Source organism: Cajanus cajan, chromosome 5 (genome assembly GCF_000230855.2).
Source record: "Cajanus cajan strain Asha chromosome 5, NIPB_CcT2T_4, whole genome shotgun sequence".
NCBI classification, from domain to species: domain Eukaryota; kingdom Viridiplantae; phylum Streptophyta; class Magnoliopsida; order Fabales; family Fabaceae; genus Cajanus; species Cajanus cajan.
In genome coordinates this window covers 5,243,758-5,345,027 of record NC_138521.1, presented here as the reverse complement: position 1 = coordinate 5,345,027, position 101,270 = coordinate 5,243,758, and the positions used below count along the sequence as shown (strand labels likewise).

At 30.0% G+C, this 101,270-nt stretch overlaps 6 protein-coding genes and 1 long non-coding RNA gene across 8 annotated transcripts; 2 read left to right on the top strand and 5 right to left on the bottom strand.

Annotated features, from left to right (window-relative positions):
• Positions 1-4,930: 4,930 nt before the first annotated feature.
• Positions 4,931-9,152, bottom strand: LOC109801821 (disease resistance-like protein DSC1). Its single transcript, XM_083074808.1, has 5 exons — positions 8,951-9,152; positions 8,523-8,768; positions 7,085-8,180; positions 6,677-6,994; positions 4,931-6,370 (listed from the first exon to the last, which is right to left on the bottom strand). Exons 1-5 carry the CDS (start codon positions 8,998-9,000, stop codon positions 5,111-5,113), a joined length of 2,970 nt encoding a protein of 989 aa, XP_082930934.1. The 5' UTR covers positions 9,001-9,152; the 3' UTR covers positions 4,931-5,110.
• Positions 9,153-20,458: 11,306 nt separating this feature from the next.
• LOC109802616 (RING-H2 finger protein ATL54-like) lies at positions 20,459-20,902 on the top strand. The gene has a single exon (XM_020364034.1). It carries the CDS (start codon positions 20,459-20,461, stop codon positions 20,900-20,902), a length of 444 nt encoding a protein of 147 aa, XP_020219623.1.
• Positions 20,903-21,347: 445 nt separating this feature from the next.
• On the bottom strand, positions 21,348-23,829 carry LOC109802495 (vacuolar protein sorting-associated protein 2 homolog 1). Its single transcript, XM_020363887.3, has 5 exons — positions 23,670-23,829; positions 23,343-23,473; positions 22,555-22,659; positions 21,811-22,071; positions 21,348-21,678 (listed from the first exon to the last, which is right to left on the bottom strand). The coding sequence occupies exons 1-5, from the start codon at positions 23,704-23,706 to the stop codon at positions 21,538-21,540; spliced, it is 675 nt and encodes a 224-aa protein (XP_020219476.1). The 5' UTR covers positions 23,707-23,829; the 3' UTR covers positions 21,348-21,537.
• A 19,293-nt stretch (positions 23,830-43,122) lies between these two features.
• LOC109802138 (protein BIG GRAIN 1-like B) lies at positions 43,123-44,896 on the bottom strand. Its single transcript, XM_020363364.3, has one exon. The coding sequence runs from the start codon at positions 44,500-44,502 to the stop codon at positions 43,225-43,227; it is 1,278 nt and encodes a 425-aa protein (XP_020218953.1). The 5' UTR covers positions 44,503-44,896; the 3' UTR covers positions 43,123-43,224.
• A 3,534-nt stretch (positions 44,897-48,430) lies between these two features.
• LOC145958185 (uncharacterized) lies at positions 48,431-52,443 on the top strand. The gene is made up of 2 exons (XR_014433835.1): positions 48,431-51,609; positions 51,926-52,443. It is a non-coding gene; the product is annotated as an uncharacterized LOC145958185 (long non-coding RNA).
• A 15,947-nt stretch (positions 52,444-68,390) lies between these two features.
• Positions 68,391-76,540, bottom strand: LOC109802137 (dentin sialophosphoprotein, putative (DUF1296)). 2 transcript variants are annotated; one of them, XM_020363363.3, is made up of 11 exons: positions 76,161-76,540; positions 75,117-75,160; positions 74,840-75,020; positions 74,177-74,306; positions 73,149-73,585; positions 72,981-73,049; positions 72,258-72,603; positions 71,789-72,056; positions 70,144-70,233; positions 69,517-69,963; positions 68,391-68,899 (listed from the first exon to the last, which is right to left on the bottom strand). In XM_020363363.3, exons 1-11 carry the CDS (start codon positions 76,339-76,341, stop codon positions 68,555-68,557), a joined length of 2,538 nt encoding a protein of 845 aa, XP_020218952.1. In that variant the 5' UTR covers positions 76,342-76,540; the 3' UTR covers positions 68,391-68,554. The 2 variants fall into 2 exon arrangements, with proteins under 2 accessions (XP_020218952.1, XP_020218951.1); XM_020363362.3 differs by having other exon boundaries at positions 72,981-73,585.
• Positions 76,541-79,665: 3,125 nt separating this feature from the next.
• On the bottom strand, positions 79,666-83,589 carry LOC109801807 (protein Brevis radix-like 2). The gene is made up of 6 exons (XM_020362932.3): positions 83,319-83,589; positions 82,746-83,028; positions 82,156-82,535; positions 81,082-81,217; positions 80,361-80,755; positions 79,666-80,047 (listed from the first exon to the last, which is right to left on the bottom strand). The coding sequence occupies exons 2-6, from the start codon at positions 82,863-82,865 to the stop codon at positions 79,969-79,971; spliced, it is 1,110 nt and encodes a 369-aa protein (XP_020218521.1). The 5' UTR covers positions 82,866-83,028; positions 83,319-83,589; the 3' UTR covers positions 79,666-79,968.
• Positions 83,590-101,270: the final 17,681 nt, after the last annotated feature.

The following is a 101,270-nucleotide window of genomic DNA, read 5'->3' as shown; positions in this document are numbered from 1 at the left end:
AGGAGTTAGATGAGTTCTAGGTTTTTTTATTCTCTTTCTTCTTTTATTGTAGATCCTGTTGTGCTTTGAGCTTGGATGTTGGTAGTTGGTGATTTCTTCCGACCTTGAAGCTCAGTTCATTATATAGTAGTGTGGAGCTTAAGAAAGTCAAGGTTGAAGTTGCTTCTTCTTTTTCTTTCTTTCCTTTCATTCACGTGGTTGGAGTTCTTAGAGTTCTATGTTCCCTTAGAGAGCTCGATATCGAGGTAAGGAAAGTTGGATTTTATTTTCATACAAGTTGTTTGATTTGTTATTGATTTATGAAGCTTAATCTTGGTTGAAAATATTGAGATTTGTGGTTAGCTTTGAATTATTTGCATGTTGAAGTTGGGTTTGGGTTTCTTAAACATGTAGAGGAATTTAAGGTGATGGATGATGAAATGTTGATGCATGTTGAATCTGGTGATGAAAATGAGTTGTAGATGGTGTTTAGGAAAAAAATTTGTACAGTGTAGGTGAGAAATGAAGGAGAAACTATGAGCATGCAGAAAAAACTCTACACTCAATGCTGAAGTGTTGGTTTTGACATTGGAGCACTGGAAATACCCCCAAATAAGAAGTTCAAATAGATATCCAACATTGTAGTGATGAAATGAGTGCTACAGTGGTGAAAAATAAGGTCTAGCAAAGATCTAGTGTTGCAATGGCAGTTAGGCACTGCAGCGATAAGGGAAAACTAGGCTGGCAGAAATCCAACGTTGAAGCGCCAAATTGAGTGCTATAACGATAGGGGTAAATGACCGAATTTGGTCTTGGAATCTTCATGAAAAGTTGTAACCCTAAATGTTAACTTTCCAATGGCTTTAAAATCACCTTAAAAGGAGGTTTAGAACTCAAGTTATGACCATTTTAGTGAGCAAAGATCAAGTTGTCAGCATTAATCCAAACTGTTGTAGTTTTTATAATTTTCAACATGGTAGATGATGGAATTAGAACTTGAGGTCTTCATGAGAGTTGTAGAAAATCTTCTTGTCTTTCATATGTGATAAGGATGAACATTATAACAGTAGTAAAATTTCCTATGCATTATTTTATATGAAGATTGTTATTGTATCATAATTGGTTTTTGATAAGTGACACGTTGATACAAGTTATATAATGTTGATTTTGAGGAACATGAGTAGATTAATTCCTTCTATTACAAGTAAAATGATGTATGGTAAAGGTTCTATTTATGTTTATTGTAAATGACATATATAGATGAGTTGTATATTGTAAGCTTGATCACTATGTGCATTAACTGGATATAATGTATATAAATGATGAATGTATGAGATATTCTATGTATGATCTCTATGTGCCTTGACTGGATATAATGTATATAGATGATATATTGTTTGAGACCTTGTATGATTGATCTGTATGGGCATTGATTAAAGGTAATGCATATAATTGATCGATGTATAAGGTGTAGATGCTAAAAATGTGGGAAGGCATTTAAGCATGTGTGTGACTAACCCATGGTTGAGGAGAGGAAAATACTTGTGAAATGAAAGGTCCCACATAGGGAGCCTCTAGTTGATGCTCAGGTAGACCACGTGTAGTGCTCAGGTAAGTCACTATTTGGAAAACCCTCCTTGAATGGGCATGACTCTTGGAATGGATTTTGATGTGAGTCACTTTTAGTCCTTAGTTAGTGGTTGAGTGAGGTAGGAGGTTGAGGGCTACAATCCTTAATCAAGTACCTGGAAAAGGTTATGTGATTCCTTAAGGATGGTCAATGGGCTAACTCCACATGTTACTTGGTAATGCATGTTAAGGTCGTGATACACCTAAACCCAACTATACCATTCTCAATCGTGGAATTTATTCAATATATCGTATGATTAGTTTGCTTATTTTATATAAAATGTGCGTATATATACATATATATTATAAATTTATTATGACATAAAAAAAATATTTATATAAAATTCAATATGGTCTTTCTTATTGTTTAAAAAATTTAGTCAACAAAATATTTTTAAAATATAAAAACTTAAATATATATTTTTTACAGTATTTAAATCATATTTTCATATTTATGATTCTAATATGTTAATTAAGATAACCACTTAATATTTTGTTGCATACATATCAGGTGATTATCAGGTGATTAATATCATGTATTTAAAGTGTTAACATCTAAATATTTTTTCCACTTTAATCCAATAGATTTTGATATAAATAATTATGGATGATAAAAATAGCATTGGTAGGTTTTAGACCGAGACGAGGAAAGTTTGATCCAAAGGTGTACGAAAAAGATCAAGACGAAAGTTGACGATGTTGCGATTGATGAAACCATGCAGGAGAACTTGGAAGGTTTAAAGGAGTAGACAAGGAATAAATGTTCATATGTGGATAACTTACTTTTTTTTTGGAAGTGGAAATGTTTTTATTATTATTATAATTGCCTTCTAAAAGAGATGGAAGGTTATAAGGAAGCACTCTTGACTAACAGAAAATGTCTAACTTTTGGAGAGGCATGTGTGAGGCCTAAAGGCTTGTTAAACCTCATATTAAATGGATAGTAGGTAATAGAGCCATGATTAATTTCTAGTTCCATAGTTGGGTTCCAAATTCAAAGAAACTAATGCTCTTAGCTTCTATTTATGTTTCTTTGGTTGAATTATCCAAGAAGGTGAAAGATTATGTGAATGCATAAAGAGAATGGGTTATATATCACATTTAGAGCTATATTCCACGAGAAGTTTGGTTGTCCATTAAAACTCACTCCTCCTAGTATAGCGGTTATGAATGATAAGATAATTTGGGGGAAAACCAACGATGATTTTTTCATGTTGAAATTTGCTTATGAAGTGTCCATGCCACCCTAGATTACGACTTTAGATTTGATATTTAGAATTATATGGAGATAGAAGGGGGTTAAGAGGATACATGTATTCCTTTGGAGGGTAGCTCATGAAAGTTTGTTGACAAATGTTTGTCGTACCAAGTGTGGTTTGACAACAATCCCTACGTGTGGTATATGCATGCAAAGAGAGGAGAATACTTTACATGTTTTATAGGATTGCTCTTTTGTTGCAGAAGTCTGGAAGAAGGTTTTTGGAAACCATGTTGGAGTGCAGTTTTTCAGTGAAACCTTGTGTGTATGGATGCATAAGAATCTATTTAAGGTGGATTCCCAACTGATGAACTAGAGTGTTCGTTTTGCCATTACTCTTGATTTTATTTAGCATAGACATAACAAGTTTATATTTTAGAATTTTCAAGTTTCATCAAATCAACTAATGGTGGAAATAATTGCTAGAATGACTACTATTACGAATGGTTTTATTTTGGAGGATTAAGAGGTTCAGTCTAGGTTTGACCGATTGAACTCTAAATCACTGTTCTAGTGGAAGTCCCCTCTTATGGGTCATATGAAGCTTAATTGTGATGGACAATCACTAGAAGAAAAGAAGCTTCTTGCAGTGGAGTGATTTGTGATGACTTAGGGAGATTTATAGTTGGTTACACTTGTTGCCCAAGACATTGTTCAATTATTCAATTATTTAAACGAAGCTTCAGGCTATTCTTCATGGTTTATGACTAGTCCAATATAGAAGGCTTGACAAAATGATTTGGATTGAATCTAACTCGTCTTTAGTTGTAAAACTCATTAATGAAGGTTGTCTTAGATCACATCCTTGTTTTAATATTGTCCAAAAAATAACATAATTGATTCAACAAAGTATATTTCATCTTGTAATCATATTGTTTAGGAAGCTATCTGTATTGTGGATTTTTTAGCTAAGTTTAAGTTGCCTATGGGAGAAAAGTTGAAGATTTTTTACTCTCCTCTTAATTCAATTCAAGTTATATTACTGATAGATATATAGGTTTGCTTCTTCTTTTATTAGATGATTATAATTTGAACTTTTAACCCTCTTACTCACAAAAAAAAAATGTTAACATCTATTTAAACAACTAGGATCTATTTAAAAAAAAAACTAATTTTTCTTAATAAATATTAAATTTAGAGATTTGATTCATGCATGAAAAATAATCATATCTTTGGAATGAGTAGTTACTTAAAAAAATCTTTAAAATGTGTGAAAAACAAGGTACCTTTATTTATTTATTTATATATATATATATATATTATAAATACTGCATTATATGAATATGTAATGACGAGGGATTGGATTCCTTTGAGGAAATATAATAAAGTACGAATAATCTATGTCAAGCACCAACAAAATACTCTTAATATTAATGTACTATTAGCATTTATTTTTTTTGTAAATCATGTTTCACTTTATGGCTCCTGCTTGCTGAAAATGCTCCATCGATATCCTAGTGTAATTTTGTGGTGGATAGGAAAAATGATTACCAAGTTAACAAAATTAAAAAGCAAAAGGTATAATTATTGTCACGTGATGATAAGTTCAATAACTAGCCAATCTTAACAAATTGTTAAATGCGACAGATATTTGAATAAGAAATATATAGATTAAGTTGCAGGATATATATGTAAGTCAGAATGTGTATCCTCTTCCGAGGGAGATACATACAAAGTTGTGAAATGGTTAAAAATATGTAACGTTAGTTCTTATTTTGTGTGTATCTCTCTCAAAAAATTTAGTTTCGAAAACGATAAATATTTATTTTTAATCTTTAAACATTTTATTTGATTTTAATCACTCAAATTCTTTTCCATGAACAAAAAGTGACTGAAGTGATTGAAAGTGAAAATTGAAAAAAGTTCAAAGGTTAAAATTAGTAAAAGATATTGTTTAGTGATTAAAATTAAAAATTAATAAAAGTTTAAGAACTAAATATATATAATTTAAAAAATTAAGGGATATATATATATATATATAATCCATAGAATTATATAGATTCAGTAATCTAGATTCTTTAGTAACATGTTTGACAAAGATATGAATGTATCTAGAGAAAATACTAAGTGAAAGTAATAGAAAATTCTATAAAAAGCATTTTAAAGCATACGTCAATTTGGAGTTTGAACTTTTCTATAAATAGACTCCTCAAACCTCACAGATGAAGCCAAGCCAAAAAGCTTTGGGCAATCACTCTCATTACAGATAGCCTTATATTCTCTTACATAGCAATTTTTCTTTCATTACAATGCTAATATTCTAACTCGAACACTAAAAGTCCCAAGAGAAACAGCTATGCAGAAACTCAAAATCAATTTAACCAAAATTGGGACATAAGAAAGACTACTTTCACACAGTTCTACATTTTGAACAAAACCAAGGTATTGTGTAGTGTTGATTGTGCTGATCCCAAACCCTCTTAACTGCAATGGTACATAGTTGGATGTGAGCGTTCGTGCTGCTACTGAAACCTTAATTTTCAACCTTGGTTGATGTTTGGCAATACTATGTAGGTAGCGTGAACATGCTTGGTCGAACATTAGATACACATGATCCACTTTAATCTCATGACTTGGTCTGTTCAAGTACACATTGAACTTGTTACCTTCACCTTCACCCCCTCTGATATTGAATTCCAAAACTGAACCCCCATATGGGACTTTAGGAACAATAAAGCCAAAAATGAAGCCTAAGTGAGAGGAGTGTGGAGCAAGAACAAAAGAAACATCAATAGTCATATAACCACGTGTTGTCTTATGCTCCAACCATTTTGGAACCTTGCTTCCTGGGTTCACATAGGTGCCTTGAGCATCACCAAATGTAGATAAATGTTGGTGTGCAAATTTCATCATGTTAATTTGTGCATTCAGTGCAATAGCCTTAAGAGAATGTGCATCCAACTTGAAGCAGTTCCAGAAGGCAACCCTTTTCTTATTTTCCTTCAACTGTTCAACAGCAGAAGAAGGGAACTTTACAGTCTCCAATGATATGCATCCACTAGCATCTAGTGTTTCAAGTGATGGGGGAAGCTCTGGTAGAGTCTGAAGGTTCTTACAATGTCTTACATCTAAATGTCGAAGACTTGTAAGATGCTTGATGCTTGGAGGCAAGTTCTCAACATAAGTGAATCCTAGAAAAAGCTTTTCAAGCTTGGTTTGAAGTCCAATAGATGAAGGTAGTTGTTTGATAGCAGTGAGTTCTAAATTCAACTTAACCATATTCTTTGAGGTCACTGAGAAATGCTTTAGTGCCATGCAGCCATAGAGGGAGAGATAACGAAGGGAGTCCAAATGGATATTGCTTTGAAGGCTTGTAAGGGAAAAGCAACCACCTAGATTCAATTTTTTGAGCTTGTTGAGAGAGAAAACAGATGGATGAACACTAGTCAACCCTACACAAAACCTGAGATCTATCCGTTCAAGATTTATGGCCTTTGAAAAGTCTGGCAGCTCCTTTAGGTGTAGGGATGAGTGGAGTATGAAGACCTTTAAATTCACAACATCCTGTAGCAATTAAAACAAATCAAGACATACATTGCATGAGCTAATGAAATTAAAGTGGTTAATTTTGGATAAAATGAATGGACAAAGCTTAGGTATTAGTGTTGATCTCTAATCAAAATTTGAGTTTTACCTCGATAATATGTGCTTATATTTAATGCATAACATATATTTATACATATTTTTGAGGTGAAACTTCAATTCTAATTAGATAATAATAATAATTGTACTTGTGTTATGTACCTTAGTTTTGTCAGAAATGAATTTGATGAATTAAAACTCAAGTTAATGTAGAGATATAATATTTACCGGCACTTCTTGCCAAAGTTTTTTCACTCGGCTATAAGGCATGTTCAGTTCAACAAGATTTTCCCCAGAGAACTTTGAAGGCAAAGATTCCAAAGGGTAATGAGTCCAACGAAGATATCTTAGCTCATTCGGCAAAGATTCAAGCCCTTGGGGAAGATGCAAGCTCCCTTCATCCCGGAGGAGACTGCAGGAGCATGAACCTTTTCTATAAAAATCTAGAAACTGCAGTTTGCTCATCTTAGCAAATACTTCAAGGTTTAAGTGCAAATCCTTGATTCCTGACAAGTTGATGACTATGCTTCTGATAGCCTCGTTACCCTGCAAAAGTAGAGGAAAATTTCAAACATCATTATAAGCTATTTTCCTAAAAACAAAAAATCAAATATTCTCTCTCTATCCATCTTTTACCTTGTTGTATTTTAGTACTTCATAAATGTGATCAGGATCTAATAATCGACTTTGGCTTCTAGGATCTTCAATAGATTCCTGGTGAGCAATTTGCCAACCTGTTTCTTGCACAATGTTGTGCATTGATACAATATTTTCTTGAGAAACACTTATAAGAGCTTTATCCTTCAACCTTTCTAATGCAGCAGCCACTGAATGACCATGATCTTTCAATAAAGATTCTACGTACTTTACTTTCAGATTCAGTCCATCAAAAAAACATGCAATATCCAAAAATATCTTCTTTTCATCCCAATCAAGATCATCATAACTCAGTTTAATAATATCATGAACCTTTTTGCTTTGCACTTTTCTGAGTCTCTCTAAGTGGCTTTTCCATATTTCTTTACTTTTTCCACGAAGAAGGGGAACCAAAACTTTAAGAACTAGAGGAATGCCTTTGGCATAATCAACCACTTTCTTTGATAGCTCACGGTACTCTCTTTCAAGATGATTTTGTTTAAAGGCATTCAAATTGAAAAGCCGTAAAGATTCATCAAAGTTTAATGCCTCAACTTCGTATATATTAGCAAACTCTGTAGGTAGCACCTGCTTATCTCTAGTTGTTATGATGATTCTACTACCTGATCCAAACCAATCACTTGTTCCAGCTAAAATTTCCAGTTGTCCTGAATCATTGACATCATCAAGAATGATAAGAACCTTCGTACGATGAAGCCTTCTCTCAACATATTGAGGCAATCCATTTGGTGTGTCAATTTTCAAATCTTCTCCTAATAATGTTGAAAAAAGCTTTTTCTTCAAAGAGATGATTCCATGTCTTTCTGACTCTTCTCTTATGTTAGCCAAAAAACAACAACCTTCATATTCAGAACACAGTTTACTATATACTTCTTGCGCAATGGTTGTCTTACCAATACCCCCCATGCCCCAGATTCCGACAATAAGAACACCTCTTGCTTCTAATTGTAGCAACGATTCGACATGTGCAATTCGTTTGCTAATTCCAACAAGTCCTTTGGAGTTAACCTGGTGCACATGATTCAACCTCTTTGACACACATTTAACTACCTCTTTAACAAGCTCAGCTTCATCCCTATGCAACCAAAAATAGAAAGGAAAAAATGTATATATAAATCCAAGGACACATTATAATTATTTCACTTTGAATGTAAAACCAGAGATAAAGTTCGGATCTTTGTGAAGATATAATTTTTAATTTTTATTACTTCAAGTGCAATTAATTTAACCATAAAATTGAGTGGACCAAGAAAGTATGGCAGCATGATTGAAATCTATGCTAGCATGAAACTTCTTGTAAGATCATTAGAGACAGTGAAATTAAGTGAATACCAATCATACAACTACATTGTATAATGTATATATATATACATAGCCAGAAAAGATTGAACATTTATTGTGAGGGAAAAATACTTACCGAAAAGTTGATGAATCAAATCCTGATAGATTAGCAGATTCATTCAGAGCTGATCTCCATGTTTGTAAAGTGGTGAGACTATATTTTCTTTCATGTTCAACAAAGGCATCTGCATAAGTCCCCTTCTGATGTCGCACATGTGAAGGATCTACCCTGTAGAAAACAGGTAGCACAAGCTGTCCATCTTCTTTTCTACACTCAACAATTTTCGCAAGTTCCAACAAACACCAACGCGAAGAAGCATATCTGATATCAGTGGGACATAATTTTTATCAAATACACTCATATACACACAGCAGAAACAAGAGAAACAGAAGAGGAAATTTTTCACTCAACTTACATACTCTAACAACGTACAACATATGGCCTTTTATAGGCAAATGTTACAACACACAAAATAATAAAATATTATATTTAAGAAACTTAACGTATGCAAATTTGAGATGATGCAGCCTTCGTGGAATTCAATTTGAACCATGCAGCAATTATAGAATTCCAAATTTCACTTTGAAACGGTGCAGCCAATTTTGACTTTCAAGTAACGTACTATTCATCAATTTAAGAGATTGTCGGTAGCCTACAATTTTGAATTCCAAGTTACTGTAGCTTACTGTAGCTTGATTTAGTTTTCTGACATTGCCTCCCTTAAATCAAGCTTGTATCATTCCAAGCATTCTTTTTAACTTGCAGAATAACTCAACTTTTAACGGCTTCGTGAAAATATCTGCAACTTGTTCTTCAGTTGAACAATATTCAATTGTTACTTCTTTCTCAGCTACCAGTTCTCGGATTTTATGAAACCGAATATCTATGTGCTTGGATCTTCCATGAAATACTGGATTTTTGCATAATGCAATTGCTGACTTGTTATCACAAAATATCATTGTGGGAGTATTTTGCTTTTGATACATTACTTCAAGCATTCTTCTCAGCCACACAGCTTGGGTTGCACAACTTGCTGCTGCTATATATTCTGCTTCGGCAGTTGAGAGTGCCACCACTTGTTGCTTCTTTGATGACCATGATATTGTACCACTTCCAAGATTGAATGCATATCCTGACGTGCTCTTTCTTGTCTCTATATCTCCTGCCCAATCACTATCCGTATATCCAACAAGATTCACATCAATGTTTTTATCATAGAAAATTCCTTCTGTCAGAGTACCTTTGATATATCTGAGAATTCTTTTAGCTGCCTGCCAATGAGAATCTCGAGGCTTTTCCATGAATCTACTGAGTAGTCCAACTCCATAGACAATATCTGGCCTGGTTGCAGTTAAATATCTAAGGCTTCCAATCAAACTTTTATAGAGAGTTGGATTGACTTTCTTGCCTCCAATGTCACTGGTCAGCTTCAACTTTTCTTCAACAGGTGTTGAGATTGGCTTTGAATTCTCCATCTTGAACTTCTTTAAAATATCACCTGCGAATTTCTTTTGAGAAATGAAAATTCCATCAACTCGCTGATCAACCTCGATGCCTAAAAAATAGGACATTAGGCCCAAATCCGTCATTTCAAAACATTTAACCATAGCCTCCCTGAATTCTACAAACATTTTTGGATTGTTGCCAGTAAAAATTAGATCATCAACATAGAGGCACACAATAAGAATATTGTCAGGATCAACTGATTTGATATACAAAGTGTGTTCAAATGGGCATCTCTGAAAACCATTATCCACAAAGTAAGAATCAATCTTCTTATACCACGCCCTGGGTGCCTGTTTCAGACCATACAATGCCTTCTTCAATCTATAGACTTTATCTTCTTTTCCTTTAACTTCATATCCTGCAGGCTGCTCAACATATACTTCTTCTTCCAAAGTGCCATTCAGAAAAGCAGATTTAACATCCATTTGATGAATTTTCCAATTATTTTGAGCTGATAGAGAGATAAGCATACGAATTGTATCTAATCTCGCTACAGGAGCAAATACCTCAAAATAATCAATACCTGGCTTTTGTTTGTACCCTTTTACTACCAACCTTGCTTTAAGGCGATCAATTTCTCCACTGGACTTGTACTTAGTTTTGTACACCCACTTTACTCCAATTGGCTTTTTGTCTGCTGGTAAGTCTGTCAGCTCCCATGTTTGATTCTTCTCAATGGCATGAATTTCTTCATCCATTGCTTTTCTCCAATATTGATTATTTGAAGCTTCTTCAAAAGTTACAGGCTCACAATCTGCAAATAAGGCAAAATTGATAATTTCTTCATCAGATGGGTCATTATCATTACCCACAACATAATCCTCCAATCTGGCTGGTAATCTCCTTTGCCTTTGTGGTCTGCTTGATGTTTCTGGTTCATCAGGTGTTGGATTTACATGTCCATTCTCCTCTTCATAGTTTTCTGGATTTATTACAGGCTCCTTTTGTGCTTTGAAAGACCAATCCCACATTCCTTCTTCATCAAAGGTCACATCTCTGCTGATGATAACCTTCTTTGTCACTGGATTGTAAAGCTTATACGCCTTTGAGTTGGTGCTGTAACCAATAAAGATGCACTTCTCTCCTTTGTCATCTAGCTTCTTTCTGAGTTGATCTGGTACATGAGCATATGCTATACACCCAAAAATTTTGAGATGCCGGATTGAGGGCTTCCTTCCACTCCAAGCTTCTTCTGGTGTTTTATCACAAACACTCTTTGTTGGACACCTGTTCAAAATATACACAGCAGTAGAAACTGCTTCTGCCCAGAATTCTCTAGGCATTTGTTTTGCCTTTAGCATGCATCTCACCATATCCATGATTGTTCTGTTCTTCCTTTCTGCTACTCCATTTTGTTGAGGAGTGTATCTAGTTGTCATTTGATGCTGAATTCCATGGTGGTCAAAGAAATTTTCACAGGCAAGATATTCTTGGCCTCTATCTGTCCTTAATGCTTTAATCTTACAACCACTTTGTTTCTCCACAAATGCCTTAAATGACTTAAAGGCATCACAAGCTTCTGATTTCTGTTTCAAAAAATACACCCAAGCTTTTCTGCTAAAGTCATCAATAAAAGTAATGAAATACCTGCTACCGCCATGTGTTGGTATTTCAACCATGCATAAATCTGAATGAACTATCTCTAATAGCTTCTTTGCCCTCCAAGATACTCCGGTTGGGAATGATTCTCTATGCTTCTTTCCAATCTCACACGTCTCACAAACTCCATTAGGAATATTCACAATAGGCAAGCCAGAAACATATTCTTTTTTTGACAAATAATTTAATCCAGAGAAGTGAAAGTGTCCAAAGCGCATATGCCACAACCAATCATCATTGGGAATAATAGAACTCAAACAAGAAAACTTTTCATGACAAATCTTCAAAGGAAATAAGCGATTCGGGGTCATTTTTACTTTAGCTATAAATCTTCCACTTTTGTCTATCAACGTGCAGTATCCATGATGAATCTGCATGTTGTAACCTTTCTCTGATAGTTGTCCCATACTCAACAGGTTATGATGAAGACCAGGAGCATAGAAAACATCAGAGATGAAATTTTGAGAACCATCCTTCAATTTAATTGCAACTCGACCTTTTCCCAAAATCGGAATGTTAGAATTATTTCCGAATTTCACAGTAGATTTTACCGTTTCATCTAGTGAGAAAAATAACTCCTTTTTCCCACACATGTGGTTGCTGCAGCCAGTATCTAGGTACCAAATATCTCCATCGCCTGAAAAATTATTTGCTACTAGAAGTAAGGTTTGTGGACTATCAGAACTCTCACCAGTATGCTTATATTGATTTTCTGCTATATTTGCTTGTTGTTTGAATCTACAATCTGCAGCTCTGTGCCCGAATTTTCCACAGTGGTAGCAATTGAAATTTGTCCTCTCCTGGTTAGTGAAGCTGCCTCTTCCTCTTCCACGGTTGGAAGATCTGAAATTGTGTCCACCTCTTCCTTGATTAAGTGGCCTGAAATTGTTGTCTCTCCATTGTTGATTAAAATTACAACGACCTCTTCCTCTGAAACTACCACGGCCTCTTCCTTTGAAATTTATATTTCCTCCTTCACGATCTCTACTGTCTTCACTTCGGCTGGGTTCTGCTATGTTGGTAAAATTCACCTGGCTTTTCAATGCTTCTTCATTTATTTTCTCAGTTTTCTCCAAGATTCTGCTCACATGGCTTTCAATGCTACCTTGCAATTCTGCAACTGTCATGATTTCTATGTCGTGGGACTCAATTATTGTAGTCACCACATGATCAAACTTCATCGGCATGGTGCGTAGAATTTTCTCCACCACCTTGCTTTCAGGAATATCTTCTCCATATACTCTCATTTTGTTGACGAGATCTGTAACTCGTGAAAAATATTGTTCCACGGATTCAGAATTCGACATTTCATATCTTTCATATTCCCGTCGCAAAGATTGCAACTTGGATTTTTGAGCTTTCTCTACTCCTTTGTATGATAGCTTCAAAATATCCCACGCTTCTTTGGCTGTTTTGGCATTTGCTATTTTGCCAAAAATTGAATAATCTACACCTTGGTGAATTTGTGATAGCGCCAACTGGTCCTTCCTTTTAGTTGCATCATCTGCTCCTTGTTGTAAGCCTGGTTCAATAAAGCTCCAAATATTATGAGCTTTCAAATGGGTGGACATCAATAATGCCCAATAATTGTAATCCAGTTTCCCATCTAATTTGGGACCGGACCAAACAATATTGTAGTTGGTGGCCATATCTCTTTCTCAAATAGACTCTGAAAATTTTGATAAAGTGAGAACTCTCTTGTTCCTCACACAAATATTTTTTTTTTCTCTCACACTATCACCAGACTCTCTGGCTCTGATACCAATTTGATATCAGTGGGACATAATTTTTATCAAATACACTCATATACACACAGCAGAAACAAGAGAAACAGAAGAGGAAATTTTTCACTCAACTTACATACTCTAACAACGTACAACATATGGCCTTTTATAGGCAAATGTTACAACACACAAAATAATAAAATATTATATTTAAGAAACTTAACGTATGCAAATTTGAGATGATGCAGCCTTCGTGGAATTCAATTTGAACCATGCAGCAATTATAGAATTCCAAATTTCACTTTGAAACGGTGCAGCCAATTTTGACTTTCAAGTAACGTACTATTCATCAATTTAAGAGATTGTCGGTAGCCTACAATTTTGAATTCCAAGTTACTGTAGCTTACTGTAGCTTGATTTAGTTTTCTGACAATATCTTTGTGAAAATATAACCAATGAAATGAGTGATCCTTGAATTGCTCCAAGCAGTGCTTCAGCAAGTTCATCTCCTTTGAGAATCTTGTAATCCACAAAGGCAGCAATCTGGTTTCGATAAAATGCCTCAACCAAATGGCTAAGGAAATCTTGGCGAATGTCTGCACCTCTAAAGCTAACAAAAACATCGTACTTTATGTGAGGGGTGTCACTGGGATCCCAAGGATTGTTGTTTTCTGCTGTTTCCTTTGCCAGCAAGAGCCAAACAAAAACAAATACAACATATTTGATGTTATCACGAGAAGAATATGGCATTATATTCAGTATATTCTGGGTCTTAATTTCTTCTTCTCTACGACTTTATAAAAACAATTATCTGCAGGCAGAAGATATCTAGAAATGAAAAGATTGAACAACTTTCTCTACAAGTTGTTATGAAGAATAAGTACATGAAAATTCAGTAACCCAGAACAAGTAAAAGAATAATTAAAAAAGATAATTAAGTAAATCCAACCTTCACAAATGCAGCTAGCTAGCCACCTTCCTGTTCCTTAAATCACTCCTTACAGCTTAAAGAACTGGACCTGCCACAACCTTAAATAAACAAAACAAAAATGCTTTAGACCGGACTAAAATGTCGTCTTAATTGGTCTTCCGTCAACGCTATCAAAAAATATAAGGAAAAGAAGACAAAAAATAAAATAGAGGTTAATTACGGTTCTTTCAAAAATATATAAAATAAAAAAAAATTTATCAGTAATAATCACGGTGGTAAAAATGTTCGCATATTAATCTCATTCCCTATTATTAAGCCAACTTGAACGGTTGAACGATTATTTTTATTCTTTTATCAATAAAAACTATTATAATGGTAAAAAAGTTTCCATTTACAACTTTGTGTATATTAGTCTATTTCCTTACTATTAAGCTAAACTAATAGTTCAATGATCATTTTTATTGACTAACGATATAATTATTTACACTAAACAATGTATTAAATTTTAACTTAATAAACAACTATTGTTTTAATCTATACAATACATAAGATGAATATTTACAATTTATAATAAATAATTTTAAATATAATTAAAACAAAAAATAATTATATTACAATACGTATCTTAACTAAAGAAGAATTTCTAAAAATGTCATCAACTGATTTTTTTTAATCATGATTAGTTGGCACTATATGTTAAAGTTGGTAAAGTTGTACGCTCAACATTTTTAAAAAATATAAATTTAACTAATTTAACTAGAGATGAGTGTATAAGAGATTAAGACTCAATTATAATTATAACTATATAAAAAAATATGATTATAAACTATAATTGTAATTATATTGTATTATTAATCATTTTTAAGATAATTTCAAAACAAATATTTATGTAAGAATAAATTGTACTTTTGGTCCTCTATTTTTATAAATTTGCAAGTTTGATAATATTAAAATCTTGTTCACATCATATAAAAAATATTATTTTTATTGAAATTATGTGTTTATATTAGAAATACTAATATTTAAGGGTCTTCATCTATTATATCCTCTTGAAACAACAAAATATTAAGATCAATCCTAAATATAATTTACTAACTTTAACATATAATATTAACAAATCATGACCTAAAAAAAAAAGGCTGAGGGTGTTTTTCAAAATTTTTCTCTTTTGATATCATTCAATTTGTTTTAATTTACTTTTAGTTTTACATTGAATTTTAATTTTTATAAATTACAATAAATAAAATAATATTATATTATAATATAATTATTTATATTTTAATTATAATATAATTTATATACTTAAAATTATTTATTATAAGTTATAGTTAAATAAAATAAACATTTATCTTGTATATTCTACGAACTAAAATAATAGTTATTTATTATGCATTGTACAATGTAAATATTTTTGTTGTTAATAAATAAAAAAGATCACTAATCGATTAGAGTCACTTAATAATAAGAAATTAGATTAATAAACACAAAATCTTATATTCAAATTTTTTTACCATAATTATAATTTTTATTGATAAAAAATAAAATAATCGTGTCAACCAGTCAAGTCAACTTAATAACAGAAAATTAGATTAATATGTACAAAATATTTGACTCAAACTTTTTTTTAATTATCATTGTAATTTTACTAATAAAAATAAACATAATTATGTTTATATTTTTAAATTCATCATACATTAAAAAACTGCAATATTTCCATTGAAAATTATTGGGATAAGAATTGCGATCCAATGATGGTAGCTATATGAAATAAGGACCAAGCCAAAAGCAATTATATGTCTTATAGTGTGTTTGGACGAGGAGTTTTACAAATTCAAAAAATTTTAAATTCTTGGTATTTGAATTACTTTGATTTCAATTTTTATCATTCTTAAAATATTTTGTTTGGATGAGTCAATTTAAATTTCTTAAATTTTAAATTATTAGATTGAATATGATAATTTGATTCCATCATAGTAAAATTGATTTTAAAAATATATTTATATATTGAGATTTTTAAATTAAATTTTATAAAAATAAATATTAATCCATTTTTAAATATTTAATAATTTTAAAAATTAATATTAGATAATATTTAATAATTTTAAAAATTAATATAAAAATATTTAATAATTTTAAAAATATTTTTAAATATCTAATAATTAAAAGAATGAAGAGATAAGATAAAATATATAGGTGAAAGAAGAAAAACAAATATGAAAAATTTCAAATTTTCCTATTTTTGGGAGAATTTGAAATTTTACTACTTTAAAGAATTTCAGAAATGCTTGGATTTCAAATTCTTTGTAAATTCTTCGTCCAAACAAAGCATTTCATTTCAAAAAATTTAAAATTCTTTGAATAAATAAATTATCCTATATAAATTTCTCATCCAAACACACTATTAGTGTATATGAATTACCATTTTCAAAATATTAAAGTACACTACACAAAATATCACACGCTGCTTTGGCATACGATACAATCATATTAATTGGGACCCTCAATGAAATTTTTGTTCTAAAGCTACCAATCTCACACGGTGGGAAACCGTTCATTTTTCTCCGCTTGAACGCGTCCTAGTTTATAACAATAAATCATGAACTGAATTTTCGTCTCCATTTTTTTTAACAATTTTTAATTTTAATTTTGCATGTAAATTTAATAAATGTGTTTATTTTTACTTTACTTTTATTTTTAGTTTTTTGTCTTATTTTTATTTATTTTTATTGAATAATTATTTCTATTAATATATATTTACATAAATATGTAGTCTCTAAATTCTATAAATAAGTTGTGTGTAATAAATTGAATGATAAGCGAGATAAATCCACGACCAACGGATTAAAAGTCTTCAAAGTGGCAACTTTTTTTTTTTTTTTTTTGGGGGGGGAGGGTGTTGACGGATGACTTGGGGCTTTTGTTTTATTAAAATAGTTTAATAAACTTATTAAAGATATTTTTGAACAGAGGGACCCAAAGTTTGGTGTAAGCCTTTTTAAATTATAAGAATTTAAAATTTAATTTTAAATGTAAAGAAAAAGTAAAACTTATGTCATATTTGAAAAATTGAAAATATATTTAAAATGGTTTTTAAAATAGTTTTTGATATAATAATTTTAAAAATAATTATTTTAACAGTAACATACATATCGATACAAGACTTTAGGTATAGACAACCGACACATATACCATTTATTCTTAAAAAATAAAGACCAAACAATTTCATTAAAACAAGTCTTCCACGCGGGTTAGAAGCTTTACAGTTTTTTTTTAATTTTCTATACATTAGGGAGGATACCAATCTCTTAAGTCATTATTGGCCTTTTTAAAATTTGACAATTTTCCGAAAGTTGAATCTAGCAACTGTTAACTACTAAGCTGATAATTATGATTCATCTGCATTTTGATTTTTTTTTTTGTGAAACGTTATTTTAATAAAAACAAGAATTAAATTTGAGGGCTCTACATATTTTATAACAGATTTTACAATTAGTGGATAAAATGCTTGATTTGCCTACCTCTACTTTATATTTGTTACTGTTGCCTCAAACAAAAATATTGTAACATTATTTGTCTGCACATACATTGTCTATGGCAAATACAAATTAACCACGCACAAGCATGTTAATAAACAAAGACGTGTGAAGATTTGAATTTGTTTAAAAGTTATAAGAAAAATATTAATATTTTCGTTTCAAAATTGGCTTAGAAAATCTTTATTTATATTATTGAAAATGTAAAATAAAACAATTGTTCCACATGTATATAGTGTAACATTGTACTAGGTGAATTGAGTAAGTTGTAATGACTTCTGGTTAGTAGTTCAGTTGACTCTCATCAGTGAAAAAATATATAAGGTTTTTTTTCGAGAGTTGAGTTTTATATGTAATAATTTGTCATAGTCACTACACTACACTAAATCATTACAACTAATAATAGAAACTAGATTATTAGAACATATAAAATTTAGAGTAATGCATGTCAAGGTCATGGTAAACCTATATCTAGTTGTATTATTTCTAATGATGAAACGAGACATTTCTAATGTAAGTGACAAAACCTGATAAACTAGAGGAGGGATTGTTATTCCATTTTGCTGTGATCGAGTCGATGCTTCGAATACGAAAACAATTTGGTTGATTCAGTAGGGTAAAATCACTTAAATTACTTATATTGATAGGAGATCTTCGTAGGTGAATGTGTGATGACACATGATGTTTTTGCATATGATATATGTTATGGTGTGTTCATATGCATTGTTAGGTGTCTTGTGTGACATGATTGGGATGAGACACACATTTTTCTTGGAGTGTTTGGCTTCTATGTATGATTATGGTATGGTGTTGTATGATATAGAATTGTTTATGTGCTTAAATGTTTTCAAATACTAGTTTACCCTTCTTTTTCCATTTTGGTTTAGACCATGATGATTATATACTATATAAGAGCATATTAGGACTAGGCTTGAGGAGAGGTTAATGATAGGTGGTGTGTTTTGTTGATGTTGGTGTTACCAGATGCAACCATATAGTTATGCTTGACCAACACTAGGATATATGATTACTTTGGGATTACCGTATATGTGTATACAACTTGTTTATATTAGTTAAGGTGTTCTACATTTATATTCATTTTTTTTATATATATGTATGACATATTCCTTTTTTTAATCTTGTATGTTCTAGGAAGTTAGTTTTCGTTACTAGTTGTTATGATTCCACCTAGTGTGACGACCATGGTAGGGCATTACATATAGTATGATTTTTTTTCCAATTAATTCTATCATCGATCTACCAAAAACATGTATTTTTCATCATGTTTGGATACAAGCTTAGAAATATTTTTAAAAGATTTTCTACCGAAAAATACTCTTTATTTTTAGTAAAGAAGTTTTTAAAACTGTTTTTTAACTTGTATCTAGACAGGTTCAAACTCTATTCTCAATTATCAATGTGAGGTTGTAGAATTTGTCCTTCTTCTAAAATTTTAGTCATCAAAAATAAAATGTAAAATATATTAATCCTTGAAATGACAAATTGCTACATAGTGTGTTTGGTTTATCATTAAAATCCTCCAAACATTCCTTCAACAAAAAAGTAACAAATTGTTACTTCTTGTTTTTATCTTTTAAAAAGAGTGAATGTTTGTTTATACTCATGCAAGGTACAAATGATTTTTCAAACACACATTAAATATATTTTCTTTCAAAACACTTTAAATAACAGTCTTATTAACATATAGTCAAACACTATGGTGATTAGGATTGTTGATCTAATCATAGATTGATCCAATTCTTTTTTTGCATATTTTAAAAATAACAGAACAATCAAATTTAATATAAAATACAAAAATTAATTGAAAAGCTAAAACTTTAGCTTTTAAAAAAAATAGATTATAGTTCAAATTTATTTTATTTCTATTAATAATTTAATTCAAACCCAACTCTTGTGTATATGTTTAATTTAATTCATCAAATTATCATAACATTCATACTTGGATCAGAATCTGTCCATGAAATTATCATATCACTTTGCTTTTCTATGATCAAATTATCTTGATTTCAAATATTTGTACAGAAAACATTGAAAGATCTAAATAATTGAAACCAATGTGACAGTTTTATAATTACAAAATAAACATACCTTTGTTTTGTACACCTACCTCGTATGTTTCATGCTTTTGGCCTTTTGCTATGCAACAATCCTTGGATGTCAGTCTTCCTTGAAGCTACCTAGGTACATAGTTCTGATCACAGGTCCCTTTGCTTAAAATATTTAATCTAGAGTCTTTAATATTTTTACATCATGTACTCATACTCATAGTTTTTAAATACTAAAATTAAACATGAAATTATCTAACGATGCAAAATTTAACAATAAGCTTTCCTTCTAAACATTCATTTGAACTCTCAAATTTACCTGCTCCGGAGCCGCCACAAGATCCTTCATAGCTGGAAGAATTCCATGAGCAGATAAGGAGAATATGTCACTTCATTGTAAAGATCAAATGTTTTCATACCTGAAATGATGTGAAACCGTGCCCCCATCATGAAACAACAAAACTACTTTATCCACATCCATCTCTCAGTCATTCCAAAAATATGTCTTTTATGTGTTCCAGCATTGTTGAAACCGAATTGGTTGTTGTTGTGCTCATAGTTATTTTCAACCATAACATATCATCACACGTCTCTACTCCAATCCATCAACAGATCCATTTCACTTTCATCATTTCTGCTAATGTTTCCCATTATGAGTCTCTACCCCGGGATTCTCATAATTGGAGCACTGGTAATTTCCTTCACATTTTTCACTCTCACCATGCTTGGATGGTGCACTCGTACCAGTCACATGCCATCACTTCCTACAACAGGAACATCTTTTGATGACAAGTTCTCACCTTGCATGAGTTTAGAGTCACATTCAATTACATTCCAGTACAAGGCTGCAGAAGGTAACATAAACCAGAATGAGTGTGTTATTTGCTTGACACCCTTTGAAGAGGAGGACAGTGTCCGTAAGCTTCACACTTGCAAGCACATCTTCCATACCTCTTGCATTGACAAGTGGCTTGGCTCTCATTCTGGATGCCCACTCTGCCGCACTCAGATTGATAAAGTGACTTCCCCAGATAACAGAGTGTCATTGGAAGGAAATGATCAGGATCAGATGATCATGATCATTGTGAACTCCTGAATCTGATCATTACCTTTCAAAACCAAAACTTTTCTTCTTTTCCTCACATATGTCCTGTGAAACTTCCTCCAACGAGCTCATTTATGTTCTGGTATTTATTTTATTTCTTCTAGGATCAGTTTGTCATCCCCATTAAATATGATAAGGTGGTAAACAATTCATAGACTAGTTTTGCGTTAAAATATTTATACAAAACTAATCCCTTAACTTAACGCAGTTAATTAAATAGTGTTTGTGAGTTGTTAATTGTTATAACTTTTTAGTACCGAGTTTGATACTTACTGATATAACAAAAAATCCTCCAAGTATTCAGCTTTAGTGTATACGTTTGAATAGTTATATATAACGCAAAGATATTCATATGAATTATATTATTAATGCAAAATCAATTTTTTGATAAGTTGAAGAGGGGAGGGGGTAGTCAATTAAAAGACGAGATCCACAATTTAAAAGATGATATGTATCCTAAAAATCACTTTGGTGTATGAATTCATGAAATTCAACTTATAACATTCTGCATTACTCTTTACACATATATGTTAGCTTAGGACCTGATAATAAAATCAGACAAATACATCCTAATTTCATATACAATCATTATTTTCATGCTTGTTAGGAACATTTCTTCCTACTCATCACATTTTTCTCAGGTTATCTAACCTAGCCTGTAGATCGTCATCTATTCCACTGTCTTCGTTGCCAGTTGATTCAGCTTGAGCAACCCTGTTCTTTGCCGCTGGTGCACTGACAGAGGTTGATGCAGGTGTATTCAAAAGCTGCATATTAAGCAAAAGAAATATGTATCATTGTTGTTATTGTTATTTTTACTTCTTTTTCCAGCTAGGGGGAACAAAAAATATATTTATCTAAAAAACTAGCTATTTTTTGATGAGATGATACCAACTTACCTCAGAGTTGATATCGATTCCGATCTCATCAAGAACCTGATTCACAAGCTCGTCAGTCTCTTCCTCTTCTTCATCACCTTCCAAAGCATCATCAATTGCATCTCCCATTACCTCAGAAACCAGTTCCATTTTCTCATTCTGCCTTTCAAACTCTTGCATTATTCTCTGCAAGGAAGGCAACTTCATCTGCCTATTCATTTGACCCATTGCTTTAGTAACTCCTTTCATAGCCTCCCCCATTGCTTGAGTGGATTTTAGTGTCTGAAATTGACCAGTGACTGTGAGTCATTATTAAATGCTATACTGCAATCACTCATACAAACTATAAAATCTCCAATTAATATAGATGAAAACCTTCCAGATTTCAAAACCCCTTCATATAGGTTGAATTAAATGAAAATAAAAGACATAAAACAAGACTGCTGCAGTATGCATACTACTATAGTTTGAACCATGGCCTGGTTATTCTTGTCTTTTTTTTTTTTTTTTTCAAATGCCACTGCATCAACATACCCTCTAAAATAAACTATTGCCATGACAACACCAATTCAGTATTTGATAATTAAAATGAAAAACTGCAGGTGCAACATAACCAGTGATCCTTCGTTTGTTATTATTTCTCATTGAACTTGGAATGTCAAAGGTAAGCACATGCACCAAAGTAATGCAATGCTAAACACATAATCTTTAAATTATCCGTGAAGCTGATTGAGCATCAAGAAACTGAAATGCACAAAAATAAACCTGAATTCTCAACGCAACACCCTGAAGTTGGGATTTGAGCTTGTAAAACTTTTCAATCTGATGGCGAGTTCTGATGAGATCCTTGGCCATCACTCTCACTGCCCCCTGCCAAATTCAAGCCAACCCCAAAAACCGTTTAAACCATAACCAAAATCAAGATCATTGTATACATGATCAAATACACTCAATTCTTAACACCATCCCCGCCACTACAATAAATAAAGGAAAATGTTAAACATATGAAGCCTGTTTAGATAAACTTCTCCATAAGCACTTTTAGAAGAGTAAAATAAAAGGAAAAATGAAAAAAGTTTCTCCATAAGTTAAAATTAGCTTATTCATAAGCTAATTGTAGAAGTTCTCTCCAATTAACTTCTCCAAAATCTTATTTTTAATACATGCATAAGCATAAGCTAGTTTAAGCTTATGGAAAAACTTATTTTAATTTTCCTTTCTATTTTTCTCTTACAGAAAAACTTCTGGAAAAACTTATCCAAACACGCCCATACTCATTTTCTCTTCCATTCCACTATCACCCCATTTTTCTTTTAATCTGTCTCTTCATTTTCCGTCGTATCATTTGTCATAATGTATCTGTTTTTCTTTCCTTATTCCATCTCTCTCTTCCTTTCCTTCAACCCATACACCCAACAAGTGGGGTGTACTAGTATCATTACTAATAAACCCCAATCCTTACAAGTTACAAAGCAACAAGCTTGATCTCATCGATAAACAACTCAAGAATGCCAAATAATAATAAAACACACAAAAAATAAAATAAAAGATACCATCTGTCCTTGTTTGGCGTTCTTCTTAATCTCGACAATCAACTTCTTTTCTTGATTCTGCAAGCCTTGTCTTTCCCTTTCTAAATCTCTAATGGACTTGTCCAGCATCCTTTTGTTCTCCCTCAAAAGCTCTACCAAAAATAACAAACCAACCCAATTCCCAATCAAAGTTAAAGACACTATTTTTCTAAACTGGGAAGGCAAATAAAAACCAAACCATGAAAATTTTCCCCTCTCTAAACAAATTGTTTAATTCAATCAACGCATACCCATTTGATAAATAAATAATAAATAAATTTTTTTGGCAAACATGAACAGAAAAAGTACCAGCTGGAGTCTTTCTACCGCCGAACAGAAAACTCATGTTGTTTGGAACTATGAGACTCTTTCCCCAGTGTCAGAAATTTGATAACACCTTATACCTCTCTCTGGCTCTGCACTTTGCATCAACTTTCAAATTTGTTCAGTTCACTACACTGGTTCCTTTTTCCTTCTGTACAAGCATTTGTAGTTTGGGCTTCCCAAAACAGAAGCCCAATATAACTCTTCCATTCGCAAGGCCCATGTCAAAACGAAAACCCAATAAAACTCAACGATCTATAGGATAAGCAAGTTACGCAGAGGATTTGCATTGTTTAGTTTATTTTGTTTATTAATTTATAACTTTAATGAATTAATTATTAAATTGCATCTCGCACTAAATTTTAGTTGGTTCAATTCATTACCAATCTTACTTTATTTAAGAAAACGAGTTTAAGATAACATGATTATTTTTAAACTTTCATTTGGATTGGACCTAAAAAGAAAAGAAATTGCTTTGCACCATTTTTTTTCTCTTTTCTTGTTACTCTGGTATTTGAAGTTTTCATAACTTTTATTTAAAAAAATTTCCTTATATACAACAAAACATTTCTAATCTTTAGAACACATTTATTTCAATTTTTTTTTAATTTTTCTTTTAAAAAAATGCTTCCTATGAAGAGAATTCCATTAACATTGCGACTCTAACTTTACTTGCTCACTTTATGTCATTGAGAAATGACAATGAAGTTGATAGGGCAATCAAATTAAACAGTGACCATATAGAAATTGAGATCCATGAAATAACTAAAACCTAAAACATTTAGAAATGAAACCTTTAAACAATCTACGCGACACAAACCTTTGGACCAATTATATTTTCAGTCAAAATAAGCAAAGCCCTAATTAGCCATCTTCATTTGTCAACACTATAAGCATGCTAAGAGAAAAACCATTGATGAATGAAATGCCAACTTTTCCAAACTTTTGTTGCTAGCAATTAATATGTCCATTTCGATTGTTATATCAAACCCTCAATCAGGCACATTACATTGAGATGATTCTAATGCTTGCTTTTATTTCCAAAGTATTCAAAATTCAACTTGTGTGTGCTAAATATAACACATCATAGTTATTGATTGATAACTGACACTTTTTTTTATTAGAATAATTCATAACAATTCACACATTTTACCCAATTAATTAATTACTTGAATTAAATTACATTACGCAAATAGTGGAAAATCGTTAGCAAAGTAAAATAGTCGAATTAAAAACTGTTGAGAGTTGTGTATGGATGGATTATTCTAAGAAATTTAAAGAATTTAAAATTTTAAAAATTTAAATTACTTTAATTTTAGTATTCATTATTCATTATATTTTTTTTTTGGGCACATCAATTCAAATTTTTAAAATTTTAAGTTTTTAGTTTAAATAAGACAATTTAATTTATATGATAGGAAGAATCTGATTTTAAATAAATAAATATATATTCAAAATATTAAATTAAACTTTATAAAATAAACAGTTGTCAATTTTAAAATATTTAACAATTAAAAATAATTATTATTAATATTGTTTTTATTAACAAAGAGAAATAAAAGATATATAAGTAAGATAAGGAAAAAAATATATAAAGAATTTCAAATCCTTACATTTTTTTTTAGAGAATTTGAAATTCTACTATTTCAAAAAAAAAAATTAAATAATTAAATTTTAATTTTTAAAAAAAATTTCTCATCCAAATAAAATATTTCATCTTAAAACATTTGAAATTTTTCAAAAAAAAAAAATGAATTATCTTCTTAAATTTTTTCATCTAAACACACGATCGAGGAATTAAAAAGTGTTGAGGAAGACTGTATCTTGCTATAATTGATCAAGAGATTTTACTTATTTTTAACTATAAATGTTATTAAATGTTGATTGATTTAATTTCGGAATATTTAAGTGATCGCCGACAATTATTCAATTTGAATGGTTATCCATTATTTTTCACGTGCCTAGTACGTTTGATTATGCTTCCCACTCTTGTTGGGCCGTCTTGTCATTTTAGCCTAATGGGCCACTACGAACAAAAACACTTTCTAAGGAAAGAAATGATTGTAAGAAAGAAGAAAAATGCGAGATGAAGGTGAAAAAGTATAGGGAATACGGTATATGTAGTCTTGTATGGAAAGAGTATACACTCCATTTGTTTAGGTAAACTTTTTAGAAATATTTTTGAAAGAAAGAAATACAAAGAACAAATGAAATGAGTTTTTCATAGGCTGAAATTATGTTATGTATAAGTTAATATATAGAAGTTCAGTACTCATATATTATCTTCTTCAAAATTTTATTTTTATTTATGTTTAAAATAGCTAAAATCCATGGTGAATCTTATTTCAATTTTTATTCATATTCTTCTCTCTTATAAGTAAGTACTTAACAAAAAAAATTTAGCTACCGCATGTCCTTACAATTGCATATCAATAGCTTTCATAAGGATACTATTCACAATTCAACTTTTTTTGGACTTTAATTAATTACATTACATGTGTGGCTAATAGCCTAATACTGATGGGACGTGGGGTGAGTGAGATATATATCAAAGTACGTTAATAGCCTAGTTTTGGCATTTTCTCGTAGGGACAAGTTAGATACTTGAATCCATGTATTCTCTCACTCACCCTTTGGTTAAAGTGTAGGAAATTTCATTCACAACTTGCATGCCCTGACTTATCAACTTTTTTAGGTCCAAGTTCTATAGCTAGGGTTGGATCTGATGATTCTGATCTTGTTCTATGCATGACGACTTGGTTTGAGCTAGTTTTTTGGTTGCTCAATCAAACCTTATACATATATACGTTAGTAATTGTAATATATATTACATTACATATATATTTAGATTTTTTTTACACATTGATGTTAAAGGTATTATTTTAATCTAATTTTCCCCATCCCCATCTGTTCAATATTGATTTGTTAAAAGTCAAATTCCTGATGGAGAGAAATTGATTTGATGAGTAGCGGTGTTCAGTACACTTTTTATGCACAAATTGTGTAAATTCAGGTTGGTGTACTATTTGATTGGTTCGTTAATAAACTAAAAAACCCTAAGAAATCAAACAGAAAACAGTCATCACCATTTAGTTTCATCACAAAAACTTCGTACCACTCACAACTATCCCCAAACAGTATTTTAATAAAGATTCGTTGTTCATAATTTTCTGTACACGTTTTTTTTTTTTTTTTTTTTTTCCAGTCAACAATATCACACCGAATACTAATGTTTCTATAGTTTCCTTGGGGGAGTGGAAAAATTAAACACACATCGTTGAAAATGCATTTTCGTGTTAGGAAGACACCCATATTCATCTCACCTCTCGTGATTTTCATTTGAAACAATTTTTTTTCTTTCTTCAATTAGGGTATCCCAGAGTCAACCTTCATGAACAAGCAATGCCAAGATCACTCCTTCTTTTAGACCGAAAGAAAATTGTAGGTAGTAGGTAGTACGTAGACTTGTTAAATTAGCAGCCATTGCTGCCAATAAAATTTCCTTCAGATTAGGGCTTCAACATCATGTCTTTGTCATACTATTTACCATCATGTTGGCCTATATATGTTGAATTCTTGGCCATCTCAACCTCTAAGACTCTTGTCCCTTAGCTAGGTCTTCCTAGATTCGGGTCACATTGTAGTATATATATCAGACATTAAAATTAGAACTCCATTTTCATGCCATTTAATTTTGCGTATTAGCTTCGGAAATATACATTCTAATAGAAGAGAAAAAGAGTATAACACATATATTAATTGATTAGAAGATATATGAGTATTAATTAAAAATAGAAATAGTAAAGAATAATTTTAGGAAAAAAAGTATATATATAACAAATATAATTTTATTAATTAAATTAACTATTTTTTAATTTTAATAAATTAGGTAATTAGATCTTTTATATTCCGAGGGTAACGAAGGTAGTAATTAGTTTTTAAGCACCCTGGAACTTAATATTGGGTGTCGCTCTCAAATGTCCGAAAATGATTAAATATATATATATGATGGGGATATGGTTGGCAAGGAATGAACACTTTCACTGTGGCAGAGTAATAAGATGCAGCTATGGAGTTTGACTCTTGGAGGAATGAATGAATTTTCAAGTAACAATAATCAATGATTAAAGAATGGCCCACTTTTAGGAATCTACTATGCACTCAATACAATTTAATAAGCTAGCTAGCTATTTGCCTTGTGATTGATCTGCATGCAATGCAAAACCAAGAAATTGTATTAGTGCTTTGTCAAAGTTATTAATTTAATTTCTTTGATTGTGAATGTGTTTCACTATGTGTTTGGTGTATAACTTTTGTTTTATCCTCTCCTCTGCCTCAATTTATTTGGTTAACTTGATCACCTCTCCATTCTCGGCGTTTTTCTTTTTTATAATTACACTAGTGTAACTTTTACTAAGTATTACACCGCTCAATAATTTTATATTATATGTGAATTTTGTAAATTCAACCGTTAAATTGAAAGTTCATATCTGTTAGATCATATATACAAAATTGAACAACAACTTGAAGGTAATCAAAGTGTTCATACTTTAGTATATTTTGAAATGAATATATTACGTCAATTTTGTTTTATAAAAATGAAGTATCAAATTATTTTGGATTAATATAAAATTTTGTATATATGATTTAAGATATATGAATTTTCAATCTAACGGTCGAATTTACAAAATTCACATTTAATATAAAGTTATTGAGTGTTGTAATACTTAATAAAAGTTATATCAGTGTAACTATAACCCATATATATATATATACTGAATTAAATATTTTCACAAATAAATAAAACAAAGATGGTTTGTATTTTATTTAATTTATCTTTCCCTATCACTTTACGAGGATAAAAAAATAATTGAATTAATCTATTGTATATCTGAAAAAGTAAACTATTTGTTTATTTAACATATTCTAAAATCAAAAGAATTTTAATATATATATATATATATTTCATTAATTTCTCCAAACATGTTTAAAAATTGTTTGGGTACTTACTACTTAATGAATTTTGATAAACACAAAATTTAAATTTTAGTTAGTATATTGTGATTCAAACATGTACCAAATAAACTACTTTACATTGATTTGAGTGGAATTGGCTCAAATTTTTTAGGAAGATGTAAAATTTGAGTTTTGTGAATGAAATAACTTAGGAAAAAATCTTACTAAATGTGATCTGTTAGATTTTTTGGTTGGTATGGATAAATACAAAATGATATTTAGTCTTGATGATTAAACCCACCCCTCCCCAATTCATATATAAATCAATTAGTTTTCTATCAACTTGGGGACTATTGTTATAAATAACTATCTCAAGTTAAAATTCTTAGTTGAAGGATTCATTTAAGATCGAACTTATCGCTTTTTGAAGCTTTGACCAATTCAATACTTATAATTGTCTTAAGGATCGACGTTTCACTCGATATTGTATTTAATTTATCATCTAAGACATCATTAGAATCAACCAATTCACACCTTAATTACACACTTAAACATGCTTTACACATGAAATATTCTAAGAAACTCTAATGTGACCTAACTAATCTCTGTGTTATGTCACACCGAATCTTATCTCTTTATAAATGATATCACCTTCAAAAAAAATTATGTTCAATATTTTTAATTCTTATTGTTGGTCTCCTACAATACATAATGACTTAGACATTAAAAAGTATATATGTGGTTATCACCGTCATCTTCATTTAACCGGGTATTTTAGTTTCTAACTTATTTTGGATTCATCATTTGAATATTGATAAAGAATAGTTATCAACAAAGCTAATAAATATTTTGTAACTAATAAAATGTTTCATTAAATTACGCAGGAAAAAAAAGAAGATAAACATTGATGGCTACAGTTTAGGTTAAGCACAATAGGTATTCATCTTTCCACGACTTCAACAGTTGAACCTAGTATTGATGTGTAAATAGTACTGATATTACATATGAATATATATGAGTAGGTGTACATTTATATCAGATATCATAATGACATGTGCATCAAAAAGCCGTAAGATGAGGCTTATTTAATAGTAAGGTAGCATGCCCATTTCACTATGGACTATGGAAAAATAATTTGCCCCTTTAAAGTTTGTCATCAAACTTACGTTTCACAGGTTCTTCGAGAGACAGAAGATATATACGTACATACATTTGTGTGGTCACTATTAGTTAGGCAAGCTAATGGTGATAGCTTAATAGGAGACATTGGTGGATTCTCCTTCCAATCCATAACTATTATAACCAATACAAATCGTTATCACTATTCAACGTGTTCGAGTTGAATTAATTGGTATGAGATTATTTGAATTTAATTATTGGTTTCAAGTATGAATTATAAAATGTGATTATATGTTAAATATTTAGAATTAAAATTTTAATGTACATAATAATTTTATATGATTTTTTAATACGGTTTTTTCCAATAAAAAATACATATAATAGATAAACTAAAATAGAATAATCAGTCACATCATCCCATTACTTAATCCTTTGAAAAGTTTAATTTCGTGAAGTTATCTGAATTTCTTTTCCAAGTCATCTACATATGTGATCAAAGTTGATTAAGTAAATCACATTCTAGGTAAAGATTTAACAGCTGTGAAAAAGAAATGAACTGCCATATATTCTTATGTCTGCTTTTAGAATGCATGATTGTGAAGGCAAGTTGATGTTACATGAAAATTACAAAACAATTGCCAGATGCAGGGAAGAGAAGAAGTGCAGAAGAAGTTGAAGATTGTTTTTTTTATAGAAAAAAACAAGTTTAGAGTAGGAAGTGCACAATGTTACGTAGTTATTTAAAGACGTACTATTCCTTTGCTTTAGTGTTGAATCATAATACATAAAAAATTTAATGTTTGTCTTTAAATTTCTAACCTCCCTTTAATGCTCATTATAACATTTTCCTTCTCTTCACTCAATCTTTAATCATTCGTTTTTTCATTTTTTCAAATTCCCAAATTTAGATAGCGTTGTTAATAAAAAAAAAATATGAATAATTGTTATTACATCTCTAGTTATACCAAATAAAAAATGATGCGTGTCAGAAAATGTTCCTCCATACATTTTTCCAAAGATTTGATGCTTAAATAGTTATCTTATATTAAAGCTTAATTTTTTATTAAAATAATTAAGACAAATTAAGAAGCATCAATGATCAAACTACTACATCATGTACAAAACTAATTATGTTCAAGATTAATGCACACAAATTAATAAATATTTAATACTATTTAAAAATAGTATATTTAGTTTAAAATATTCTTATTTAATATATTCTATAAGATTTAATTTGTTATAAAATTTATAAATAAATAAAAAAGATTAAAGAGGGGTATATAGAAAAATATATATATTGTTAAGACATGAAATTCGTAAAACATAGGAAATTTTATAATTAAAAAAATCAATCATTTTAGATTAAAAATACTATGATGCTTGGTCATAAAGTTTGGATACTATATCATGAAACTATTCAACAGATTAAGAATGATTTTCATATTGCATTTTAAAATCATGAACGATGTGGCATTCCACTTAGACCACGCAACCTAGAAACAACTGAAACTTTAAAAAGGAAAAGCCAACACTTGCATTACTATATAAATAAATCATATATTTGCTGAAAATGATTTTTATTATCTCATTCAATTACAAATTGATATATTTAATAAACTTGCTGACTTTTAACAAAAAAAAATATTAATAAAAAATTGTTTTTAATAATAATAATAATGTCTTTTGAAGTATGTGCCTTTGATGTTTAAGCATATTTCAGAACATGTGATTAGTCTTATTATACAATCTTCATATTAATTTTTTATACTTTGTATGGATATATATCTATTACTTTATTGAGTAGGGTTTAATAAAAATAAATATTATGTTTTTCTCTTAAAAAAATTATTTTAATAATAATTTCTGTTGATAAACCATGTAAAAACCTACGCTATGTATATGAAAACATGCCTATATATCAAGGGATGGTTTGATATACAAAATATTTTTTCATCAATAGAATTGTGTTTTTTTGGCAATTATATTTTTTGAGAAGGTAAAAAACATGAACCAACCCCAGGAGGTTAAACCATCAAAGCCTCACTTTATTAATGCACCAAATCTCAGTTTAGATTAAAGACAGCATATATATGCTCCATAGATAAAATATTGTACAGTTCGAAGGCGCAACGTACGAATTGAAACATAGTCTTGTCCTTTCCTTTTTGCTTTCTCTTTTGCTTTTGCCAAATTTTACAGATGAAGAAAGAGCAAACAGAAAAAGAAGAAAAGAAAAGGGAGGAAAAACTGAGCAATGCAGATTGTTAAAAACGAGAATTCTCTATACCACATGTTCATGTTGAACCGTAATTAACTACTGTACGATGTTACCTCATCATTTTACTTGTTCTCATGAAGTAACAAAGTCAGTTTTGTCTTTAATATAAAAGATAAAATGGATGTACTAACATGAAAGGCATAGTTCATATCCCGAATGAATTGAAACCTGAACTTTCACATCCTCAATGGTGAAAAGTGACATATCAATTTTTTACAACAACATGGGACAATAATTATTCTTAAATAAATGGTAGGACGAGGAACACGTACGTGTTATAAGGTCTCTCCTGATAGAAAGATATGTGAACTGCATGTAATGCAATTCTATATCAAAGAAAACATGATTGCTTTTCCTACATCGAAAGGTGATATATATATATGAACACTTCTATTTTATAAAACTTCATTAATATTTTTTTTCTTCTTATTACATGGTTCATGCACATTTTCGTTCTATCTATGCTGAAGTGGTAAACTATAAGAACAAAGACTTCAGATTCTATAGCTTTCAACAATTTTCAAGATCCTGACATCTGAAATGTACTGAACAACTGCACAATAATCACAATCACCATGTTATTATAGATTGAGAAAGAAGTCTTGTCTTATTGAAGTTAACTGCTTGATTAGTTGTGTTCTCATTATCATCAGGGAACTGCAACATTAATTGCATAAATGATTTAATTAATTAACGCTTCCTTTTCTTATCTCTTCTCAACCTCAAGGCCTATATGCTTCCGAAATTTGTGACTTCTAACATACCCCATGTTAAAATATATTATTATGGATTAACCTGAAAATCTAATAAACTAAGTAGGAAAGCCAACTAAATATGCTAACTTTTTTATGGATAATTGATGGTGTTGGTGTTGAGGGCATCCTGGGTAATTGATGGTGAGACCCAACATTCAGTGTTAGTGTCGAAGGATAATGGTAGCTGTCATGCTGAAATGATCTATGGTAATGACACGAGTTAACAAGATTTCACACGTAGTGCCAAGCCGATTACAACCTTTTGGTACGAAGCATGTTGTGGCAAAACTACCATGAGCTTGCTGGACATTATCTGCTGTGGTTTGTCTTACGTAATCCAAGTATGTTATATACTTAGGGTCAAAGGTTAGTAAATTACCTAGACTAAGGAAGGTATGGTTAATTTTATTTAGGAATCTACAGAGGGTAAAGTGTACTATTCTTAATAGCCAGAAAATCTTGTACACGGGATATGGTACCCCTTGTACCAATATTATATACATTTTACGTCTTTTGCTGTTCAAAAAAAAAAAAAAAAAAATGTAACCATGCACAGAATAAGTGCTTCATACAAAGAACCTTGATTTTGAGCTAATTAATATAAAATCTTTGCTGTTCTCTCCATATAGTATGGGACACCAAATGATTGAGCATTAAGTAATGTATAATCTAGAGATTCCAAATCCAAACTTTATTGGACTGCAGTAAGGCCTGTTATATAAGAATCAAATAAGCTCAATTCCCAACACATATTAACAAATTTTCAGATTAAAAAAATGAAACATTATTCCATTAGAAAAAGACGCCAACAAAAATCAAGGAAACTTGGCCTTGACAGAAGTTAATGAGTTTTTCTTTAACTTGTTCAAGCAAACCCAACTAAAAAGTATAAAATAAATAATTAAAGGGAAAATAATATTATTATATGATATACCCTTAATTATCCATACATTATTAACATGTATTTGTATAATTTTTTTTACGTACCTATACTTTAATTCAAAAGCATAAGTCTATAAAGATATATTTGGGATATTAAAGAGATATATATGATTATTATTTTTCTTACCTATATAGATACTTTTAATAACACACATGAGAATGAGAATCTCCCATACTACTATAGACCCTCTCCCACACAAGTCTCTGTCTCTCCAAAGAGGAAAAATAAAGCTGCTAACAATTAAGTATTTCAAGACAAGCAATCTTCTTGGGATCACCAAAAAATTGTTCACTTTCTCTTTTTTCTATTTTCCGTATAGACAAACACAGTGTCTCACACATCCAAATCCACGATCCCCTTGTATTTATTTTTTTTTCCCTTTTACTTTCTTTTACTAAAGCTGCTACCTTCAAAAACCCTGCCCCTTTCACTTTACTAATACCATTCATTCATTCCAAATTCAAAAGAAACCAAAACCCACATATATATGAAATGAAAGTCAAATAAGGCACCAAACACGGTGATGGCGCCACACGTGGGAATCTCACACAAGTGTCAGCACTTGAGTGGTGTTTCTTGCCAGGCAGTAAGGGAGCAACACTAATCAAAGAGGAAGGTCCCCTACACACTACCCTTTCACCCTTTAAATCGATATTCATGTAAACACATCAATATCTATATATGAATTAAATTAATGTGGTTCATACAGGTGGTGTAAGTGTGAGTACATATATATATGTGACCATAGTCTTCATTAATAATTTCTTATATATGAAAAATCATAATTGTCCTACTTATATATGTTGAAAGATATACACACACGAGAATGATGAATTATAGAAGTGGGCGTGTATGGATGAGAATGAATGATGAATATTGAATATGTATACATTATATTATATAATATATTGATATTTGGTTGGAGAGAGAGAGAGAGAGAGAGGATCTCAAGGGGATCAGTGAAGGTGAGAGCACACGTGTGCATGCGGGACAGTTGTGGGACATGTGGGGCCAATTCATCACGTGTGGGTGCAAAGGGAAGAAAAGCAAAAAAGAAGTTGGAGGGTACAATGTCTATTATGTGATGTGCTCTAAAGCTGGCTTTCAACTTCTCAATCCAATTTGTAGAGTCACTCATTTTTTCGTACTCCCTACTTGAATTCTAACCGTTAAATGTGTATGAACACAATTAACTAATTAAATATGTGAAATTAATTATAACCATTTTCATAACCAAGAAATAAGTAATATATATGATTGGTGTTATCATGTGAGAAGAAAATAAAGGTGCTACTTGAATATTTACAAATTTTGAGTATCAAAATATCATAATTCATATTCTAAATATCTTTATTCTGGGTGCGCCCTAGTTCTACGGGCTGTGATTCATCTATTTCCCACACACACTGATATTGGACAAGCACTGGCCAAGGAATTATCAATATTATTCAAGGAGAAATCATGAAAAAGAAGCAATAAACACATTATTGGAGAGACACAACCAACGTTGTGAGAATTCGTTATAAAGGGTAACTTCAATTTGTTCAACCTTTCAAAGATATATTTATATACTGAGTGTAAAAGTAAAAAAGAAAAGCTTAATTTCTGAACCTCTTTAAAGAAATTGGACCTATTATCATGAGATAAGTAACAACGTAACATTATAAAACCTAATAATCGATTCATAGGAGCTTATGTCTAGAACATTCAAAACATCGGTCGTAAAGCATCATATATAGCCTTAGAGTTTATTAGAAGTACAACGTTTTTTTACAGGATTCGTCTCAAAAGACATTCTCGCACCTCATCATAAAAAAAAAAAAAAAAAAACACTACAATGACCTATAGAATAAATTATATAAATAGGTCATATAGGTCTCAGGCACGGTCTCTTTAATTTTACACTTTCATTCTTCTTTTACAAAATTCGAATCTCTTTATAGGTACACTACCTGAATTTGGTTCTTACAAACTTGAGAATATTTTATTTGAATATTCCTTTGGATCGGTGTCACTAGTGGAAAATTAGCATATTACGTCACCCCTTTTACGTTAGAAATACTAAAATTCGACGTAAAAAAAACGCGGTGGCATTTTTGTAATTTTTGCGAACTTTTTTACGTCGGACCTGGTAGGGTCCGACGTAAAAAAGGACACAAATTTGAATAAGAGAGCGCGAGGTACACCGCGTTCATTCACTCTTCATCACTTTTCACTTTTTTCTCTCTAAATCCTCTCCCTCTCCTTTGTTATTGAATCGTTTTTTTATTTTTTGCTGAGGGATGAACTCTTTGTTACTCATTTGCACATTGTTGTTGCTTCTCAGGTATGAATCAAGGTTTCGTTAGCACTTTTCTACTTCGCATTGCTACTCTGGCTATCTGTTTTATTTGATTTTTTGGTTGTTCTATTTGTATAGGTAGTGGGCGTTTTCTTTTGGGTTGTTATACGAAGCAGAATGGCTTGTTCTGCAAGCAGAACGGGCCGTTCTGCTGGCATTTTTATGTTTTTTTGTTGTTTTTTTTTCTACTTTTTTACGTCGGATGTCTTAATGTCCGACATAAATTTACGTCAGTTTCGAAGATCCGACGTAAAATTTACGTTTCCCGCTTCTACGTCGGTACGTTTTCTGACGTAAAAAATTTAAAATGTCCAACGTAATACACCTCTTTTGTACTAGTGTGTTGAACAAAAAGAATGCGAGAAATATTTTCGTAGTCATATAATCTCTTAAATAATTAATTAATTACAGTGATATTACTAAAAAAAATCATTTGAAAAAATACTAAAATAATGGTTTTGGACAAATAAATGGTTTAAGTATGCATGTGTATGTATGTTCATTCATATATATATATGTATGTGGGGTGCAAACATATATTTTGTGTTAATTTGTAAACAGATTCTTAATTAAATTACATGCATGCATGCCTTACACATATACATACATGCGCAGATGAATGGATTCAGGAAACTTCGTTTCTCATTATATGAATTCCTTGAAATATATTCTTATCAACTAAAGTTGTAAAGATGCTGAATTGTTCTTCTCATAATTTTAGTTTATAGAAGGGATGGAATAAAAGAAAGGGAATACTTTTCTTTCTTTTTTATTTTTAATTAATAAAATAGGGACTGTTTGATTTGTGAATCCCGATCCATCCAACTTTCTTTGTCATTGCATAACCGTTGAATAGTATGAGTTGTTTTCCTATCAATAAAAAATTTAGAACGACGATCATAAAGTTCGAACCTAAATAGCACCTTTGGATACGAGAGCATAGACACATCATTATTTGAATGAAACAATAAGCAGGAAAACATTTGTTGTCGCCAAGTGGAATGAAAAACTAGTAAGAATTTGATTATTAGTTTTTCTTCCGTTTTTATCAACAAAATGTACTATTTTAGCATTTATTGGTTTGAGAAATAATCTGCTTACACATATGATAATGAAACCGACATGTAATTTACCTACACATAATTCATTGTTTTTTTTTCTTCTGATAAATTATTTGTGCTTACTTGTTGCAAAAGTAGCACACCTATATAATGCATGTCAGCGTTGATTAGAAAGAATATGAAAGGAAAAAGGAAGCGTGCATAAAAACAAAGTTGACAGCCCAAAAATATGAGTAAGCTCATCACAACCAGTTATTTACATTTTTTTTTCTTTTCATTTGATAAATAATTGCTAATTATTGAGAAGGTTATGTTATATTATCTTACAGTTAGGGATGAGAAACCCGTTAATCTAGTATGTTCTAAAAGAGAATAGAACAAAGTGATGTTAATTCATTCGACCCTATTTGCACCCCTTTGTTTGGACATGGCCGAAACAGTGATCAAATTAAAGCAGTTGCATGTGTAGACTATATACATGAGTGTAAACATGGTTGGTCCTGTTCCTTTATAGCCACATAAACTATTCAAAACCAATAAAACGTAAATAGTATTAGATTTGATATCTTTAAATAAAATCATAAAAAAATAGTCTTATAAATAAAAAAAAAAAAATTTATTAAGAGTAACCAGTTAAATTATATAATAAAAGTTAATTACTAAGAAAATTGATAAATATTTTTTGTATAAATAACATAATTAAAAAAAAAAAAAAAAAAGTAAAATGATGTTGTGCATGGTGGGTAAGTGGCATGCCGAACCAGCAAATGAAGGACAGAGAGCTACGTACTCTTTACCATTGTTGACAGCAAGAATCCATCTGTAGTGTTGGATGTTGGATTGTGTGCTTAGCTTAGACGACGGACAAATTTGGTAGCTCGGATATTAAATCATATCATTTATGGTGGATTTCTTTGACATTTTTTAATTTAAATTTCTATCATTATTAAATAAAATTTTCAATAATTTAAGAATGGAAAAGTACTTTAATTTTTTTTATTAAAATGAAATGATGATTCTAGTAATTAATGTCTTGAATTCAAATTCTATAAATGAAATAAATGTAATTGAGAAAGATATTCTTAGACTCGTCAGTTATTACATTATTTGAATGAAATTATTAATCAATGAAATTATATGATATTTCATACTAATAATATAATGAAAAAAAAGTGTGTTAATTATAATTTTTTTTAACCATTATGTTAATATAAAGTTTTTAGTACTATTAAAAGTAATAATTATTAAATCTTTTAATTTGTGAATATATATAAAACAAATATTCTTTTTTTAATATAATTTATTTCATATTTTAAGATTTAAAAGACAAATATTTAACTATGTGATAGAAATTACTGGCAATTATGTTTAGGAGTATTAAAATATTATAAAAGTATTTAAAAGCATTATATTTAATTTAAACAATCCAACGTAACCTTTAATATGATGTTAACAAGGGCGGTGGATACGATATGGATTGACCACTAAGTGTAAAGAATCCCCTTACATCATTGATAAGTTTCACTTATATTAATTTATTAAAAGTGTGACATTTTATTATGATTGTTTTGTTACGAGTTTTGAATTTCTTATCTCTCACAAATTTATTGTCAAAAATCTAATACCCATTCCCAATCTTATTTATAATTAAATTACTGTTATAATTTCTCAAATGTAATTCCAAGCACGTGGTTCAGCGGTAGGGATTGATCCATCTTTAAATAAAGTCAGGGATTTGAATCTTGCCTTATGTATGCAGCCGCGTTAAATTTTGAGGTCAGCTATCCTACCTTACTCCAGGAACGAACAAAAAAGAAAAATAATTAATTTCATTTGCAAGCATTATATATTAACAGAAAAATAATAACGTAATTCTTTGCTGATTACTTTTCTCTCTTCATGGACTTAATTATTGTCTAATTAATAACATTAATAAGGATACTGCTTAATTTCAAAGACAATTAACATTCATTAATGCTTTTCACTATTTTTCATTACGAAATTCAGATTTTTTTTCTTCAACTATTTTAGCTATCTAAATATATTCTTTCTCCTTTCCTATATATATGGGTAATTAGTTGAAAATCTGTTGTTACTGTTGTAGCTAGTGTAAATAGATAGTAATTGTATCACTCGTTCCTATATTAATTAGTTTAAATAATAAGTGGAAGAAAATGTTAAATAATACAAAATAAATAAAAGTGTACCAAACGTATAAATCAACCGATACAAAGATGATCATCTTTTAAATATTTGAGCAAAATACTTTTTTTCTTATAATAATTTAATTAATTTGAGAAAAAAATATCTATCATATAAGATATTTATTTTTTTATTATTGAAAAAAATTAAATATAAAGATAAGTATGTATTTTATCAATAATATTTTTTTTCCTTCTAATTATGATTAATATTCGTCAGATATTCTTAATATTTTTTACACAAAATTCTTAAATAAAATTGTTGTTGTATTCATTATTTGAATTAAATTTCTATATATCTTAATTGTTATCATATTCATTGTTAATTTGATTCATATTCACACAATGTCTTAAAATCGATTATAAGAGTTGAATTTTTTTCACCAAACATATTTTAACATTGCAGAAATATAAAATTTCTATACAACCTCAAAGCAGAAGTATTCTTTATTAATTAAAAATTGATTCTTATACTAGAAGAAATGGTTTTCTTTTTTTGAAAATCTAACTCAATACTAATAACTTTACAGCAACTAACGTACTTTATTCATCTAACTAAACTAGGTTTATAGAAGAAGTAATGATTTAAAGATAGAAGGAGTATAAATAGTTAAAAGCTATTAATTTTCACTAATTTTTTACCAAAGATTATAAAAAAAAATTAAAAGTAAAAGATGAAATCTATTGAAATAACGATTCTGTTCTTTTAGAAGCCTTTTCTTTTCAACCTTTTTTTTTCCCTCCCCTCCCAAATCTGCAAATCCTCTTTTAATTTATTTCCCTGTTGTTTTAGGGTTTTGGATATGGATTTGATCAGGATTTCCTTTGCTTTTTCCCTCTTTCGCGTGCCAAACTACCACTAAATGATTAAATTGTATTTGTTTTCATTTTCTCTTCACTGTTCTGTATAGTATCAACTACATTCAAAATAATATTTGATTTAATTGTTTTGCTACTTTTATGATTTACAAGAGCCTTTTTTCTTGATGAAAGAGTTAATATCACCATAATAACGATTTTGATTGTTGATGTGTACCATGACAAAATCCAACCCCTAAATATTGAACATGATGATAAGATCTTAAAGTAATGCAATGAAAGAACCAGACATAAGATATACAATACATATGAGAGATAAAAGAAACTAAGATAGAATATTAGAAGTTTAATCATTTTGACAGGTCCTATTTTTTACATTAATTTTTTAAAGTAGAAAATAAATTAAGAAAGAATCTAACCATTATGTCCACTTACGTACAGCGTTCATGAGCTTCGACCCACACCACTCATTAGACAAATATATATATATATACTCTTTCATATAATATTTGGTCCGTTTTACCGTTTGTAATTAGTTCATTAAGCTTTCTCCCTATTTTTCCCCTTCTTATTTGCCACCCAATTTAATTAATTTCATAACCCAACTTATTTATTTTTCTATTATAATTCTTTTTAAGATTATTGCAAGTATTTTTTAATATTACTTTTACTTAGTAGAACTATTATATAGTGACAAAACTATCAAATATTTAATGTAATTATATATTCAAAATTTATTAGTTAGAACAACTACATGTTACTTGATTCCTACACTCAATAGTTTGTATCAATATAATTTAATCAATAAAAAAAACATGATAATTTTATACTTCTTATAAATTTACCAACAAATGAAACCAATATAATTTACCCAAATCACAATAGCATACCATAATCTAAAAAAGAAAAAGGAAAAAAGAAAATCTTGTACTTGTATTTACTTTATTGAGTTTTAACTTTTAGAAAAACTACATCACACATAATAAAAAAAACATGAATAGACTACTATAAAATTATTTTATTTTGTGTATATAACTATATTAAATATTTATATATTTATAGGACAAACAATATTATCTCTTGTCGAAAATATATGTGATCTTTAAAAAAGAATAAAAAATCATAGCAACAGTAGGACCTTTCTTCAAACTGATAATACTTGATAAAACTCCCTATAGATCAAATGGGTTGTTTTGATTCCATTTAAAGGTGGAAAATAAAAAAGAGAGTTGAATAGTTAATTAAATCTAATGGGAATTAGGAAGATTGGTGTGATTATTTGAAATGGAAGGAATGGTGAGAGCTGGGAAGAGTAGGTGGTTTCACACCCACTATCCGGTATATATTATGATTGCTGTACTTCCCCACTTCACCAACCATGAAAACAGTAACAGTTTTGGTGTTTAAATTTTGAAACAAATCATTTTTATTAGATTACAAAGTGATTTTTTAAGCTAATTATTACACAGTTGCATGCCAAATTCCCTTCACTAATCAATTTCTTAATGTTTTGTCATTTGCGGTTAGGGCATCACAGGTCCACGCCCTACAAAGCCACTCTTCACCTATGACACTTTAAAGCATAGGATAGCCTTTTCTTTTCCTACAGTCCAAGCCAGCTACCTTTCAAAGTCTAGATTTTTGCCTTAACAAATGTGTTAGTTAAGGCCAATCATCTTAATTAGCATATCACACTGTTATGATTTAGTGGTCCTCCAAAGTTTATGTTCTTAATTCTTTTTATAAACTTAATTAATTCTTTTGTTTTCTAAATTTATGCTCTTTATGCCCATTTATTTTGGAGAATAAAGGAACGAAGAGATAAACTAATTTTTATATGGGACAAAAAAGAAGAAGAAGAAGAAGAAAAAGGGAAAGAATGTCACAATGTTTGATTGCAGAAGAACAAGGTTAGAGAAAAATTAACAAAAAGAAAAGTAAATAACAATTTTAGACTCCGAATATGAAGGTTCCTGTGTGAGAATCCCCATAAAGTCGATTTTTTTTCTTTTTTTCCATTTCATAATAGTATTTGTATTTTACGTAGTCTTTTTGACATGGAAACTAAAGAATATCTATGATGAGCATGGAACATTAAAGGGGAAAAGATTAAATTTGGCTTGAGATCCATTTCATTGAAGAGGATGAGACAAAAAATTTGAAAAAGCCAAAGAGAAACATGAAAGAAACAAGAGAAAAACATAGAGAAAGGAGTTTGAGATATTGGAGTGATTTGGGGTTGAAGGTAAGAGATAATTAGCATCATTCAGTGGTTTGCATTAGCCTTTGAAATAATTCAAAGACAAGCTCTTGGCTTAGAAGCCAACCAATTTGACATCAAGGTTTTAGAGAATCCAAGAAGAGATATTTTGTCCTCATCTTTGGAGACCATACCTTATATCTCTACCCCTTCTTTTCCATTAAACCCATCATTTGACCTCTTTTTTGCTGCCTCCAAAATTAACACATGTATCTGGTGAAAATTTCCACCAAGTAATTTTACCAACAAAAAAAAAGAGAGAGAGAATCGTTTTAGATGATTAACTAAATTAAATTTTGAAATTTTAAAAGAGAATCAAAAGAAAGGATCCATGCTAATTAGATTAACATAGCCACTTTTTGACTATTGCTCCCACGCATATGAGATGCATGAAGATAGTGTTAATTTCAAGCAAAAGAGGCCCCCACACATTGGAGAGAAAGCAAAAGCCCTCTTTTCTCTTGCCATGAATAAGTGTAGAAATTCTGCCTTTGCTTTCAACTTCATCTTCATCTTCTTCCCCTTCTTTAATTGCTTTTTCACCCTTTTCCCCATTTCTCGTGAAAACATCCTCATCAAATGTTACCCTCTCTTGCTCAATGATATTGCATGAGGTAAACTCTTTAACCACACAACCAAACCAAACACAACACCATGAAGAACACTAAAAATAACATAATAGAGAAAGACAAGAAAAGAATTAGATTGAAGAACCCAAAAAAAAAGGAGAAATCTTATTATCTGATGTAAACCCCCACACCATTAAATTCTAATTAAAAAGTAACCCCACTTTTTTTTCCCTCAAAATTACATAATGAAGCCATTTGCAATGGCTCTATTGGTATTGAAATGGGTAGTTTCATACACAGGCAACTCTTCCCTATACCTCTCAATCCCAATTGCTGATAGATTATCCAACTCAAAGAGATCAGAACTTGAACAACTTGCCACATCATCATCATCTTCTTCTTCATCTTCATAATGCATGACATCATCAAACTCCACTTCATTCTTTTTCTGATACTCCTTCAACAAATCTCTTGCCAACTCCTCCACCTTGCGACTCTCCTGCATGACATGCAACCTAAGCTCCTCACTTCTGTTCCTTCCATTGGAAGCCATCAAATTGTCTTCACCCTCATGAAGATTCTTGTGTCCACAAGGCCTACAATCTTCATCCACTATCACACTCACAGGGCAAAACCTCACTGATCTCTTTGCACCTGATCTTGAAGAAGGTGTTTTGCTTAAACAAGACCTTGAAAAAGAAGATGCTGATGAACATGTAGAAGAAGGTTGTGCTGTTGCTGATGCTAATTTAGCATCAGCAGCGGCACGATCTGTTGCAATCGGGATCAGGACGGGATGACAAGTTGATGTTGTTGTTGAGACCTTTGCTTTTTTGGCACTTCCACTTGAAGTGAAGAGAGAGTTGAGAAAGCTAGCAAGCCTTGCGCCTGGTGAAATTGGTTGCTTTGCTTTCTTCAACTCACCATATAGGATTTTCAAGGCCTTGGACTTTGTCTTCCCAAAACCATTCTCATGTTTTGGCTTTTGGGTTTGGGAAGAGTGGCTCCTGTAGCTGTGGTTGTGGTTGTGGTTGTGAAGTGCAGCATCAAAGTTGGTTTTGGTTTTGGTTTTGTCATAGACGCTGGTTTTAATTGGCTTTGGCCTTTGCACTCCATAGAAGGACTCTGACTCTGAAGAAGAGAACCCCCCAGCAGAGCTTGACTCAGAGGAGGTTGAGCTCGAATGCATGGAGAGTGTGTTCGAAATTGAATTACTTCGCGTTCTTCTCTCAAATTCCGTCAAAGAGTTCCTTCCCATTAAGACTTTCTCGCTGGTTCTCTTCTCCATCCAACTCTCCACCTTCCTGGCCCTGCGAGAGTTGTGTTTCTCTGCTTCAGAGTTGCTCTGTTTCTGCTTCCTCATGGTTTCTCTGTAGAAGATGAGTTGCTCTTCCTCCTTCTCCAACTTTGGATCTTCGTCGATGGAACGGTAGATAACGTCTAAGAGAGTGGAAGAGAAAGAAGGGTTTTCTCTGTGGTGCTGTTTCCTTGAGGGTTTGTTGTCCCACTTGTCCATTCTGTGTTTTTATAGAGAACAGAGAGGAAAACAGAGAGGGGGTGAAACAGGGGATTTTGGGTGGTAATGGTATCAATTACTTGGCCTTTGTTGTCTGCTTCAAATAGTAGTACTGTGGAAAAGCTCTAGTAGAGGGGAATCATGAGGAGAAGGAAATGATTGTGAGAAAGGACAAGGGCATGGCTATATTTCCAAAACAAATAGTGTGTGTGAGGACATAAGAGGAAAGAGGAAGAAAGAAAGTAGGAGACATGGGTGTTGATGAGTGCTTGATGGTTTAGAGAGAGACAGTAATGAAAGCCGAATTCCACGCCTCAGAGGAGAAGAGAGAACAAAGGATGATTGAGAGAGAAAGAAAGAGAGAGAGTTTTGGAGAATGGTTTCTTTTGGATCCTCTTATAAGGGTTGGGGAGGAGTATAGTTGGCCAGCCTGTCAATAATGATGTGGAATTTCACTTATTTTAAACTAATGTTTTCATTATTCAATTCACCTTCTAAGTTTAGTTTTTTTCCCCCTTCATCGCATGAATTGACATTAGATCCTTACTTTTTCTTTATATAAGAAAAAGAAAAGAAATGTATAGTTTTTTGTAGGGTCATGCAAAGCAGATATTGATCCTAGATGTTTTGATCCTGCAAAGAAGATTCCACTCTTGCTTCATAAATTTATTGATATCTGTCTTAATTTTGATGTAGTAAAATCTTGATTGTTACCATCGTTAATTGGTGGCTTTTATGATTAAAAGGGTGGTGGTGTTGATTATAGAGATGGGAAATGAAAGGTATGAACATGTGGAGCACTTTCAACATAAGGTATTATACTGTTTTATGAGGCATTGCAATTCATTATACTCCTGTTTGCACAGTCAACTAATGCGGCTCATGAACTAAACTTTGGGCTTTAAGACTTCATTTATTTTTCTGGATTCTATTAATGCCCGTGACATCTTCAAATTAAAGCTCTTCTCCTTTTGCCTATTTTAATGAAGTGCAGTGTGGTATAGCTAGCCCTATAGGTTTGCCATTGGAAATAAAATGTATGTGTGTTTGCTAATGCATCCATCAGTTGCCTCTTAGATGTGAATCAGTAAAAAAGTAACTCAATACCTCTGTGATGTAGATTAGTAACTCTGAAATAAACACGCATAATATTGGGGATTTTCCAACTGTGAAATACAATTTTTTAACTTGCAAGAGAAAAAAAAGGTTGGAATTATTTTTTTTTTAAAATTTTCACATTATTTATGCTTTTAGGAGGGGGAAAAATTCTAGCATGGAAATGGGGTGGCCAAAAATAATGCATTAGTATAGTGGTATATGCAGTTTCAAGTTTTTAATTAAAAGCATAAGTGGTATGCTTGAATTATAAAAGCAAGATGAATAGGAATCTATGGTTGCTCGTGTCATTTATGGTTATGGAAGCTGACTTGATTGACAAAGCAAAAGAAATATAAACACAAATTAAAAATGGGTCGTTCACTCACTTCAATTGTCAAACTTTCCTCTCCTACGTGTCTATACTTGCTAGGGCTTGTAGGGTGCAAGGGAATAGAGAGTTAGTGGGAGCATGGTGTGTTTATTTCCACAATCATTGCTCTCGTGGCTCCTAAACTTTATGAAGAGAAAGAGATTGAAGCAATTTCCAAACGAAGAATTAAGAAAAAGCCATGAGAGATTTTATTAATTAACATTAAAAAAAGTGTGGGAGCAAGAGAGTGGGAATATGAAAAGAGATGAAAAGTGGGATTAATTAAGTTGATAAGGTTGAAAAAGGCACCCAAACAAATAAAATCAAAACTATTTCTTTAAGTGGAATTAGACTCAATTTTCTTAATTAAAGTTTTGAGTTTAAATTTTATAGATAAAAAAATATAATCAAAGGAAAAATCTCATCAAAGTGATTAAACTCTTAAAAAAAATTAGTTATCGATAAAATTAGTCGATATTTTACACTTATAACATAATTAAAAAACAAATAAAATGACGTTGAGATGTTGTTCTACTATTAGTTTTTGGCCTCACTCTCTCTTTCCTTATACCTTCCCTTCGTTCTCAAGAAAATATTTCATAATGAAACGTACCAGCTAGGTTGCTAATATAATAACACATCCACCAAGTGTCATCTATAATTATACAAAAGCAACTAATACACAACCCTTGTAACAATCATGGGATGTTATGATGATACACGAGTCTCAACTCTCACGTTTCATGTGTAAGAAATTAATAATTTAGTACGTATGAAGTACTTGGCTAGTTAAAAAATGATTTTCAAATTACAACTATTTTATCAAGTAAAACAAATTCAAGATTCCATTATCATGCCACTCGTATGCACTCTATACTATTAACCATCTATGAGAAATTGATTGTGGAATTGATGAGTAATCAGTCCAAAATTCCATTCTTAGGAGTGAAGGATGTTTAAATCATGTGTGAGTTGGATTTTCAAGAACGAATGAGTCAAATGATATCTTGCTTGAGTGAAACAATAGTTCATACAAGGTAAAACTTGACTTTTTCACCAATTTAAGACTTTTCAAACTAATTAATTATAAAAAAAATTATTTATTGCTTTGATGCAATTTCGCCACATGATAAAAAAAACTTATTATTTTATCATTTTTATATTTTGTTTTTTCTTTCACCTTAACAAGTGAAATGCACAAAAAACTAAACATTTAACACCTTTGCTGCAACATGCTGCAACATGGGGCATAACACAAGTGCAATTACACCAATGTCTTATGGAAAAGCAACAAAGAAAATAAAAGAAATTAATAATGACCTACATGACTTAGAAAATAGTGTAATCCACCACATGCATGTTCTTCCATGTTAGATGTTAACGTAGGTCTCTAATTGTCACCTAGCTAACACAATGCTATGTTGTAGAACATTAATGAACAAGTAGTACATGAGAGGTTGGAGTATTTTTCCTGTATGTCTCCATTCATGCAAATGATTCTATTATCTATACAAACCTAGTTTCGCATTTGCAATGGATAAAAAAACTGACTTAAATTTGTCGTGTGTCACACACTATCACTACAAGAAAAATTGTTATTATCTACGGAATATTATCTACGGAAATTTTTCCGTAGATAACATTTAATTATCTACGGAAATTTTTCCGTAGATAACATTTAATTATCTATGGAATATTATCTACGGAATATTTTCCGTAGATAATATTTAATTTTCTACGGAATATTATCTACGGAATTTTTTCCGTAGATAATTTCCAGTTATCTACGGAAATATCCGTAGATAAGTTATCTACGGAAATTTCCGTAGATAAGTTATCTACGGAAATTTCCGTAGATAAGTTATCTACGGAAAAAATTCCGTAGATAAATTCCGTAGGTAAAACATTTTTTTTTATAAAATAATTAAAATATTTAATTTAACATCATTAAAAAAAATAATCATTATAAAATTTATTTATTTTAGTTTAATTATTTATTATAATACTTTTTATTTACTAAAAAATTATTTTTAATTAAAATATAATTTAGAATAATGAATAGCTTTAACTTTTGTGTACCATATTTAATGGAAAACATAAAGAAAAGATGAATTCAGTTTTACTTTATTAAACGTAAGAAACAAATTAAAGATTGAATTTTTTTAACAAATAAAAACTAATATAACAATTAATAATTTATATTTCTATTTATATTAATTATAAATATTTCTTATATTATATAATAATTCATATAATTTATTTAATATTTTTTAAGTTAAATTTGATTATCTTATTTTTAAAAGATTCAATAATTAATTTTCTTATTTAAATATTAAATTTATTTTGAAAATACTCAATTGAGTCTTTAATTTTTTAAAATATATTAATTTAATCAAATTTCTTTTCCTTTTAACTTCAATTATTTTTAAAGATGAATTAAATATATATTATTATTATTCATAATATAATAATTAATTATCGAGTGGTGTGTAATACTTAATAAAAGTTACACCCGGTATTACTGTTAGTATAACCTGTTTGTCTATATATATAGAGACAGAGACAAAGAGACTGAGGAAATGAATGGAAGAAAAATAGTTAAATATATAGTTGTTTGATTATATGTATATAGTAATAGATAAAGGGAAATATATATACGTCATCTTGTAACTAATTTTTGTCTCCAAAATAATGGATAATTATATACCCTCAATTCTTAAGAAATAAATAAATAATTTTTAGTTATTAATTTAACTTTTTATTAAAAGATTTAAAGACATGAAATGTATAATGGTATGTGATAACCTAAATAAATAAATAATTTTTAATTATTATTAACGATCAAACTGTTCAATTTAAAAATTTTAATGCATAGATCAAATTTGCAAATTTGTAAAAAATTTAAAAATCATTTGATACTTCATTTCATTAATTCAAATTGACGGATAATCATAGAATCATTTTATACATTGATTAAAATTAATGAAACGAAGTATCAAATGATTTTTAAATTTTCTAACAATTTACATATTTGATCTATGCATTAAGAACTTTAAATTGAACGGTTAGATAATTGAAATTTCATAGAGAAAATGAGTTATTGAACGGAGTAAGTCTATGTAACTCTTAGAGTAAAAAGATCCATCTTCTTTAATATATATATATATATATATATATATATATATATATATATATATAATTTGCTTTCCTTTTGTGTTTCATTTTCTGTTTATGGTTTTTTAGTTTATTAGTTGTCATCGTACATGTGTTTGTTACCTTTTTCTTTAATTTGGATTTTATACGATGTAAGTTTTAATTAGATATTCAGCGAATCATATTAATAAAGATTTCAACAAATTATATTACTATTAAACATCCGATAAATAAGGATATATTTAAAGAAATAACTTATTTAAGATATTATATAATAAATTTTTATGTAATAAGATCAATGAATAATGATATGTTTTAAGAAATAATACTTGTTTATCATGAAAATAAATTTTGATTGAAAATAAAATAAAAATATAAAAAGTAACTAAATAACTTTCAAAATGATATTCTATATCACAATAATATTAAAATGATTTTATCTAATTTTTTTTTAAAAATAATATTAAAAATTAAATATTTTTATAAATACTAGAGATGTTAAATCACTTTGTGCCACTAATAATGATAGGTAGATAAAATATTAGAAGATTTTACGTAGTTATTTAGAGAGAATATAATTTTTTTTATATTCAAAGAAAAAGTGTTATACATAAAACTTTAAGATTTTGTTAAAATTTCAAAATTGAACTATTATTATTGTTATTATAAATATATTATTATTTTAAATTTGAAATACTATTATTTTGCATTTAAATTAAATTATATTAATCATTATTTTCAAGTTTAAATTAAAATATTATTTATATATTAATTTAATTAATAAAAAATATAATATAGTAATTTTAAAAATAATTGTATTTTAAAGATATTTATTTCCTATTATTTATAGGAGTTAAAATGATAGTTTTTTTTTTAAATAAAAAATATATTCTTAAAACACAAAACGTCACAAAGAAGAGAAGAGAGACAAAGTTTAAACCCTAATATACAGAGAAGAGAGGCACGAGGTTCGTGAGAGGCACAATTTTAAACCCTAATATACAGAGAAGAGAGGAGAAACGATGTAAAAATAAAATCCAGGAGGTGTTCTACATCGGTTTTATTTACAACCGATGTAGAAATGGAAACCCTAATATTCTCACGCCCAAAGACTCATCATCAACAATCACCCAAACTCCGTGCTGCGGCGTGTGGCGAACATGGCTAGGCAACTCCACCTACGCGAACTTCGCCCCCTTCCTCTCTTTCCCCTCTGCCTGGGACTCCTTCATCAGCTCCACCACTCACATCCTCTCCAACTCTGTGTCTGCGCCCTCGTCTTCGAAAAACCCTTCGTTTCTCTCTCCCTCAACCCTAACCCCTCCCTCCACCTCCTCAACCCTACCTACCTTCAATTGCACGTCGACGACGTATACTTCCCCCTCGACAACGCGCAACATGACTCTAAGGTCCTCCAAACAAAAACCCTACCTCTTCGCTTTCGCTTTCTTTTCGCAGTTACTTACATTCTTTTCTTCCTATTTTCAACACCATTCCAAAATTCCACTACACCTGTTCCCACCTGCACCATTTCTAACCCTCCCTCATTTCTGCACACAATCCGCTACTTTTTCTTCCATTTCCTGATTTCCTACTTTTCCTATTCTCGACAAACACTCATATTTACACTCTTTTTCACCTTTTAAGCTCCTCTGCTCTTCTGGGCACCGCTAAAGGTTCTTATTTTTACCTCTTCTTTAAAAAGAGTGATTTTTATGACGGTGTTGTTGCTCAATGCTCTTTCTATTGGGCTGTTCAAGGCCTTTGATTCATTTGTTTGATGAATCAGTGGGTTTTGGTTTCTGGGTTGGTGCTTGATCTCCTTGGTTGGTTGGTTGTTAGTTGGTGATTTTGAATTGTTCAAGTTTTGTTGAGCTGATGAATTTTTTTTTTAATAATATTTTTTTATGACATTTGTTGGATCTTGGTATTGAAATTTTGAAGTTGGATTTTTGGTCCTAGGCTGTTCTGGTTGGTTGTTTTTGATTTTTTTGTTCTTTTTCTGGTGTTTTGTTTTTTCCTCATGCTTTCTGGCCTGACCGACTCTGAAAGATGATTTATGTGCATGTTGTTTACAGTGTTTTTGAAATCTTTAGCCTTGTTTGTTTGCTTTTCTTCTTCTGGGGTTCTCTGGATCTTGCATTTCTGGATGTGTTCTCTCTGATCAGGTTTTTTACTTTTGAATTTATTGGTGAATTGGCTGGATTGTGTTTTGTTTGCTTTAGTTTTGTGGTGATTACTTTTGAATTTCTCACTTTGCTGGTTTTTCATATCATCTTCTTCAAGGTTGTTCTGGTGTTTTCCTTACGGAGAAAAATAAACTCACATGGTCTGCTTTTCACCGCAGCATACCACTCGAATCCTTCAAGAGTGGAGCTTGATATGATCATTGATATTGTGGAGTAAGACCCTATTAATTTTGCAAATGCTAAATTTTGCTAGGACCAGAAGTCAGCCAAGGTCTACCAGATCTCTGTCTTTGGGAGGTAAGATTTTAAAATTGATAATAAATAGTGGTATAACTAACTCTCTGTTTATATTGAATCAAGCTTAGGTACTTTAAGCTTTAATCAATTTTAAAACTGTCTTTTCTAGCACTTCAGTATAGGGTAGTTTGGAGTCTTTGGACACTCTTGATGTGGCATATGTTGTTCGTAATTTGTGAATTCATTATTTGTCAAAATTCTGTAATTTATTTTATGTTTTGTTGGTTGTTTACTAATAATTCATCATTACATATCATTATAATTAAATTAATGTTTTAAGATAAATTTATTCTTTTTTCTATTTTTTGTCTTTTAGGCATGGATTATGTGGATCCAAAAAGGAAGAGCAATTTTGTTGGAAAAGTTCTTCTTGCTGCAGCATTAACAACACTATGCATTATCGTGATCACGAGATCTCCATCTTTGAATTCCCCTAGTCCGGTACCCTATATTCTTATGTGAGTTTTACTTAACAGTGGGTGTGGGTCTTATTCTTTATTTTGCGGGTTTTATTCCCAAATTAGTGGGATATATATGAATTTAAACTGATGGAAGAAAATGTGTTAGAGATTGAGTTGCTTGCACTTCCAATTTTAAATGGATTCTTATTCTAATATTGAAAGTGAAATATTTGATCCTGATTGGTCGGAGGTATGAATAGATGTTGCTAACTCAATCCAGATTATTTGGAAGAAAGCATAGCCTGAGCGGAACCCCTATTGTGTTGATTGTTGAAGCGGATTTTATTTTCTTTTATTTTATTTGATTTGAATTGTTTGACTGTTTTGAATTTGAGTTGCTATTAGATATTTTGGTGCTGGTTTTCATTTTTAATTATTGTTATGCAGTTTTTTGTTACATTTTTTTTTCTGATTGGATCTTGTTTTTGAGTTGCGTTGCTGGTGCTTGTGTAGTTCTGTTGATAATCTAAGAGAAATTGTTGTTTTTTTTATTTTTTTTATTTTATGTTTTATCTACGGAAATTTCCGTAGATAACTTATCTACGGAAATTTCTGTAGGTAACTTATCTACGGAAATTTCCGTAGATAAGTTATCTACGGAAATTTCCGTAGGTAAGTTATCTACGGAAATTTCCGTAGGTAAGTTATCTACGGAAATTTTCGTAGGTAAGTTATCTACGAAAATTTTCGTAGGTAAGTTATCTACGGAAATTTCCGTAGATAAACGCATCCGTAGATAAATTCCATAGATAAACGCATCCGTAGATAAATTCCGTAGATAAACGCATCCGTAGATAAATTTTATATCCGTAGATAAAATCCGTAGATAACGTTATCTACGGAAAATTTTCCGTAGATAATGTTATCTACGACCTTATTATCTACGGATTTTTTTCCGTAGATAATCCGTAGATAATTATCAGTTATCTACGGATTTTCATCATTATCTACGGATTTTTTCCGTAGATAATGCTGATTTTTCTTGTAGTGTATAACTTGCTTTTTTGGTTTTGTGGAGTAGAGGGGAGAGGCATAACTTCTCGACATCGTGTCACATGTCTGGTAAGCTTCACTCATGTAAGGAGCAAAACTTGTTTATTATTTAATAATTCATACATTTGTTTGTTGCAATTTTTCTTTGTTGTATTTTTAAAGCAAAATAAACATATAAAAATAACAAAAAATTATCAGTTATATTCTTTTTTACAAAAAAAAAAAAAAAAGGATAAAACATGACTTTATGTAAGATCAGAATCAATCACTAATTTTTTTTTAGGATTTTCAATAAAAAAGAATATATATCTTATTTTTACTTAAATTTATATGAAAAGATATAAAATACAATAAAATTTGGATTCAATCTCAAGTCCTAATTAGTAAAAATGAAATGACTTAATTAATCATGTTACTATTACGGGACAAATAATTTGTCAAATGACAAAACCAATCCCAAATTAAAAAATATATTATATTTTTTTTTTTTCAATAACTAATTTGGAAAAATGTCTTGAATTGATTAAAAAAACCGCAGTATAACTTTCAAGTCGAAAATTAGTGTTTATATTTGAACAACATATTAAAATTGAGGAGATGATAGAAAACTCTTTTTCTCTTCTTAATATATGATGAAGTTGAGAGTAAAATGAGATTCATTATTATCTCCAACTCCTATATGCGTTGACCTAGAGCTTGTGCAGTAAAACCTATTATTTTCACTCATACTTTCATCATATAGCTAAGCACTTCAATTTTGGCGTTTATCACTGATCAAAAACTTAGTTTGAAACATGCTCCACTTATTACTTCCGCAATTAATATCTTAAAACTTAAGCAATATGACTTTTATCCTTTTATAATTAAGATAAAAGATCTTTTTCTATCTTTTAATTTTTGCTTCGTTTTCCAAAGTAAATTAGTCAAAAACTTTTCTCAACAGTATATATAACGGAATGGAATTCAAAATCACATATTAATGATTTGATTTGATCAGTTCCTTAATTTAGTCTGAACAAAGCATGTTATATTCTGTTTTTGCTCATTTATATATAATGTATATGAACCTGCAAACCAAAAAGCTCGATCAATTAAATAAGAAAATGAATTACTCACCAATAATGAGTACATATATTACATTATATATGAATTCAAATAACATCTAATTAACTCAAATGTTAATAAAAGGTAATTTTACATTCATAAAAATCTTTTTATTTCTTACGAAATTCATCGTAGGATTCAAAAGTTATATGATGTCAATCATACATGCGCGTGCTTGTCAAATTTTTGTAATATAATATGTAATGACATTCTAAAATATTATATTTTAAAATTAGTTCGTAAATATATTTTTGTTAAAAAAAAATTAGTTAATTTTGACTTTTATAAAACAATTATCCATTCAATTCTATTTTTAGTAAAAATATAAATGTCAGTTATTATCATTAACATGACAAAGCAATTATTCATAAGCTTGAATATGTCATGTATCTAAACTATTAAAATTGGTAGATGTTTTCTTTCACTCATTTAGTTTTTATAATTTCACCATGCAATGCCAAGGCAGATATGTAAAGCCTTGCAACTACTTCTTATAGATTTTCTGTATATGATGAATTAGAATATCTTTTACACTCTTAGTAATAAATTAATATATATTTTACTAATAAAAAAATGTTTCAATTAATAGAACAAATTTAATTATTGTAAACTAAAAGATGTATTTTACCAAAATTAAGAATGAAATGAATAACATATAGAGAAACTAAAATTAAAATCGACTAAATTTTTAGGAAAATAATTAACATATTTTAAACCTAGCTAAAATTAGTATAAAATATGGTTTTCATAATTATATTCATGTGATATAATAATTAAGATGAATTACTCATCTTACTTTTACAACAAATCAATATTAGTCTTAATACGTATTCATTTTTGCTAATAGAGAATCTAAAGTAATGTTATGGAAAAGGTTAAGAACTGGTATCATATCATGGGGTTAAGGAAACGAAAGTAATATATTGTGAGGGTTAAGATTCCATTTAGATCATTGGCATGGGGACCCAAAAGGCAGTGATATGCCACATTGACATGGCCTCAATTAAGAAAAAGTTACATGCATTGTGCCCCATGTTTCCATTCTCATCATCCTTTCATAGAACGTATTAAAGTTTATTCCTTATGGATATCTACGCTTTAGTCTCCACCAATATATCATACCTTCTAATAGACATATATACCACTACCATAGTCTATAGGCCATGCTGTGCTATATAGCATTCAACCGTTATAAAGTTATAATTATGCTAGCAGGAGGATCTATACCGTATGGTGGCTGACTTGCCCGAATACCCGAGACCGTAACTTATGCCAAGTACCCGAACCCGCCGACCACTCCCAGATGGGGGCGAAACATGTCGGCGGCGTCGGCCAAGTTCGTCGCCCTCATCAAGATAGTTACAGAGAGATTAATTAACATAATGCATACCCCTAATTTTCTGGGGCCCAGTACCTAATCGCGGCCCAATAAGAACTACTATAAATAGGACCCCAACGAGATATGTAATTAATTCTGAACTACCGCATTTATTACGCCGAACACTGACTTGAGCGTCGGAGTGTTTTTGCAGGCACCCCCACTTGATCTCGGACTAGGATAATTGAAGTGAGTGTCCTAACACAAGAACAATATCCATCCATGATACTATGTGTGTGCATTTTTATTTGTTAAATTTAATTTTAAATGCGGGTGCAGCATTATATAAAAAAATTATTGAATCTAAAATTCACATACAGAGTTAATTAAGGATATATATTGTACGTGCACTTTTTATTTCATGATCCACCACGTATGGATTATGTTTTTTTACTATGCTATAGTATACGATATGAATTGATGTTTAGTAATATGAAAGCAGTCATTTCACATAATGCGTTTGTTTTTTTCCTTTCGGAAACTTTTGTTTTTGCACATTGTGGGAATAGTTATTGTCTTAAACATCTTTGTTTTGGAGGAACTAATTGTCCCACGTTAATCACACTTTGTCTTTCAAACGCAAAAGGATGAGATACAAATTATAATAAAAAAATAACATCAAAGTTCTTAACGTTGCTATTGCTAAATATACGTCACACTATTTGTAAGAGAACATTCAAGATGCTGCTAATTCAACTCCTCGATCCTTTCACACACACGTACAAATAGATGGATAAAAAATTAAAAATTGACAAATTTAATATCCGATGTATTATTTATTCTTGTTTATATATGGAAATCAATGCAATATAATATGCAATTTATTCGGGGGAGAAAAAACATATTATAACAAATGTTACAATAATATGGGTTAGTTTCCATCAATTACTCTCCTACATTTGGTTACGTAAATTATTATTTATAGATTCGTCACTTTTTAGAGCTTATATGGGTTAGTTTACGTAAATTACCCTCTCTCACACACACACATATATATATAGAAAATAAATAAATTTAATATGTTTAAGTTCAATTCAACTGAAGTTAAAAAAAAAACTACACTTACAAATTTTTATTATTTTTGTATTAAAATATATATTTTTTCGTCAAACGTGATTTTAAACTAATATTTAATAAGTAACCAAATTATTAAATAAAAGTAACAAAAAAAAATTAATATTTAATAATTCATATTTTACGTCAAATTTTAACAATCTAACTGTTAAATTAAAAGTTCTTAAATTATATATCAAACCTACAAATTTTTAAATAAAAATTAAAAATCATACGATGCTTTATTGTATAGATTCAAATCAATGTATATAATACTTTTATAATTATCTATGAATTGAATTAACAAAAGGAAGTATCAAATAATTTTCAATTTTTTTAAAAAATTGTAGACTTGAGCTAAGCATTAAGAACATTTAATTCAACAGATGAATTGTTAAAATTTGATATGAAACATGATTTATTAAGTGAAATAAAGTGTATAAAATGTTACTATTGGAGTAAATGGATATTTCCTATAATACTTATTTCGCTCTATAATTCATATTTTACATCAAATTTTAATGATTCAATCATTGAATTAAAGATTCTTAATGCATAGATCAAGTCTGCAAATTTTTAAAATTATTTGATACTTCATTTTATCAATTCAAATCAACGTATAAAATACTTTTATGATTATCTATCAATTTAAATTAATGTAACGAATTATCAAATAATTTTATATTTTTTTTAAATTTGCTGACTTGATCTATGTATTAAGAACTTTTAATTTAATAGTTGGATCATTGAAATTTAATGTAATGTATGAATTATAGAGTAAAATAAGTTTAGAGAAATTTTCTTGGAGTAATGAATCCCTCTTCACCTCATATATATATATATATGATGAGGAATTCACTCAATAACTTATGATTTATATCAAATTTTGACCATTTAACCATTAATTTAAAAATTCTTAATTCTTAGATTAAATCTATCTACAAATTTTTGAAAATATTTGTTACTTGGTTTCATTAATTTAAATCAATGTATAAAATATTTTTATTATTATCTGTAAATTTGAATTGATGAAATAAAGTATCAAATAATTTTTAATTTTAAAAAAAAAAATCATAGACTTAATTTATGTATTAAAAATTTTAAATTCAATCGTTAAATCGTTAAAATTTAATATGAAACATGAATTATTTAATAGAATAAGTTTCGTTGAAATAATCGTATCTTTATATATATATATATATATAAAAAATAATAATAATAATAATAATAATAATAATAATAATAGAAATTACTAACTCCTTAAGAAAGAAAAAAAAAATTAGACTAAGTCAACCCGATTTAAGCACAAATGGATTCATCGATATATAGCTTAGCTTTTTTATTTGATTAACATTTTCTTAAATTTTTTATGTAGAATTTTAGTTATTTTTTCATGAGAAATATATAAATATATGAATAATATGAAATTTTATTTTTTAACACGACTAATTCTACCTTTTATTTATTTTTAAAATTAGAAGAAGAAGAAAAGTATACACAAACAATAATCCATAAATTATAATCAGTAATTAGGGAAATGTTTTATATTTATATGTATAAATTTGTTTTAAATTTTTTACTTGGAGATAGAGTCACAATTGGATACAGTATTTTACTTTTATAAGACCGATTCGATAAAGTAAAAATAAATAAATAAATAAATAAATAAATAAATAAATAAAAAGTTATACCTTCTTAATTAAAAAAATCATTTGGATAACTTTTTTCGCTTTCAATACTATATTAAAAAAAATCTCTTTATATATATAAATTAGTAGATACTACTACAATAAGATTTAATAACTTAATATTTTTATAAAAATAAAACATATATCATTAGAAGTGAAATAGTATAATACAATAGGTGTGTATTTAACCTAAGTTGACTCAAATTTAGTTAATATAAGACTTGGATTAACTTTTTTTTTTAAAGATAAGAAGTAGTACAAAAATAATTGCAATGAGGATTGAACATATACTCGTATGTTTCTAACTATATCCCGATTCCTCTCCATCCAACCATTAGATTAATTTTAATGGTTACAAATTTGGACCAACTCAACTTATAATCATTTTTTTTAATAAATACCCATGATTGTCTCTAACTATCCTAATACCTTGACAAATAATTTATTTCTCTTATATTTATATTAGAAATGTTTTTCACTCATTTTTCTAATGCTAGTTTAATATTGTACAACCACATCATGATTATTATATGTGAAATCAATGAGAACTAAGCTAGGTATTTTTAACGATTCTTTTCTCTCAAGCATATTTTTTATTATTATTTATAAGAAATGAACCAAGAAAGAATTAGGAAGATTGTATCCGGTTCTATTCGAATTAACGATTTCAGGAGTTTAATTTGCAATAAATACCAATTAACCTAAAACAATTTTTAGATGACTTGTAAGATGATTATTATAATAATAAATAGTTTATGTATTCTCAAGTGTAAGAAAATCATATATTATTATTCCATTACAATTATCAATATTTATATATATGATAAATTTGTTATTTTTTATAATAATTAACCGTCTAAAAAGTCATAAATATCATCATTTGTGAATAGTTGATAAATTGATGATCCATTATGCTTAATATTTCAATAGGTAAATTACAATATACTTTTGTACGACGCCCATTTACAAGAAGAAATACACACGCATGGGGTTACATTATTGGCCATGTATATCAATGATGCTAGGATATTAGACCAATTAAGTTGTGTAGGTAGCACACACAACACAATGAACTACATATGGTGGTTTCCACGAGATGGAGATGTGAGAATTGAGATTGGTATGATTCTTTTCTTTAATTTTCCTTTTGGAAAAAGAAAGAGATGCATGAGGCTCATGTGACACCTCTCCACACTACAAACACTTTGCAAAGTTGGTTGGTAGCCATTTTACAAAGGCATGGCCATGCCACCATCATTTCTTCTCTAACTTGCTTAATTTCAAACCGTGCATGGGTGGGTCACCCCCACAACCTTAGCTTCAATCAAACACAATATATTGCTTTGGCCCATTTTGATCCATCACTTATCATAAATCAACCATGACTGCGCCTTCGTCCCTATCCTATCCGTTTAACTATTGCACCATAAAATCATTCTAAATCATTCAATTTTTCATGCTAACTTCTTCATACATCGTTTTTCTTAGATGACTAAACCCACTAAACAAGTGTATAATTAACTATACTAAATAAACCTTAGAATGTAGATATGGGTCAACACAATTTCATGGAACATATATATATATTTTCAATATACTTTTCTTATAAATACACTTTTCTTATATTCGACATTTTTAAATATGATGCGTGAATAAATAATAAATGATATTTTTTAGTAGATTTTAGATAAATTTTGACATTATTTTAAAATTGTGTTTTAAGTCTAATTTTATCTTGGAAAACTAACTTTAAAGATGAAAATTATATTTCGCACTTAAATATTCTAATTTATATTTAATAGACACATAATGACTTGTGTTTTTTTCAATAGTCTTAAAAAATTTTGCTCTATCTTCATCAAACTTTGGTATATGTACAAGAGCTTGAACGAGAAACTTCGGTCACATCCATACTTTGCTTATGGCTATTGTATATATCTAACTGATCAAACAAAATTAGTTACCCTTATGAGACAAAACACTCATTAGTTTCTGATTATTAGGAAGCAAAAGCAAAGATGAACAAAAAAGAGGTTTTATGATTACACTAAGGTGGAAACCCTATTCTGTGGGTGCTCTGCTTAGTTTCATTGGAAGGTGAGATCTATTGTCAATTTTGACCTGGTAAAGATGATGATTTTATACGCTTCATATTATGCAATTTCCATAGTAAAACTAACAAGCCATAAACAATCATATATTACTTTTATAGTACTTGTATGCATGAATGAAGGCACGTGCAGCATATGAGACTATATATTCGCTGAAATAATTTTTTTCATCTCTTGGATAAATATATTTCTACTTACGTAAGCCACTAGCTACACGTATACTTCTGTCTATTTAATTTTCACACATAACTGTACTATTTAGTTGGTGCTTAGTAAAGGGTTTATGATCCTATAATTGATTATGGGGATTAGACATGTTTTATGAATTCGAGCTAGAAGTTTCGTGGACGTAGCAGACATTATGTATAGTGCTAGACACTAATCATCAACCATTATTGATCTAAAAGATCATAAGCAATTTAGTTTTCTTTAAAGAAGATCGGGTATATTGGGTCTAATAGATAGAAGAAAAATATCAAGAGAATAAAGTTTTCTCCACACCAATATACTTAAAAAAAAAAAAGAAGAAAACCAATTATCTGCCAACTATATTTTAACATGATGATTTTAATATAGGGTTTTGTAAAACTAAAGAAAACGCAAAGGATAATTTGTACAAGTGATGAACACATGCAAGAAGGTGACATTCAGAGATTTATTACAGGATTTGCTTTCATTTGAGACTGTTCTAGTGGCATGTTGAAGGGATGAGTTTTGATTGAAAATGGTTGTTCTATCCGTTGCTCTCGTTTGGGAGTTGTTACAGGTTTTTGGTAATCATAAAATAGTCTCGAAACAATATACACTTTCATGTAAGAAAGAAATTGAGAAAAAAATAAAAACATTTCTCATTAATCACCTTATCATCTTTTCAAAAAAGTTGAAAAGGAAAGAAAAACGAAAAACAAAAATGAAATTTGAAAATATTATTTGTTTGGTTATAAGATGAAACAAAAGAGAGTGGTTTGTTTCTCTTTTGCAGATGATCATAGAAGCTTAGGTTAGGTTAGCGATGGGGGTTGGTTCATTTTAAATTTGTATGTTGCTGTTCCTCGGGATTGGTGTAGCTTTTCTTTTTGTATTATCAACACTACTTTTGTTCAAAGTCTGAATCTCAGGGTCACTATAACCGTGTTCATAGGGACAACGTACCCTTCTTTATAGGGTAGTAGGACCAGTACTGCACGTTCACACTCTTCAAACAACTTCTTCTTAACTTATGCACTATTTTTCCATATCATTCTTTCACCTAGCTAGCCTTTTTTCCTCTTTGATTCCTCCAACTAATTCACTATAAAACTCATTATCATAAGGTTAATTAATTGGAATTTTAAGCACTTTATCTTGCTTTTAAGATTCCACGTGTCGTGCACTTATTTATGTTACAACTTATAATCACTATACATGCAAACATTTTTATTTTGTTTTTACAATTACTATGATCATTAGATGATAACTTTGCTATCCCATATATGTTCTCGCTTCTCTTTTTCATGGCACAGAATTTGAATATCACACTAAGGTTTGTGTTGCGTATGTATTATCTTCCAAATCTAATTTCTTGATCATACTGAAAATTAATCTCATAATCGATTAAAAGACCGAAACTTGTAACGATATTCATCCTAAGAAAAAGTCAGTTAAAATTTAAGTGATTGCTAACCATATTGTTTCAAATGTAATTTTGAGTTATAAGATGATAGACATTCATGTATATATCAATCTTATATATTAAATATGAATAATCATTTGGTATAAAAATATTTTTATGGACTATTATTTGATAGGAACATTTTTAACAATTTTTTTAATTTTTTATATAATTTAATTTCTATTTATCATATTTATTTATAAGTTAAAATTTAATAATTTAAAATAAATTATTAAAATTAAAATAATCTTATACCTCTAAAATATTTGTCGTGAATCAAAATTATAATTATTTATTTTATGTCAAAAATATGATTTATATATTTATAAATATCTATTTATATAAAATTTAAATATTTAAATAGAGTATTTTATATGTTTCTGATTTATTATAAGATGAAGATATTCATGTACGGTAGTGGCAGACTTACACTCATTTGAGGGCGGACAAGTGCAACTCTTCAATTTAATTAAATTAATTTAGTAATATATATGCTAAAAATTATATATTTTTCACTTCTTAATTATATATATATATATATATATATATATATTATTTTGTTTTATTTTTATCCATTTATTCTATTTTATATAATGATAATTATTATTATTTTTTATTTTTTTTTAAATTTGTCTCCATTAATTCTCGATGTTGGTTACTGAATTATACATATCAAATTTATATTAAATACAAATAGTTATTTTACACAAAAGTATTTTAGAGACTATTATTATTCAACATGAACTTCTTTAAGAATTTTTTTATTTTTTTTATATAATTTAAATTTTTATTTATTATATTTATTATGAATTAAAATTTAATAATTTAAAATAAATTATTAATAATTAAAATAATCTTATAACTCTATAAATTATTTATCGTAAATTAAAATTAAAATTATTTATTTTATATTGAAAATTAATTTATATTTTATATATAAATATCTATTTATATAAAATTTGTATTCATATGTTTGTATAATTTAGTATAAAAATTAATTATCTATAATAAACATTTAACCTATAAATGCATAGACTAAAATACTGGATAACAAATAAAATAAAAAATCCTTATAATTCAATATTACTTCACCATATTAATACCTTTTTAATAATTACACATTTAAAAAGAAATTTTCATTTATATATCACACTTAAAAAATCGTTTACCAGCATAAATATATTATTTGCTACAAACTTAAGAAATTTGAAAATTCTAGTTCAAAACAAGAACCAGAACATGCAAACAATTTCCTCAGAGTTGTGAAATAGTAATATTCTTTATAAACTCGTTAATAACTAGCGCCACATAAACGTTGGAAGGTTCTACAAAAATGTAATTTTTTTAATATAAATTACTACACAGTTCTAGAAATATTTGGTCAATCGTATTGGACTTAGTTCCACTATAATGAAAATGTACCAAATTTTAGCAAACCAAAATACTTTTATCTTTAATTTTGTCATATATATATATATATATATATATAAGGAGGGTTCAAATGACACCGGTGTAACTTTTACTAAGTGTTACACCGCTTAATAATTTTATATTAAATGTGAATTTTGAAAATTCAACCGTTAAATTGAAAGTTCATATATCTTTGATCATATATATCAAATTTTGTTAAAATTGAACAACTTGAAGGTAATCAAAGTGTTCATATTTTAATATATTTTGAAATATATATTACGTCAATTTTATTTTATGAGAATGAAGTATCAAATCATCTTAGATTAATATAAAATTTGATATATATGATCTAAGAGATATGAATTTTCTATGTAACAGTTGAATTTTTAAAATTCATATTTCATATAAAGTTATTGAGCGGTGTAACACTTAGTAAAAGTTACACCGGTGTCGTTTGAACCCTCCTCTATATATAACTTTATATGAAATGTGAATTTTAAAAATTCAACTGTTACATAGAAAATTCATATCTCTTAGATTATATATATCAAATTTTATATTAATCTAAGATGATTTGATACTTCATTCTCATAAAATAAAATTGACGTAATATATATTTCAAAATATATTAAAATATGAACACTTTGATTACCTTCAAGTTGTTCAATTTTAACAAAATTTGATATATATGATCTAAGATATATGAACTTTCAATTTAACGGTTGAATTTTCAAAATTCACATTTAATATAAAGTTATTAAGCGGTGTAACACTTAGTAAAAGTTACACCGGTGTCGTTTGAACCCTTCTCATATATATATATATAGATCAAATTATTCTAAGAAAGTGTTTGATACAGGAGAAAAGTTTTTTATACTCAAAAATCATGATTGCTGAAAATGATCAAAATTCATTTGATTATATATAAAGATTATCACGTTCAATTATAATATTACTTTCTTGAGTATATAAATATTTTTTTACAAAAAAAAATATTCTTTATTAAAATAATATCATTAAAATATCATATTTAACTTAAAATAATTGTAAAATCAAAAAACGATCTTAAATCTCATGAGAGGTTATAAGTTTTAATGATAATAAATAAAATATTTTAAGAAAACTTTTTTAGATAAAGCAAATAATATTTTTTGTTTGTAAGACAAAGTACACTAGATGAAACACATCATCTGAATTCATGCTACATTTATTTCTTTTTATGAATTCAAATTATCTTTTAAGTGCATTAAATACTTTATTCCTTAACAAGTTGAACAAGAAAACTTTCTTGAAGACATGAAAAATCGCTAATATTGGAAAGTCAAATCTCTGCGTCAGAAAGACAGAAAAAGATCCTAGAAATCACGGAAAAGAAGACAGGAACTCTAAACACGCCGCACTACTCTGATATAGCCATTGCTTTCTGTCTCACCTAAACGAAATGATGATAATTAGCTGTCAAGATCAAATAAGAGACGAACATTTTCATGCAAAGCATTAAATGCTTGCAACAACAATTAATTTACTCTTAATTTCTCTCTGATCTCGAAGAGAAGAACAGATGAAGCATCTTGAGAATATTGCTTAACAGCCATCTTCTCTAAAACTACTATAAAATGATCAATCTTCAAACAACGACAATACAATGTGAATCAACATAAATAAAAGATCAATACTTATTGAGAAATTTGCATACCGCAAAGAACCTCTTCAATTTTTGTAGATCTTGTACATAGTTCTTTGTAAACTATTTGTACTTAATTTTTATAACATCACGTTTAGAAGAAACGAAGCTATCTTTGTAACTCCTTTCAAATTTCATTGTAAGGGTTGAGACTGGAGAGGCTTGATAAAAGAATACTTAGTATTTGAGCTTGAAGAGGCTTGGTTGAAAAGAATACTTGGTGTTAAGTCTAGATAGGTTTTCTTAAAGAAAACTTGGGTAGTTGCTTAAAGAGGCAAGTCAAAGACTATTTAGATTTGAGCTAGAAGTGACTTGTTGAAAGAATACTTGTATCTTAAAAAAGATAGTGGAACTCAATCTGATTGGATTGAGAACGGGATGTAGTCTATGTGTTTAAAACGAACCAATATAAAAGATCCATGCTCCTTCGTCTAATTACTTTTTAGTACTTTGCCTATCAAAGCTTTTACTACTACACTGCATTAAAAAAGGTATTAATTTTTTATGTACACTATTCAACTTCCCTTCTAGTATGTATCTTTTTCTCCAACAATAATAAATCAATAATTTACATATATAATTAAATTATACACAAAATGCATAGTAAATGAAAGTCAAAAATATAATTCTAATTGTTCATCTCAATAAGAATAAATTTAAATTAACAATTAAAATTAAAATATAAGTACACAAGAAAACAATTAAAAAAACATATATAACATTATTTTCAATGTTTTAAAAAGTGATTTGGACCCATCAGTTCAATAGGTTGAATCAGGAATGTAGTCACTCCAAGCTTTGAATTAGATCATTTATGTAGTTGACCAATTACAAATCGATATGGACTAGCAAATTTTGTGGTTGAACTGGGGAATTAGATCAACTCAAACCAATTCAACTAATAAAAACGCTTTTAAAAAGATAATAAAGAGAACATGCACCACATGCGAATTGAGCCGCGTTCCTTGGCATAGAAAGAAACCAATTAACATTTGCACCAACCATTATACCAACAAGTTTAGTTATTATATAAGTAACATAAATAATTTCTATAGTATAATTAATTTTAAATTATATATTTAATAATATAATACATATACACATATTATATATATTATAGTGATATTAATTACAAGTATATTATATATATGTACATATTATTTATAATTTTAATATGTATTAATTTATGTAGTTCAACATGCAACTTTCTCATGTATTTTTTCATATAAAATAATAATAATAATAATAATAATAATAATAATAATAAAATAAGATGGGAATTGAATCTAAGTGAATATGATTATTTAAACTTATATTTTTGGAAAGTTTTTTATGACATGATGAATTTATTAAAATTTATAAGTATGAAATATATATATATATATATAACATAAGAAAAAATTTAATAAAAATTAGATCATACAATTTAATTAGTGATCCATTAGTTTAATCTTTGATCTACGTAACCTAGTATTCTAATTAGTTTAATAACCGGTCTAATTTTTAAAATTGTGGTTATTTTGCTTAAAAAATGTTAAATTTAGAAGCTAAAAATCCTATTAAAAAATTAGCAAATCAGTTTTATAACTTATAAATTTTAAATAATTATAAAAATGTCATATCTCATGAAAATTAGATAATTATTTAATTTTTATTATTAAATTAACGGAAAAGTAATTAGAAAAATAAATAGTACTTCCTACATAATAAACAATCAAATATTTTGTAATAAAAAACACAATAAATAATTTGTTAAAAGTTTATATACAAAACATTACACTGATTTCTTTTTCTTCTTAAAAATAATATAATTAAAAGTGATAAAAAAAATTAATTAATTAAATTAATTTATATTCTAATTAGTTAATAAAGTTAATTTGAGTTTGTGTATTTGTTGTTCATTGATAATGGATAAAAAATGTTATTTAAGTTTATATATAAAAAAAAGAGTTAATCATTCATACACTAATAGTGTAAATTCTTTTATATTGGCAACCAATCAAATCTTTTAAATTATTTTATTTTATTTTTATTTCATTAATAAGCAACTGACATAACACTATTAAAAGATATGATTGATTGTGTATAAGTGATTAACTCATAAAAAAATGTGTTATCTCTTTCTCACTATTTGACAAATGAACAATGAAGTGTATGAAAAGATAAATATTTTAGAAAAAAATGAATCTTAACTAAATATTTTCTATTTTTAAAAAGGGGATAATGTGGTCTTCTTATATATATAAATTTTTTTCTCTAAATTAAAAAGGTTGGATTCTCAACTCCTGAGAATCATTTTGTTGAAAAGTGAAATAAAAGTAATTCTCCAAAAATTATATCCCCTAAAATTTTTTTTAAATAGTTACTAAACATAGGAAATCAAGATTCCTAATCTAAGATTCTTGAAAAATAAAAATATTTCTTGCACTAAATATCCCATAAGAAACTTTTAGTGAAGTTACTTTATTTAATAACACATAATATATGTCAAATGTCAATAATCAAACTATTAAACTAAAAGTTCTTCATGTATAAAGTTTATATATTTTTTAAATTTTAAAAATTATATAATATTATTATATGAGTTCAAATTAATATATAAAATATTTTTATCATAATTCATCCATTTAAATTAATAAAATTCAGTTTAAAATAATTTTCAAAATTTTAAATAAAATTTAAACTTGATTTAAATATTATAAACTTTCAATTTAATAATTAAATCAGTAAAGTTCAACAATAAATTATTAAATAAAATAATTTTACCAAGAATTACCTTTGAAACAATTTGATTTCTTTATATATATATATACACACATATGTCTACATATATATTTTTTTACTTCTACAATCTGGACGTTTACTTTTACATTCAGCAGTTGTAGCTTCAAATTCTTAAATCTAAATAACGCCACTCATTCTTAGACATCGTTAGCTACTTTTCAGTTGTCACTACACAACAAATGGCACCTATAATTTCAATTTCCTTTTCTTAGTCACTCAAGATTCGACTTAGGAATCACTAATAACTTCAATTTTCGTGTTAATTTTATTGAAATTGACAACAAAATGTTTTCATAAGTAACTTAACGTGTTATTATGGCCTTGGACATCAGTAAAATACAGCATATCCTATATCAGGAAAAGCTTTTCAGCATTATCTGAAAGGATTTTAGGAAAAATGAGATTTCAACTTTTGAAGCCAAAACTCAACAATTCCCAAACCTATTGCAAACAGAGGAGACTGAAAATTAATGCCTCATTGCATTTGTAAAAAGAGAGAAAAAATAAAGCATAAGTTATTCATTTCACAATGAAAACTGGCACTTTTCTTCTTCTATATCTACTTTCAGTCAGTCCCTTGTACACATAGGGGTTAAATTCACTTTCTTTTTTTCTGTTATGGCATTCAGAAATTTGTTGTCCAGTTGATGTGGCCCAATTGGGGCTGCTGATATGCACCAACCTGTGCTCCAGGAGCAGCTGCAGCCACCCCAACACCAACATTGTTGCCAATAGTTGGTGGCCCTAAGTGGTGAGGATTAGCCATGGCAGCAGGCTGTGGAGGAGTATGGTACATGCCAGGAAACTGCATGTGAGAAGACTGAGCTGCAGCTGCATTGAAAGAAGCATGACCAGTGTGTGAAGGCATGTAAGCTGCATGAGGTGTTTGCCCTGGCATGTTATAGTAAGGAGTCGATTGCATGCCTGGAAGATCCCTTGGATTCTGTAACCAGATTTCTGATGTCTCAGCCTGTGAATGATAACAAACTAAATCTTAGTTTTGTTATAGAAAGCAATCATGAAGGAAAAGGTGATGTAATATGCAGAGATTTATTAATGGCATGAGGATAAAGCTTTACTAATCTTTTCCTAATATTCTATTTCCCACTAGATTAATAGTCATGTGGACTACATTACTTGCTTTATTGCAACTTATTATACTATTCAAAGCTACACTATACACAGGGTTAGGAACTGTTGGCACCTCCCTGACGACTAAGAAAGAAAAGAAAGTCACATCAATTTTAGCAAAATAAGCTATCCAGAGTTAACCAGAATGAAGTGCATAATTAGCTCAAGCACCAGGTCAAGATGAAATATCCGCCAAGTAAATTAACCCATAAAAAACTATATTAAGAGTCCCCATTTCTGAATAGTGCTGCTATAATCAAGACTAAAATATCCATAAAGATAGTAATGTTAGGCTTGTTTGGTTTAAATGATCAATTAGCTTATAGCCTAATAGGTTTGCACAGTAAGGAGTTGATTAAAAATTTTAAAAATCATGGAAAGGTATGTGGCGACATGTTTGATAATGCTGCATTTGCTGATATTCAAACGTGTTCTTTAACACCACAGACACATTACCTGAGGATTTGGGACATAAAGATTATCTTTGTACTTGACTCGAGATGAATCTTCTAAAGCTGTTGCACCGCCAACCACACCAGGAGTTATCATGGCATATCCAGTGGGATTAGCAAAATTTCCAAACCCTGTAGGACTACCAGCAGGAACAGGCTTGAACTGTTGAACTCCATATTTGAGGTTATTGGCATTGAGATGGGAACCACCTCCAGGCATTAACAAGTAACTGCTGCCATTTGTTGGGTGAGGATAGGGGGGATTACTCGAATATCCAGGCATGGCCATTGGTGGAACATAGACCGGTGACAGAAACTGACGATATGGCATAAGATTAGCAAAGTGTGAAACATGAACTTGCGGATACATCTGCGGCACAGGAGGTTGCTGTTGTTGTACCATGGCGATTGTGGAAGCTGGAGTATTATTGGTTGCATGGGAGATCAAAGCCTGCAATCACCAAATATTGGGTGCCAAGAGAGAAAAAATTAGTGAATTTAGTACAGATGAGGAAGACCAAAAAAATACAGTCCCAATTAGTCATGCATTTTAAAGGGGGAGAGAGAACTGTCTCCATTATGAATGATGTCAAAAGTATTATATCCCTCCATATATAAAAATTTATTATACCTCCTGAGATGACAAACCCTGCCCTCGTACAGTTTCATCAATTGTGGGTCTGAAATAAGGAATGTCATAACCAGTTGGAGGATCGTATGCCTGTTTGGAAATTTAAAAGTGAGAATGGAAAGACAATAAGGCACAACAAATACATATTTATTTACATAACACTAACACTAACACCATAACAAAGATGTTTAATACACTTAATTTCTCTGGTTCTTCACCATGAACGTTAATGATAGTGCAATGCAAGTATAAAATACATGTACAAGATACAATATATATACCCAATACAGTAATACAATTATTTTTAAAACATAAGATATGATACGTGTAAGATACATATCTAGATATATATATATATATATATATATATATATATATCAAAATTCATAAATAAAAATATAATATAGAACTGCAATTCTGCACATCCAAATTCAGAATATACTTCTTGGACTTGAACATTACTAAAAACAAAAAATTTATAAATCATTATCATAAATTACTACCGATTAACAAACAGGAATAGTACAATCAAACTCATTCCTTTCTTAAAATCATCCATAAAGAGGACAATTTCATTTTTGGTTTATCAAGGGACAATTCACAATGTTTATATTTTCCTATATTATAATTTATAAATTATACTCATGTTTCTTATAATTTTTTTAAGGCTTGATACTTCATCCGTACATATACATGAAGTATCCAAGAGTATTTGTATCAGATACGGTGCTTCATAGAAGTTTAGCTGTTCTTTTATTTATTTTTCAGCATGTATATACATTGTGTAATACAAAACTATTTAGGGATCAAATAGCATTCATCAATTTTAGCCGTTTTTTATTTTTATTTTTTCAGCATATATATGTAGTGTAATATAAAACTTTTTAGGGATCAAATAGCAGTCATCCCACTATTCACTATCAAACTAGTGTTTTTTGTACCAGCCACACCACCAATGTTTTAAATCCCGCATGGTGGAGCGACTGAACCCCAACACCAAAGTGGGATCGACTATATCACGAAGGCCACTGTTCTGAAATTTTATATATATCGGATTGTTTTGGGTATAGAATAACCCAATTTGGGGTGCAGGCCCGACACCCTCTAAGTCTAGAAAAAAAAAATTAGCCTCTTTCTCCAAAACAGCTATTCGGCTGTCACCTCCTCAAATAACTCAACCATCTTTTCTTCTCCCAAAAAAAGAAACGTGTCCTCTGCTTCTGCAACCCTAGACAAGGGCAGAAGTTGCCGAAGAGGCGAAGAGCAAGGCCCTAAAACTGCAGAACAGCTGCATGCCACCAGAGATGGCCAGAAGAGATAAGACTGAGAAATGGGGCGGTTGCGTGAGAGAAAATATGGGATATAGTTGACACTTTTTTAACAAATTGAATAGGGGTGCTATCCCAGCTGCTACAGCCGCAATTTGGTCCACTATGAAGGCCATCAATGAGGCCAGAGGCCACCTCACTCCACCATGGCTCTATAATGCACTATTTCTCAACCCTGTGTGCTACTATCCACTTCTATTGAATGACCAAACAAAAACACAATTGTAGGCTTTAATAAGTAATAACTTAACTTTGCATGACCATAAGGAAAGTTTAAATATGTAGACTATGATGGTAGTATTGAAAGGAATACTCACTGCAAAGCCTGGCATATCATGAGAATCTTGTTGCTGTGGTTCTGAAGGTGCATAGGATGGACTGCTATCACGTACCAATCCAATATTGGCATAGTTGTCCAGATTCTGAGTGTTTGAAGAGTCTTTGTTATCAGGCAATTGTTGCTCAGAAGCAGCACCGGATGCTGGAGAGTCTGACCCAGAACTTCTAATGTGGTCATCCCGCAAGTCCACCTGTTTGCTCCCAGAAATATCAGCAGAGGACAACTCCGGAGCAGGTACTGTCAAACTGACATCAAATGTAACAACATTACATCTTGTTTTATCCTTATTAGCCATGTATAAATAAAACATATCGGATATAACTCTGAAGAAAATTTTCAAAACCACATGAAAATATCACATATAATCCAAGGCCCAAACAATGACTCTTTTAACATAAAATTAAAATTTTTAAAAAGTTGTAAACAAGCAAAGCAAGAATGCCAACCTTGCAGTCAATTCCTCATTTGATTTTTCGGAAGCTCCTATTAAGTTATACTTAGATTGAAGCCTTGAAGAATCAAGCTCAGTCCCAATGGTACCAAAGGTCAGCCGACAGCGATCAGTCTCTGGAACTCGAATATGCTGTGCTATAATAACATTTTGGTTCTCATATAGATTTGCTTGGGAGAATTTATCTTGAAGCTCTGCTGTATCTGATTCAATATCTCCAGAACTTTCTGCTGGAGGTGAAGTAGAAGCAGCAGCCTTTTTTGGGGTTCCAATTACTCCAGGATTATTACTGTTTGACTTCTGGCTTGATTTAGGTTTCCACTCTTTATTTTGCTGGGAAACTGCATCAAAACTCATCAAATTTCTAGGCATGGAAAAATGGCAAACAATAAAAACGAAACCTACCAAAAAATTATCATATCTCATTAAAGTGGATAAGAAAATGGATAGTTTTACAGTGTATAAGCACTTCGACAAAAAAAAATGCCAATAAAAAAGCAAAAAATGGATTACAATATATATTTCAATAAGCAAAGATCTCTGCAACAAAAAAAAAAAAAGGCTTAAACCCAATCAATTGTTTTGGATAAATAACATAAACCTCATTTTGACTGGACAACAATAGTTCATTTACCCTACCTAAGAGCAAGCTACAACATTCTACTCTTAAAAATTTATATTAAAATCATATTTTAGTAGAGCTGTTTCAAAGTTATACCTCTTTGGTGTCCCACAAGTTGTTGATGTGGCCTATTATTATACTGGTTGTTCAGAGACGGTCTGCTAGCTGGCATACCAGATAATGAGGGTTCAGTTACATTAGTTTGACTAAATTGTTCAGTCTTTGAGACAGCACCAACTGATTGAAAAGAATCTGCGGATGTACCATCTTTTCCCACAAGGGAATTAGCATAAGAGCTACTAGGAACAAATGATTGTTTTACTTTGTTGTCTGAAGACTGCCACCGAACACCAACAACCCCAACTTCACGCCTAATTGCTCCAACAACACCTGATGATCTAGAATCAGGAGAGGGCACATGAACTGGATCTGTTGAAGAGGAATACACCCCAACAGCAGAACTGGTTGATGCCACTGATGCAGAATTTTGTTGATGGATGTTGTTTGGCTTCATTGGTTGCACCCGTCCTGCTGCATTCGAAACCATGCCTTGCTTATCCTTATCCTCAGATGCCATTTTTCTGTCAATGATATTTGCAACAGCATCTTTTGGGGATTTAGCATGTGAATCAGAAGGACCATTTAGTGCCTGATAAGAATTCCTAGCACCAGATGACCTATGATTTGAGGAAGTGGATGAGCTGAAACAAAGATAACATATGAATTATATACAAAATTCAATTATCCAATAACTTTGTGAAAATAAATCAAAACAGCAATCCCTAACAAATGCAGCTTACAAATGATATAAGAATGAAAGTTATCTTTCAAGTCTGACTCCAAAGGTTAATTGCATTAGTTCAAATTAAAAGACTAGTGACTAGTAATTGGCAGCACCACTGATCTTTCATTTCTGGTAAAATCTATTATTGGAAAACATTCCTAATGTTACAGAATCCACAGACAAAGAAAAAACAATACATTTTCTGTTTTGTGGGGAAAAAAGAGCAACACTCTGTTTTTAATGTAGTATAATAGTTAAATACTTTTACTCTATTATTTATTATCTTATCAATATGGGTTTATTACTTCTCACCATTTGATTCATTTCTAAACCCTTCAAGCAAACATAAGCTCTTTAACATTCTATCTGTGGCAGTATATACGTTGCACCAATTTGCATGCATATGACCTAGGTTTTACATAATTCATGTAACATGTATGGACAACTACCGACACTGGATATGTGAAGTATCCTGCTAAATACAAAAGAAGTAAAATTCAGAGCATACCCCTTTTCAGAAGTGTTTACAATTAACTGCTCAGTGGTGGATGTGGAGTGCTGCTGCGGATGAGGCTTTACTTCTTTATATATATGATTTACTCTGTTGTCTCTAACAACACGGAACTCTCTGCTGATGCCTGAATAGTTAGACAGAATTTAAAGATCAGTGCATATAATAATGCTCATGACCATACAAGAAAAGACAGGTGATCCATTTAGTTTTTTTGAAAACATATACAGAACAAGCAATCCACTTAGCTATTTGAAACTGCATACAAATGAAGGTCTGATACAGAAAACCACAAATTCATCAGGAGTGAACATTTTTAGATGGATAGATGACAAAAATATCATTGATTAATTGGTTTCATATAACAAGATAATAAATCCCTCTCCCTCTGAATAAAAAATGAGATATAATGGAGAGAAACAGCATAAAAATAGCAGCCTCCAGAGTGAAAAAGCAATGATAAAGTGAACAGGAAATGCAACAAACTATAAAATTAAATTTAGGATCTTCAGCATATCTATGTTAGTAACTATTAGGTCATATTCTATCAATAAGAATAAAAACTAATGACAAATTTATTGAGAGTAAAAAATGATTGCTCATTCTGAACAACATGCAAATCAGGGCATCACACTTAAAGCCTCAAAACAAGCATTTTACCAGGTAAAGTACTCCGAGAATAGTTTGCTCTTCGAACATTGCGCTCAGAAGAGGAGTGAAATTTCATTCCTTGACTACCATTCTCGTTACGTTCAGAAGGGGTGTGAAATTTCATTCCTTGGCCGCCATTCTCAGACTGCCTTCGCGAGTCAGATGGACCCTTGTTCACAACATTCTGGGTCTGCAATGACAGATGCATATTAATAAATTACTGATAAGAAAACCACTAGTCTCAAATGTTTAACTATATGTGATCCAAAATGTATACAAGTGATACCTCCTTCTTTCGGTCCCTCCTTCTTTTCACCTCATGAAATGGATCTGAATAATAAAACCACAAAGAAAATTAGAAGATTTTTTTGTTTAATTTCTTTCTTAATACTTAATTGGAACATACTCAAACCCAAAATAGAGCTGGACAGGCAAACTGAAATAAATAATGCATCAACTGCAAAATTGCAACCATGGTTCGAAAGAATCAACTATATAATCAAGAAACATATATTAAAAATATTTACATTATATCAAGTAATATTTAAGATTAAGGTGAATATTCCTCACCCAAATCATTCACACACTCAAAACCACCAGTTGCATATCCCGGCCAAAATAAAGAAAAGTAACAAAGCCAAAAAAAAAAAAGACTAAATGCAAGCATGCCATGTTTGAAAAAATGCTCCCCGACCAAGATTTTAGTAGCAACATTTTTCAATTCTCAGCAACCACAATTGCATAGCAGCCACACTTGCCTGCAATTTTCCGCAATGTCAAGGATAACTGCAATAATGCAGCAAGGATAAAAAAAAATACACAATCAACAAAACATTAATTTTTCAGACCAAACAAAGCACTGAAAAAATGCTCCCCGACCAAGATTTTAGTAGCAACATTTTTCAATTCTCAGCAACCACAATTGCATAGCAGCCACACTTGCCTGCAATTTTCCGCAATGTCAAGGATAACTGCAATAATGCAGCAAGGATAAAAAAAAATACACAATCAACAAAACATTAATTTTTCAGACCAAACAAAGCACGGGCAAGAGGCTCAACCTAGTCACCACAAAAATCAAGCCAACAAAAACCACTCCAAGCTCTCAACATACTCATTCTCACACAGGCAAATTAAACAACAAAATGCAGCCCACACATGGATTACACCAACACACCCTAAACTTCATAAACATTCTCCACCAATCCAAAACCCCACAAGAGGGCACATAAATGAGAGCCAAAAACCAAAATTATTCAAAACCCAAAAATGTAAAATAAGATTAAAGGAGAAAAAAATAAAGTATAGCCCCAGCAAGGCACCAACCAACCTTGGTTGAGCAATTTCTGAGTGGTTTCGTTAGGATCCATGTTGGTTTCCTTGAGGGCGACATAGATATCAGCATCAGAATGATTTCCCACGATTTCCTTGATAGATTGAATGGTTTTGCGCACTCTTGCGGAGAGCAAGTGAGTACCAGTGGCACCCTCCGTTCTGGAAACAGGGACCATTGCACCCAAAACCCAGAAGAACACGATCCAGAAAACAAAACACTAACGCAACGGTGAAAAAACAAAACTTGAGGCTGTTGCTGGGGAGAACAAGAGATGGGTAGGGTTTTGTTGTTCGCAATCGAAACAGAGAGAGACGAAGAACACAAAAGAAAAGCAAGCGGCTTCGAACGACAGAGTGAGGGTTTTGAAAACGTTTGACAATGACTTTAGTTTTCAGGGAAAAAAAAAAAAAAAAAAAAAAAAAAAAGAGAAAAGAAAATATTTATTAATAAATCCTAAATTGCTCCATGTGTTGTGTTGTGTGCCCTAGTGTTCTCCACTAAACTACGCTTGTGCCCTTTGTTTAACCCAAAATTGCGAATCATTTTCAAACCCTTCACCAATAATTTGAAACCAACTCCTGCTTATTCATTATCCATTTAGCAATTATCAATTTTGTAAAGGTCAAAATTATAAGAGCAAAGTGAAATTAGCATCCTCCATCCGATATAAATTCAAATAATCATATTAAAAAATGTTTTTTCAAAATATACCAACAACTCAACATCTTTTATTTAATTTTATATATCATGTTAATGACGAACTAGCATCATATAATTTTAAAAAATTAAAATACTAAATTTATAAATAAAAAAAATAGAATCAAAATTATACTTTTATGAAGTTATAGTGATTAAAAATAAATTTAAATCTAAAGATAATTTTTTATTAAAATATAAAATATTTATCATTAATTTAAAATGTAATGTATATGATTAAAAATTATTTATTACGAGTTTATATTTGAAAATATTTATCTGTTAAAAATTTTAGTTATACGACAAAAGTTTATCTTGACTAGTAAAGTATTGTTTTTAAAAAATGTTTGAAACTTACCTTCAACGCCGATCCTTATGAAATGAGGATTCACATACATAAAAAAGTGAGATGAGTTAAACAAACGCACACTTAAATTTTTGAATATATACAATAAAAGTTTATTATAATATAATTAAATTTTATAACAAAATAAGAATTTGAAATTTGAAATTATATATATTATTTTATAATATAACTTATATTTTAACATATATTATGTATTGACTAAATGTTATTATATATAACTAAAATTTATAATAAATTATATATTTAAATATATAAATTATATTTTAAAAAAATTATTTTTATTTTTTACTTTTAAGAATATAAATTATATTTTAGATTTATAGTAAATTACCAAAGTATATATATATATATATATATATATTAAACACAAATAATTATTTTATGTAAAAATAATTTTTAGATTTTTTATTCAATGTGAATGTTTTTCTTTTACTAGAAGGTTTTTAGTTTTTAGAAATTTTTTCACTTATTATCAAATTTAATTGCTATTTATCATATTTATTTATAAATCAAATTTAATGTCTAAAAAAATATCAATAATTAAAAATAATTTTATGTTATAATATAAATTTTTTACCATAAATTCTAAATATAATATATGTTTAAGAATATCTATTTATAAATTTTTTAAATATAATTTATATATTTAAAAATAGTATTTATTTTTATATATAATTTATTATAAGTTTTAATTAAATATGATAAATATTTATTTTGTACAATACACAAGTTAAAATATTAGTTTATATTGAGATAAAAAAAATTAATTTTGATAATTCTTTTTAAATATATTAAAAGATGAATTAGATAAGAAGTTAAAATAATCTATAAAATAATTTTTATATATATAGTGTATATATATATAAATATATGTGTGTCAATTAAATTTTATAATAAAATAAATGTTTTAAAATTAAAAATTATATATTTTATTTATAGAAAGCATTTCAAATGAAAAATTTCTTGAAGTGATGAATAATTTATTTTTTTTATGTTTGAGGTGTTTTTTGATTTTAAGTTTTAAAAATTATAACCAAAATTTAGTTTTAGTTTTGATTCTACTTTTTAGTTTAAAAAATCCCACTTTAAAATGTTTTTATCATATTAAAATGTGTTTAAGATGTATTTATAAAAAAAATCAAATGTTGATAGTATTGCACCAATATCCATAGCAGTAGCATTAATGGTGATGATGTCAATGTTGTAATAGTAATGCAAGTGTCAATGTTCATGATAGTAATGGTAGTTATATTATTAATGATATTATCAATTACAATAATCATAACAATGTTATTAGTAGTATTGAAGCGCCATTGATAATAACAATAATGATATCCATATCAATAATAACTATAATAATATTGGGGTTGATGAAATTTTTTTATCATAGTCATAGTAATGACAATATCAATAATAATAATTACAATAATAATAACAAAAATATCGGTGTCTAATGTAGTGAAAGTTTATCTTTTAAAAAATAGATGTGCAATGAGCATTAATTGTACCACTTTGTTAACCTATTTTTATTATTATCTTTTGATCCTTATTTAGACTAAATTTATAACACAAGTTAGATCTTATATTAGAAAATAATAAGGTCATTCGCATATAAATGGTTGCACTGCACATGCTAGTGAACTTTGCATTCTCAAATATGGGATTGGAAGTATGAATTATACATATTGGATATTGGTAGATCGGTAATTTGGACTGGTAAAGTGAATTCTACATATTGGTAGATTAGTAGTCATCAATGCTACGCCCACCTGCCGAAAGTGTCCTCTAGAACACATGAACTGTGTAAAGAATGTCTACCTAACAAAATTAAATCTAATTAGTAATTGAGAAATACATTACAAGATTTGTTATCTAATATAATTAACAGAAAATAAGTAACTAATTCATAATTCACAATACATATAACTTAACCAAATGTTATAGGTTTTTATTGAGTTTATAAAAGTAATTTATAATCCTCCTTTTTTTTTCTAACTTGTTTCAATAAGTTTCATGGTAAAAGAGTCCCATAATAATACTATTTGACAAATTTACCTAAACTACCATTTTTGTACCAAAATTCTGGTTAACTCATATGTTTCGTCATTTGTATTCTTTAACTATCATAATTCAATTTTTAGCTTTAGTTTGGATATGAAGTCATGACCTAGAGATATTATTTTATCTTTATAAGAGCCAACTCTTAGGAATGAATGATACCTCTTTATTAGATTAAAAAAAAACCAACATTTTTAATTGAATAAGTGTTTCATATTTACCTTTACCCAAACATTTCCAAAATCTTGAATTTCAAAGAAACTTGTGTTGGCCCTTAATCTTACATTTTCTAATGTCTAAAACCATGCACTTCCTTACGAAGTTCCGGTGATTCGTTTAGTGCAGAATTTCAATCTAGAGCACTATATTGTTTAACCATTTTAACAGAACCAGACTTGTTATCTCACTTGGAATAGTTCAAAATTCATACAAAATGGAAAACATTAGACATTGGAAAGTTTTAACTAAAACTAAAATATCATCACTACTATCATACTGCATTTCTCGACAGCTGAAGTGAACTACAAAGTTGAAAGTAGCAGTTACATGCAAATTATCCACCAAAAATAAGGTAACAGGACCTAGAATAATAATGCACAATACTGTTGTAAAGCTTTCCAAGTTGTACTGTGTTAGCCTGCTGAAGCAGTTATCTGTGTAAAGGCTCTTCTATAGTCACAGTCACAAGTATTGTTCTTGTATCCTAGCACGGTTCTCTTCCCACCACAATCTCGCATGCATTTCTCCAAACTTTTCCCGGCTGTGTAAAACAATGAAGTTTGAATTTAAATGAATGTAATTCTACATGATAGATCAAAATTGATGACTAAGCAATCTAGCTATTAAGACTCAAGAAAGGTTTCAAAGGGATAAATCAAAAACTTAGTTAACAAGGAACTACATCCAAAACTGGCTTAAAAGCTTAATGAAAGTAGAACATAGAATCAATCACTAAATGTAAACTAAATTACCAAAGTTAAAAAAGATAAAAATCCAAGAGCATGAGCAAGTTTTTCACACCATTCATGAGTGAAGATAATTAGTAACAAAGAATTAAAAAGCTGCTGCATTACCTGAACCGAACACGCCTGAGTTCTCTGGTTCCACCTGGAAGTGCTCTAATAGTGATGTATACTCCTGGTTCATCCTGTTCAACCCATTCAGTTTCCATGTCACTGGCATTGCTGATTGAAAACTCGCCCGAGTGATCTTCTTCTTCCGATGAACTAGTCCTTACTGAAGCATCGATGGATGATCTTTCTGTCTTTGGTGCACTAATGTTGGAAACATTAGGCGCTAATGCCAGACCGCTTGTTTCGTGGCAAGGGTGAGACTGCATTTGGTGGTGATCCAGTGAATCTGATGAGGAGTAGCCCATTCCCATTGGTTGGTGAAAGTGACGGTGTGCACGCTCTTTGCTGAGTGGAGGAGTTACAGGACTGTCCCTAGCAGATTCAATCTTTGAGCTCTGAAAAGGAAAAGTACAGTTATATACAAACCAACTAAAATATATCAACACAGCATTTTCACTTGGACAGAATATTCTAAATGAAAACTGGTCATGTAAATACAAAAGATAACAACCTACTCCCACAGTTATTGAATAAGTTACACATCAAGTAGGAACCAGGTTTCTAACTAAAATATCTCAAGTTCAGGCCTCAAGTATGAGTTAGAAGGAATTTGTCATTGATTGCTAAGGATAACTCGTAAGATTAGATGAATGAGTTCTTTGGTCAAAGAAGTTTAATCATGCAATTCAAAACAATAAATTACACAAAGCTGTATGCTCACCTCATCTTCAGATCTTGGTGGGGTTGGAAGGGGAACTGCTTGCTGATTGAACCTTTGAACATTGTACAACTCCATGACCTTGTCATAATTCTCTGCCCACCACCTCTGAGCTTGCCATTTATTAAACATTTCACGACTGATCAAATGTGTCAAACAAAATAAAATAATTAGTACAATCATCAAAGGGCTTAAAAAAGAAATGTGACATCACACACTAGTATATTTCCCTTCATTAAACAAATTTCAAGTTGTATTATTGACTGGAACAAAAATGTAAACAGGGAACTCTAGTTGCAGGTTACCGTAGTAGAAACAAATCAAAATGTCTACACAGAAGCCTAAACTTTCATGAATGACAGATGAGTCTGAAGTTACGAGTCTAAAGACAAAAAAGACTTGTTAACTCAGTTAAACTAATCAAACTATTCAATATCAATAAAGTGTAATTTCATATTCATAAACTGTTAATGGTAGACTAGACCCTTCTAATATCCCTTTATAATTATTGTTTTTAAGTTCTCTTTTTTGGTTGGTTTTCCATAAGACAAATTTGCTTGTATTTCATAAAAAGAATATTGCTCTAGCAGTGACACAAAACCAATCCTGGCCTTTTTTCATAGCCTAGGTACTTTCTTTTTCTTCTTTTTTCTTTTTTCTTTTTTCTTTTCCTTTTTTTCTTTCTGGAGGGAGGGAGTGCATTTGAATGAGCAGGCTAGAATGCTAGATGATAAAAACCCTTTTTGCTTTTGTCCCGGGCTACTACCACCAGCCAAGCATGAGTTACTGACAATGGAACAAAGCTGAGGTCCTCCAAAGAGGCACAATAGAAACAAGATAGAACCTGCCAATCTAGAATCACGACAGCCTTTGAAAAGCATGTGATCACTCCAAAACAAATATGTACTTAGATTGCCAGATCAAAGAACAAAAGAGAGTTTAAACCACAACAAAGGACAAAGTCACATTGGTTAAAAAAACACTACCACATGACAAAGACATGTGCCTACACTCCCCCAATTTTGCAATCTCCAAACACACACACTAGAGCGATTGTAGTAGTAGTAACAGTAGTACCTGAACCGTATCCGCTTGAGATCATTCCCTCCCTGAGGCAACGAAACAAAAGTAATAAGCACACCAGGCTCCACTTGTGCAATCCACTCCTTAGGCTCATCCTCCTCCATGAACACCACTGACTCAGTGCGTCCACTCACTGATGCCGGTGTTCCTTCCCCACTGGAAAGCCCTTTCACCCTACCACCTTCCATTTCCTTCCCCCACATCCTTGGGGTTGAATTGGAACTCCCAGTTCTGCGGTAGGCCCAGTTGAACCTTGCTGAATCTGACCCCATATCTGAATCTGCATACTTCCTATTCCTGTTACCATTGGAAGACCCCGAACAAGGTCTGCAGCTCTTATAGGCCCCAGAAGCCTTCACTGCCATGTCCTTGATCTGAAAAACAAAACCACCCCTTCGTCACCTTAGTTCCCTCTTAAGTGAAAACAAGTCAAACAAATCATGGAAACACAAGCAAAATTGGTTCTTAAATGGGACTGTAGTTCTCTTGGTATCACTATTAGGCTATTAGCATAGAGATGCATAATTGAAGATGTGGGTTCTTACTGTTTGAAGATTTGATAATGAGACAAATGGTGATTTTACCTGAGCAGTGAGAGCCTTGATGGCTTGCTTGGTGCTGGGAGTGTGCACAGCTTCTTCCTCTTCTTCTTGGCCAAGAGATCCATTGTTGAGTTGCTTGGTACACGCAATGCAAGTCAACATTTCTCAATGACAAAAGGTAACCAACCCAAGAACCAACCCAAGAAGATAGTAATCAGAAGAAAGGATGACACTTTGCAACAATCAAACAAATTGAAGATCTGGGGCCAAGTTGATCCACTCCCAAAAACTCAAAAACCAAAAGCTTCATTGAATGTGCTGCTCTCTGAACAATCACAAACCAAGCCAAACAGAGAAAGTGAGAGAATGAACATTTCAACTCTCTCTCAAGAGAGAGAGAGAGATGGAAATTGAGGTTAAGAAATGGAGATGTAAAAGGACATGTTTCAAGGCGATTTATGAGATCAAACCGCATATAAAATCATTTTTTTATATCAAAGTTGGAGTGAATTTGATTCTCTCTCTCTATGTCTCCGAGTCAGAGGAGACCAACACATTACACACACACACATCAAAAACAAAGAGTGCAAGTTAAAAGAATGAGTAGCCACCCACCCTTGGTTCCTTTTGAGTGTCTCGGAAGGGCCATTGAGATTTGAGCTCTACAACGGCTTGGTAACTTATGTGTCTACCTATGTATGTGTCATATAACGTGTGAATGTGTACATATATATAGAAACTAGAAAGAGAGATGACAAGTGGGGGTTTGGCTTTGCTTTAGTGTGCATGCGCCACCCTATTCTCTCCGATGAGAGGGAAAAAGGTGAAAATGGGAGTGTTGCGGCGTGAAGTTCCCAGTTATCTACTTCACCACAAAATGGATGCAGTGAGTCTAGCCACTTTAACTTGCCCCCACGTAGTGAAAATCACATCTGCTATTATTCTCTACAAAAGTTGCCTCAGTTCTTTTCTTTTTTCGTTTTTACTTTTGTAAAGATCTGATCTAGATTATTTTTTCATAATGACTTGTATCATGTTGTGTAACAAAAAATAGCAGGATCAAGCCTCATAATTGTCTGTCATTATAATTTGCAAAAATAACTAACATTATGTAGGGTATATATTTCTTTTATCTTTTGTGTAAATTATAAAAGGTATGTCGAACAAAAGTGTGTATTTGACAAAAATGATTTTATGGATATTTTTCAATCTATGGGAAAAAAAGAAATTGTCATGATCCAAAATTATAATGTACTAAAATTATAAATCTTAATAATCATGATTTCCATATTGTATTTTCATACCAAAAAATCATGAATTTTGAAAATCATAAATATCAAAAGTCGTGATACTTATAAATTTATTGATATACTCTTTTTACCTCACAATGATAACTACCATTTAAGATTTTTAAATACAAATTAAAAATAATAATAAATGCATTATTTTTTAAACAATTATATTAAAATATCATACTCTCCCAATAAATACAATACTTTGAATTGTGATGATTGAATAATTTATGAATGAGTAAATTAGGAGAAAAAGTAATTAAAATTTTGAAATATTTTTCAAAAGTTAAAATGACAGTGGGACACAAAGTATTTGGTTGATCATAAATATTTTTTAAAAATATAGACCAAAAATTATTTATAAATGTTAATTTAGTATCAAATATTTTTACTGAATTAATTATAAGAAAATTAAGATAATGTGGTATTCTTATATATAAAAAAAAAAAAAAATCCTTCAAACTTATTAGATTTTCAACCCTTCATTGTGAGAAAACTTATATAATTTGGTTTTTTTTTTTAAATCAAGTTTATTGAGAATGTTAACTTTTAAATAATAAATCAAACATGAAAAATTAATGTTCATAACTTCATATTTATGAAAAAACTATAAAAAAAATGTATATCAACCACACTAAAATTATTTGATTGGTCAAAATTATTTTTAAACATATTCATATATATATATATATATATATAATTTTAAAATTAAATATTTTTATTATATTAAATATATAAAAAAAAATAAAAATAACATGATATTTTAATGACCATAAATTATCTTTTTAATTTAGTAATGTATCATCTCCGTGGGAACTTTTTTTTTTTTTTTTTGAAAAATCCATGTAAAAAACATTAGGACTGTTATTTTTTATATAATAAGTCAAATATAGAAAACTAATATTTTTCACTTCAATTTTTTTAAAAATTCAAAAAAAATTGTGTATCAAACATTTCCTTTATATCTTTTAATTGAAATATAAATTAAAAAGAGATAAGAAATTAAGAAAACTAATTTATAAATAAAAAGCGAATAATATCAATAAAATAAGACTTTTAGAATTACATACTTCTATAAATTAAATTTCAAAACAATTCCCATGTTTTAAACTATATAAATTCAAGAATGATGAAACCAAAATCATATATAAGGCCTTTATTGTTGTAATAAATTAGCAAAACATGGAAAGATATCTTAGAAAATATGCCGGATAATCTCATTAATATATGTAATGATATGTGTTATGAAAATATGTAAAAGAAAGAGAAGAGAAAAAAGACGACACACAAATTACGTGGTTCAGTCAATGTGACCTACGTCCACGGGCAGTTCAAGAGTTTCTTATTTCTGAATGAATAGAGATATCTGATACATATGCCTTTTAGCCTTATAACAAGGATAAAATATAACAGCCTCATTACAACCCAATTAATAGGGAAATAGTAACGGACAAAATTATAAATTCAAGGCATCTCAACAATTCTCCACCTTGACTTGAATTTTCCCAAGACACCAGTAACCAAGAACAACTCTCCTGCTTATTCTCCCCGAAGGGTCTCAAGCGATGCGAACATTCACCAAGTCCAAGCTATGCTTAAACTTTTCAAAAGACAAAGGTTTAGTCAACATATCTGCTGGATTGTCTACCGTAGCTATCTTCTCTATGGAGAACAATTTGTCTTCAATTACGTCTCGTATGAAATTCAATCTGACATCAATATGCTTTGATCTTTCATGATAGACTGGATTTTTTGCCAAACATAAAGCACTTTGACTATCACAATAAAGTATACGTCTCTGCACATTCAATCCCAGACTATCAATAAGACCTTGCAACCATATACCTTCTTTAACCCCTTCTGTCAAGGACATGTATTCTGCTTCAGTTGTAGACAAAGCAACAGTAGGTTGAAGTGTTGCTTTCCAACTTACAGCACAACTATAAAGAGTAAAGATATAACATGTCAAAGATCTTCTCCTCACGAGATCTCCACCATAGTCAGAATCTGCATAGCCAATAAGACCAGACCCAATATCATTAGAACCATAAACTAAGTAGATATTACTAGTACCTTTCAAATATCGCATAATCCACTTCACACCTCCCAGTGAGCCTTTCCAGGATTACTCATAAATCTGCTAACCACACTCACAGCATGAGCCAAATCTGGTCTTGTACAAACCATGGCATACATTAAGCTTCCAACAGCACTAGAATAAGGAACCGTATTCATATACTCCTTTTCTTCATCAGTACTAGGAAGAGTGCTAGCATCAAGTTTAAAATGTGTTGCCAAGGGAGTACTAACAGGCTTAGAATTCTCCATTTGAAAAGACTGCAACAACTTTTCAATGTATTTCTTCTGAGATACATAAAGTAGACCTGCATTCCTGTCTCTCCAAATCTCCATTCCTAAAATCTTCTTGGCAGCACCCAAATCCTTCATCTCAAACTCACTGCTCAACATAGCTTTAAGAGCATCAATATCAGTCTTGCTCGTAGCTGCAATTAGCATGTCATCCACATACAACAACAAATATATATAGGAACCATCTGATAGCTTCCTACTATAAACACAGTTATCAAACTCATTTCGAACAAAATTATAGGAAATCATAAAAGCATCAAACCTCTTGTACCACTGCCTCGGGCTCTGTTTTAAACCATACAAGGATTTTTTCAGCAAACACACATGGTTCTCTTTCCCGGCCTCAAGGAATCCATCTGGTTGTGACATGTAAATCTGCTCTTCTAAATTTCCATGCAAGAATGCAGTTTTCACGTCAAGCTGCTCTAACTCCATATTCAAAGCACTCACCATAGCCAACAGAACTCGAATAGTCTTATGTTTTACCACAGGCGAGAACACTTCATGGTAGTCAATTCTTTCTTTCTGTGAAAAACCTTTTGCCACAAGTCTTGCCTTGAACCTGGATGGTTCAACACCAGGAATCCCTTCTTTCCTTTTTAACACCCATTTGCATCCCACTGGCTTCACACCTCTAGGTAATGGTACTAACTCCCATGTTTGATTTTTCTTAAGTGACTGCATCTCCTCATCCATGGCAATTAGCCATTTCGATGCTTCTTTACTTTGAATCGCCTCCTTATAGGATTTAGGCTCATCAGAATCAAGATTTTCACCTACTAGCAAGGCATATGCAACAGAGTTAGTATCAACAACATTAGTAACATCTGCATACCTCTTAGGTTTTCTGATTTCCCTCCTTGTTCTCCTTGTTGCTATGCTTTGAGGCTCTTCTTGAACATTACTAGATTGTTCCACAGGATTCAAATTTTCTTTATTTGAATCTTCAACCTCAAACTCCACCTTCTGATGAACTCCCTTATTTGTACTTTTATTTCCTGCAAGATTTTCAACCTCCTCTTTCTGGTCAAACATAGCAGACTCATTAAAAGTAACATCTCTGCTAATAACAAATTTTTTTGTTCTGTTATTCTCAGTACACCATAATCTATATCCTTTGACACCCGTAGGATACCCAAGAAATATACATTTCATTGCCCTAGGCTCTAATTTACCATCATTAACATGAGCATAAGCAGGACAACCAAATATACGTAAGCCAGAATAATCAGAAGGTTTACCAGACCATACCTCCTGAGGAGTCTTTAAGTCAATTGCAGTAGATGGAGACCTGTTCACCAAATAGGCAGCAGTATTAACTGCTTCAGCCCAGAATTCTTTTGAGAGACCAGCATTTAAACGCATGCACCGAGCACGCTGAAGTAGTGTTTGATTCATTCGTTCAGCAACGCCATTCTGTTGTGGTGTATGTCTCACTGTGAGGTGCCTGACTATACCTGCTTCTTTACAGTAATCATCAAATAATGCATTACAGAACTCCAGTCCATTATCTGTTCTTAGAGTCTTGACTAATTTCCCGGTTCGTTTCTCAACCATAGTCTTCCACTCCTTGAAACGCCCAAACACTTCATCCTTGGACTTCAAAAAATACACCCAAACCTTTCTAGAGTAGTCATCAATAAACGTCACAAAATACCTGCTCCTTCCATGGGACTGCACTGGGGAAGGACCCCATAAATCAGAATGAACATATTGCAATATTTCGGTTGAAGTGTGCTTACCGTGACTGAATTTTAGCCTGCGTTGTTTACCCATAACACAAGATTCACAGAACTCCAATTTCCCTGTCACCGCTCCACCCAACAGTCCTTGTTTACTCAACACTGCAAGTCCACGCTCACTCATATGTCCCAACCTACAATGCCATAATTTTGTGTTATCAACATGTTGCTCTAAGGAATGAGATATAGACACCGTTCCCTGAAAGGAATTGCCAAGCATAACATAAATTCCATGTTGTAACTTTCCTTTCATAACAACCAGAGCACCTTTAGAAACTGTGATTTGTCCATTATTTCCTGAAAAACTGTACCCTTGTTTATCTAAGGTACCAATAGAAATCAGGTTCTTCCGTAAGCCAGGAACATACCAAGCATCAAACGTCCTAACCATGCCATCTTACATTTTTATCTGTACAGCGCCACTACCTTTTACTCCAAGCTCTTCATCATCACCTAACTTTACACTACCATTCCATTCTTTAAATGAATTGAACAGCTTCCTGTTAAAAGTCATGTGATAAGAAGCTCCGGTATCCATGACCCATGTATCAGCAAAATCAGTAGTACTGACAGTCAAAACATCTCCGCCATCTCCTTCATCTGAACTCTCACCAGAGACAATTGCACTAGAACGAACAACAGATGCACTGGCATTACTATTTCTATCTTTCTTCAGTTGTGGACAATTCTTCCTTATGTGCCCCACCTCTTTGCATTTGTAACATCTCACTTTCTTTGACTTTGAAAGTGAATTACTGCGTGTATGACCTTTGCTACTATTTCCTCTCTCCGTGCTTCTGCCTCTGCTAGCAGTCAGACCTACATCATCCGCGTTAGAACTAGAGACTACTCTTCTCTTCAATTCTTTAGATTGTAAGCTGTCCTTCACATTGTTGAGAGTAATACTATCTCTGCCATACAACATAGTATCAATAAAATTCTCATATGATTTTGGCAGAGAACATAACAAAATAATAACTAGATCCTCATCATCAACTTTAACTCCAATACTCTGTAGGTCCAAGATAATTCGGTTAAAATTATCAAGATGATCTCTCACAGACATATTCTCAGACATCTGCAAGGTATAGAGACGTTGCTTCTGATACAACCGATTGGTTAGGAATTTCTGCTGGAATTTATCTTCCAACATCTTCCACATCCCTGCTGCCGTTGTCTCTTCACCTACCTCTCGCAGAACCTCATCAGTCAAACTCAAGAGAATCAAACTGTGCGCCTTTTCCAACATCGCTTTCTTTTCATCATCAGTCATAATTATGGGTAATTTATCCGCACCCTCCAGTGCTGCAGCGCAACCCTGATGCACAAGAACCGCTTTCATCTTCAATTTCCACAAAGTGAAATCATTCGATCCATTGAATTTATCAATATCAAATTTGTACGAAGACATTGCATTTCTTCAGATCAGGCCCTAGCGTAACCTAGAGCTCTGATACCAATTGTTATGAAAATATGTAAAAGAAAGAGAAGAGAAAAAAGACGACACACAAATTACGTGGTTCAGTCAATGTGACCTACGTCCATGGGCAGTTCAAGAGTTTCTTATTTCTGAATGAATAGAGATATCTGATACATATGCTTTTTAGCCTTATAACAAGGATAAAATATAACAGCCTCATTACAACCCAATTAATAGGGAAATAGTAACGGACAAAATTATAAATTCAAGGCATCTCAACAATATGCCACATAATTTCATTATTGTGGATAGAAAAATAAAAAATAAAAAATCACAAATGAGCAACACCAATATTGAGAGGAGGTTCATTATGCCACTTTAATTTGCTCAATGTTATGTGTTATGTATGCTGGAATTAGAAGATCCTCTATACGCAATAGATGGCTAAAATCCCCATGCATAATACTAGAATACTCTTTGTTAAAAATAATATATAGTGTTAATATGAGACTACTTGTGAGTGGCATATGACAGACTGGAACATGGGATTACTTTGACTATACACTGCGTGACAGATGACAGACTGGAAGATTATTAACAAAGACAGAAACAGCTTAGTGCATATGAATGATCATTTCCTTTTGCTTCATATGCCAACCAATTGGCCAATTGCTGTAGGGCAAAACCAACATAAGTACCCTTAGCTTTGGAGGGTTGTGTTGTGAAGGGAACATAATTGGCAGTAGAATACGCAACATATCTCCTACTCCTTATGTTTAGGACAGATAACGTTTCATTGTTCCTAGGGATAGTGGGAATCAATTCTCTCACCACTTGCTACACACCTCAAATTTCTATTCATTAACTGATATTTCTTTTAATTTCACCACTTCAAAAAATTAGTAATTTCGGTAAAATAACATAGGATATAAAAACACCATCAATAATTTCACATTTTTATTATTAACTGAAATTTATTAAAAGTCAAGTTTTGATGACTTCTACTACTAAATTAAAAAAAAAATGTAACTCAGTCAAAATTATAATAAAAAATCAACAAAACTTCATAAGAGCATAACTTTTTCCTTAGGCATCCAATTGAGACTTTTTTTTATTTCATATAACTTTTTAAAATCCATGCATGAAAAGTGATAAAAATAAATATATATATATATATATATATATATTAGAACATAAAAAATAAAGAAACATATTTTATAAGAATTAAAACTAATTTTTACTTATTTTTCAAGGATAAAAACAATATTTATGAATTTTAAAAAGATAAAAGTTAAAAAAAATATAAAGATAAAAAACAATTTACTTTACAATCTTATAAAAACTAAAAATATATTTAAGTTATATATAAAATATATTAAAAAAATTAAATTTTCTTATGTAACACTTTTCTACCTATCTATTTCTCTAAGGCATTATATTATTTTATTATTATTTTATCTACAATCTCTTCCTTTATTTTTATTTTTTTCACTACAGAAAATAATCAAATTTTAGAAATAAAGTGTCGGTGAGATTGTGATTAATATTTCTCTAATAATTTTTTTTAGAAAGACATTGATATAACTTCATATACTCATATAACAAATTAATTCTAATTTGATTTTTATATCATTTTCACATATTACACGTATGTTAGATTGACAGCTAAGTTGGGATTCCAATCCATATAAGTTGATTTCTTGAATGTTGTCACTTAAACTAAAAAAATCTAATAACACCATTAAGTATAGTATAGCTTAAATGTGAGCCTATGAACATTAACATACATTAACCAAGTCACATGTGGGATTATTAACCCGCTAACTATCTTCGCAATACCACACACTTCTTTAGTAATCAATTAAGGGTTGTAACTCTTAACTGCATACCTTACTCCAACATTGACTAAGAATTTAGAAAAAAACTCAACAGTTCACTCAAAGAGTTATCACCTACTCAATGAGCATTTTCAACAAATAGCCTTCCAGAGTTCCATACTAATATCCATATTAAGGGATATTCAACTTACAAATATATTCTCTCATCTAATCTTAAGTCAATCAACATGTCCTAAAGCCTATAACATTCATGGCATCAACACCTCCATAATCATCATCTATATACATTACCCTAGGCTAGTGGATATAGAGATCTAGCAACATCACCAATTTATATAGCATACTAATGCATATCAACCGGCCAACCATACAAGCATCTACATATTATATCATCCCAAATCAATATACATAGAACAACATCATCAATCCATGTACAATAGGCAATAGATATACCTAATTTATGCATGTTCACCATTTAATTACAAAAACAAGGTCAGGAGTTCAGCGGTAGGAGTTGATCCACGCTTAAACAAGGTCAGGGATTCGAATTTTGCCTTATGTATGCAGTTGCGTTAAATCTCGGAGTCACCTATACTCCAGGAAAAAAAATATTACTTATTGAATTATGGGAAATGCAACATTCAATGAGTAACATGACAGGATAACATGTTACGATAAATTTATTATTTATTATATAAATTTTAAATTAATAAGTTATTAATTAATTAATATGTCTTTAAATTTATAAAATTCAGTGTTTTCATCGTTACTAAAAGTGTCAATGGGCAGAGTTTCTCCACGTGTTGGCACCTGGCAACAATTGTGACTCGTGCACCTTCCACTTCCATATCCCTTTTCCCAAGTAAAGCTATAAAATTATTTAACATTAATTTATATAAAGTGTAAACACTTAAAAGGGATTGATCAACCTCGTTATATTAGTAGTTCTTAATTAAATAAAATTAAAAAAATCAAAGAAGATTTTATAATTTAAATAAATTTTAAAAAATTACAAATTCATAGATTTTAAAAAGGAAGATAATGATAGGATTAGAGATGATAATGAGGTTATAGGGGAGCAAGTTATACGGGAACAAGTAGTAAGATACTCATATTTATACTGTCAATTAAAAATTCATCTCATATCTGTGTAGATATCTATTAAATGAGATTTATGAATTTTATAAATACTTGTGAATATTCATGAATATTTGTGATTTAAAAAATATAAAAAATATTATAAATAATTTTAAACTTATATTCGATGTTAAACATATTGAAATATTAAAGATAAATAATTGATATTAATTTTTGAACTTGTAATTAATGATAATTTTTTAAAAATATTTAAAAAATATATAAGATAAAAATATGAATATTTAAATAATATTATCTAGCAGATACTTGCAGATATGAATACTATCATCCCTACCCCGTTTATAAACAGATAATATATATATATATATATATATATATATATATATATATATATATATATATATATATATATATATGGGGAATGCTAATATACTCCCACCTATTTTTTAGTGGAAATATGTTAGCAATATATATATATATATATGTTACATGCAAATATCCATTTAGGGTATCCATTTATTATTTGTAGTGAATTTTATCTGCAAATACATATAATTTTGTACATCCCCAAATAGGATCTGATTTGAGTAACACATTATTTATATATTCTCATACTAACATACTTATACCCAATTTTATATTCATATTATTATTAATTAGTGGGGTTGAGACACTTTATATTTCTATATTTGTTAAAAATATTTAAAAGTTATTAATATTTATTGAATTAACCAGTGTTTTACTTAATTCTCAAATCTCAAAGTATTGAGTTTGTAAAAATAGTTGATTTTTAATATAATTTTTTATTATTTAAAAATTTAAAGATAAAATAATTTAAAAGAAAATACTTTTATATATAAATATAAATTTTAATTTTTATTATCGTACATTGTCGATATTCGCTACTTAACCTTCCTTAAGTACATAATGTGACTTTCAGTGAAATTTATATTCAATTTAATATAATTTATCAAATCTCATTATATTTTTTATTATCGACATTATATTGTTCAAAATTTTATAATTAAATATTTCTAATATTTTACTATCAATATATAAAAAGAGAAATTCATTCAATCTTTCATTTAACACAGTTAATAAAAAAATTGAATTCAAATTTTATGAAAATCATGTTCGGTAATAACTAATAACAACAACTAAAAGTATTGCATGTTAATAATATTTTAGAGTTAATGCATGCATTTTCGAAAATAATATAATCTTTCTATATAATTTAATATTTTCAGTGGAGTATAATTCTTTTTAGAAATTTAATTTACACTACTATATAATTTTGGAGGAATTATTGTAAATAATCATCTATGAAAAATTAGTATTTTATCATATTCTATTCATTAATATGATATTGAGGTATGATAAATTCTTATTGAATATATATATAGATAAAAAAAATTATCTATGAAAATCTAACTCGATACTAAAAAGAATTTACAGGAGTTGTGTACTTTGTTCAATCAATTTATGCAGACCTTTTAATAAAATAAAAAGTTTGAGAAGAAGCAATTATATTTTGACATGAAGGTGACACAACAGTCAAGAAGGAAATTAATGTCATTCGATTGTTTGCATAAGTACGAGTAACATATCAGATTCAAGACATAATTGATGACCTACCAAAATTGTTTGAATTTGAGCTTTAGTTAGATATTGGTTACATAATTGTCTTGTTAGGGTATTAGCCGTTGATATTAAAATATAAAATAAAATCAAATGTGCAGAGTCACGGGTAGAATAATGTAGTCAGGCAATTTGTTTAATAATAATAATATAAATTAATTGTATAATACTTTCATCATTTTTTATTTGCTCTCAGCCTCTCAGTTGGTGAAGGTATCGATATCAATATGATTTTTTATTTATTTTATCTATGACCTAGATTGACCCAAGCTTCAGTCAAAGCAGAATAACTGGTTCAGTGTCTGCCACTTTTGTCAATTTCTCTCACAGTCGAAACATCTAAAATTTCAAAGATACCAAAAACTTCCTTTTCTAATTATTATCTTCTTCCATTTCGTTTCGTGTTACTCTTTTGACTCGATTTTAGTTGCCACAAATTTGGTAACCCTGTTAGGCCATTCAAATGGCCATATACGCAAGGGTTAAGGATCATACAACACATTGACAAAATTTAAACATGAAATATAAAAGTGGAGTAAAATTTTATGTATATGTATAAATATAAGTTACCTCTCTATTATTTTATCATTAATTTTTTTTTATCACCTCACAGTCATCTTTGTCACATTTATTTTTATTATTATTATTATTGAAAATAATAAAAATGAAAATGATAATAGTGAAAGTTAAGAGAACAATAACTATGTTAGTGATGTAATAACGATGATAACAATATTAAATTATTAGTGACAACAAAAGTTAGAATAATTATAATAATAATGATAATAATGAAAATAATTATAATGATGATAATGATATTGGAGAGTTTTTTACTCAAATAATACTATTTTAAAAAATATTTACCTAAATAGTAACTGTGTAAATTTATTTCTCAGACTAGCACTATTTACTGTTCACGTTCCAGAACGGGCCTTTCTAATTCTAGAACGGGCCGTTCCAGATTAAAAAATAACACATGACGAATGGATCAGAACGGGTCGTTCCGGATTCAAAAAATGTACATAAAAAGTGGAACCAGAACGGGTCGTTCTGAATCCGAAACGGGCCGTTCTGGCCTATAGATTCATGTTTTTTTTTTCTTCAATTTTCACTTATCAATTACCAAAACTCAGAGACTACTATCAAGTGATTAAATTTATTGAATATTAACATTATAAATATAACTAAATAAATTTATTAAAATTCATTACAACAATAAAGATCAATGGTGGCGTGACCAAGAGTGTGACAATAAGAATAATTTTTTACATGATTATGTTATTCTCTAATGTCCATCTCTATTCTAATCTTGCTGGACTTTGGCCGACTCTTGAAAGTTCTTTTACGTTCTAAATTTGGCCACAAAGTTGGAATAAACGCAACATTCGAGAGAAGTTTTACCCACTGAGAAATTTACAATAAGACTAAATGAAATGTGGTATGATTGTAGCAAATTTCAGAAAGTTCATATCCCTTGCTTGCATGAGCCGCTGGGAGATTTATAGTAAGGCGTGACCAGGAGTGTGATAATAGGAACAATTTTTTACACGATTATGTTGTCCTCTAATGTCCATCTATGTTCTAATCCTGTTGGACTTTGACCAACCCTTGAAAGTTCTTTTGCGTTCTAGACTTGGCCACAAAGTTGGAAGAAACGCAACATCCGAGAGAAGTTTGACCCGCTGAGAAATTTACAATAAGACTAAATGAAATGTGATATGATTGCAGCAAGTTTTAGAAAGTTCATATCCCTTGCTCGCATGACTCGCTAGGAGATTTACAGTAAGGCTAAATGTAACGTGGTGTGATTGCGGCAAGTTCCAAAAAGTTCATATCCCTTGCTCGCATGTACTCACTTCATGCTTACATGCACATCACGACTATCAAACTTACATATCTCTCATATATACCTTACAATAAGTTGCAAAAGTATACAAAGGACAGTTTGGAGAGCTCCGATATGAAGATTATTGGTCTACTTACATTGGTCTAACTTTGTGGCCAAATCCAGAATTCAAGAGAACTTTCAAGGGTGGCCAAAGTCGAGCAGGATTAAAACAGATATGAACATTACAGAACAACATAATCAATTTCTACCACCATTGATCTTTATTGTTGTATTGAATTTTAATAAATTTATTTAGTTATATTTATAATGTTAATATTCAATAAATTTAATCACTTGATGATAGTCTCTGAGTTTTGGTAATTGATAAGTGAAAATCAAGAAAAAAAAATCTAAATCTGTAGGCCAGAACGACCCATTCCAGATTCAGAACGGCCCGTTCTGGTTCCACTTTTTATGTGCATTTTTTTAATCCGGAATGGCCCGTTTTGATCCATTCGTCATGTGTTCTTTTTTAATCTGGAACAACCCGTTCTGGAACGTGAACAGTAAAAAGTGTTAGTTGAAAAAATAAATTTGCACGATTGCTATTTGGATAAATACTTTATAAAATAGTATTATTTGAGTAAAAAACTCGATATTGGATAGTTTTATTTTAATTTTTTAATATAAATCATTTATTTTAATATAAGAATTGTGATTGAACATTCTTTATGAGTCAATTGATTTTACTAAAATTCTTATTTAATATTAAATCTAGTTTAAAATTAAATAATAATAATAATAATAATAAAAGAAATAATTAATATATTTTATTATTTAATGAATTTTTATACAATAAATATCAACATATATACAATCACTTTTGTCTTTATTTTTTTAACTTTGTTTTTTCTTCTTCTTTTTTAATTAATACACCACTAACGTTATGGTATTTATTTTTATATATTGATATTAATATCATTTATTATATAGAAATATATTAATATTGATGTGTATTCAGTGTAATCGCGAACTAAAAACTTTAGGAGGACAAAAAAAAATAATTGATCCAAAAAAATTATGTACTTAATTTTTTTTATCTAATGCATATAAATTTTATTATTTATTAAACTTAATTTCATTCAAAAAGTATAATTTATTATTCAATATATTTTTATCTGATAAATATAAATATAAAATATTATTATATTTATTATTTAATATATTTTTGTATAATAAAATATATAAATTTTATAATATTAAAATAGATATTCATGCAAGTATGAGCTAGACAGGTAGGTGTCAATTTTTTTTATCAAATAAGACAAAAAGAGGGGATTATTATGCCTGTCTATGTTTCCTCATTTTTATTCCTAATATTAATTTTTAGCATGAAACTTTGCCATCAACATGAAAGTGATAAAGTGTTGTACTCTACTTGTACAAGGCCTAACACCATGTTTGTGACTCGGAAAAAGTGGTGAGTGATCGACTCTGTTTGCACCCAACACCACGAGCAATGAAGGGTATAAAGTATAAACCTAACTTTTGTTTTAAGAGCTGAAAAGAACCATCAACAGTTACTGCTAATATTGTATCCCATTCCTTTAACATAGGACTATGCCAACTCGTTATGCATTAAGATATGTGTGCCTTCAGCTTGTAGCAAAAAATTATTAATTTGGTTTAATTAAGTTTCTCTTTGGTTTTGGTTCTTGTCAAGAAGGGAGGAATAAAGTGAAATATACGTAACCCTAGTGGGAGACTCTTTTTGTTTCTTTCCATATGCATCATTACACGGATGATGGCAAAATCAAGATTCCATGTTTGAAAACCTTTAAGCAAGAATTCTTACCTCTTAAGGAATTCCAATGCATGCAATTTTGATTTTCTTCTAATTAAAGATGTTTGGACTCTTGAATTAATATTATAAAATGTACATGACTTAATTTCACGGGTGCAACATATATACATTTTTTTGCTCAATTATTATTATTTTTAATTGAAAAAAAAATAGTAGAATACAAAGACTCTCTTAATATTACCAACTAGAACGTGGATGACATGTTATAGGATTGTTAATAGAGATTTACATAAAGAATTTCGACGTATGTTTAAATATCAAATAGTTTTACCTCGATGTTACTATTCAACTAGTCCATCAAAAATAGGAGATTTTCCTTTAAAAAAATTATTCATCAAGCAAGATTGCAATGACTTGGAGGAAATTAAATCCATATATATCCATAAAAAAAAAATAATAATAATAATATTTTTTAAACTATATTATTAGTGCGTTGTATTATCAATTTTAATGATAACTAATCTCTTAAAAACCTAACTAGTTATTCTTAGTAAGATCTTTTATTTCAATCATATTTTTTCTATTTACAAAATTAAAAAAAAACATAATTTTATTAAAAAATAAATTTAATTTTACTTCAACAAGTTAAGATTAAATCTTAAAGTAAAGGTGACAACCAAAACAAAACATAAAGTAACAGAAGGAAGGCAAGGTCCCTCCTGAACATCCCGCGAGTGTTTGTCTCTAAAGGGCTTATACCAAAGCAAGATGTCTTTGTCATGTCGTGATCAATGGCTATAGAACACATTAATTGGTATATATATGTTCATCAAGTGATCCAACTCTCCTATTCCGTTTCAAGAATTCATATAATATTAGCCACTATATCAAATTTATTTCTTCCCATAATTTATATAACAAAATATAAAGACACTAGTATTTGTAGGGATAGAATCATACTATTTTGCTGCGTGTCCCTCATTAACAATGAGTGTAAATTTCTTTCATTTCTTTTCCAAAAAAAAAAAAAAGCAGTGTTAAAGTTAACTAAATTATTCATAAATTATTGGAGTTCAACTTATTAAATGTTCAATTAAATCCGCTTGTTTTAATAAATGAATAAAATTCAAACACGACTTATTTAAACTTGATTGTATAAATGAATCGAATTTGATGTATAGAACTCGTGAATGACTTGTTTGTATAAAGATAGAAAAGGGTTAAGTTTATATATAAAAGAAATTTATTTAAAAATTGTAATTTTATTTCAAAAAATATCATTACATAATTTTATATTTAGATATTATGTTATTTTTCTCTCCTTTTATTTTATTTTATGTATATTTAGAAATCTATTTGATTAATAAAAAATAATTAAGATATAAATTACACTAGTACAAAAATAGGATTTTACGTCACCCCATTTACGTCAGAACTCTCAAAATACGACGTTATAAATACGCGGTGGCATTGTCGTAAATAAAAGCTAACTAATTTACGTTGGACAAGGGGAGTCTGACGTAAATTATACATTCTACGTCGGACACAATTACCCTCCGACGTAGATTGCATAATTTACGTCGGACCCCCTTGTCCGACGTAAATAATGCACATTACTGCCCTTAAAAGAAGGTCACTAGCAGCTGGAGATTTGGAGACATTTCAAAAACTTCTTCTCCCGCGCGTTGAAATCCCTCTGCCTCCTATACTCCTTCCTTCCTTATAATTTTTCTAGCATTTCAGTCTCAATTCATACGGCAAATGGGTGAGGAAGCAAAAACAGGTGATATTTCTTGGTGAAACCTTTTTTCTTGCTGATAGTGTTATAACTTGGTCTACATTAATTAGTTATTGTACTTATTATGTGTGTTCCTTTTTATATTTTGAGTAGGAACAACCAGTGGTTGAAGCCAAGCCTGAGGAGAACAGAGAAAAGAAGCCAGACGAAAAACCAGCAGAGGAAAATAAGGAGGAGAGCCAAGTCCGGAATGCAGAACGGGGCGTTTTGCTTGGTGAACGACCCGTTCTCCTTGCAGAACGGCCGTTCTGCAAGGAGAACGGGTCGTTATCCAAGCAGAACGCAGTCGTTTTTCTTTTTTTTTTTTATAATTTTTTTACAACTTTTTACGTCAGATTTGTTATGTTCGACGTAAATTTACGTCGTATTTGTTATGTCTGACGTAAATTTTACGTCTCCCGTCATACGTTTTTCCGATGTAAAATCCGTAAAATAACCGACGTAGAATATATATTTTGTACTAGTGTTAACTAAAAATAATTAAACTAAAACGTCATGCTTTTTCAACAAATCAAACCCATACAAACTTTAAATTTGACCTGTTTAAATAAATAAAACCAGCTAGGGCACCATAATTTTTTCACAAACCTAATTTGAACTGTAAATAATTGACTTCATCGTCTCATTTCCCGCCTGAATCCCTAACTCTTGTTAGTTAAGTGGTCCATTTTAATAGCAAAAAGAAGCATTATAATGTAGTAGTACGTAGAAATATAATTGACTACTTGTCTATGTGTGAATACATGCTAAGCAGTAAAAAGTAAAAGAAATTATTAAAATATATAAAAAACATTCAATATTTTTAAATAATTAAGAGCATTTAATAGCATGTACTATTTAATGTCATTTATCATGTATCCGTGAATACATTTTAAATGCATTATGGTGAAACATACATTGCTATTATGGGTATAAAATTTAAACAATTACATTATGGTGTACATAATTAATTGATTCCGCCAAAACTTTTTCTGCTTCAAAAGTCAGAGTTGAGATCAAAATTTATGACAGCCAATGTACCACATGGGTAGGTAATTAATGTACAGAAGGGTATAATTAATATATGTTCATATTTGTTATGATAGTTGAGAGTTTGATAGAGAGCATCCCTTGGTACATTCACGTATATTAGGGTTAAAGGTGACGGTGGAATGAAGGGCAATGGCATCTGATGAGGCCCACCTAGTTCTATAGAGGAGACATTATCATATGAGTGATTTGAATGGCATTAATAAATTGGAGTTAATGTTGGTGAATTGAGAAGAAGATATGTGAGTGGACCATAAGTCACATGCTTGCAAAGGAAAATATAGGACGTGATTGGCTTTTGTACCATGTTTCAAGAATTTAGGGCATGTAGATTTGGATGAGAGAGCAAAACAATGATGGTACTTTGGGTGCTTCAATCATTCAATCTGGCATGTAAGGGAATGCTGAATTGGACATTAACTGCTTTTAGCCATATGCTCATAACTCTTTTTAGGGCATGTTTGTTTGGTATAAGGAAGAAAAAAAATGGAAACGAAAGAAAGAAGAAAAGAAAACGAGTAGAAATGTGAAGGTGTTTTAGATTGATTGGTAGTAAAAAAATATATGGGAAAGGAAACAAAATAAATGTATATTAGATGATACAAATATCTTAAATAAAAATGTCATGCAACATTAATAAGAATATTTTTGTTATCATATAATGAAAATTTTTATTCACTTTTTCGTCAAATTAAACAAATGACTAACCT

Excerpts from the sequence above, each read along its gene's own strand:
- LOC109801821 (XM_083074808.1), bottom strand. The coding sequence starts at position 9,000 with ATGGTTCAAATTGAATTCCACGAAGGCTGCATCATCTCAAATTTGCAT. Across the intron at positions 8,769-8,950 it reads ATCATCTCAAATTTGCATAC|ATATGCTTCTTCGCGTTGGT; the intron begins GTTAAGTTTCTT and ends CACTGATATCAG. Across the intron at positions 8,181-8,522 it reads TTTGATTCATCAACTTTTCG|GGATGAAGCTGAGCTTGTTA; the intron begins GTAAGTATTTTT and ends TTGGTTGCATAG.
- LOC109802616 (XM_020364034.1), top strand. The coding sequence starts at position 20,459 with ATGAGTCTCTACCCCGGGATTCTCATAATTGGAGCACTGGTAATTTCC.
- LOC109802495 (XM_020363887.3), bottom strand. The coding sequence starts at position 23,706 with ATGAGTTTTCTGTTCGGCGGTAGAAAGACTCCAGCTG. Across the intron at positions 22,072-22,554 it reads GTGTTGCGTTGAGAATTCAG|ACACTAAAATCCACTCAAGC; the intron begins GTTTATTTTTGT and ends GGTCAATTTCAG. Across the intron at positions 21,679-21,810 it reads GAATCGATATCAACTCTGAG|CTTTTGAATACACCTGCATC; the intron begins GTAAGTTGGTAT and ends CTTAATATGCAG.
- LOC109802138 (XM_020363364.3), bottom strand. The coding sequence starts at position 44,502 with ATGGACAAGTGGGACAACAAACCCTCAAGGAAACAGCACCACAGAGAA.
- LOC109802137 (XM_020363362.3), bottom strand. The coding sequence starts at position 76,341 with ATGGTCCCTGTTTCCAGAACGGAGGGTGCCACTGGTACTCACTTGCTC. Across the intron at positions 72,604-72,980 it reads ACTTGTGGGACACCAAAGAG|TTTCCCAGCAAAATAAAGAG; the intron begins GTATAACTTTGA and ends GTTTTGATGCAG. Across the intron at positions 70,234-71,788 it reads ATGATATGCCAGGCTTTGCA|GCATACGATCCTCCAACTGG; the intron begins GTGAGTATTCCT and ends ATTTCCAAACAG.
- LOC109801807 (XM_020362932.3), bottom strand. The coding sequence starts at position 82,865 with ATGTTGACTTGCATTGCGTGTACCAAGCAACTCAACAATGGATCTCTT. Across the intron at positions 81,218-82,155 it reads CTCAAGCGGATACGGTTCAG|TCGTGAAATGTTTAATAAAT; the intron begins GTACTACTGTTA and ends ACATTTGATCAG. Across the intron at positions 80,048-80,360 it reads CTCAGGCGTGTTCGGTTCAG|CCGGGAAAAGTTTGGAGAAA; the intron begins GTAATGCAGCAG and ends TGTTTTACACAG.